Raw genomic sequence first — 144,179 nt, 5'->3', positions numbered from 1 at the left:
GTTGCGATGCCACCCAGGGTGCTGGGGGGCCTAAAGTTCCTCAGGATTCCCAGGCTGCTGGGCTGAGTGTGCCAGGACACTTCCATCTAGCTGTGAGGCCCCTGTCCCTTTAAGACTTTCAAAAAGCACCTTCTTTTCTTTTGTCCCAGGGGAGCCAGCTGCAGGCACCCCCTCGCAGATTTTACTTTTCCATTTCTCTAATATCCAGCACACCATGCAATGTGTGTCTGCACTCCGGTGCTGATAACTAGAGCTTGTTATTTAGCAGTACTGCCCTTCCACTCCCTCCCCACTCCAACTCCTTTCCTCCCGCTGGGAAGCTGGGGTGGAGGTAGCACTCGGGTCCTGCCAGGCCGTGGCTTGTATCTTACCCCCTTCATTAAATGCTGAGTTCTTGCAGATGTAGATGTAGCCTGGCTGTTGTACTGTATCCACTGGTCTCTCTTTTAGGAATAGTTGTAGTTGTTGTATTTTCAAAAATATATATGGTTTTGGGAGGAGACTTCCTCTGCCCTACTCACATCACCATTTTGCAGAATGTTTTTAATAAGTGTAAAGTAAGAGGAGATAGTTATGTTATGAAATACATGGAATCAACTTATTTTAATGAAGGGATTTTTATAAAAAATCTTCAACAAAGATTAAAGTCAAAGCTGGCCACACAAGTTTTTAAAGGAGGCCATCAACACTGTGTTAAGATGGAATTACCTTAACACAGTAATTGTTAAAATGTATTTTAACATTTTAAATATTAAATGTATCCCTTGTTAAAATGTATTTCCTTAGTTACCTGGTCAAATTCCTGTAATCTCACTATGAAATGTATGGTTACATTAGGTAGAGCAATACTAAAGAATTTTTGGTTGACTGTAAATTGCTAGCTTGAATGCTAAATATTGACACCTCAGCAAGGAAACAACTAGGCCATGGTGAAATCACCACAGGGCCTGGGAAACCACAAGATGGACTGGCATCACTTTTATAGGGAATATAGTTACAGAGGGTAGGGTATTACCTGGGGATCCCTGGTGATAGAGTGCCTCGGAAGGGAAGGGACAAAGTAAATTAATCAGGAACTGCGATGTGCCAAGTACAGCATAAGACATTCTTAGCTTATTTAGTATTTCTAAGTTTCATTATCTCTCTCAGAATACTCCCATTTATCCATACACAGGATAAATAAACTGAAATTGTTTTCATTGTCAACTTGCGTAGAAAATAGACAAACTCTTTTAGTACTGCACGTTTTATACATTTCTAAGAAGATGTCAGTGAAAGTCATCCAAAACATTTCTGCTCAATATCAATAACAGATTTGTAATAGTGAAATTAGAGAAAGCTTTTTATCAACTATTTAAAAAGATTCTTAACTCCAGGCTGTGGAGACATGAGGGGCAGCAGAAACACAAGGAGCAGTTGAAGCCCTGTATGTCTTTACGTACAACATACAGAAAAGTAATTTGCTAAATACATCTTTTTAAACATGATCTTACAAATATCAGAGCCTGCTCTGATAGTTAATGAAATAAAAATTTATTTTCAAGTGTTCATTAATTTAGAAAAACTTTTGGTTGTATGTTGTCTTAAACAACAGAGAGTAAAATGAGCACATTCTAATGTAGAGGGTCTAGTAAATGGTTTGAGGTTAAAAACACTTGCAGAGCTTGAAAATCATGGAATTACTGCTCATGGGCTTGAATATTGTCTAAAACAGCACAGTAGGATCCCATTAGGTTATGGAAGATTGAGATAAAGATCATTTAGAATAGAATAAAGACAGGTGACACTCCAAGCACTAAAGTCAAATTCTGAGCTACCTTTTGCATTTTAGCAGGGAAGAAATGAATTCAACTTCCTGCCATGATACTTCTTTGTGTAAACATATCTAGTATGAATAGGGAAGCAGTATGTATAGCAAGGCACTGAAAAAGGTCAGATTCCAATATCTACAAACATCTATGTGCTGGCCACAAAATGCGTTCGCAGACTGATTCTCACACTTACAAGGGATATGTTTTCAAGACCATGGAGCTAACATTTACTGGTATAAACAGACAGTCTGGGATATAAAAAGTTTATTAGGGAACAATTTTGGTGTAAGGAATGAAGCAGAAGCAGAATTGGACGGAGTAGGAAATAGAATAGAGCCCATGAAGCCTTGGTCAACATGACAGGGAACTCTGGATTGCTCTTCAAAATTTTGGCATCAGTCTGGAATGTTTGGGCCTCTAAAACCTGATTCAGTCAGTCAGAATCTGCAGGCTTGCCTGGTGGGATGTAACCTAAGACCAGGTGGCTCAGACAGATGATACAGGAGTTGGCAAACGGAGGCAGTCACTTGACTCCATCCATACGGTTGAGTAGTATGTCCCACTGTTATAGTAGATAGATAACCAGACATGAGTGGGAAGGGGGTGGGAAACTTCAGCCCCTGTTTACATTTGGTTAAATGCTTCCTTACATTCTATACATTCTGTGTAAGCTGCTCTTACAGGCTGTGGAGTGAGAGCATAGACAACAGACAGGCCAAAATGGGCTAGTTCCAACATGAAGGAGAAACTGACCCAAACTTCACCCCAAATCCATTACCACAGTAAAAGTCACACCTCCTTATGTGATGATAATTCCTGAGGACCAAATAGAATAAAAAATCCCTCCACCCAACTTTAGGGTGGAGGAAGCACAAACTTCAGAAAGATTTTGCAACCTAATCTCAGTGAATATTCATCTCTCTTCATATTAGAAAGACTCCCTGTTGTTCCCTCCACTCACCCTGCTCTGGGTCTGCCTGCATCCCGACTCTCTGGGCACATACTCTCTCCTTTCTTTCAGCTCTAAAAACTCCAAGTAAATTCTTAACGCTCAATGGCTCTTCTGTGTCCATTCTTGAATTCTTTCTCACTGACCTATCTCTGGTAACACTACCTTGAATGAACATTACGAGGTGCAGCCCTTGTTCTCCACACTGATAAACCTATTTTTATCTTGATTTCCAAAACAAAAAAATTGAACATGTGAGGTGGTCATCTACTATAGCAAGATGCACAATTTTTGACCCAGAACTTTTGGTGTGTTTTGGGACACAGTGGACACACATGGTGATAAAGTACATTTAGACAGCCCTAAGTAAGTGAGGAGAGACTGAGGCCACGTATGCATTTCACACCCTTCTTGAGTCTGTGAAGCCCTTTAGAGAGCAGTTGGTGGACTCATCAGAATTCTATTGAGTATAAAGTCAAATACTCATTTAGCTCTTATTTGTAAGTTAGCCTCACTGTGTATTTCAATATCACTCAGTTATTACAGTAAGTATTATTGGATACCTAATGACTGAGGTGATGTAGTATGATATTTAAAATTATGATTTTATTAAGTGGGAAAGAGAAAACTTGATGCAAATAGATGACACCTTTATTTTGAATGTAAGGGCAAGAATAAGTCCTCTGAGATTCTTTAAAATGACATTCATCTTTAAATAAAATTCAAGCATTTAAATAATGAATTTTAAGTAGCCTGCTGAAATTCTGAGGCACTTTTATTGAAGTATTTTTCATAGTGGTTTCTATTGGTTGGAATACTGAAAATGTGCAGGTCATAGATAAAGGTCAAAGAACATTAAATGCTGTTCTTAAATAAAACTAAAGCTATTAAAATAAGATAGTTCAATATATTTCATCAAAGAAATTAAATGAAAAATGGAAGAAGTACATTTAATTTTATACTGGATACAAATTTACAAGTAGAACAAAATATTTCCTTTAGTTTTATCATATTCTACCTTTATTTGTAGCCTGAGGGAATTAAATCAATTTTGATTCCCTGCAACACCCTTAACGAGCACAAAACTGTAGGGGAGGAAAAATAATTTTCCCTTTACCCTTCTGGGTTCTTGGCTGCACCTACCCCCACCCCTCAACCCCTGTATGAAAAAGACAGGTTAACAGGAGAAGAACAAACAGAAGTTTAATAACATTCATGCCTCTTATATACATGGGAGACACCCAGGAAAATGAAGTAACTCCCCAAAATGGCCCAGTGCACCACCTTAAATACCATCTCCAGCTAAAGACCAAAGAAGATATTGGGGTGGGGGGCAGTTATGGGAGGTGACCAGGAAAAACACAGTAAACAAGGCTAAGTTTATTATGCAAATTTGAGTTGGTGCCTCCTCCACTCATAAGATTCTGTTGTAATTTAGAATCTTCTCTTCCTAGTACCAAAAAGGAGAGACCTTTACAGATGAGAATTCCCTTTGTAAATATAAATGTCCCTTAAGAAAGAGGAACTCCCACTTGTTTTTCAGAGCTTCTCTTGTGTCTGCTGTTTCACAGACTATTAAGCTCAAAATAATCCTTATTCCAAAGAGGCATGTTTGGGGGTGGCATATTCTACTACTCTCAAGGTTTAAAAGACCAATAATGGAAATCTGATGGGCTCAAAGGGCATATACATGAAGTGGGGATCATAATATCGCTTCATAAGTGAGCCTACTTATGCAGAATAACAAATAAATTATTAGAGCACTCCTTTAAATAGGAAAAAATAGTCTGAAATGGCATTTAATATGCTTGTGCTGGTATGGGCTCTAAGCCATTAAAGCACTAAGGTAGATTCTTTAAATCAAAGACACCAGTACAGACTTTCTCAAGAAAAACCCTCCTAGATGCTCCTTCCTGCTGCTCCTTTGCTCCAATTTGCTTAAAGAAGCTCGCTGTCCAAGCTCTCACTATCTGAAGTTCATTCCAAGGAAAGCGCTGTATCTTTACACAGCAGGGGTTCTCAGCTTGAAATCTTCCTTAGCACCCTAGGTGTTTAGCTTGCCAAATATTAGGGTTATTTACATAAGAACTAAGACTGTTTGATAATAAGCTTTCCAAGGGGAGTGAGAGTCTAGTCATACAAATAAACTCAAGAATAGCTCAGAGTCAGAAGCAGCTGGAGATTTGGATTATTAGGGAGGAAGAATTCTCTTTTATCCTTCAAGGTTCTTCTAGCTGGCGTAAGAATCAAACCGACATGAGACAGGTTACAGAAGAAAAAACCAAAGTTTAATTGCATATGCACAGGGAATCTATAGACATGAGAGTCTAAGGAGAATCAGGGACAGTAAGTTGTATGTGTCATCCTGCACTAAGGAGAGGGGGGAGGAAAGGAAGGTGATTCATAGGAAGATGGAAGAGTAAGTATTTGGTAAACAAATGTTTGCTCGACCACACAGAAGCAGTGGGACGCAGGGAGCAATTTTAATAGACTTTGTCACATCTCTCCCTGTCTACCACCCATGGTTCACATTATAATGTAGTTCTCTTTGGTAACAGCTCTCACCCTGCAGGAGGAGAATCCAAATTCTATTATGCAGTCCGGGAGGAAGGTCAAATTTCTTGGGATCTTTTGTTTTCAGTTTATAATCCACATGTTACAATGGCACATCTTGGGGCAGCCTGCCCTTTGCCCCCAAAGGATAAAGCTCAATGTCAGTCACATATACTATCCCAGTCCCAGCAGTTGGGTCCCTGTGGGAATCCAATGAAGGGACAGGAAAGGCAGAGTGAAAAGAAAAACCACCTCACTTGAACTCCTGAAAGTGCCCAGAGTATAAGGCAGGCCTGCTCTGTAGCCAGTATAACAGTGGAGCCAAAGTGGCCAGAAAGTACACCTGCCCCCATTTAGGGTAATATGAATGGCAAGCGTTGACTCTAAAGGCAAAGGAAATGGAAATGTCAGGGGGGTGAGTTTGTTCTCCTCGGTTCTTGCCCCCACCGCAACAAAGAATTGAAGGGCAGAGACACAGTAGTGAAGCAGAGCGAAAGTTTTATTTGAATACACTCTGAGGGAGGAGCGGGCCAGAGTCAAGGGAGACAAAGGCCCATTTACCTGAATAAAGTGGAGAGGAAGGAAAAACAGAGGGCGGAAAGGAAAGCTCACTGAACTCCCACTCGGCATGGAGCATAATCCCCTGCCAACTCCTAGAGCCTGTGTCACCCGGTGTCCAGTGTCCACCTGAATCTTCATGGTGTGGGAACTGAGACCTTACCACTGCGCATTTGGGGGAGCTGCAGAGTACTGGGTGGAGTGAGATTAGGTTCTGAGAACTCCCCAGAGGCGAAGAAAAGAGATTTTCCAGCTGGCTAGTAAGGAGCATGGTCATACAGCTGCAGTCTTGTCAAGCTCAGATCAGAGCTCTCAGCAGCCCCTTCCTACTTATCTGAAGCAGGACGGAGGAGAGCGAAGACTTGTGCATAAAGTCTGGAAAACAGAATGAAACAGCAAAGTGAGAGAGACACCCTTGGAAGAGCACAGACACAAAACGTGGTAAGTTGAGCAGTAAGAAGTCTTTACATACTCCAAGAAACAGGAGTGCTGGCAACGTCAGAGACGAGGTGTGCTGAAGGGCTTAGGATTCTGTCTTTTAAGGCTTTCAAGAATGGGGCAAAGGTAAAGGGTTAGGAGGCATAGGCTTGTCATGTAGCCTCATGATGTCTATCTCCAGTGAGAGTCAATATGTCAGTTAAGACTGCTTGCCTTGCCCCAAGATAAACCTCCAGTTGATTATCAAAAACATGCAAGCAATCTTACCTCCGAACTCACTGGTTTTTAAAATGGAATCTTAGCCTTAAGATGGAGTCCCTCCTGTTCTTACTATACTATTTATATCTCGGCATTTTTCATCATAGGCAGGAAATGTTAATCACGATGTTTGCCCCATGTCTCAGCTCAATCTCAGCTGCATTAGCTAGAGCAAGTCTCAAGGTCAGTCCATATTAAGAGCATGTGGAATGAACTCACATTGCAAAGGGCCTTAACTCTTGAGTCCTTTCTGGCTCTCTGGCTTTATCTGATTAACTCCCTGAGTTCTTGGCGGACCCCACCCTCTTTTCATCCCTTTCCTATCCGTCTTTCTGCCTGACAAAAGGGGGCATTGAAGGAGCCAAAGGCAGGCTGCCCCACGAGGTGCCATTGTGACATGCAGGTTACATGGAGCAAAACAATCAAGGCCAAAAATACACAGAAACTTTGACCTTCCCCTCGTTATCTACATAAAAAGAATTAAATGGAGGAACTACTCCCTTGTAAGAGCTATCACCATAGATAACTCTATTACAATGGGAAATAGGTTTGGTAGACAGGCAGGGATGTGGAAGAGTCTTTAAAAATTTCTCCCTATGCCCCATTGCTTCTGTGTGGCCCAGCAAACATGTGTTAACCAAACATTTACTCTTTCATATTCCTGCCAATTGCTTCCTCCTTTTTTTGAATTCCTGAACCCTTACTCCCTTCTCCTTAGTTTAGGGTGATGCATATACCTAATTTCCCCAGTATGCACATAGTTAAACTTTGGGTTTTTTTTCTCCTGTTAATCTGTCTCATGTTGATTTACTTCTTAGGTCAGTTAGAAGAACCTTTGAAGGTAGAGGAAATCCTTCCTCCCCTACAAGACCCACAGTCCTCAGTTTAAAAAGGAAGGAAGAAAATAATCAAGCTCTTTTCTGTGCTATTTATGATGCTATAACTGATCCCCCCCCCCCACTCTTCTTGTGAACTGCAAGTGCAAAGGCAAAGTTATATATATATATCAGTGGAATCATGGTTTAACCATAAGTGAGGCATCACATGAAGGGACTAGGGAAGAAAAGAATTTAGGGGAACTAGAAAACCAGATTTAAATTTTACAAAGTAAAATGGTACTGTTACCAGAGATGGGTTCCTGGTCTCATCATGAGAAAGAATTCGAGAATGGATCCAAAAGGGGTTGACTTTCGGAAATGTATTTGAAAGTAAGAGTTTAGAGAAAAGCAGAAGTACATGTCTGAGAGTTGGGTGCACGCAGACCCAGAGGAAGTCACGTGGAAGAAACAACAGGGATCCCTTTGTATGTGAAGGGGGATGAACATTCATTAAATGGCGTAGGTTTCAAAGGGAACAGGTGGGGTCTTTGGAGTCTGGCCTTGTGTTGGGTAGGGGAATGTTTGACTATATTTGGTTCTAATTGGAACTGTCATGGCTTGGGGAGGCATGATGTGTACTATGTTAAGGGTGAGGGGACATGATTTTGACTATGTTAATGAGGGGAGGATATAATTTTTACTATGTAAATGAGTGTAAAATAGATTTTGGGGTGAAGTTTGGGTCAACTTCTCCTTCATCTTGGAACCAGCTGGTTTCAGCTGGTTTGTTATCTACAGTGTCACTCTCCACAACCCAAGAGAACAGCTTGCAAGGTCTGTGCAGAATGCAGGCATCTGACCGAAGTCACCACCCTGCTTCCCTGCTCATGCCTGGCTATCTATCTACTCTGACAAGTACTCCGACAAGTACTCTGAAGGTTGTTAAGTAGAGAACTGATTTCATCTAAGAGCTTTGGTTCTGTTTCCCAAAACAAAGATCTGGAACAATTTTGATTGGTCTGAAGGGCATAGAGGCACAGAAATACCTCTGGTTTCCAAGCTTTTTAAAAAGTGTCTTAGAAGGAAATGATTTGTTGGTGAGGGAAACTTTTCCTCTATCCTTCAAGGTTCTAGCTGGCCTAAGAATTAAATTGGCATGAGACAGATTAACAGGAGAAAATCAAATTTAATTAAGTACATAGAGGGAATCCACATAAACATGACAGATTCCGAAGACAGTCAGGCAAAATGAGGTCTATATGTCATTCTGGACTAAGGAGCAGAGGGTAGGGGTCTGGGGCTTCAAATGGAAGACAGTTCATAGGAAGAATGGAAGAGCAAATGTTTGGTAAACAAATGTTTGCTGGATCACACAGAAACAAAGGGTCATAGAGGGGATTTTGATCAAAAAACCCTTGCTAGATTCTCCCTGTCTACCACCCAGCTCACATTATACTGTTACAGGGCCATAGCCAGGTTCCAAACCCAAGTTCTGCTGCTTGTCCCTAGAAAGGCCAAAACTCAGGGGACAAGTTGATACAAGGAAAGGTTGCTTTATTCAGGAAGCTGGCAACTAGGGAAGATGGCAGACCAAGACTATCTCAAAGTGCCACTCACAGTAAGGGTGTGTGGGGACAAGCACTGCCCGCTGGTAATCTTTTGTCCCAGAATAACCACATGCCCACATGGCCCCCTCCTTCAGGCGGTATGCTGAGTATACGGTATGCTGACGGCCTGGGGCTGGCCAAGTCTAGGCCCACCACCTTATCGATGTACAGATCTTATTGGGAGGCAGACCCCTCCAGCCCTTTTGTTCCTTGGGGCACTGGTAGCTCAAGATGATTCCTTCTAGCATAACTAGTAGTGTAATCATAAATCATATACCCTTTTTGGCATGCACATAGTCTCTGTCTCCTCACCCCTGGCACACGTGTCGTTTCTGTCCCTCACCCCATATAAGCAGTTCCCTCTCTGTCCACGATAGCAGTGCTCACCCCTCTCCAGCCAGCTGCTCCGGGACTCCCTGCATGTAAGTCCCAGTAAACCCCCATGTCTCACATGGCATCTCCAGGTCTTTCCTTCAGTCTTTTGAGTGCTTTCCCATCACAACAGCTCTCCCACTTGCATGTACAGTGAGACTTGTGGTCACTCAGATTGTTTGAAAGGGGAACTTCATGGAGACAGGAGGGGGCTACATGCAGAATCGATGGTTAATCAATGGCTCTCTGGCACACTTGCTGGCATCCTCGTGGCTGTGGGCTTTGAAACTGGGAATGGGGAATGGAATTCCTTGGGAATGGAATGGCTCTGGGTTAAGTTCCTGAAACACGGAAAGAACTGTTTAGAGGGCAGAGGTTTCATTTCTGTAGGGAAAGGTTTTACTTCTTAGCTTGTTTCAAATGGAGGGAGTTAGGCTTTGTCAGAGCCCTTAACAATGCTATAGTTACCGGTGGTGGTAGCTCCCTTCCTGCAGCAGGCCCTCTATCTAAATTCTTACAGGCAGTTAGTGGGGAGGCAAAAAAGAAAAACTGGTTGAGTCTTCTGGTTCTTACAAATAATCAGCCTAGGATCAACCACATGCCAGAGACACAGGGCAGCAAATTTTGCTCCCCTACAGATTGCTGCAGTTTGTAACACGAAAGATAATGAATCCATCATTCAAAAATCCTAAAGTTAGTTTAAAAAATATGTTAAATATAAAAAAATTAATGTCCAGGGTGTTAATCTATGGCAATAGTAATGAGAATGGTGAGAAAGGGAGGCACACAGGTCATTCCATCCCGACTCTAGGATGTCTGCTTGCCTTGCGGTCACTATGGTAACCAACATACCTTATTAGAACAGCCTTCTCCAGTGCCCCTGCCATCTTGTTCTTCCTGCCCTATTTCTCTAACACTTCACCACCAGACTTATTTTTGAAAACCTACCATAAATCTTTCAATCTCTTGCTCCAGAACTTGAAATGGCTCCCTAGTGCTTACTGATCAATTGCGGCAATTAAATGACTCAATAATTCTTAGTTACATTTAATTCCCATTTCCCAGTTCTTAATATTTATTACCACCAAACCTATTGCCAAGTTGCTTCTATCTAGTCCACTTTTAAGACTGCTTAAAAACTTGCCCAATCTGTTTCCTCCACCTTCTATATCCTGCCCAAATTCCCCCCTTTTCAGTAGGTCATCTCTGATAAACTGGGGTCTTCTCTGTACTCCCCCTGTGGTTATGAGAAAATATCACACACAGTAGCAACTAAGTATGCTGAATATTTCAAGTTGACTTAGTTATGCACCAATTTCTTTAAAAACCATTGGAGGACAAGAACTGTATCTTATACATTTGCTGCAATCTATATGAAATCCAATACACTGCAAGCTCCATTAGATTGAAGGGGAATAGACTAAGTCACCCCAAAACATGACTCTGCAGCATAAGGATTCTCTTGAGCTGATTATTTTTAAGAAATAGTAGACGCAGGAGAAGCTCTGAAGACCGAGCAGAAGTTACCCTTCTGTGAGAGGTATTTACATGTATAAGGGGAATCTCCATTTGTGAGTGGGTCTCCCTCTCTGTACCAGGAAGAGGCGGGTGACTAATTCTCTAGAAACTGTAAGTGCAGAAGAGAGGGACTTAATTTCACATAACAACCATACCTTTGTTTATTGTGCTTTTCCTGGTCCCCTCCCATAACTGGCTCCCCACCCCAACATCTTTTGTCTTTAGCTGGAGGTGGTGTTTAAGGTGATTTGGGCTATTTAGGGAGTTTCTCACTTTTCCTGGCTCTCTCCCATGTGTGCAGGAGGTACACAAGTTATTAGACTTGCATGTTTCTTTTTTTTACTGTTAATCTGTGTTTTATTATGATGGGGGTGGGGGGGTTCTCAACAAAGAACCTAGAAGGGTAGAAGGAAAATGACTTTTCCTCCCCTACAAGATACACACAGGAAATAATTATTTTTCTGGGCTTTTGGTGCCAACATACATGGAATTCAATCTTAGTTTATTCCTTTTTAGTGTTGCTAAAACTCCAAGTTATAGTTTCCTCATAATTAAAATTGGTATAAGAGCTATTCTCATCTGAGAGTATAATGTTACACAGTATGCCCGACAAGTCATGAGTGGTCAATAAAGGTGCTATTATTGGTCTGTAAAGACATGATTGAAAGGATTGTTTTTGAAAGCCTAGTTCAGTAGCAGGTGAAACGAGATTTTTACCACATTTCCATCAAGAGTATGCAATACATACATTCTGTGTTGCTCAAAAATGCTATGGGGACAGAATCTGATGAGTGTGAGAAGAATAGAGGTGGTTATGTGGATATAATCAGCTGTCAGTCGTCCCTTTCCATCGAAAAATTCTGATTCTCACAACCAACCCCAGACTGCCCTCCACCATCTGGAGATTCACTCACTTTGGCAACTGGAAAATATTTGAAGGCATTTACCATGTCCAGGCCAAAGCTGTCAAGAACTGGAACTGAAAAGAGGAGGTAACATTAGAAATAGACATAAGGAATGGAGCCAAGGAAGTCAACCAAGGGAGAAAGGACAGTCTTTGCTATTCCAGAATTACTGCTTAGCATAGCTATGAGATTAGCACTAAAAACGAATAGAAATGTTTCTTCTTTTGATTAGAAAATTCAGAAAGTTCCCCAGAATATTGTTCCATTTAAGCTTTGGACTGTATTCTAGAAATAAAGGACAGCATTTACACCAGTCATATAATGGTAGTAAAAGCAGGTTTTGTGCAATGTCTCTGAATGCTTGCAACAGTCCAGATTGCAATCACTACTATGATTCCCCAATACAAATGATGAAACAAGGTTCAGGATTTTGTAATTTTCCTAAGGTCACATAGCTGGTAAACAGCAGAGGCAGGACTTGATTCTGGGTCAGTTGTACCCCAAAGTCCATGTGTTGAACTTGCCACAGATGACTGGCTCAAATGGAAATGAATAGTGCCCCACCCCACATTATTTCTTCATTTCTCTCGTCTTTATTTGTACGTAACTTTAAAGGGTATCATTTTATGCAAGTTTTCAAGCACAAAAACAAAACAAGCATTTACTGAGAGTTGCTGTGTGCCAGAAATAACTATAGGTACTTTTTCTGTATTATTTTGTTTAATCTTCAGTCACACTCTGAGGTAGAGATCATCAGACATGGCCACCATTATCATTATTCACACTTAACACACGAGGAAACTGATGCACAGAGACGTGAGCATCATTGCCAGGGACTCATGGTCAGTTCGTGGGAGCATCAGGATTCAACCTCTGGCAGGCCGATCACCAAGCCTGAACTGTGGCACAGAAGGCAAAGATTGCCAGGGTTTTGCCAGGATTTTGTGTGGTTTACTGTAGTTTTTTTTTTAAATTAAATTTTGCTTTGTTAGTTTCAGTCCATTATTCCAGTCTGTCAAGATTTGAATCTTGATTCTCTTATCCACCTACAATCCTGTAGCCTGTCTGGGTTTCCAGCACCTGAAATTTGAGGTTAAAATCGCTTTTTTTTTTCTAGCTTTACTGAAGAAGAACTGACAATTAAAAGTTGTATATATTTAAGGTGTATGACATTATTTAAAATACATGTGTATTGTGAAGTGACTACCACAGTCAAGTTAATTAACTTGATGACTATAGTCATCATATTTTACATGAGCTCTCCAGAACTTATTCATCTTATCACTGAAAGTTTGTACCCTTGGGCCAACATCTCCCCCCATTTCTTCAACCCTAGAACCCCTGATAACCACCATTCTACTCTCTCCTATGAGTACGACTTTTTTTAGAGTCCATATAAAAGTGAACTAAAACATTATTTGTCTTTCTGTGACTGTCTAATTTCACTTTGCATAAGGTCCTCCAGGTTCACCCATGTTGTCACAAATGGCAGGATTTCCTTATTTTTATGGTTAAGTAATATTACAGTGTGTGTGTATGTGTTGTGTGTGTATACATATGTGTACCATACTTTCTTCATTCATCTATAGACAGACACTTAGGTTGAATTTCATTTTCTTTGCCCTGCAACAGAATTGAATTGTGAACATTAGTAAAACCAAGATAAAATTCTCTCCTCCTCTTTCTCTTTCTCTGCAGACGCACACACGCACACACGCACACACACCCCACTTAGACGCTCATGCACATGCACATACAAACTAAACAAATCGTTGGGACACTGTGATGTCAATGACTAATATCTTGGATGATTTATCACTCATAAAAATCACTAATTAATTTTACTCTATACATGTGAAAAAATTCTGTATTTGAATCTAACAAATTGACTTGCTATTAGGTTCCAAAATGATTCAGGTATCAAGCTACCATGAAGCCTTACTTCTTAAAGTTATGAGCAGGTATTATATTTCACTTTTCCGGACTTAAAACATCTTCATTGCATCTCCACATATGTCATTAGGTTATTTCTAGTATCTCTGTGATTTGGGCATTTGCTAGAGTATCTTAAAATAGATGGAATCACTATAGCATCTTACTACGCTGATGGACAGTTACTGTAACGGGGTATGTGGTGGGGACTTGATAATGGGGGGAGTCTAGTAACCATAATGTTGTTTATATAATTATACATTAATGAGAGCAAAATAAAAATTTTAAAAATTAAAAAAAATAGATGGAATCAAAATGGGTAGTGTTTAGTTTTGAGCATATAATAATGAAGTGGGAATTGCTATGACGTGAATATATGAATACACAATATATTTTTTTAATTTTTATTTTGAAATAATTATAGACGCACAGGAAGTTGCAAAAATAATACAGAGGTTTGGTACCCTTTCTCTCTCCAGCTTACCACAATGATATCTTAAATAATTATACTATCAAAATCAGGAAGTTGATATTGGTGCAATACAGTTAACAACACTACAGATTATTCAGATTTCACCAGTTTTTACATTCATTGATTTGTGTGGCATGTGTTTATGTGCACGTGTGTGTATGTATATACACAGATCTACACATTTTTCAAATGTATAGATGTATGTAATCACCATAGCAATCAAGATACAAAGCAGCTCCATCACCACGAAGAAATTCCTTTCTGCTACTTCATCATAATCGTATTATTGCATATATCTCTACCCCTGGCAACCATTAATCAGTACTTCATCTCTTTATCTTTGTCACTTCAAGAATGTTTTATAGCTGCAATCACACAGTATTTAACATTTTGTCTGTACCTGTTGGCTTTTCGGAGCTGTAAATTTCTCTAACATCTTATCTGCGATACATAAGAGGCAAAAGAAAACTAAAACCCAAGGACCACACTGCCATGCTGTTCTTCAAGTTTCAAGAACCCTAGCAAATTTGCCTCATTTCCCCCAATATTTTAGAAGGTCTTCCTATGTTTGTTTTATGTATTATGTTTAGGAGTTTTAGCTGTATTTAGTAAGAAGAACAGAGCAAAATACATCCATTTTACTTTTCCAGAATTGGAAGTTCACACATGCTTTTAAAAAACAAAATTATATTTGCCCTTTGATGACAGCTTGCACGTATGCACATGTGTGCACATGCGCACGCATGCGTGCACACACACACACACATAGATGCACACAGGAAGAGCTAACAGTGGTTGTGTTAGAATGGCAAGATTATTTCTCTTTTACCAGTATTCTACTATGGCATTTGTAGTACTTCTATGAAGACAAAATTAAGCTTCTTTTTTTAAATCACTTGCCAAGCTGACATATCCCCAAGACAACACACTGAATAATCTAATACAAAATTTCCTGCAGTGGCTAATAAAATATTTAAAAACAAAATATAAAAATTATACCAGAGAATAGCTCATGTTCAAATTGTTGGTAGAAAATAATGTTAGTTAATCATTGCGCATATACAAGATAAGGGTAAGAATTGAATGGAATTCTGGGGTAACATCCTATGGTTTTGAGATATTTTTTAAAGACAGGAAAATGATGTGAAAAATAACAAAATTTTCTTTATGATAACATTGTCTTAGCTATCTTTTTATCAAAATTAGTTAATTTAGATACATAATGGGATCTATGAAATTCTGTATTTTTTAGAAATTAATTTAAAACAAGTAAATTAACATAATTACATTTAGGAAACTTTTTTTTATAATAGCATGTGATTTTGAATGAAAAATACAAGATGCAAAATTATATACATGTGTTATAAACTCAGTGTTAATAAAAATAATATTGTTAACTATTTCTATCAAACAATAATAAGTACTATATTTGGCCCCTAAAATGTACCAAGTACTCTAATGACTGCTTTTGGCAAAAATACATCTAATACTCCTAATAACTCTATTAGGTTTAAGTGTTACCACCCCTCTATTGCAGATGAGGGAACTGAAACTCCAAGAGTTTAAAATAACTTGCTAGGATTAAATCTAACATGTACTATAACAGTTATCACTATAATTAGGCTGAAAATGCACAGTAAAGAGTTTGGAGAATAATTGTCATTTTCAACCAAGAGAAGTCCTTTTTAAACATTTAACCTTTTCCTAAATCGTAAAGAAAAAGGACATAACTCTGACGGTCTACAACTTCAATGTTTCAAGGTGAAAGACACTCTGAACAATGTTTTAAGACAAGAAGCACACTGGAAGAAAATCTTTGCACTGTTAATCCTTTCTATGTTATACGCTCTGGTGCCAGTTACCAATTTATTGCCTCAGCTCCAAAAGCACCATTTTAGGCGGCTCTCTGAAAGTGAATTTGGGCTCTTAGAATATTTTTCCTTTGCCAGCGAACACACAAAATATTTGTCACTAGAGGGCGCTAGAAATAGCTTGCAGGAGGTAGCACTTTGCTTCCTGGTTCCGCTTTGCTGGGTGGGCGGGCTCCTGCAGCTTGGCGGGCTTTCTCCAACGTCAGGCTCCTGCAGCACTGGCGGTTTCTCCAGCGCCCAGCTCTTGGAGTACGTGGTGGCCAGCAGCAGGCAGCAGTAAGTAGCTTCACGTGGCACCCTCCCTCTAGTAGTTTTGTAGCAGTGTCGCTAATGAGACGCTTCCCCGTGGACTACTTTTATTTTCATCCTAGAGAGAAGATAACCAGCAAACTGTGCCAGTGTTGTAGGTACCACAGGAAGTTGTCATTCAGTGAACCATGGTCTGGATCTTAGCCCTGGGGGCAGAGTTAGCTTCCTGGTGTGCTGTATCTTAGCCTTAGCATATTGGCTGCTTTTTGTATCCACTATTTCTATTTTCTTTAGTTAATCCTTCTTGCTAGCCAACCCATTATCACGCCAATTCTATTATAGTTAATGATTCTTTATATTAATCTTTTGCTCTTCAAATTACTGTGTTGTTTCTCTTTCAGTTGGATCTAGACTGATACACAGTTGGTACCAGTAGCGGTCCAGGAGATAGACTCTCAAAGATAGGATTTTGATTTGGTCACACCTTTGGGCTTGGGGACAGTGCTGAGCTCCTTGTCAATGGGACATGGGATGCCAGTCAAACAGTGACCTTACAATTTAATCAAGCTATCATTTTGTGATGAAGCACCAGATTAAACCTGTGGTTTGGGAGCCCAAGTGGCTGCTGCACGTGATTATTATGGCAGTAATGACAACTGAGAAGACTGTAATATGGGATAGAGTCTTTTGAGTTCACTTGAGTGCTCACAAAGGGAAAATGATAAGCTCAAGATTGTTAAACCTCAGCTCAAGTTATAGTCCAAGAGTCAAAGAGTTTCCTTGTCACTCCTAAGAGCTTCTTGTAGTTAAGGGCTGGCACTGCTGAAAATCAAATGCAAAATTGAAATGTGTGGGGTACTGAGTTTTGCCAGGTCTTTCATTTGAAAGTCTGAGCACTGATTCGAAAAGAATGGGATCCTAAATCTTGGAATGAAAACAATGGTTAGATCCATATGAAACAGACCGTTTCAATCCCCATTCTTGGGCTTTCTAAAGCCTTTATCAAAAAGCTGTGGGCAAGAGCCAACAAGCCAGGCTGGGAGGTGCATGTGATAAACAGGACCAAGGCTGCAGACTTTTTCACCTGTGGTGCTCTCGAACATAGTCAGAGGTGGAAACCACCACCTTACAGGATCAGGTCCAGAAACCTGTCAATGGACAAGAAAACTCTGAGAGAGAACATATCTTGTGAAAACAAAAGAAGCCTGTCCTCTGTAGAATGAATAGAGGAAGACCCTCCAGGAAGATGGAGAAATGGGAGAGGGGATGTTGGGGAAGTCCATGTAAGAGGGTACTTATAAATCATAGAAAGGGTCAGTGGTGTCAAATACTGCAGTACATTCTATTAGCAGAAGAATCTGAAGAGTGTCCACTGCATTTGTCCTTGGTGACCTTTGTGAGAATGGTCTGAGTAGAGTGGAGTAGAGAGCAGAATGGGAGATGAGGAGGTAGGGACACAGACTGTAGTAAATTAGCTCAGCTATTACAAATTACTCCCTTTGCATTTCCCATATGTTTCCTCAACTGGCACAGTAATTCTGAAACACATAAGCATTTCCTTCCAGGCAAGAACAAGGTCAGGATGCCTACAATCAACACAAAGAATCAACAACATAATTGTGGTTGTTCCAACCATAAAAAAGGAGCTGTTACTGCTGATGAGGATGATGATAATGATGATGATGAAGATGCTTAAATACTTGACATGAAGATAAACATTTATTATTTACCATTATATGATATTGATAAACTGTTTACTTAGAAACCTTGAAGAATAATTGAGAGCATGCTAGAACTAATCAGAGAAGTTCAGAAAAGGAAACAGATGCAAGATGAAATGGAAATCAATAAAATTAAGCTGTGTTTCATACTAGCCATAACTGATTTAAAAGAATAATGGAAGAATATTCTCACAATACTTATGCATGTAAAGGTAAACTTAAGTAAATGGAAAAACATATTTCTTGAAAGGAAAAACTCAATATCTTACATATATCAGTTTTCCCAAAATTATATATATAAAGTCATTCAATTCAAAAACCATAGACTTTTTTTTGAAAGTGGAAAAATTTTCCTTCAGTTTATCTATTTCACTTGGATAAGTAAATGGGTGGGAAGAGTGGAGAAATTTGTGTAATGGATGTTGGAGACAAGACCTTCTGTGCAAAATAGCAAAGAGTAATATAAAGTTGATATAATTTAAAACAAAAAATTGAAATACCAGAATTTAAATGGACTGATAGATCAAAAGCACATGGTTAATTCAGATTCTGTAAACAGACCTAAGTATATAAGAAAATTTAGTGCATCATAAAAGAGTCATTTTAAATCACTGCAGACACTGAATGTTACTCAATAAATAGTGCTGGAGTATCTGGGGAAATCTAAGGAACAAATATTGTTAGATCCTCACCCAAAAGCCTCTAGAAGAATAGATTTCAATATAAATGTGTATGTACATGATTTTCTTCTAAGCTCTAATAAATTAATCATAAGAAAATCACATAAACAAATATGAAAATAAGTAACAATTAAAAGCTACTGATCATCATACTGGTATAGCACTAGATAGATGGAGAGAGCCTAAATGTCCAAAGAGAGAATTGGTAAAATACATTAGGGTGTATCTATACAACGGAATGTACACAACTATCAAAAATGGTGATTGCATACTCATGTGTAGCCCAAAGATGACCACTACATAGTATTAAGGGAAAAGGCCGTCATTCTTCTCATGGGCTTCTCCCCAGGGCTGCTTGCGTTTCCTCATATATGCCTATTGGCCTCTCCTACGGTGAGCAATCCAAGAGCATAAGGAAGACACTGCTATGCCTTTTGTGTGTGCGTATGGAAGTTCACACAGTCTAGCCATGGAAGTCACACAGTCGTATACACTGTATCGCATGGAGCACAGGTTTGCCCTAGTCAATTGGAGGCACTATGTAAAGGCATGAAAATTCTGGGGGGTAAGGATCATTAGGGGCTCTCTTGGAAGCTATCAAGAAAAAAAAAAAGAATAAATTTATAAAAATCATAAGATGTAAATTATGTTGTCTCAGCATGTCAAACTAATGGGCCTTATGTATCAGCTGACATGATTAAAGTGATAATTATAGAGAAGACACTTCTAAACTAATGTTTGTCAAACAAAGGTTTATATAAATATGTACAAAGGCCATTAACTACTATTTAAAGTGATCAGTGGATAAAGGTTGAGGTAAAATGAAGAAATTCAAATGATTACTTTAGAGGGTAGGATTATGGGTAGACAAGAACTTTCCTTTTTTAATTTCCTTTAATGTTGCAGTACTTTTTTTTGGCAAGATGTGTATTTAAAACAGAACTAATAAGCATTACACTAGACTTAGGTCACTTGATATTTTGTTACTTTATAATTGAAATAATGGATTATTCAGAAAAGTGTAAAAATATTTGAAAGACACAAAATCCTAAAAATCAATGACATGTACTTTACAAAAAAATTTGCAAACATTAAAGAGCACACAATGACGCAGATGAGAAAAACCCAGTATTGAATATGTTTCTATGCAACTTAAGGATTCACCTCTAACAGACAAATAGCTTATTCCAAGTACAAGGTGGTCTCATTCCACAGATTCTAATTGGAAATTCCTTCGTCACTTCAAGCGCCTTAGAAAAGAATTAATAATTGAAGAATTAGATAGTCGAAGTAAAAAGAGCCTATTACTCTGCCTTGACCTTGGGGAGAAAAATGAAGGTGAATATTCTTTCCCTTTCTCTGACTCCTATGTGACAAAGCCACAGGACCAGAGAGGGGTTCTAGTCCCAAATCTCAACTTTGGAAAAAGTAAATATCATATACTAGACCCACTGTTCTAATGACTGACTTAATTTTCTTATGCACTTGCTAATTTTATTTAAACCTAACAGTGTGAGATTATTTTAAAAATAAGTTTTAACAAGTCATCTCTGTATCTCTTCCTCCATGGGTCTTTGGTCAGTCTAAAAGTTGTAGGAGGAAAATAAGAAAGAATGACAAATAATTCAAGAGTAGAAGAGTTGTCAGAGAATCGTTTGAAAATAGTTTCTTCTCATAACAAAAGAGAAAAATAATAGCACCACTTGACACACCTAAGCACTGATGGTTTCAGAGATACATGTATCTAGTGTTGTGCCATACTCATAAATTCCATGCTAACAGCCTGAAAATTGTGTAAATAAAATGAAGAGCTACCTAATATAAAGAGAAGAGAATACTTTTCGGCTGTACTAGGTAAAACACTTGAGTTTTCATTTTGTTTTTATTTAACATGAGCTGGTCATACCACTGTCAATTCCTTCTGTTGTCAGAGAATCGTTTGAAAATAGTTTCTTCTCATAACAAAATTATAGAAACATACCAGAACTTTTATTACTGGTTATATATCCCTTAAAATGTGGCTATTGTAATGGAGGAACTACATTTTTTATTTCACTTAATTGTAATTAACTTAAATTTTAATTAAAATAGTCACATGTGGCTAGTGGCTACCATGTAGAGAAGCACAACTCTCTACTCTGGCCAAGAAGGAAAGGAGGGGCTTGAGTGACTCAGAGTGAACAAATCAGTCCAGCCATGATACCAAATAATTGCAATTGCCCACTCGCAGGTTTGATTGTACCCAAACCTGGTGCAGTGTAGGAAAGGAAGGGTTACACGCAGAAATAAATCAAGTCCTTCATTGCTGATTTCACGTTTTCCTGCTACACAGGTCAACCAAGAGAGTACATACTGGCTATTCACATTTCCACAAGAAAACAACAGACAACTTACAGCTAGATGTAAATATAGTGGAGGACATTTGAAATGACTAGAAACCGATAATCAGCCTTGCTGGCGAAAAGTCAGTGAGCAAATTCGGACAGGGTGTGCTATCTCTGCAGGATTTTATGTTTTTCTCACTGTTTGGCTGAATTACACTACTATACAGGAAGTAAATCTCCCTTTAAATGCACAACAAAAACGGAATGATTTAGAATTTTGAGTAAAAGTTTGATACCCACCATAGAGAGTATTGTGAACAAACACAATTAGATTTTTTTAAATTTAATTTTTAGATCTCATATACACTTTTTCCAGATAACCCAAAAGGTAACATTTTGGGGAGTAGTGAATTCCATAAGAATTTTATTTATTTGAATTTTTTAAATGTCATTTTATTTAAATAATTTAAAATTTTGTATTAAGATGATTGTAAATTCACTTGAAGTTGTAAGAAATAATGTAAAGCTATCTCATGTAATATTTTTCCAGTTTTCCTCAATGGTAACATTTTGCAAAACTATAGTATACAATGCACTGACATTATTCAGATTGCCAGTTTTATCAGTACTTGTTTGTGTGTGCATGTATGTGCATGTATTCAGTTCTATAAAATTCTGTCACCTGCATAGGTTCACGTATCCATCACTACAGTTAAGGTCTTGAACAGTTCCAACACCACAAGGGTCCTCTCTCTTGTCCACTTAGGACCATACCTAACACTTTCTGCCTCACTCCATACCTAACCATTGATATGTCCTCCATTTCTAAAATGTTATCATTTTAAACATGTTCTATAAAAGAATCATACAGTATGTAACCTTTTGGGATGGGCTTATTTCATTCACCATAATCCTCTGGATATTTTCCCAAGTTGTTCCGTGTATCAGTAGTTCTTGCCTTTCATTGCTGAGTAGTATTCCATGGTATGGATGTATCACAGTTTGTTTAACTACACGTTGAAGAGCATCTGGACTGTTTCCAGGTTTTGGCTATTATAAATAAAGCTGCTATAAATATTCAGTTTTTATGTGAACATAAATTTGCATTTCTCTAGGATGAATGCCCGAATGCCCATGAGTGCAATTGGTGGGTCATATGGTAGTTACATGTTTAGTTTAATAAGAAAATGCCAAACTGTCTTCCAGTGACTGTATTATTTTACAGTCCCATCAGAAATTTGTGAATGATCCAGTTGCTCCACATCCTCACCAGCATTTCATGTTGTCGTTACTTTTTATTTTAGAAGGTGATGATTTAGTGATCTCCCACCAACAGCTCACTACCACATACACACACACTGTCTTCCTAATAACAGTTATATCATAATTTTTTTGGATCAGTATTCTGCTTTTATATTATTATATCTCAATGATAGTGACTTTTAAGCCTAGTAATAGTTGTTATTTTTATTTTCATTTTCCTAAGCAGTTAATATTTTTAATACTTTAATTTGCTTCAGTGTGTTTATCACTAATGTATTTATTCTCTCCAACCCCCAACCAATTGTCTAAATTATTTCTCAGTATATTCAAACTCATCAAACACTCCATCCACTCAATCTTCTTGGAGACATTTCTCCTATGGCCCTCTGACCTGCTCCCATCTTCACTGGTTGCTTGTTGAGGCTGTCGCATTAGCTATTATATCTTCAACATCATCCTGGGGTTTTTCATCACCACCCTCTTGAGTTGGATGCCCTGTTTCCTGAATACTATTTCCATTTTCTTGGCCTCGTTTAAGTGGAACACATTCTCTCAGGTAGTTTCCTGGGGAAAGGGCCTGTGAGTTAAAGTTTTGAGGCCTTGATTATCAGAAAATTCCATTAACTTACCCACACATTTAATCATTAGTTTGACTTCACATAGGTTAAGTAACTTTCTCTTAAATCTTGAAGCCATTGCCACAGTGTTTTCTACCATCCAGTATTCTGTTGGAGAAGACCGAAGCCTTCTTGATTTCTTGTTCTCTGTAGGCATACTTTTTCTTTTGCCTCTTTGGAAATTGTTGGGATTTTTCTCTTTACCCCTTTTCTTTGAAATTTCCACAGTTTTATCTTGTCATAGATGTGTTTGGATCTGTGGTATTAAGAACTAATGGGACCTTTCAATCAGGAAAATCATATCCTTAAATTCCATGTAATTGTCCTGAATACTTCATTTCCTTTTTTATTTTGCTTTTCTCTGTCTAGAACACTTATTATTTGTCTATTGGACACCTGGATATCTTATAATCTTTTTATGTTTTTCCACCTTTTTTTCCCCATCTCTTAGGCTTTTTAAGATATCTTCTAGGTTGGGGATTAGAAAATTATGGCCCATGGGATAGCCACCCATTTTTCTAAATCAAGTTGTGTGGTAACCCAGTCACAACCATTCTGTTACAGATGCAGAGTTAAGCAGCTGTGACAGAGACCATAGACCCTGCAGGCCAAGAACATTTAATACTTGGTCATTTAATAAAATGCTCGTTGACATCTTTTCTAAGAGATTTTTTCAATTTTGTCTTCCCAATTTTCTACTGAATTTCTCCTATCTATGTTCATATTTTCAACTTTCATTAGTTCTATTTATAGCATCTTAACTAATGGCTATAATATTTTCTATTATCTTTCTGAAGATATAAATAATCTTTTCTCTCTTTTTAAGATTTTATCATCCAATATGATGACTCCTTCTTTTAAATTATTGTTGCCTTATTTCTTTGGCTTCTGTAATGTTAGCATTTTTAATAAGATGGTAGGAGAACCTTGACCACCTACTCATATTTTACAATGAGATACTGAAATGCTGAAAGTTCTGTTTACATTTGTGAATTTTGTAAATCATGGGCTTCCCAGAATGGTGATCTAGTAGGAGTATTTTCTTGGAGAAATGCTAAGAGTCTTAAACCAATCTTCTTATCTAGGAGAGTATTACACTAATTGATTAGCTTTCCCTGGGATACCTGAATCAGTTATTTTTACAAGGAAGCAGGCTAATCCTGATTGATTTAGACCAATCACTGTCTGCTCCAAGAAGAGCTTGGGATGGTGTTAATCCCTTCCAAATCACATGATCTATACAGAGTGGCATGGCGTGGTGGAGGGAAATGTATATATATGTGGGAGTAATGATGATACTTATTTCATTTCTCATCTTTCTCCAAATCAATAATTATAAGTAGACATCTTAATACTTCTTTTTCAATTATTCATAGAACAAGTAGGCAGAAGATTAGTAAGGACATAGAAGATCTAGAGAATGCTATCAACCAACTTGTACTAATTGACATTTATAGAGCATTCTACCCAACAATAGCAGATTACCCTTTTTTTCATGTGCACATAGAGTATTTGCCAATATAGGCCATATTATGGATCATAAAACAAGTCTTATTCAATTTAAAGGATTCCAATCATAGAAAGTTTATCCTCTGACCACAGTGTAATTAAATTTGAAATCAATAACAAAAATGTCTGGAAAAATCTCCAAATATTTGAAAACTAAGTAATATACTTCTGCATAATCCACATGTCAAAGAAGAAATCAAATGATAAATTAGAAAATATTTTGACCTTTATGAAAATGAAAAAAAGAATGTGTTATACTTATGCAATGCAGCTAAGCAACATTTAGTAGGAAATTTACAGTATTAAATTCTCATATTAGAAAAGGTAAAATGTCTCAAATGAATGTCTTCAGCTTCCACTTTTAAGAAAGTAGTAAAATAAAAGCCAGTGAATCACAGAGTAAGCCGAAGAAATGAAATAAAAATGTCAGAACAGACATTTGTTCTGTAAATGAAATTTAAAACAAAATATTAGAGGAAATCAGTGAAACTAAAGCTGGTTATTTGAGATGCTCAGTAAAATAGATACATTTTATCCAAGCTAATCAGAAAAACAGAAAAGACAGAAATTTCAAATGTCAAGGCCCAATTTCCAAAGAGACAGGTGGCATTGCTACCAACTCTACAGATATTAAAATGATAGGGGGTTATTATAATCAATTTAATGCTAATAAATTTAATAACATATGATTGTATAAATTCCTGAAAGAAACCACCAAAGCTCATGAAAGAAAAATATAACCTGAATAACTATATCTATTAAAGAAATGGAATTTATAGTTTAAAAACTTCCCTCAATGAAAACCCCAGGCTAATGTTCCTTCCCTGGTGAATTCTATCAAGCTTTAAAAGAAGAAATAAAGCCAATATGAATAATACCAATTATGGAAAATCTTTTTCAGCAAATTGAAGAGGAGGGAATATGTCTCAACTCATTCTATGAGGTCAGCAGTAATCTGATACCAAAAAACAGACAAAGGCATTATAAAACAAAGCAAAACTGCAGGATAGCATCACTTATGAACTTATTCATTCTTTAGCTTTGAGAAAACATAAATCACTTCTTCAAGGGAGCCTTTTCTGACCTCCTTGACTAGTTAAATCTCCTTAATTTTTGCTCTTATAGAAACATACACAACTCTTCTTCATTAGACATATATCGCATTTATTTATTTTATGGTTACGTAATTCGTGTCTTTCTCCTACACTGGATTATAAATTCTGTTAGGTTGAGAATGTTCCTAGCCTGCTTCTAAACATTTTTTCCCTACAACTATTTAGTGGAATATCAGGCATTTAAAAAGTGCTCAGTAATAATAAATAAATATATTTGAATTAATGAATGACAAGTTGCTGATGGAATGGTACAGCCTACTATTATTCACAGTGGTGATTTTGGGATGTGGGTAGAATGGGAAGAAGGTATTAAGCTAGGAACATAGCTGGTTGGTTAACATTCTACTAGTTGGATAATTAAAACTAATTTATTGAGTGCCTGAGATCTTTTTGATGGTATTGATTGGATATGTTTTCTGGTATGAGTAACAGAAATCCATATTAACAGCAAATCAAATAAGTGTTGATTTTCTCACATAGCATGAACTTTGAAGGTAGACCATGCTGGCATTGATTTATCTGCTAAGTGATTCCATCAAAGATTCATGCAATTTCTATCTTTCTGCTCTTCCATACTTAGTGTATGCATCTTTTTTCTTCATGCCTGTTGACTCATGGCTGAAAGATGGCTATTGTATCTTCAGCCATTGCATCCTTTCTCAAGTCAGGAAGGATGAGAAAGAGTGGTGACTGTCAAATTTGGCCTTTTAATAGGCAAAACTTTCCCAGAGACCTCTATACTTCTCTCAGACTTACTCTTGGATGTTATTGACTCAAAATGGTCTCACAGGTAAAGCCTAGATGCACGGTAGACTGGCAGACTGATGATCTAAAGAATAAGTTTGTTGTAGTTTCATAACGTATGACCAATCGTCGGTCATATCATGGGGCTAGGAACTTTATCCCCAAGCAGCTCTTCATCTAATTCATTTTTTAAAGGAAATAACAATTTAGCAATGAAAAAATTTGTTATCAATGACTATTGGGTAAACAGGTAACAACATTGGTGACTTTTGCTCAGGCACTGGGTAGGGCTAAACTCCAAGGGCTTTCATTTTTTTCACCTCGTTGGGTCATGGTATGGCAGACAAATATTGCATTCAAGAGTGGTTAGATAAGGGAATATAAATTGTTAGCCTATATTTGTGTGTATAAAGTAAAAAAATGGCTTAGGTTACTCATGTTAATAGGTCATTTTATAAGTATATAGCATGTGTCTATCTTTGTTACAGTATGTTTCTTAAGCATCAAGTAAGCCTGTTGTATATCATAAATAGTTGTCAAAAATTACATGCATTTTATCTTATCACCTTGTCCAATGCAATAAAACATGACATACATAACATGTAATGCAAGACTGGGAAATGTAGAAAAAGGTCTGTAAAATGTGAATACTACTTCTGACCATACTTTTGTGGGTTTGAGCTTTAATATATTAAAGCCTTAAAATATCTAAGTAGGAACAAAGGCTGTTATAGTCACATTAAGTGATCGAGAGTAGTATAATATATATTTTAATACATACATAAGAATATACATTGATAAATGCAATGAGAATATACTTAGGAACATATATATGAGTACATATTATAGTACATATGTATTGATAATGTATAAGAATATACTGACCTTTCCAACTGGTTTTATTCATAGGCTAAATAGTTGGTCACCTACATAGCATGGTTTATGAAATTCTAATAGGATGCTCTTTCTCTGCTCTGGCCTGGTGTTTATCCTATGGTAGGCAGCATAATGTTGTGATTATGAAACAAACTCTGGCGGCATACCACCCCGCTGTAAATCCTGGTTTTGCTACTTTACTAGCAGTGTGACCTGGAGCAATATATTTAAACTTTTTGTGCCTCAGTTTCCTCTTCTGTAATATAGGGGTAATAACTACCTCTGTAGGGTTTTATGGAAAATTTAAATAATTCTTTTCATAAATCAATTAAATGTCTAACACATCGTGAGCACTGTGTAAGTATTTGTTATATGAAAAAATAAAATTTAAAAGATCATTAAGTGGTAGCTATTATTAAGGTATACAGTCAATTATTGGGGTATCACAGCTGAGTGCTTTTCCCATTACTTACCTGCAAACTGGGGTCAAATTCCAATTGAAAAATCTGGCTTTCACGGGGTTCTAGCCTTAGTAAGATATTCTGTATTTCCCATATATGTACATTGTTTTTGAAATATATTTATAATTGAATTGCCAAGAGCACTAATTTCATCAACAGATTGCTTCCATCTGCAACATCTCATTAAATAAGAATTAAAAGAATGCAGTGAACTTTCTTCCATGTCCTCCTAATACAACAGACATATAAATGGAATAATAACTCTTTCAGTCCATTGCAATCACACTTAGTAAACTCTTGTGGATAATCACCTTACTCATTACTAAGATGTGAGCTTTGGATCTGAGACGACTCCTTTAAGTTTATCTTCATGGCTGAAAAATTCCACAAGGGAACAGAGTAGGTGAAGGAAGAGAGAAGATATGGGAATCTCAGCAGAATCATTTGCCAAGGACATATGATGTGGCATAAAATGACATATGCTCTTCTTAAAGAATAACGGAGCCAATGAAAATTTATATCAAAATTATTATAGTGCATGTGCATGCATGTGTGCACAAACATGCACATCAAAAAGAACCCACTTCCTGGAACACAGCCACTTGTTGGACCTGGAGAGAGAACCTAAGACAACCTCTTATAAAAATACCTCTTCAGCTGTTTTGCAGAACTGTCAAGTATACTACCTCCTGTGCTCAAGACAGTCTCTCCGTTTTTTCTCCTAAGGTCTTGCTTCCATTATGTCAAGGTTGAGGATACTCCTCATGAGAGAAGAGCTGGTCTGTGCTGTACGTGCTCTGAAGATGTTAAGGAGAAACACTGCCATAGGTGATATTTGGAATATTTAACTTCTGCTACAGCAAAGGAACTGACCAATCAGAATAGATGCCAGTTAGAATGAACCCTCTATGGGTACATGAAGGCTGAAGCTCAGCTCCAGATGAATTAATTCCTAGCAGCACAAAGGAGATCCAGGCTCTGATTTTTAACTAGACACTACTGAAGGCTATTGTTATGGGAGATTGCTTTCCAGTTTTCTTAAAGAAGCCACTTTCAGGGCCCAAAGACCCTGACATGTTCTTAAACTTCAGCCTCATTCCATCAGGCCTCCACTTAGGGTGTTTGCTCAGTTTTTACCCACAGGATTCTTCAGTCAGTCCCATGCTCTTGGAAGTCCAGGTCTATCTGCAATTTGGCCCTAGAGAGAAGTGTAAATTCTTCCTTTTCTGCTGTCAGAACTAACCTTCATTATACTAGAATTATAAATTTTCAAGGACACCTCAGTCTTCCAAGGGATGTGGCTTAACCCATTCATGGATTGACCAGGTCAGTCACAACAATCAACAATGCATTTCCAAATTCAGCTTTAAATGAAACCATGTGTGGAATATCAACAGCTTCAAACATGATGTCCTATGGCAAATCCAGCCAAATATCTTGTCAGAAGCTTTCCTTCATCATGCAGAGAGAGAACATAGGCCTGACAATATCAGATTGTTATCAGTGTGTCTGAACTCTTCCTTTCGATTTCTTTACTTATCATGGACCAGGAACAAAGTGTTCATGGACTAACACCCTTTCACAGACAACATTTTAAGATGTACCACTCCAATATCTGTATCTCTTCTAATTGTATTCATGGAAAAGAACACACACAGATACACATACATTCACACATTTCCCAAGGAATGAACAGCATTTTTCAGGTAAAGGGCAGATTATATGAGAAAAATTCCAGTTTAGGAGTAGCAGACTCACCTAACTCCCATTACAAAATAAGTGAGTTAACATCTCAGTTGAATAAGGAGCACTTCACTGGTTCAGAGATTCTCTAGGAATAGTGCTCTTCGATCTGTTATCACATCATGGCACACAGAGAAAATAATATCTGTAAGTCACTTTGACGTGTGATATTCTGAGTAAAACTATTGTCAGTTGATAATTCAACTCATTCTCTCCTTTCCCCATTCTCTCTCTGTGTATATACATATGTATGTGCAACACACACACACACACACACACACACACATACATTATTTCTATTGGATATATAGAAAAATGAGTGAGAACTAAATTTTGAACCCAGTGCTTTTCTCTTTCTTATCAGAAATTTAAAAATTGTTCTACTTAACATGTCTCATAGCATCCCATCACATTACATTGAGAAAACCTTTGTATCAGAATTTTTTTAAATTTAATTTATATAAAGGAAATACCTGTCATTTGTAGAAACTGCATGTAAATATGGTTGTGAGACAGTCTATTGAGGGTTAAAATGGGAAAAAATGTGGAATAAGGTGTATTAGTGTGGGTGGGAAGGTTGAGGAGAGGATTGAGAAGAGCAAAAATAAGAAAACTTGAAAGCTTTTGAAAAAGCTCCTTCAAGGAGGGGGTGGCAGAGGAGAGAGTCTCTGCTGTATGCTTACAGGGTTGAAAGACAGTTTATCCAACATTGATTCATATAATGGGATTGTATATATTACAAATTAGGTTTTCTTCAACTATTAATCAGGAACAAAACTTTCCTTTTCCCACCCTCCACCTCCCCATGACCACCTGGAAAGCTGAAATTGCTGGAATTCCTGGCCCACCTTAGTTTCAAAATGTTAGTGTCCTTTTAAAGACTTGCTCCTTATTGTGAGAAACCAGCTACTTACAAATTGGTAGATAAGGAAAGCATACTGAAAATGAATATATCAAATTAGATATACATAGATACATATTTCTTTTCAAATCTGTAATTGGAAAGACTTTTTCATTACCTATTTTACAGGTTTTTCCTCCCCTTTGGTCAGAGAATGGGTATTTTAATTGTCTCATTTATTTTGCCACTCTCACAGGTGCTTTGGAAACAGATGTTTTATTCTATTTCAGATAAGTAATACCAAAGGAGTTCTGGGATTCACTGGGGTCAAACAGGAAAAGAGTACCTGTAGAGATATGAATTGAGGAATCGTTTGATGGACAATAGCTTCCATAACCACCACTTTGGGACTTTTTTCACATTGGTTTCAGTCAGCTGATTACATTTATCAGGCCCTGATTTGATGGTGATCGCATTTTATAACTCAATAGACATCAATATCTTGTAGCCCAATGAAATTTGATACAAAGACTATTTTATGAAACTAGCACTATCTAAAACACTGGTGTTCTGTGGTTCATTCGCCTATCAAATACAGAACTCTTAAATAAAGGATGGAAAGAAATGGCAGTTTTTGCCTCAGCAAAAGCATAAACTTAAAGGAGAAATGAGAAAAGTGGAATTGAAAATGTAGGACAAAGGGAAAGGCCAAAAATGCAGGGCATGTAGAAACTGAAAAAAATCAGTGAAAAATAATTAAAACAAAAATAAAATATTAATAATTAAAAGTGTTGGAGCAATTTCCTAGATATATTAAATCATAACAGAGAAATATTATTATGAATACAAATGGAAGAAAAACACATGTATGTCAGTATATAAAAGTATATATAAAAGAAGTATTAAATCTCAACAAGAAACTCCCAAAGAAAAAATAAGGGAAAGTGTTGTCAAGAGGATTAATGTCCCATTGTTATAAGTCGCTTACCCAACACTAAATAAAACTTTTGAGGGATCACATTTTGAAATTCAGTAATGATGTTGGGGTAGTTTGTATCAATATCTTTTATACCAGGATAAATTTTATGTGGATATAAGGTGTAAATGTTGCAAGCAAAACAGTAAAATCACCAGAAGCAACTTTTTATTTAATCTTGACATAAGGAAGGCCTTTCTAAGAATAAGTAAGAATATTTTTTAAAACGCTGAAGCCATAAAGCAAAGTAATGATATGACTACCACATTCACTAGAAGAGTAAAAAAAAAATAAGGAGATAGATATCCACACACATAATATTTGCAAATCTTATCACAGGCAAAGCAAATTCTCTTAATATATAAAGCACTTCCATAATTGATAAGAAATAGATCAACATTCCAAGAAAACTTCTATGAATACACAGAATATAGAAAACAGAAATAAAAATGACTTTTAAATAAATGAATAGATGTTCATTTCCATCATAAGAAAAATGAAAAGTCAACTACATGGTAATACCATTTCTTACCTAAGAAAGTAAGAAAAGTCAAAATTCTATTAGCACTATTAATTTTATATTGCTGCACTCCACATCACCACAAACAGCAACTTAAAATAACACAAATGTGTTATCTCAGTGTCTTTGTGTCAGAAGTCTGGGCACTGCATGGTTGGGTTCTTTGCTAAGGAATTCAAAAGATCAAAATCGAGGTGCTGGCAGAACTACCTTTCTTTCTGGAGAAAAGGACCTGGGGGAAGAATCTGCTTCTAAACTCATTTAGGATATTGACAGAATTCAGTTCCTTACAGTTGTAGAACTGAGGTGCCCATTTGTTGGAGGAGTTTTTTGAGAGAATGTGACCACCGGCTGACCCATGAGTTGGACCCAGACAATCAGAGGACCGTTACACCCTCACCTGTCCTTGGAATGTATGGTCTGCCCACTGTTTCTGTACGAGGAGCCACTTGAAGGATGCAGCCTTTGGAGAGTAAGGTGTTGTTTAGACCATGTGAATGATGCACATGTCTGAACCCTGTTTAGGCCCCTTTATCTGGCGGGTGGGTGTAAAGATATACCTGTCCTTTGGTACCCAAAACAGGCCTTGTAAGTAAGTTCCCTTGCCACCTACTAATCTGGAGTGGTCTGCTTTCTTTGGTCTCAACTTACCCTCTGCATACAGAGCCAATTTCAAATTTCAGGTTGCCAGCTAACACCATTTCTAACTGATTGTTGGTCAGAGACCTCTGTCTGGGCACCTTAAGGCCATCCATTCTTCCTCAGGCGGATCCCTCCATCTTCAAAACAGCTATCATGTATTAAGTCCTTCTCATGCTTCACGTGTCTCTTAACTTCTCGCTCTGCCATGATCTTAGATCAGCCTACCTGGGTCCTCTCCCTATCTTAAGATCAGCTATGCTATAGAACTTTACATGATCATGGGAGTGATAAATTATCATATCCACAGGTTCTAGGAATTAGTGCAGGGTGTCTTTAAGGGGGGCATTTTAGAAATCCTGCCTATTACACATACTGCAATAGTTTAAACATAGGGGAAAATGTACTGTCACTTACTGCTAATCAGACTATGATAAATATAAGCTCTCTGAAGAGCTATTTGATCGCATTTGTTGAAATGACCAGTGCATAGATTTTTACTCAGTAGTTCTTACAGTAATTCTATATTATTTATAAATATGCTCAGCCATATGAGAAAAGATATGCAAAATGATATTCATCACAGTCTTGTTTGCAATAGTAAAAAATTAGAAACATCCAGAGTACATCAGATGTGACTCAGTTCAGTAAATTTTGTACTTGCACAATGGAATACTATGCTGCTATAAAAGGCTTCATGTATTGATGACTTACAAGATGTATTGTTGAGTGAAATAAGCAGAAGGTGAATGATGTGATAATATGCTATCAGTGGTGTAAAAAGGAGGGAAAAAATAACATAGTGATGTCTGGAAATATTTTTGGTTGTCACAGTGTAGGGGTGGGGGTCAGTGTGTTACTGACATTTAATAGGTAAAACTCAGGGAGGCTGCTAAACAACTTACAATAATGTAGGACAGCATCCTATGCAATGTAATTATCCAGCTAAAAATTTAAATAGTGCTGAGGTTGAGAAACTGCTGTAAAACTACCTTTTTGAAACCCCCAGGGTCTCCTTGGTTTTAGGGTTTCATGAAAAAGTTTATGTTCATTCTGGTCGTTTATTTAAGTATTATAATATTCAGCCCTAATCCTTCATATTTCCATATTGGAAGTCCTGACATTTTAGATCACTTGTCCTCTTGATTCCTTTAGATGCCCTCCAACTCTGTTAAATCTTTCTTGAGATTGATTGACACTCAAGAAAGCTGACCACCTTTTAAGATGGGTCAGGAGATGGTCCTGTAGGAGATGAGGTAATGCAGAAGTGAATTTCCTATTACTCTCAAGTAAGGCCTGTCCTGCCAAGAGATATTCTAGGTAATTAACTTTTATTCACTGTTTTACTCAGGAACGTGTAATTACTTAGAAACCAAAGGTATTACTTGCCACCAGGTATTTGTGCCCAGTGAGCATGAGGGGCAGAGCCAGTCACCCCAGCAGTTTGAAGGTGGGAAGGGTTGGCAGGAGTTTCAGTTGGCTAAGGCAAGGTTTTGTCCAAGTTACAATGCTCAGTCTGATAGAGTGGTGTTACTGCAACTGATCCCTTTTGGGGGATATGCCCTCTGAGTCCCCGTCCTGTGTTGCTGTCTGTACTGATTAGGCTCAGCTGTTCTAAAGGGGTTCAAACTAATAGTGGATTAAACAAGATTTAGTTTTACTTTTCTCTTAAATAAAAATCCCAGGTGGGTTGGTGGCTTTGCTATGTACTTTTGACAGGCTTCCGGCTCCTTCTATCATCTTACTCTCTTTAAAGTGATCATTTGGCCCACTACCATGTTTATAGTGAACTAGCAGAGCAGGATTAAGAGGAAGGAGAAGGCATCTACCACCGTTTTAAGGCACCACACCAAAGATACAAGTCAGAAATGGTACACATCAGTTCCACTCATGCTCAGAACTTGCATTCATGGCCACATCCAGCAGCAAAGGAGGCTGTAAAATGTAGAAAATGTAGTCTTAATCTATGTGGCCATAAGCATATCTGAAAAAAGGAGAAACTGGGTTCTGGGGCAGCGTTAGCAGTCTCTGGGATGATGTCTGTATGTAGTCAGACACGCTAACAATAGAGAAACTTGTATCCTTTGGCTTGGGTCAGTTGGTGGCTGTCTGTCATTCACTGTATGCCTTGGGAAATAATGGATCATTTTTCTGTTACCTTGTGTTATTGCCATCCAATTCATGCTCTTCTACTCTATCCAGGCATTAGTCTCATCAATTTATTCTTATTGGCAGGGCTTTTCATTATCTGGGAGAACTTTTAATCATATGTAGTCTTAGTGAATTTCACTGTATACTGCTCACTTTCAAATGAGTTTATAAACACATCGATTACCACTCTTTTAATACTCTGGAGCATAGAGAAGTTCTGTCTATTCTCTTTCAATAACTCCTGTTCCTACATCAGTACTATGACCACTATAATAGATTGTCCTGGATTGCATTCAGACTCCTTTTTCGAGAAGTTATTTGAACTTTTGAAGATTTAAAGTAGTCACACTAATATCCCGTTTTCCCTTCGTCACCAATTTTTTCAGTCCTTTAAAACAGATATAGAAGTAAACATCCAAAAACTTAATTAAAGATCATTTTGCTTACTTCCTCATTGTTATCTTATCCTTGGTGTTCAGACACTCTACCCACCACAGAACTTCCGCTAGCTAAGTATGAAGAAGGACTTCTGATTTCTAGTTCACATGGCAAAATATATAGTCAATAGATAGGAGTTAAATTTTTCTCTTAAATTCATTCAGAGTAGAAGAATGTCAAGTCTGCAGTAAACATTGAGCATGTCTTCCCTTAAGCTCCCTGTCTCCATTACAGTATAGTTCATTTTTAATTTTCATAAGGAATAAAATTTAACCTTATTTGTAATATACAACATTTTCCAGTCAGAATGCCTACTTTGATTTTTACACACAAATTCTGCCCACTGTGTGTCCTTGGAAATCTGAACCGAGATGAACACAACACATTTCATCCATGATATATAATTAACATTATTCTCCATGAGGCTTCCAGAAGAAAGGTAGTATATAAGGAACTATTCATCTTTTGAATTACTGTTATGTAAAATCTCTTGTCATTATGTGTTATTTGTTCAACCTTAAAGTGACTACATAATCGTGCATAACTGAAAATTGTGGCTAAAAACAGCTTATAACTCACCAAAATATGCCTTTAAATGGCCATTATTTGATAATAGAAATGGGTTAAGAGAATTTGGGGGTAGACACGTGATGCAGATGTTATAATACTTCATCTAAAATTTAAATTTAGAGTAGATAACAATGTGGATAAAAAAAAATCAAGGAAGCTTACCTATAGTCACCAAAGGCAATGGACTGAGCTTTAGGTTTGGTGAACTTGGAGAGCCCTATGTGACACCCTTCCTTTGTGGATAAGAGTACCAACTGAAAAGGGAAACAAAATTGTTTTCCACTTGATTTGCATCATTGTATCTTTAGGGTCTACATAGAAGTCCAGAGTTGGGCGAGTCCTCTTGAGAGTAGACAGTAGACAATTTGAGACCTCTTTATAGAGTTTCCAATTTTTGCAGGAGGGCTTTGCATGGACTGTGGTCTTGGTTCAGTCAAGTTCCTTGGCCATGTGGTCATTTCATCTCTGTATAATTGCCTTGCATAGGGGCTCAAGGATATGGACTGGGTTTGTACTGTGAGATCATAATAGTGATTACTATAAAAATCCAGCTGTTAAGCTCTGCTGCATTAGGCCAAAATATATAGAAGTTTAAAAAACGATGCAGATGCTTTTAATCTATCAATTCATAAGAATTTGCAAATAATAACCACCAGCACCATTACTTCTATTTTCAACTATCAGCGACAATTCCAAGAAATATTAGAACTTGTCTTTATATTTATGGCAACTTTAAAATGAAGCAACAACTTATTTATCATCTTGGTAGTGTGGGAATCTTGTCAAACAGTTGTAGGAACAGTTTTACAAAGATGTTTAGGTTTTGAAGGATGAGTAACTGTTTGACCAGTTGATGGCATGGCGAGTCCCCTCAGAGTGAAAATCGTGTGGAAGCAAGAAGGAAATGAAAGCAAAAACTATATATTTTATTTAAGTTTACATATTTATATATATTTTAGGGGAGTATATATGTTATCTAAGTTTATATATTTATATATTTTTAATTTGCATATATATTTATATTAAAAATAAATGTATACTTACATGTTTATGTAAATGTAAGTATCTGTATATAAAATGCCCTATAATTACATGAATATATACTGCAATGCTTGTCTCAAAATTAATAAAGGTCTGTAGCAGAAGCGTGTTGTAAAGTTGTGGTAGGAGGCAGATTTAAGGCAGGGAAATACCACCCACCTGATACGTTTTGAAACCCTAAGACCATCACAGCAGATGAAGGATGAGGATAGTAGGGATTGGGCAGTGTGAATCCTGGCTTGTTGGAAGAGTGCTTATCCAGTTGTGAATATGTTTGATGTCAGTCTTCTGAACAGCACCTTGGTTTCACAAACGAAGAAACGTTAATACCTGGAAGAGTTAACAAAGTTCCTAAACTGCTCTACTGTGTGTGTGGTTCCTGGACCTGCAGCATTGGAATAACCTGGCACCTTGTTACAAATACAGATTCTTAGGCCCTGCTCCAAGTCTGCTGAAACGGAATCTGCATTTTAACAAAAGACCCAGAGGGTTACTATCACATTTTAAGAAACGCTACCTCAAAGGCCACTGAGCAGGGCACCTATGGGGACCTGAGTCTGCTCCCATTGAATGCCTCTGTTTCTTGTACACACTGCTGCTTTAATAGACCCCTTGGGCACATTACTTCCACTGCTCTTTGAGATGAGTCTTAAGAGAGGTCCAGGAAAATACCTACTCCGTCAATGCCATCTTAAAACCCTGCCAGGCCCTGGCAAAATAAGATACCCCTGGGATTTGGACTGCCAGAACACGTTTTCCAGCTGCTTTGGTGACAGCTTCGACCCCTGGGTTCTTTCCCCAGATGCCTGTGTTTTCTATTCTGGTCGCCAACTCGCGCGGCTTGGGCGGCGACAATTGCTTCCGGGTTCGGAGCTCGCGCGCGGCGTCCGTCGGTTGCCTAGCGACGATGCTCGCGCTAGGTGGGTGTGCGTCAAGTCCGCTACGACTTGCTGGCTACCGACCGACCATGGACTCCCAGAGGGGCTCCCTCCTACCCCGGGACGGAGAGACCCCGGAAAAGGAGATACAGCTGCGGGTGACCCCATTGGAGCTGAAGTTTCTGGACGCGCTGGCCGGCAAGGTGTACCGCCTTCCAATTACTGTACACAATCTCGGCCGTTGCAACCAAAAGATTCGGTTTCAGGAGCCGGCCAAATCACAGGTAACACACTCAGGGGTGCTGGAGCAAAGCCTCAGGAGCGCCAGGGCTCTGAGAACTCCTCCCCATCTGGGCACCTGCCTTGTCAGGGGGAGTAGACACCTGGCTCCTTCGGGAATGGGGGCAGGATTGAGCTTCCAGGGGAGCGGCGATTTAGGTGACACTATATGTGTGTGCTCGCCTTTTTGTGTTTGTTTCATTTTTCCTTGGTGTTGGGAGACAGGGTGGGGAAAAGGCAATCTGGAACCTCCCAATTTCTTCATTTTGGGTTTGGAAAGAGCGGCAGAGTGTTCCACGTTTGTCTTCTCTTAATAGCCCAGAATAGAATTACATCAACAAAATTCTCATTAACTACCCTTTGAATCATAAAGTGCCTGATTACTCCAGATACTGTAGTATAATGGAAAGTTTTCTATGTCATATTTTAGCAGACATTTATGGAGCACCTACTATATAATAGGCAGTAGGTTTAGGAATGTAAGATGGACCCAGCCCTGCCCTCAGAGGACTTGAAACTCTGAGAGGCTGGCGCCATCTTCTGATTTAAAACTTGGCAGAATTTCATCTCTGGCGCACTGTTATTTTAGATCACGTGATCTATGATCACCTGTTACCAGAGAGACTTTTGGTATAGGTAAGGTGAAAAGAATTTTTGATTTACAAGTGATAAATAACTTAATTTTTCCTAATGATATTCCTAATAATAAATAGTATTGAATGCAGCTGGAGCTATATGTATTGAAGTGGAAAGGTATGTATGATTTTTTTTGTTAAATTCCATATATTCATATATGCATGAAAGAGTACAGTAGTGATTAGAAAGGCAATGAGAAAAAGGGCTTTCGTATTCTACTTTTTACACTTTTGAAAAACTGATGTACTATTTATCTACCCTAAAGTGTAGAAATCTTGAATGTAAAGCTTGATGAATTTTTATATATGTACACACCCATGTAACCACCACTTGGGTCAGAATAGAATTTTCCAGCACTCGAAGAATGCTCCCTACAGTACTGGGAGTAATCACTGCGTGAAGGTAGCCACTATACTGGTTTCTAACACCAGAGACTAGTTTTGCCTGTTCTTGAGTTTTATATAAATGGAATTGTTCTTATTCATTTTTATATTTGCATGTTTTAACAATAGTAATGTTTATTTTGTAATAAAACAGTATATCACAAGAGACTATTAATTACTCTTTAAATCAAAAAGTACCTGACCAATACTATAAAATTAGGGAAAAAGTACATTATGTCATTACCTTACCACATATTTACTGAACAGCTGAATGTGTATTTGAAAATACTGTCTTTTAAAACTCAAGATAGCAGTACATCCCAAATGTGGGCACACACTATTTTATGGATGTGCAGCAAACGCTTGCATGGGTGGTTTTATTCAGTCAGAGGAAAAATGATATAATTTGTTTTGTTTTGGCTTGTGTCTAGAGTTGTAAAGGTAACTATTTAGACCACAGGTCTAGACAGCCTTACTAGTTAGAGGCCAAAGCCGTGAGCCCAGTATCAGCGTGAACCTGTCTTTGTTGGAAGACAATGATGTACACTCCTGATCCTTCATAGGCGTAAAGAGAATTAGGAAAGAGATGGATTAGCAAAAAATGCATTAACTACCTTGGAAATAAAAATATATTTAAAAAAAATAAAACCAAAGTGCTATGTAAAGAGCATTGTCATCATCACTGTTAAAATTACTTACAAAATGATTCTCCTAACATGCAGTAGTACTTGTTTTTCACCCTGGCTCAAGATCCAACATTGTCTTTGTACTGAGTACCTACTGTGTGCCATATGCAGTGATACATTCCATCTACTGTAATCGCTGGTAGAAAATAAAGAAGACATAGCTCCTCAGTGTTTTGCTAACTCGTGTGGCCTCTGGTTCAGCCAGGCCAGGCTTACTTGTGATTGGCTCCTTACCCCCATGGATCACCCTTCCCTTTCTTTTGACCCATGTTTTCAGTCCTCCCTTTTCTTCAAGAATCACCCCTTTCCAAATTCCACCCATCTTTAAGGGTCAAAGTGAATTCTAATGGTCTCTATAAGTCTTCTCTCTTATATTATCTCCAAATTATTTCTTCCCTACTTGATACCAATTGCATTTACAGACATTTATTATAGTTGGGACTTGTGTCCTGATGACTCCCAAGTGGGGGTGGCACATTACACACCTTTGCATACCACTGATTGCTCAGCAACTTGAAGTTTGACCCAAAGCATATGCTGCTAAAGCCCTGGTTTCCTGTTTTAAAGACAGAGCTCTTTAAAGGATGATAGTCAAACCTAATACGTTGATGGCCAGCACTCAAAGGCTCATGTGGGGAACAATCTATCCCTTGTTTTCTTATGATTCTGTAATTGCAGGGGGGCTGAGAGTTAGACTGTGGTAATTGTGAGGTGTGAGAATTATTATTTGCTGGAAGTGTGAAGCTTTCAGACCAGTGGTATCAACAAGTCACTCCTCTATCTTTCATTGCTGGAAAGCACTGCTTAGACTCAGCCTGGCATTAAAAACCCTGAATGATAATTAATTTCAACATGACCTCCATTACTACTGATTGAAGCTCTTTGCTGAGCAAGGCTAGCTTTTTAGCTGCCTACAGAGACACCATTTTGCTTATTTTGTTCTCTGCTTGTGTGTGAGCTATTCCTGCCTCCACAGGGAGCCCCTTACTTGCTTCTTCAACATCTCTTCTATCTGTCCTCTATGCCTGGACCAAGTACACTCCTTGTAGCCCCCAGTAATTGTGTGTTCTCTTATTTATTTTCAGGATACTTGTGTCTGCATCACTCATATGACAGTTAGTCCCTGGTATTAACTTTTAAGGGGTATATAGATGGCTGCTTAAGGAGATTGTGTATTCAGGAGAGGGAATCTTTCCAGTTGTGGGTTAAGTTTTAGAGTCAAATGGATATGTGTTTTGCATCCTCATTGTCACTGACCTTGGATATTAATTACATTCTACGCTCTACAGGTCCCAGTTTCCTCATCTGTATGTTGGGAGCCTTAATATCCGCATTACAGGACTGTAGAAATGCATGCAGTGACAGAATACATGTGGAATACTGAACTTATTATAAGTGCTTAATAGGTAGCACTTCTCTTCCTTCATATTTTTTCCTGGGCTCTAGCAGATGGCTTACAAAAGCGAAAGTATTTTTTTTTTCCTCTTTGGTCCATTCCTTTTTTATATTTCCTCCAAGGTATGAAGTCTAAGTCCCCATGCTGAAAGTATAAAAAATGATCTATGTATGTGTAAATGCAGGCGTGTGTGTATTTCATAGGTATATATGACTGAGCAACATTTTTATTAGATTGCTCTTCCTTTTTTTTCTGTATTTAAGTTTTACTTCTAAAGGAGTCCATGAACAGTTACACATTTCTTAACTGACTGCATTGTCAGTTTCAATCCATGTAACATGTCTGAAGGATCTAGAATCTGATAGGTATAGAGTTATTAAGTCTTTGCCTTTAGGGCAGGAATAGCACCCATGTCTTGATATAGCGCTTAAAATAATGTGCACTCCCAACTATAGTTGCTCACATTATTTCCTCATTAGGTGTTAAGATGTCTAATTTGATTTCTTTCTCTCCTACTGTAGTTCAAACTGATTTTGAACAATCTGTATAAAGAACTTGCTTCTGGACTTCATATGACAGCTATGGTAGAATATCATCCTGAAAAAGATGAAGACACTTTTGACCAACTACTTATTTCAATAGGAAATAAAACAATAGAGATCCCTCTAATTGGGTAGGTATTCTTTATATTTCATGCTAACATTTTTGAGCACTCTTCAAATAAAAATAAGAATCAAAGTAGTGTTCTATATTTTCTCTAATAGGGCTTGTTGTAGCTATAGTTTCCTTTAAGCTGAACTTAAAGGACAAAGTTTTAACAAATTGTGTTGTTCAAAACAAATGGAAGACTAGTTTTCTGGTATTTTTAATTAGAATAACTTAAAAACATTCAATAGTTGCACACATTTTTTTTCTCGACCTCACATCCTATTTTCTTCCCATCATATTTTTTTTTGTATCTTTTGACAGTAATCATGAAAGAAAACTCTTTTTCCTATCTTCACAGTCCCACTTTCTATTCTCACTTCAACAAACTCTGATAGGATGCCTTCCTAAGCTTTCCAATGAAACAGCTCTCACGTATTGCCAATCTATTGATAACTCCTCTGTCTCTATGTTACTCCACATCTCAGCAGCATTAGAAATAGTTAACCATTATTGCCTTTTGGGGCCACTTCACTCTCCATTCTCTGACTTCCCTGCTACTATAGTTCTTCATCGGCTGCTCTTTCTCATCACACTTTCTTTTTTCATAATTGGAATATGATTTACATATAACATCGTGTAAGTTTAAGTTGTACAACATGTTGATGCAATACATTTATGAATTGCAGTATGTTTATCACCCACCATAGCATTAGCTAACAACACTATCACATTACATAATTGTTTCTTTTTTGTGGTGGAAACAATTAAGATCTAGTTTCTTAGCAACTTTGAAGTTGATAATACAGTATTGTTGACTATAATCACTATGCTGTACATTAGGTCTCCAGGACTTATTTATCTACTAGTTCCTAGTTTGTACCATTAAAGAGCATCTCCCCAATTCCATCATGCTCAGCTTCCAGCAACTACCAGTCTACTGTCTGTTTTTATGGTGAATGTATTCTTAAATGGATTACTGTGGCTCTGTATTCACATTTTAATATACTTGTTATTTAATAGTAAATTATTGTATATACTTCACTGAATTTTAAGTAATTCAGATGTTTGCCTTCAAAAAAATAAAAATAGTGCTCTTTGGAGATTGGTTGAAAAATGTGGACTGATATAATGAATATAACACAGAGCTAAGTAACTTATTTGGAGATTAATTTGATACAAATTATTTGACCAGGATATTATCATTTTCATTTCATACTGAAAAAAGTATGGTTCTGTTCATTGTGAAATTACCTGTTAAAGTTAGAGTCACAATTTAAAAGTTTTTTTATTCATATGCATGTGTGTGATCCTCCTTTTCCCCAACAAAATGCCATTCCATAGATGTGATTTCTTTTGTTGCTATTTGTCCAACACCAACAGAATTAATATTGGAATATTAATATTAATATTGGCATTAGACATATGCCTGTGTATAACTCCCCTTGTGTTTTCTCATTTTTGTAAACTAAATTTAGATCCGCAATTATTTTGGGTCTCTATGTTATTGAGAAGTTCGGATTTAGCACAACAGCCCATTCTGCATAGGATTCACTTGACACATGTTAGGAAAGGAATAAGCTATTAACCTACTACAAATATTTACTTTACATTTTATAATTTATTTTAAATAGGGCCAGTTTTGGTCCATTCTGCATATTGACATAACTATGACTAACACTCAGATTTGTTTGTTTGTACTATATGTGGAGAGAAATGTTGAAGATGCCTCTCTGCCTTTGAAACAGGGATTTTGTCTTGTCCCCATATTGTGTGCCCTTTCTCATCAGAGTCAGATGCAACCTAAGGACAACACTTCCCCCTTACAGTGTTATGAACAGGGCTGCAAGAAAGGATGTGTGTGTGTGTGTGTGTGTGTGTGTGTGTGTGTGTGTGTGTGTGTAGGTGTGTGAGGGTGGGGCAGGGGGAAGAGTTTACTGCTTATATGTCTATTTTTTTAAAAAATTCAGATGATTAAAGAGTCACATGCAATTTTAAGAAGTAATTCCTTGTACGTTTTTCCCAGTTTTCTCCAATAGTATCATTTTGTAAAAGTATAGGATAATACCACAACTAGGAAACTGACATTGATATAATCCACCTGTCTTATTCAGATTGTCACAGCTTTACTTAAACTGCTGTGTGTGTGTGTGTGTCATGTTAAGCTTTTAAATTCTATACAGTTTTATTGTATAGGGTCTTGTGTGTAGGGTTGTATCTACCACCACCATCAAGATACTGAGCAGTGCCAATACCACAAGGATCTCTCCTGTTGGTTAATAACTACACCCACCTCCCTTGTGCCTCACTCCCTTCATTCCTAAAATGGAAACCACTACTCTGTCTTCTCTTTCTAAATTTAATTTGTCTTCTCAAATATGTGATATAACCTTTTAGGATTGACTTTTTCAGTCTGCAAAATTCCCTGGAGAGTCAACCAAGTTGTTGAATATATCAATAGTTTGTTCCTTTTTATTGTTGAGTGGTATAGCATGGTGTGTATATACCACAGTTTGTTTAACCATTGACCTGTTGAAGGATATCAGGGCTGGTTCCGCTTTTTGGCTTTTACAATAAAGCTGCTGTGAACATTCATGTACAAGTTTTGTGTGAACATACGTTTTCATTTCTCTGGGATAAATGCCCAGGCATGCAGTTGCTCGGTCATAATGGTCATTGCATATTTAGTTTAAAAGAAAACCCCAAATTTCTTTTTAGAGTGACTCTACTATTTTGCATTCCAGTGAGCAAAGTATGAGTAATACACTTTTTTGACATCTTCACCAGCATTTGCTGCTGTCACTATTTTTTAACTTTAGCCATTTTGATTGTGGAATCTCCTTATAGTTTAATTTGCATTTCCTGTTCCAGCAGTCCTGGTGTTGGAAAACAACCAGCTCTCTTTCTCATTACCTTTTACCTTCTCCTTTGCTTGCCTCTTGCACCATTTCTAGGGCTTACAGTTACGTTCATTGGAGAGGAACATAGGAAATGGATTTATGCAGTTTTGTCTGGAAACTAGAAGTTTGTGTTATCTGGTCTTCCAAAAGTGTACTCATAGAGAAATGATATAATCAGTGATTTTGAGCCCTTTTTTCATTTATTCTTAAAACCTATGTCTCATTTGCTCATTTAAAAATTTCTAACGTTTTCCGTTATGAGTTTGAATCAATGAAAGATCTAATGGCTTATATATAAGAGTTATATGCCTCTTTCAAATGTATCCAGTAAAAAGGGAAATATCATAGTAATTTGTAAACAGTTGAAAAGTTTACCTCATCTCTTTTTTTCCCATCAAATTTGTATTTCCATTTCATTTATCACCATAGTATCATATCTGAATGCATTACATTTTTATACTTAAAAGTTTTTTTACTAATCAACAAGACTATAGAAATTTGTTTATAATTTATGCATGTATGTACATGTATATGTACATATGAACATATATAAGCAGTATGTACCCAGATTTACTATAATTGCAAATCCATATGTTTTTAAAACTTCTTATGAATTATATTAATGCAAATTAATTTTAACTCCATACATAAATTAGTAAATTTGATACTTTTAAATTTTCATATTTTTTCCTATTCAAAAATTGAGATATAATTGACATGTAACATGGTGTAAATTCAAGGTGTCCACCATGTTGATTTGGTACATTTACATATTGCAAGTAGTTACTACCGTGGTGTTAGGTAATACCTCCTATCACATCACATACTTACCATTTCATTTTTGGTGAGAACATTTGAGATGTAGTCTCTTAGTAACTTTCAAATATATAATACAGTATCGTCAACTATAAGCACAAAGCTGTGGATTAGATCCCCAGAACTTACTTATCTTCTAACTGCAAGTTTGTACCCTTTGACCAATATCTCCACAATTGCTGCATCTCCCAGCTCCTGATAACAGCCATTCTCTTCTCTGTTAACATAGAAAGTAAAATATTATTGGAAATATTTTTCTTAATCAGATGGAAGAGAAACCAATAGGAAAGCCAGAAAAGCTGTTATATATTACTGTATTACCAGGCCCTTACTACTACTAAAGTAAACCATGTATATCTATGGGCATGCATGTATATATATGTGTGTGTGTGTGTGTATATATGTGAGAATATTCTTCAGAAATTATTCTTAAGATACTTTTCTGCATCCAGCTAGAGAAATAATTTGAAAATATGTTTGGCCTCACCTCTTTTTTTTCTTTGTATATATATATTTTTTATTGTCTTATCATTAATATGCAATCACATGAGCAGCATTGTGGTTACTTGATTCCCCCCATTATCAAGTCCCCACCACAGACCCCATTACAGTCACTGTCCATCAGCATAGTAAGATGCTATAGAGTCACTACTTGTCTTCTCTGTGCTATAATTCCTTCTCCATGCCCCCCACCTATGTTATGTGTGCTAATCGTAATGTCCCTTATTCCCCTTATCCCTCCCTTCCTCCACACCCTCCCCAGTCCCTTTCCCTTTGGCAACTATTAGTCCATTCTTGGGTTCTGTGAGTCTGCTGCTGTTTTGTTCCTTCAGTTTTTGCTTTGTTCTTATGCTCCACAGATGAGTGAAATCATTTGGTACTTGTCTTTCTCCACCTGGCTTATTTCACTGAGCATAATACCCTCTAGCTCCATCAATGTTGGCTTCGCCTCTTACGTTCTTTGTGAAACAAGTTCCTCTTTTAGATCCTGTAAACTATTAATACAATTCTGTACACTAAGGTCATTGATCTTTCCTTTCCTGTCACAAGACTAAAGTGTCTTTATGAGAAGAGCATGGATATTCCTTACAAGAAGCAACATATATAGGACATTCCTGGCTGATCTCTGGAATGTCTACACTTATCCAATAATACACAAATGCTCACATTTCAACACAGATCCCAGAAAGAAGTCCCAGAGCACCAGTACATAAAGCAGTATTTGTGAATGTTTTGTTCAGGAATTCTTATTTATGTTTTAGTGTGCTTATATATATATGTATTTATATTTTGGAGGTTGTATCCTATGTGGAGTAAATAAATTAATTCATGGGTCTGGTACATTACCTAAGGACTCAATAAAGATCAGTTATTACTATGTTTATTATTGAAATTGTTACTGTTGTAAGGTTTCTAAGGGTAGTATCCTTGAAGTCTAACAAAATAGAGTCAAGGCTAAGTTCACCAACGTTATTTCCACATAATTACTTAGATAAATCACAGAGGCTTTTTTAAGTCTTTGGCTCTTTGTTTGTTACTTGGGAGCCATAATACATACCTTTCAAGATTTTTTTAGTATCAAATAAGATAGTATACTTAATGGTGCTTTATAAATTATAAATTATTATCCAAAAATAAATATATGTATTATACTGGGTTTTTAAAACCTGTACAAAATCATATACTACAGATATGAGCTCTTTGACTTAGAGACACACTTGAAAAATCAATTGTATCTTTTTGTGCTTAGACCTTGTTTTAGTCCCCAAGTGATATTTTTTAGCATCACACCTTCTTTTATTTCATCAGATTTGGCATCATCCAAACTTCTTTACTTGTTAAGATTGGTTCCACCCTTTTTGAGAAGGGACAAAAGAATGTATTATAGGCTTAGGTGGAGATTCCAAAACAGTGTTCCAAATATGTTTTGAGCAACAAAATATTGAGATATGTGGGTAACCATTCAAGATGAGTACTTGAGAGGATATACCATATCCTTAGATGCATAAAGTAGATTTAACTCTGAAATTATAATCATTAAAATTAATTATGTGGTCCTTTTTCTCCTCCCCTAGGTTGATTCCATCTTGTCAATTAGAAATCGAGTCAGAAGTGAATTTTGGCACACTGGTTACCAATAGTAAAGTATATTGTAAAGAGGTTCATATCACTAACCATGGCAGAGTTCCAGGTAAATACTTTCTGTCATATAAATTAACTTACACTTTTGGAAGAACGCTGGTACTATTTGAAATATATACTTTATCTAATTAATAGACTCTCCAATTTATTTTAAAAAAAGATACCCATCATTTGAAGTAGGTCAAACCTGGAGGCCCTTAAATAGGTTGACTGTAAAAGACTGATAGGCAGTGATTCAGGGAAGATGAATCTGTTTCCTGTGATTAACACAGCCTGGCTGTCAGATAATTAGTGATCTCCCTGAGGACAGAAGGCAAGAAGGATCATGGGAATAACATAGTCCTTAGAGCCTTCCAGAGATAGAATCATGGCCCAGTGCCTGACTAGGTGTGTGATCTGGATCAAGGATCTTCAAAGACATTGAACTTGATGTTCCTCATTTATAAACTATAGGTAATTACAGGTACTATAGTTCATTATGCATGCACGTAGGTTGCAGTATGGTACTTGACTCATCATAGGGATTCAGTAAATATTTGTACTTTTTCTCTATCATGTTCAACTTTGAATTCACATGGTGGCCCTGAGAGTGCTTTTACTAACCTTCTGTTGAAAGAATAAAAGCTTCCCTCTTGTCCACACTGGATTATTTCTAAGATTCTTTCTGTGACCTAAGAGTTTCCATGAAGGCACGTGTATATGCATATGTGCTCATGCCCTCTCTTTATTGTTGATGTACAGTTGGCATACAAATCACTTATCCTTTCACTCTCCTGTTTGGATAATCAGCATCTGGGGTGGCAAGGCTCCCATGTGCTCTCCTTAGGCTCATCACTGGACAAGTCTGTTTATTTTACATGGCTTATGAACAATACTTGCCATAATTAGCCACTGCCATTTGCTTGAAAAAATAAAATACAATAAGCTTTGGTTTATGTGACCCCTCACTCTCCCGTATAAAATAGTGGTAAATGATAGCTTGGGGTCCTGGAGTGAGGTCTTCTAGGACCCAAGTCTTGGTTACAACATTGATGGGCTGGGAGGCTCCCGGCAAAGAATTTACACCCCTGGAACATCTATCACCTCACTTACACATTAGAGATAAACACAGTGCCTGCCTCCTGTAGTTGTGGTGATGATTAATAAAATGCTTAGCACACTCTCTGACATATGTGTTCAGTAAATATTAACTGTTGATGTTAGACCTGTTCCTTTTCTACTGCCCCCCTCATCTTCAGTTCTTTTTTGTGGACTGCTGTCCTTTTTCTTGAGGTGCCTTAAATACGAGTGGTCCTTCGGGTTTGCCATGGTCCCTCATGTTTCCTCATTCCACACACTCTCCTAGCCAATTCCTTCCATTCCTGTTACCTTCCTGAAGCCTAGACAGTATTTGCATTTCCTTCAGGTTTCTCAAACTTCCTCAGCTTTTCCCCCAAACTTCTCCTTTTTTCTTTTTCATTAAATGTCACCACCATGTATTTGAGCAAGCCAGAAACTTGGCAAAATCCTGACGCCACCATCTTTTTCACCTCCTACCTCCTCGCTCTCCTGTTGGTTCACTTCCTCATTAGGCAGTAATAATACTACTTTTCTCTGTCCCATTGCCACTTTCTATCACTGACCGAAATTATCTCCATAGCCTCCCTTTACCTCTTTCCAGTTCATTCTTCAAAGGTTGGCCAGTGTCAGAGCTAAAAAGAAACGAAAATTTGATGACAAAAATTCCTTCTTTGACATTCTTCCTTCAATGACACCCTTCCCTTGGGTAATGTCCTTGTTGCTGTTGTTCGCAATTAAAAAATAATCAAATATTTCATTATCACTCATGGTATTAGAGTTTCATAAGACACAGTAATGTTTGTGTGCCCACCGTTTTAATATATGTAGAAGGCTGAACAATGTTCTTTTGGCTTTGGCGTTGTTCCTAAAAGGCTTCTGAAACATTCACTTAAATTCTTTTGTCAAATTATGTCAGAGTGGTTACAATGCAACAACCATTTCACTGAGTCAGCCTTAAATGAACTCATATAGTTTTCTTTTTTCTGCAGAATTGACTCAGTAAAATTTATTTGAATGGATATAATTTTACAGATTTTTGTTTTTTTTTTATGACAGGAAAAACCTTAACAATACGTCATTAGCATGTCTCTAAAAATGGTTGGATTAACAGATTTTGTTAGTGTGAATTTGCTTTTTCCATCTGGTCCTCTCTGTACTTTAAAAAATGTGTTATTGTCTTTTTATATTTTCAGTACTTTTATTATGCTAATATTTTATTCTCCTGAGTTACTTGAGTATTTTGGAAAATATCACCAAATGTGATTTAAAACTGTTGAATTGGGATTTTGCAAAGCTGTTTATGTTGGCCGCTTAAACCTGTGACTGGCTTCTTCCATTTATTGGACATATTTTGAGCGTTGCTTGGTGCTAGGCCCTGTATGGGGTGCCAGAACCACAGAGATGAAAAAGGGGTAGTATTTGATCTCAAGGTTTGCATGTTCTAATACAGGCACCAAACATTACCATAAATTATGTACCATTTCTGCCTTCAGAATAAGGAATTTCTGTACCCTCCTTGTTGTGTGCTGTTTGATTGTAGAAGCCCATTCCTTTAGCGGTTTCACTGTGTGAAGTGCATTAATTCATTTACAGAGAAGTGGCAGTGGCTGTAAGTGTGTGGCCTGTGGTCAGAAACACCCAAGTGAAAAATCCAGGTCTATTAGTTAGTTATTAGCAGTAGTAGTTGACTATTGCTGTGTAACAAACCAGCCCCACAATTCTGTATCTTACAAAGGCAATTATTTTTAATTGTGCATATGTATGAAGAATAGCTGGAACTTGACTGATCTAAGCCGAGTTCAGCTGGGTAGCTCTGCTTCAAACTGAGGCAGCTGGGGCTATTGTGTTACTCATTGCGGGTCTCTGAGTCAGCCAGCTAGCTCTGCTCCACATTTCCTTATTCTGGGGTGCACACCAAAGCAACAGCAGCTACTCAAGAGAAACCTTTCTGTGGTAGAAGTGCAAGAAGACAACTGGGGTTGGAGCTGGTATATTGTCACCTCTACCCACATGCTATTGGTCAAAGCAACTCACACGATCAAGCCAAAGTCTGGGGGTTGGAAAACATACTTCATCTATGATAGTGTAATGGCAAGGATGCAGAGAAGGGAGAAAAATTGGGGTCAACAGTCTAATCTACCACAGTAGTTATATGTCTTTGGACAAATAACTCAACCTCTCTTAGTTTCTATTATAATATTATAAGTATTATTCTATTTATAAAATAGAGATAATGATTAAACCTATATCATAGGATCATCACAAGGATTAAACAGGATAACATATGCAAAACTCTTAGCATAATTCTGAACACGGTAAGCAGTTAATATATTTTATCTGTTGATGAGGATTGAGTGCAACACCAGGCTCACATTTGTTGGGTGATCGCAAAGACTGGATTAAATCAAAGCTGTGATTTTTGGTCCACAGTAGACCACCTACTCTGTAATGTGTGTCTATTCCTTACTAACAGTTTGAATGTCACATTGTAGGGATGCAGATATAAACTATCTGCTCTTGTTCCCCTTAGGTATATTTAAAGCAGAATATGAGGGCCAATTACCTATTGCCATTTATCCAACTACGGGTATTGTGGAGCCGAAGTCATCAGTGATTATTAAAGTGGATTTCTGTGCAGACCAGCCCAGAATCGTAAATGAAGTGGCAAAGTGAGTATATACAAAGTGGTTCTGAATTCTGATATCGTTCTTAATACTTTCATATTTCACTCTTCAGATACACCTGCTGTCTTTGAATGTAAGCTTCTTTGTTCTTTCAGTCAACATTCATTCTCTGAGTTGCTGCTATTTGCCAAGCACTTAGGGTTTCAAAAATGGGAAGAATCAGAGAATGGCACATGGGAGGGTACATATAAGAAGGAGCTCCTAGTCTGGATGTAGGGGTGACAGAGTGGGCCAGGAAAAGGCTCCACTAAAGAGGTGAGAGTTAACCCGAATACTTATTGCTGACTAGAAATTAGCCAAAGAGCAGTGATGTGATTTCGGCTGAGTGTGTGTGTGTGTGTGTGTGTGTGTGTGTGTGTGTGTGTGTGTGTGTGTGTGTGTGTAGGGAAGGTGGATGTTGGTGATGGGAGGGTTTAGAGGAGTGAGTTCAGGCAGACCAAGTAGAAGACTTGAAATCCTAGAGGTGAATAGACAGTGTTACACACAGAAATCTGAGGCAGTTTAAAGGCAGAGATGGAGGGGAGGAGGGATGCAAGATGAGACCAGAAGAACAGAATGGGGCAGGTCCAGTAAAGGACCTCATAGGACAGTGTATTTTAATGCTCTATATCTCAGTTCATTCATGGGATGTGCAGTCATTATAATGGGCACCACCAGTTATTAGAACAATGAAATAGAGCATTTCAGAATGCTTCTCACATAGTAAGGACAAATGTTGTTTTATAAAACTTGTTTTGCGTGTGTGTGTGTTTCCTACATTGCAACATAAAATATATTTCTTACTGAAGGTTACAGCCACAAAAATGTTTGGGAAACAGTTCTGAGTCCCGGTAGTAGCTTGGGTTTTATTGTGAAGGCTGTAGAATATCAGGAAGGCTTTAAAATGAGAGTGTCTTGATTAGTTAGCATTTTACAAAGGTCATGCTGATAGCAGTGGGCAAAACAAATCAGGGAGTATAGATGCGGAGTGAGTAGCCTGACTAGAAACTATAATAGTAAAGCAGAAGAAAAATGATAAAGGCCTCAGCTAACGTACAAATTGAGAGTATGGAGAAAGTGTGTTAAAGATACATTATGAAGACAAATTTGACTAGATAGAGTGACTGGTTATAGAAAGGTAAGGTAAGAGGAGGGATGGCTCTGTGGGAGAAGATCTTGAGTTCAGTTTTAAAATGTTGGAATTGATTTGCTTTGCAGAACCCTATGAAGTCTATTATATTTACTTATTTTGAATCTGAGAAAAAATTTTGGTCTAGATATATTTTCTTGAGAGTCTTCAGTGGATAAGTTGCAGATGAAGCATGAAGTGTTGAAATTAACGTGGAATTCCAGAACTAGAGGTGACCATGTAAATCATCCCATCTAACTAGTATTTATGAAATAATTGATGATATGGACATGTCAATGCATTCTTTTTGGGGTCAATTAATGCAATTATTTTTCAACTTTGTTGTTTCCCAAAGACAGTGAATTAGGTTGCATAAGTGCCTTTCTACTCTGCAGATTCAGACAGACAGAGGGACATGACAGTCTCTGGCATGTATGTGAAAGAAATGGCTTAGGCCTTTGAATTGTTATTAGGATGTGATTTTTTAAAATTTATCTTTATCCAAATATTTGGGAGAAAAATATATAGAGTTCTAATTAAAGTATACATATTTAATTCATTATCTTGTAGAGTAAGTTTGCAAGGTCGTCCAGAAATACTACTGAATATCAAAGCTTGTGCGGTTGAACAGATTATTGAATTGTTAAACATGAGTTGTGACAAAAAGTTGGAATGCATACGCTTTGGTTCTATTTTCTTTGGAACATCAAAAATTGAACATGGACTTCTATACAATAAAAGTCCAGAACCGATACATTGGGTGGCCATAATGCAGGATGATGCAGTTGGAGAAGAATTGGTAAGTAAACAGTGCAACAGGGGAAGATCAGACATAGTATTTTGAAACATATTGTTCTGAATTTACTAATAACCCATAAGCTGTTTAAGTATAGATACTTATATTGTAAGTATATTTTAATGCTTGGGTAGATATGATTTCATTTCACATATTTTCAAGGGTAACCTCAAAAAAATTCAGTAAATTAAGCTAACATTGATAATAATATATACCTAAAGTAAACCAGATAAGTGCTTCTTCTAGATCAGCAGCTAGTTGTGGGGATTTCTGTCCCCATCAATTTTTCAACATTTCTTTAAATTTTTTGATGTGCTTTGATCAATGTATGTGTTATTTTAAAAACATAACATGTTCTCTATTTTCTAGACTCTGAAGTTTCAGTAATTGTCTTATGACCTCCTCTTAAAATGTTTTATTTTGTTTTTCTGATTTTCTTTTATTTCTGATTTGTCTTGCAGGGTACAAATATTCAACAAAGAACAGATATTGCTTTACATAATCTCACATACTTAAACAAAATAAAGAACACAGATATTACCACTTTTATGTCCTGTGTTCCTAATGAAGGGAGGTTACTACCTTATCAAAAGATTGTAATTACATTTTGTTTCAGCCCAAAGTAAGCAAAAATTAATTCCGTTATGATGTTACTTATTAATGGAAAGTATATGAATCATACATTTATCTGACTTATTTTAATAGTAAAACTTGTCAGAAGGCAAACTTGTCAAAACTTGTCAAAACTTGTCAAAACTTGTCAGAAAAATCATATTTTTCTTATTATGGCTCTAGATATTTCTAACATGGTTAATATTATTTCCAATATTTAAAAATATGGTTCTAAATACTTCATGATAAATTTTAAAAATCTCCAGACCTTGTGGAAATGGGGAGGTGGAAGGTTTGGGTTGTTTTGGATTGTGGCTCCAAACCCATGTGTGCAACCAAGACCTTGTTGTTCCTTCAGAAACAGTCAGGTGATGGCCTGTGGCATGCAGTATGTTTTAGGGGCCTTCAAAGAGAATGCCATGCTCCTGTCCTGGCAAAATGCTTGCTGACTGAGTAGCATGAATATTAAACCAATAGCAGCCCCTGGGATCAACCACACTTGCTTGCTGAAATTCAGACTTTTAGGATTTTTGCCAATATATGTTTTCACAGTTCTGTGTACTTGGTTTGGTTATTTAATTTGAAAGTATATTCAGAAATGCCATTTTAAATATACAGTAGCAATTTCAGCTACATTTGAGTGGTTGCAGTGTGTGGCAATAGCCAGTCCAGTTGTACGTATGTTTACCCTTGTGTGTGAGAAGGCAGTGTTTAATGCACTTTTCTCCATGGCAGCTAGGTCCCTTGGTGATACCGGTTGTCTGTTGAAGACTGGGTTGTGTTTTAACTTAAGGAGGGTAATGAATCAAGTAATTGTTCTATTTGTACCATCTTTATTTGCCTTATCAATCATACCTCCATGCAGGAAATTTCTCTGGTCAGTGTACAAGATTCTGTTTAATACACAATCGTAAACATTTTAAATATTCTTTTTCATGGCAGCCTGCTAATTTTGAGAGTCTAGCAAAAACTCATAGGTGTGAGTATGATTTGAAGTCTTGGTTAAATGTGTGCTCAACATGCTATTTGCATTCCTTTCTAACACTGCACATCAGCCTTTTGTGTATATATCTGAGTATCTGCTGCTAAAAAAACTGACCTCTAGGTAAGGCAAGTAAAGAGCCAATGCACAGGCCTGTGATGTAACCCATCTCTGTGTTTTTTCTTACTTCTCTTTCTTTCCATCTTTCTATTTTGCCTCTTGACAAGATTTGGCTGTTATCAAATATTTTTCTCCAAATTACTTGTTCTCCTCTAACAAGAATGTGGCTCGTGCTATACGTGCTTATTAGTCCATGGGAGGGAGACAGATAGGTAACAGAGATTTGCAGCTATACGCGGGGTAAGAAGGGCCCTTGTAAAGAATTGAACAGAGTCCTTAACTAGCAATGAACTCTGCCTAGAAGGAAAATCCTTTACTTAGAAAGTGCCTTTGGAGCGGGACCTTGATGACGTAGTATATTTACATTACTCTTGTCTTGCAAATGTTGTCTTGAATTCGTCTTTTGAATCTTTACATTCTGTGGCCTTCTTTTGGCAAGTCTATGTATGTGTGTAGTAATTTTGGAAATGGATCATAGTTATATTTTTATTCCTGAACTTTCATCTGTTTGCGTAGATTAAGGATAGGGTTGGTAATCCCTTTTGAGAGGTACTAACGTGTATCATCTTTGCTTTAAAAATCACTGATAACTGGTTGTAATGTTTTGCAGGCTAATTGCTGATTGTAAAAAGGATAATTAATGATCCTTCACACAGGCAGGACTATGCTGTCTTTTTGAGATTTGAGTCTGTAGGAAGTAAAGATGGATTTTTGAGAGATGATAATAAAAACATCAAAAGTAAGTGCAAAGTGAACATAATCATCAAATGTATAGAAGATTAAATTATTGAAAAGTTCGGTCATCAATATTTGTAAAGGCAATACAATAAAAATATATAATTATTAAATAGAATGAAAATGCAATATTCAAGGAACCTTAAAATTTCTTTTGTGGCATGTTAAGAAAGAAGTTAACTTCAGAACCTATTATATAATTATCTTCCAAGTTAGAATTTAGGTGACTTAATTATTTTAAAATAACATTAGGTAAACATGATGATCTAGACTTTAAGGAATGAACCAAAGGTAAAAACTGAAAAACAACCTGTCTTATTTTCCTATGTATGCCTAGGTTTTCTCTTAGAGATTGATATAGGAACAAATGACCATTCCATCTCTGCAGGACCATCAGCTCTCAGAATCAATGTACAGCAAGAGCCAAAGACCAAGACATAGAATAAATAGGGTGCAATGTCCTGTTCTAGGATATTGAGAAGTGCATATGCTTTACAGATCACATGTCAAGTTGCATTGCACTTTTTACAGTCTCAGGTAATATTGGATGGGCTGCCGTGAGGAGAGATGGAACAAGACTTGGAGTTTAGCTTAGTAAGACAGATCAAAGAGAAAATGAAGATACAGTCAGGTTAGTGATCAAATCCAGAAAGATGAGCCATGGCAAGTTAGAGTCCAGATCTGCATGTCAGTATGAATGATATCACTGAGCAGGGTTGAACTGTGTTTCTAGGACAGAAATCGATTGCTCTGTCACTGATATGTCATGGTATGATTTGAGCTCTGCCTGCGGATCATAGACAGAACATTTGTTTGAGGTTTGCAAGTAATCTAGTTTTGGGTGTCTTGAGATGGAGGCTCTAGGTTTGCCTTAAAAGTAATTGAGAATCTAGGATTGGCTAGTAAGAGCATTAATAAAGAAATGTAAACCTTCATTTGGATCCTGGTTACATTGCTTTCTTTCTCTGTAAAACTGTTCTTTCACCCAAAGTTAGCCTACAATTCATAGTTCCTACTTTCTTATATTATCTTGTATTATCTCCAAAACTCCAAACTATTGATGGTATTGCCCAGTTTATGTTCCATTGTCCATTATTTAATCACCTTTTTCCATGTGTACTTAGAAAACATCTCCCACAGTAGAAAATATCTAATCTGATTAAATTCACCTCAGCCTACTCTGGGTCTGTACTGGGGAAGCTAATTGTGCTGGAGAAAAGCACACAAACCATGCTGTGAGGTTTCATTTCTTAATTTGTAATCACTAACCTCAAGTGGGTCCTCTAAGGGGTTTGACATTCCTGCTGCCTCCTCTGTTCATTCATAGTCTCGCAATATGGGATTAATATCACACACCTGCTCTTCTCACCGCAAACTCCAATATTTCTTGTATCTTTACTCTAAGCTTGTAAATACATTAAGTGACCTAGTAGATATTTCTACATGGATGTATACTAGGCATCACAAACCTAACATGTCCAAAAACACTCTCCTGGGTTCCCCCACAACCTGTCCTTCCTGTGTCTTTCCTTTCTCACAAAATAGCAATTCTATCACTTTAGTTTCTCAGGCCAAAATCCTTAGCATCATCATTTATCATGTCTTCAGTTTCCTATTCTATATCCAATCCATCAGCAACTTTTGTTAACTCTATCCTCAAAAAGATATCTTAAATCTGACCTTTTCTCACCATTCTTCTGTTGCCAGGCAGCCCCACCTGTGGAGGTGTCTCCTGCCTGCTAGGTGAAACCTCACACAGGATGAGGGAGGGTTCTTGACTCTGTTCAGGAAAGAATTTGTGAACAGGTCGGCTGAGTGTAGGTAAGGAATGAATTCATTAAGGTGAAAGTAGTAGTGAATGTCAGAGTTGCACAGTGCCAGGAAAAGTAGCTCCTTTATTTGTGCAGCCATGCGGGTAGTAGAGAGCAAGGGAGAACAGAGGAGGAAAAGGAACTTCATTAAATTCTCGCTTGGCAGAGGGCAAATCCCTTGCCAACACTTAAAGCCAGGGTCACCTGGTGTCCAGTGTCTACTTGAATATGCATGGCATGATAAGTAAGTCTCTACCACCCCAGAATTTGGGGAAGCCATGGAGCACTGGATGGAGTGAGATCATGTTCTGAGAACTTCCCAAAACGAAGAAAGGAGATTTTTGGGGTAGGCTGCTAAAGAGCATGATTCTACAGCTGAAGTCCCATCTGGGTCACCCAAGTGAAGGGAACCTTGCAAGCCCATATCAGAGATCTCAGTATCTCTTCCCTACCTGTCTAAAGTAAAACAGGGGAAGAGAGGGAGAGAAGACTTGTGCTTAAGACTAGAAAATTGAATGAAATAACAAAGTAACAAACACACTTTCCACTGGGAAAGGTGTCTCTTATTAACCCCCTGACAGGCTTGAAAGAACTCAGACACAAAACACAATAAACTGAGCAGCAAGGTTTTATTTAAAGCAAAGTACACATAGGAGAAAGAGAGGTGTGGGCAGCCTCAGAGGAGAGGTGCTCTTAAAGATGTAGGATTTAGGTTTTTTATGGATTTCAAGAATAAGGAGTGAGGAAAATGTAGGCTGGTATGTGTTCTTATGATGTCCATCTTCTGGGAGAAACATTTTGTCACTGTCCATGGTCAGTGGTCTAGATGTCCTGTAAGATAAACTTAACACAGGAATTGACTGATCCAGTTCTTCTCCAAGGTAATCGTCATCTTCAAGACATGAAAACATGTCATTTAGAACTGCTAGCCCTGCCTTCAGACAGGGTCAGTTGTTGGCCAATCACCATAAAATATGTTAGGAATCTTTCCTCCTAACTCCCTGGTTTAAAAATGGAATGTTAAAGATGGAGTGCCTCCTGTTCTTACTATACTAACTATACCTTGGCATTTTTCGTCATAGGCAGGAAAAAATAATCACGATGCTTGCCTCATGCCCCTCCTCTGCCTCACTTCTAGGACTGTTGCCCAGCTGTATTTGTTTCCTGAGGGTTTTTGGAACAAACTGCTACAGGTTGATTTTGTTCTCGTCAGTTCTTGTCCCCACCACAACAAAGAATTGAAAGGCAGAGAGACACAGTAGTGAAGCAGAGTAAAAGTTTTATTTGAATACCCTCCAACCAAGGGAGTAGCAGGCCAGAGTCTAGGCAGACAAGGGCGCTGAACGTTTAGGGGAGGGTCTATTTACCACCACCTAGCTGGCAGGCACTTCCTCTCATGAACAGGGTGAGGTCATTTGATTGACAGCTCTACTTGTACACGCATTCCTCTTGGTCCACATGTCTTTTCCCAGAATGCACACAGAAAAGCCCATGGGGGTTGGTGGGAGCCAAACCACAATTTTATTTTAATGAGGTTATGATGAGGTGTGGTTTGGGCAGTTCTTAGTTTTGTTCGATTGTGCCTGTGTTGGGACCTGGTTGGGACCTGTTTGTCCTGGTCCCCATAGGCAGGAAGTTATCTCTGTGCAAAGCCTTTACTGTCTTCACATGGGACCCCTACCTGGGTGGAGTTTGGGCAGTTTTATCCTTCAGTTTTATCTTTCCCTTACCCTGCTGCTCATGTCTTTCTACCTAACAAAGCCAAGAAAATTCCTGCCTTAAAGTCTTTATACTTGCTGTTCTGCTTGTCTGCTGTGCATTTTTCCTGGAGTTTCACATGATTTTCTTTCTAAGTCCCTTTATATTGTTTGCTTAAGTGTTTCCCCATCAGAAAAGCCTTTTTGGACTTACCCATGTAAAACAGCAGCCCCAAGATGTTGTGCTCTTACTCTTGTAGGGAAGGAAAAATCGTTTTCCCTCAACCCTTCTAGATTCTTCTACTCCAGGAACCCCCTCTGTAACAAAAGATCAACAGGGTAAAAGCAAACAGAACTTGAGTAACATAAATACTTCCTGTTGTAATTCTTGGTAAAGGAAATCCCAGGGGAAAATACATCTAAAACTGAAATCAGTTAAAGGGAGAAATAAAGTTTAAAACCTGTTTATTGCTTTCAAACTGTGGTTGGAAGGCCATCTCTTTCCTGCTCCAGCAGAAGCAAGCAAAACCACCCCCAAACCTTTCAGGTGCAGATAAGCCCTTGGTTGCCCAGGTAATTACCCATTGATATGGAGATGAACTGTTGCTCTCCACCCCTTAGGAATACCTGTTGATATGCAGGTGCACTAAAACCAGGCAAGGTATTCTGGAAATATTACAATTTTACCCACACCTGTATCCATGGGAGAGACCCAGAAAGACTGAGTAACTCCCTGAAATGGCTATAGCCACCACCTTAAGTACCATGTCCCAATAAAGACAAAAGATGATGTTGGGAGTGGGAAGCCAGCTACAGGAGGTGACCATTAAAAGCACAGTAATCACAGAATGATTGTTATGCAGATTTGAGTCCATGCCTTCTCTTTTGAAAAAGAGTTTCTGCTGGTACAGAGAGAGACACCTTACAAATTGAGATTTCCCTTATAAATGTAAAGGTCTGTTGCAAAAGGGTTATTTCTATTGGGTTTTCAGAGCTTTCCCTGCATCTGCTGTTTCTTAAAAAATAACCAACCTAAAATAAACCTTATGCCAAAGAGATGTGTTCTTAGGTGGCAAATTCTGCTTCCCTTTACCCTGTGTTAACATTCCCCATGTTGTCTCTGAAATGCTATATATTTCCGTGTTTATTTCTTTGTTATGGTTACCTCACTAGAATGTAAAGTCCATGAGAACAGGAACATTGTCCATTTTATTCACTGCTGTATCTCCAAGGCCTAGGAGAGTAGCTTGCCCAAAGAAGGTGCTCAATAATTTTGTTGACTGAAAGACTGAATGTGCTACCCATGTTCCTTCAGATCTTTTCAGATGACAATCTTTGGAGCAAGCAAATATATTCTGAATTCCCAAAACACTTTTTATGTTAAAAAGCTATTATTGCTTTTACAGGTGATCGATTTCAGAATGTGGAAGTAGCAATGACAGGTTCAGGACTTCGTGTCTTACTACATTTTGGTCCAGGAAAGGTCCTTAATTTTGCACCATGTTTCATGGGTGGATATTCAGAGTGTCTGTGTTTTATGCAAAATCTGTCCAAATCACACCCTGTGATGTACCAGTTTAAAAAAACTGCACATTTTAAAATTGATCCTCAAAGGGGCAAGATTGAAAAGGATGTATCCAGGTAAGATGATTAATCCATGTTTTCACATGCTGCAAGTATTTTAAGGTTTACTAAAATGCCATGCAGAGGACTAAAAACTACATTTGTTCTACCAGTGTTTATAAATTGTATCTCTTCTGTGGCCTAGTTATGAATGTCTTTGTATTGGCACTCGTGCAGTATCCATAATTATTTGTTAAGGGCCTTTCATGTGTTGGGAAAAGCATCTGACACTGTATGGAATGTAAAGAAGTGTGATACACTTACTGCTTCTAAGGAATTTTTTTTTGGCTGAGAGAATATTTATTTGCATGTCAAGGAGGCCAGGCCCCTAAATTTAAATATTCAGCATGAAGCCCTGGCCCTCCTTGCTGTGACTGCTTGCAGGAATGGCTGGGTCCTGGAGCCTTCTAGAGCAGTGGAACCCAGGAGCCAGCGGTGGAATACTCCTGAGCCAGCAGCTGCCAATAGCAGCAAAAGGTGAAAAGAAGGTGGGAGCCAGCCACTCACCCCAATCTCAGAGATGCAAGGGGAGTGCAAGATGCTGTGGGCCCCACTGCCACAGTGAAGGTTGGCCAAGCTGGGGTGCACATAAAGTGGGTGAAGTTGGAGGTCTAGTGCCATGGCCAGAAGTAGCCTAGGTGCTGGCCCAGTGCCAGCTAACCGGAGAATGGAGAGAGGGGTTGGCAGTTTTGCTTCAGAAGCACCTAGGCCTTGCCCTCCTGTGAGGTGAGATGGGCATGGGGAAAGCAGCCACTACAGTTGGAGTACTTGCTGAGGGGTGAATTTCTGAGCCTTATTATGCGTGGGTGCAACCCTACTCCTAACCCCCAACACACACACTGTGTACCAAGCTCTTGAGAAGCTGATGTGGAAGGTGTCCTGCAGCTTCTGATCTCAGGCCTTGTGCATCTGGGGCACAGTGAGGGCTGGTAGGCCAGCATTGGAGGCTTGTTATTAGATAGGCCAGGTTCAGGTGGATAGGAGCCATCTGAGTGCTGGGAGTATGTCAGGTCTTGGCACAAGCTAAAGTCTCAGCATGGCACAGGTGCTTATACTCCTGGATTGGCTCGTACAAGCTCCACAGCTGGCAGAGCAGGGACGCATCAGGCTGCTGCAGCTCCACCACCTCCTTGCAAGGTTTGGGCTCTGCGTGGGCACCGCCGGGCAGTAGCGGGCTGGGCGCGCCTACGGCAGCGTGGCTCAGCTCCTTGAGACTGCAGCTGTGCTGACCGTAAACGTGCTCCAGCTCGGACAGGAGCGGGATCCCCACTCGCCCGTGGAGCAGAGTGGCCAGGCTGCGCGCTGGCGGAAGAGGCTCTGCCCGGTAAGAATTTTTTAACCTACTAAGGAAATGTAAGATACATACAAACAGGTATGGTTTAAGATGAATACAAAATCTGTTAAAAGGGACCTATAACAAGGACAGGAACTCAGAGGATAGGGTGTTTACTTCCAGCCAGGTATAGAGGTCTTCTACTACAGGAACATAGGAACACGACCTTTAAAGTTGAGTAGAAATTTCAAATTTGAAACTGATGTCAATTAGCCGGCTTACGCCTTGTGCTGCTGGTGCAGAGCAGAGAAGTTCAACTCCGAGGCATACCTGTGAGCACCAGGCCAGCTTCTCTTTCTCTACTCGGTTAACCCTTTCCCAGACCCTGGAAAGGAGATGCTGGCTAACTACAGTTCACAGACCACATCTGGCCTGCCCCCTGTTCTTTTAAGTACAGTGTTACTGGAACATAGCTGCTCCTATTTGTTCACCTAGTGTCTAGGGCTGCTTTCATACAGAAGCAGAGTTGAATATTTGTGAGACATTTGTGTTGACCTTAGAAATAAAACAGTTATTTTACCAGCGAAAATGGGTTTATTTGGGAATATCAGAGAATTGCAAGACCATAGGCTAGTCCAAGTAACAAAGGAGAGGAATTTTATTTTATGGAGGAGGAAGTTGGGAGAAGTTGTTTTGAACAGAAGTCCCTTGGAGAAAAGCAAGAGTCGGGTGATGTTGGTGACAGTTACTCACTGGCTGAGTTGCTGAGGTAGGAGATTTCTTATAGGAGATGCCAATGCCCATCTTTCCCTGTTGAGCCTGGAATTGACGGTTCTTTCCTGTAGAAGATTGTTCTGTTGGGCTCTGTACTACATGTCCAGGGTAAGGCAGGAGAGCTCCCGTTTCTCGCCTTCTGACTTCATTTTCATGAGGTTTCCCTTTATTGATTGTCACAGTTATATGGCCCATAAAACCTAAAATATTTACTGTCTGGCAATTTACTGAAAAGTTTGTTGAGCTTTGCTCTAAACAGTTGGAAACATAAATGCTTATGGTTTTACCTCAGGTTTCTAAAGTTATCTTTTCTCCACTGCACAGTGATACGGTTCATAAAGTTACTGATGGAAGCATTCTCCCAATTGCAATCAAGAACTATTGTTTACATGTTTAAATACATACAGCCTATGTTTATAACTCTTCCTGCTTCCTTAGAATGACTCACTTCCCCACTCCCCAAGTTGGACAGATTTAATCAGTCTTCGTAGAATACCAACAAGTGTTATCCACTGTTATGAAAAACATTTTCTTTTTAACTGCTTCTGAGACTTGGACATTACTTTAGTCCAAGTTTCTTAAACTTACCAACACAATTCATTTTCTCCAGTAACTTGCACATCTTTCAAAACATCTCTGTTCGCTAATATCCTATTGTCATTTTTAACCCTCTACAATTCTGGATTTTTCTAGTGCTAATAACTTTCAAATTAATAAAAAGTGAACATAGGAAATGTAGGGGACATTGGAGAACTGTGACTTCTACAAGCGGGTCAGTAGCTTCTAACTATTTAGAAGTGTGGTAAGATTATTCTTTTTTTAATACCAGCTTTATTGAAATCTTAAAACTCACAAATGTAAAGTGTATAATTCAGTGGTACTGAGTAAATTCACGGACTTGTGCAACTGGCAACACTATCTGATTGTAAAACATTCTCATTACCCCCAAAAGAAACCCCATGTCCATTAGCGGTCCCTTGCTCTTTTCATTCCTCAAGCCCCAGCCCCTGGCAACCACTGATGTGTTTTCTATGTCTATAAGTTTCCCTGTTCTTGACATCACATATACACATAGGGACTTTGTGTCTGGTTTCTTTGATTTAGTGTATTTTTCGGGTGCATCAGTGTTGGAATATGTATCCATAGCTCATTCCTTTTTATGGCAAATTGTATTCCATTGTGTGGATATACTACCATTATCCATTCATCAGTTGATGGGCATTGAAGTTCTTCCCACCTTTTGGCTATTATGAATAATGCTGCTATGAACATTCACATACACGACAAGTTTTTTTGTGTGGACAGGTTTTCTTATGTATGTATGTATTATTTTTTTACTATAGAAGCAAAGTATGTAATTAAACAAAAGGAAACATTAGAGCTTCTAGCACAAAGTGCCCTGAAGGGGTGTGATAGTCAATATACAGTTTATATTTGCCCAATTTTATACTTCCCCAATTTTATCCTTGATATTTCTTTTTCTCAGCTTTATTGAAGTATAATTGACAAATAGGAATTATATATATTTAAGGTATACAGCTCGATGTTTGATTTATATATATACACATTGTAAAATAATCACCACAATCAAGCTAATTAACATATTCATCACCTCACATCATTATGATTTTTTTAATGGTGAGAACACTTTTAAGGTCTACCCTCTTGGCAAATTTCAATGTAGTATTGTTAACTGCAGTCATCATGTTGTGCATCTCCAGAACTTACTCATCTTGCATAACTGACACTTTGTGCTCTTTAACCAAACTCTCCCTTTTCCCCTCTTTCACTCCCCCAGCAGCCACCATTCTTTCTCCTTCTATGAGTTTTACTATTTTAGATTCTGCATAATCTAATTAATTCCATGTTAGTGAGATCATGCTGTATTTATCTTTCTGTGTCTGGTTTATTTCTCTAAGCATAACATCTTCTAGGTTCATCCATTTGTTCCAAATGGCAACATTCCCTTCTTTTTTAAGGCTAAATAGTATTACATTATTCTCCTGATGTGGATATCCAATTTTTCTAACACCATTTGTTAGAGAGATCATTCTTTCCTTATTGTATGCTGTTTTTTTCCACCAGTTGACTCTAAACACATGGATTGATTTCCAGGCTCTCTATTCTGTTCTATTTGTTTATATGTCTTTTTAAACATCAGTACCATACTGTTTTGATAACTGTAGGTTTATAATATAGTTTAAAGTCAGGAAGTATGATGCCTCTAGCTTTACTCTTGCTCAGAATGCATTGGCTATTCAGGATCTTTTACAAAATAGGAACAGAAAGAATAAAATACTTAAGAATAAATTTAAAGAGGTGAAAGATATGCAGTAAAAATTATAAAACACTGATGAAGGAAATTAAAGAAGACAGATAAATGCAAAGAAATACTGGGTTCATAGATTTAGGAGAATTAATATTTTTAAATGTCCCTACTATGAAAAGTAATCTACAGGTTTATTGTAATCTCTATAGAAATCCCAATGGTATTCATTACAGAAATAGAAAAAAAATCCAAAAATTCATATGGACCAGACTTCAGTACTGTTTCATGTATAATTAGGAGTGGAATTATTGAGTTATATAATAACCCTGTGTTCTACTTTTTGGGAACTGAGCGTACTGTTTTCCAAAGGAATAATAAAGACAAAAGCAGTAATACATGGAATAGAGAATCAAAAACATCAAAAATGACAGAGAAAAATCAACAAATCTGAAACTATGTCTTTGAAATTTCCTTTCCTTATGTTCACTTTGGGTTTATTTTGCTCTTCTTTTTTCTATTTTGTATGGTGGAAGTTAAGGTTTTGATTTTTCTTTTTTTTTAATATAGGTGCTTATAGCTGTAAAGTTACGTCTAAACACTGCTTTTGTCACATTTCATAAATTGTGATATGTTGTGGTTTAGTTTTTCTTTATCTCAAAGTAGTCTCTAATTTTCCCTGAGATTTCTTTGACCTATTTGTTACCTGTGAGTATATTGTTTAATTTCTACATATTTGTGAGTTTCTCACATTTCCTTCTCATTATTTGTTCTTTTTAACAGTTTCTATATTTTATGGCTATTCTCGATTTTGTAAGATATTTTTTCATACTTTATTTTTATTGAGGTGTAATTGCCTGCAACATAGTTGTTTCAGGTGTACAATGTAATGGTTCAATATTTGTGCATATTGCAAAATAATAGCAATAAGTCTAGTTAACATCTATCACCATACATACAAATTTTTTTTCTTATGACGAGAAGGTTTTTTTTTTTTTTGAGAGGGCATCTCTCATATTTATTGATCAAATGGTTGTTAGCAAAAATAAAATTCTGTATAGGGGAGTCAATGCTCAATGCACAATCATTAATCCACCCCAAGCCTAATTCTCGTCAGTCTCCAATCTTCTGAAGCATAACGAACAAGTTCTTACATGGTGAACAAATTCTTACATAGTGAATAAGTTCTTACATGTTGAACAGTACAAGGGCAGTCATCACAGAAACTTTCGGTTTTGATCACGCATTATTAACTATAAACAATCAGGTCAAATATGAATATTTGTTTGATTTTTATACTTGATTTATATGTGGATCCAAAATTTCTCCCTTTATTATTATTATTGTTATTATTTTTAATAAAATGCTGAAGTGGTAGGTAGATGCAAGATAACGGTAGAAAACATAGTTTAGTGTTGTAAGAGAGCAAATGTAGATGATCAGGTGTGTGCCTGTAGACCATGTGTTAATCTAAGCTAGACAAGGGCAATAAAACATCCACGGATGCAGAATATTTCTCTCAAAACAGGGGGGGTGAGGTTCTAAGCCTCACCTCTGTTGATCCGCAATTTCTCACCTGATGTCCCCCTGTGACTGTGCCTGTCTTAGGTTGTTCCTCCCTTGAGGAATCTTACCCGTCTCTGGCTAACCACTCATCTTCCGGGGCCATACAGGGAAATGTAAAGTTGGTAAGTGAGAGAGAAGCCATATTGTTTGAAAAGGTTAGCTTTTTACTTCTTTGCAGATTTATGCCCTGTGGCTTCTATGCCCAGCATTTGTCTTGAGGTATCTTGACCACTTGGAGGAATTATGATACACGGTAAATTCGATATGAGGTACGAATTCTATTTAAGGGTTGTAATTAGGAAGGAAGAAGAAAAGCTATAGAAGTAGCAAGTGGAAGAAAACATGGGAAGATGATTTCTTTGACATATCTTCTTGTAGAGTAACTTAAGCATGTATAGGTTTTAAACTACTAATTAAATTGTGCACACACATTAACATAATAGGAATACAGTTACATAACCAAAGCATACCTATAATTACCAGCCATCTCCAGTGAATCCAAGAAAACCAGTTAGGCATTCTAGGCATTTGTGAAAATTTATCTATGATATGATGGATATTGTCCAACTGTACTTGAACAGTCTGAGAGAAATCAGACAAATTAAAACAACCCATTCCGGGGAACTGTTCACATCCCATATGTTCTTTTAACAGTACATAGTCTGTAGTTGTAAGATTTTGGAGCGCTACAACTTGTACTTCTCCTAATTCTTGGTTGAGTTCCAACAGTATAGATCCAGTCAAATTTGTTGTTTTACTGTATGCACAGGCCAGCTTAGATATCTCCTTCTTCATTCCCATGGCAAGTCCAGGAACCGATGGGATGAATGCAGCTACAGCTGTAGCAGTGCCTGGATCTTTGTTGAGGTTTTTTGATGATCATCTTCTGGTATGAGTCTTCCTGAGAGTGCTGATGTTGGAAGTTCTTCTTCATATCGTATCTTAGTTCATTTTCTGGGTAGTCAAATTAGGCTTTGATCCTCTGTATAAACACAAACAGACCCTTTGCCCAGACTTTGATATGCCCTTTATACCACTGTGTAGAACTCAGTGGAGGTCACCACACAGGAACTGCTTTTTCTTTTTTTTTTTTTAAGAGAAAGGAATATTATCAGAAAAATGTACCTCCATAGCCGATCATGTGACACCCTTTAAGTGATCAAAATTAAGGATATTTAAAGCATGCATTAATCGTTGATTTACACTTAGTTTTATCCTATCAGGGAGTAATCCCCCTTTCTTTCTTTTTTTTTTGTTATCATTAATCTACACTTACATGAAGAATATTATGTTTACTAGGCTCTCCCCTATACCAGGTCCTCCCTATAAACCCGATTACAGTCACTGTCCATCAGCATAGCAAAATGTTGTAGAATCACTACTTGTCTTCTCTGTGTTGTACAGCCCTCGCCTTTCTCCCACCCCCCCATTATGCATGCTAATCTTAATACCCCCCTTCTTCTTCCCCCCCCTTATCCCTCCCTACCCACTCATCCTCCCCAGTCCCTTTCCCTTTGGTACCTGTTAGTCCATTCTTGGGTTCTGTGATTCTGCTGCTGTTTTGTTCCTTCAGTATTTCCTTTGTTCTTATGCTCCACAGATGAGTGAAATCATTTAGTATTTCTCTTTCTCTGCTTGGCTTATTTCACTGAGCATAATACCCTCCAGCTCCAACCATGTTGCTGCAAATGGTAGGATTTGCCCTCTTCTTATGGCTGAGTACTATTCCACTGTGTATATGTACCACATCTTCTTTTTTCATTCATCTACCGAGGGACATTTAGGTTGCTTCCAATTCTTGGCTATTGTAAATAGTGCTGTGATAAACATAGGGGTGCATCTGTCTTTCTCAAGCTTGATTGCTGCGTTCTTAGCGTAAATTCCTAGGAGTGGAATTCCTGGGTCAAATGGTAAGTCTGTTTTGAGCATTTTGATGTACCTCCATACTGCTTTCCACAATGGTTGAACTAATTTACATTCCCACCAGCAGTGTAGGAGGGTTCCCCTTTCTCCACAGCCTCACCAACATTTGTTGTTGTTTGTCTTTTGGATGGCAGCCATCCTTACTGGTGTGTGGTGATACCTCATTGTAGTTTTAATTTGCATTTCTGTGATAATTAGTGATGTGGAGCATCTTTTCATGTGTCTGTTGGCCATCTGTATTTCTTTTTTGGAGAACTGTCTGTTCAGTTCCTCTGCCCATTTTTTAATTGGGTTATTTGTTTTTTGTTTGTTGAGGCGTGTGAGCTCTTTATATATTCTGGACGTCAAGCCTTTATCGGATGTGTCATTTTCAAATATATTCTCCCATAATGTAGGGTTCCTTTTTGTTCTATTGATGGTGTCTTTTGCTGTACAGAAGCTTTTCAGCTTAATATAGTCCCAATTGTTCATTTTTGCTGTTGTTTTCCTTGCCCGGGGAGATATGTTCAAGAAGAGGTCACTTATGTTTATGTCTAAGAGGTTTTTGCCTATCTTTTTTTCCAAGAGTTTAATGGTTTCATGACTTACATTCAGGTCTTTGATCCATTTTGAGTTTACTTTTGTATATGGGGTTAGACAATGGTCCAGTTTCATTCTCCTACATGTAGCTGTCCAGTTTTGCCAGCACCATCTGTTGAAGAGACTGTCATTTCACCATTGTATGTCCATGGCTCCTTTATCAAATATTAATTGACCATATATGTTTGGGTTAATGTCTGGGGTCTCTAATCTGTTCCACTCGTCTGTGGCTCTGTTCTTGTGCCAGTACCAAATTGTCTTGATTACTATGGCTTTATAGTAGAGCTTGAAGTTGGGGCGTGAGATCCCCCTACTTTATTCTTCTTTCTCAGGTTTGCTTTGGCTATTTGGGGTCTTTGGTGTTTCCATATGAATGTTTGAATTATTTGTTCCAGTTCATTGAAGAATGTTGCTGGTAGTTTGATAGGGATTGCATCAAATCTGTATATTGCTTTGGGCAGGATGACCATTTTGACGATATTAATTCTTTCTAGCCACGAGCATGGGATGAGTTTCCATTTGTTAGTGTCCCTTTTAATTTCTCTTAAGAGTGACTTGTAGTTTTCAGAGTATATGTCTTTCACTTCTTTACTTAGGTTTATTCCTAGGTATTTTATTCTTTTTGATACAATTGTGAATGGAGTTGTTTTCCAGATTTCTCTTTCTGTTGGTTCATTGTTAGTGTATAGGAAAGCCACAGATTTCTGTGTGTTAATTTTGTATCCTGCAACTTTGCTGTATCCCGATATCAGTTCTAGTAGTTTTTCAGTGGAGTCTTTAGGGTTTTTTATGTACAATATCATGTCATCTGCCAATAGTGACAGTTTGACTTCTTCTTTACCAATCTGGATTCCTTGTATTTCTTTGTTTTGTCTGATTGCCATGGCTAGGACCTCCAGTACTATGTTAAATAGCAGTGGGGAGAGTGGGCATCCCTGTCTAGTTCCCGATCTCAGAGGAAATGCTTTCAGCTTCTCGCTGTTCAGTATAATGTTGGCTGTGGGTTTATCATAAATGGCCTTTATTATGTTGAGGTACTTGCCCTCTATTCCCATTTTGCTGAGAGTTTTTATCATGAATGGATGTTGAATTTTGTCCTATGCTTTTTCAGCATCTATGGAGATGATCATGTGGTTTTTGTCTTTCTTTTTGTTGATGTGGTGGATGATGTTGATGGATTTTCGAATGTTGTACCATCCTTGCATCCCTGGGATGAATCCCACTTGGTCATGGTGTACGTCCTTTGGATGTATTTTTGAATTCAGTTTGCTAATATTTTGTTGAGTATTTTTCCATCTACGTTCATCAGGGATATTGGTCTGTAATTTTCTTTTTTGGTGGGGTCTTTGCCTGGTTTTGGTATTAGGGTGATGTTGGCTTCATAGAATGAGTTTGGGAGTATTCCCTCCTCTTCTATTTTTTGGAAAACTTCAAGGAGAATGGGTATTATGTTCCCTGTATGTCTAATAAAATTCCAAGGTAAATCCATCTGGCCCGGGGATTTTGTTCTTTGGTAGTTTTTTGATTACCGCTTCAATTTCGTTGCTGTTAATTGGTCTGTTTAGATTTTCTCTTTCTTTCTTGGTCAGTCTTGGAAGGTTGTATTTTTCTAGGAAGTTGTCCATTTCTCCTAGGCTTCCCAGCTTGTTAGCATATAGGTTTTCATAGTACTCTCTAATAATTCTTTGTATTTCTGTGGGGTCCGTCGTGATTTTTCATTTCTCATTTCTGAATCTGTTGATTTGTGTTGACTGTCTTTTCCTCTTAATAAGTCTGGCTAGAGGCTTATCTATTTTGTTTATTTTCTTGAAGAGCCAGCTCTTGGTTTCATTGATTTTTGCTATTGTTTTATTCTTCTCAATTTTATTTATTTCTTCTCTGATCTTTATTATGTCCCTCCTTCTGCTGACCTTAGGCCTCATTTGTTCTTCTTTTTCCAATTTCGATAATTGTGACATTAGATCATTCATTTGGGATTTTTCTTCCTTCTTTAAATATGCCTGGATTGCTATATACTTTCCTCTTAAGACTGCTTTTGCTGTATCCCACAGTAGTTGGGGCTGTGTGTTGTTGTTGTCGTTTGTTTCCATATATTGCTGGATCTCCATTTTGATTTGGTCATTGATCCACTGATTATTTAGGCACGTGTTGTTAAGCCTCCATGTGTTTGTGAGCCTTTTTGCTTTCTTTGTACAGTTTATTTCTAGTTTTATGCCTTTGTGTTCTGAAAAGCTGGTTGGTAGGATTTCAATCTTTTGGAATTTACTGAGGCTCTTTTTGTGGCCTAGTATGTGGTCTATTCTGGAGAATGTTCCATGTGCACTTGAGAAGAATGTGTATCCTGCTTCTTTGGGGTGCAGAGCTCTGTAGATGTCTGTTTGGCCCATCTGTTCTAGTGTGTTGTTCAGTGCCTCTGTGTCCTTACTTATTTTCTGTCTGGTGGATCTGTCCTTTGGAGTGAGTGGTGTGTTGAAGTCTCCCAGAATGAATGCTTTGCATTCTATTTCCTCCTTTAGTTCTGTTAGTATTTGTTTCAGATATGTTGGTGCTCCTGTATTGGGTGCATATATATTTGTAATGGTTATATCCTCTTGTAGGACTGAGCCCTTTATCATTATGTAATGTCCTTCTTTATCTTTTGTTACTTTCTTTATTTTGAAGCCTTTTTGTCTGATACTAGTATTGCAACACCTGCTTTTTTCTCTCTGTTGTTTTCATGAAATATCTTTTTCCATCCCTTGACTTTAAGTCTGTGTATGTCTTTGGGTTTGAGGTGAGTCTCTTGTAGGCAGCATATGGATGGATCTTGCTTTTTTTTCCATTCTATTACTCTGTGTCTTTTGATTGCTGCATTCAGTCCATTTACATTTAGGGTGATTATTGAAAGGTATGTACTTATTGCCATTGCAGGCTTTAAGTTTGTGGTTACCAAAGGTTCAGGGTTAGCTTCTTTACTATCTTACTGTATAACTTAACTCACTTGTTGAGCTATTATAAACACAGTCTGATGATTCTTTATTTCTCTCCCTTCTTATTCCTCCTCCTCCCTTCTTCATATGTTGGTTGTTTTGTTCTGTGCTCTTTTTAGGAGTGCTCCCATCTAGAGCAGTCCCTGTAAGATGCCCTGTAGAGGTGGTTTGTGGCAGACAAATTCCCTCAACTTTTGCTTGTCTGGGAATTGTTTAATCCCTCCTTCACATTTAAATGATAATCGTGCTGGATACACTTGTCTTGTTTCGAAGCCCTTCTGTTTCATTGCATTAAATATATCATGCCATTCTCTTCTGGCCTGTAGGGTTTCTGTTGAGAAGTCTGATGATAGCCTGATGGGTTTTCCTTTGGAGGTAACCTTTTTTTTTCTCTCTGGCTGCCTTTAATACTTTGTCCTTGTCTTTGATCTTTGCCATTTAAATTATTATGTGTCTTTGTGTTGCCCTCCTTGGATCCCTTGTCATGGGAGTTCTGTGTACCTCTGTGGTCTGAGAGGCCATTTCCTCCCCCATTTTGGGGAAGTTTTCAGCAATTGTTTCTTCAAAGACACTTTCTATCCGTTTTTCTCTCTCTTCTTCTTCTGGTACCCCTATAATGCAGATATTGTTCCGTTTCAATTGGTCACTCAGCTCTCTTAGAATTCTTTCATTCCTGGAGATCCTTTTATCTCTCTCTGCATCAGCTTCTCTGCATTCCTGTTCTCTGTTTTCTAGTCCATTAATGGTCTCTTGCATCTCATCCATTCTGTTTTGAAGTCCTTCCAGAGCTTGTTTCATTTCTGTATTCTCCTTCCTTAGTTCTTGCATACTTCTCTGCAAGTCCATGAGGATGGTTATGACTTTTGTTTTGAATTCTTTTTCAGGAAGACATGTTAAATCTATCTCCCCAGGTTCCTTCTCAGGGGAAGATGTAGCAGATGCCGAAGCTGTCTGGGTTAGTCTTGTCTGGATCATATTTTTTTGCCTTTTCATGTTGATAGGTGCTATTGACTGTCAGCTGGGAGGGCCAAACTTTCCACTTGCTACTGGCCTTTCTTTACTGGGACAACTGTGGCCCCTAGTGACTTTTGTTGGGTAATTGCATGTAGACTGGGTCTTTGTGTCTTGCCCGGCCAGTATGGTGGAAGCTCCCTTGCTGAGGGCATGGCCAGCCTTAGGCTGCTTCTCTGCTTTCGCCTCACTGCGGAGGGGTAATGGATGGGGGGCTGTTTGGCTGTTTACCTCCATGAGGGTTCTCAGAGCTGTTGCCCAGGGGGTTAGTGCGCCCAGTTTTCCCTGGGATTTATAGCTGCTGGACCGTGACCTGTGTTGTTTCTGTCCAGCTGTTGCGTCCCTGTCCCTTTAAGACTTTCAAAAAGCACTTGCTTTTCTTTGTCACAGTGGCATCAGCTTCAGAACCCACTCAGAGGTCTTGCTGCCCTGTTTCCCTAGTTTCCAGCCCTCCACGCATGCACTGTGTCTGCGCTCTGGTGCAGATGCCTAGGGCTGGGTGTTTAGCAGTCCTGGGCTCCTTCTCCCTCCCCACTCCGACTCCTCTCTTCCTGCAGGTAGCTGGAGTGAGGGGCTCTCGGGTCCTGCCAGGCCGGGGCTTGTATCTTACCCCTTTCACCAGGCGCTGAGCTCTCGCACGTGTGGATGTAGTCTGGCTGTTTTCCTGTGTCTTCTGGTCTCTCTTTTAGGATTAGTTGTATTTGTTGTATTTTCAAAAATATATATGTTTTTGGGAGATGATTCCCACTGTCTTACTCACACCGCCATGTTGGCTTCTCACATGTTGAGAAGTTTTAAGATTTATTCTCTTAGCAGCTTTCTGATGTGTGATTGATAATTATTAACTATAGTCAGCATGATGTACAGTATATTCCTAGAACTTATTTATAACTGGTAATATGTACCTTTTGACCATTTTCTCACATTTCACCTCACTCCCAACCCTTCACCTTTTGCAACCACCAATCTGTTCTCTGTATCTATGAAATTGTTTTTGTTTTTTCAGTTTCTACATATAAGTGAAATCATACAGTATTTGCCTTTCTCTCTTTTTCTCTCTGACTGACTTATTCACTTAGCATAGTGCCTTCAAGGTACATCCGTTGTCACAGAAGGCAAGATTTCCTTTTTTTTAAATGGCTGAATAATATTCTAGTGTGTGTGTGTGTGTGTGTGTGTCTGTGTGTGTGTGAGTGATATATCACATTTTCTTCATCCATTCACCCATTGGTGGGTACTTAGGTTGTTCCCATGTCTTAGCTGTTATAAATAGTGCTGCAGTAACATTGGAGTGCAGATATCTTTTCAAATTAGTGTTTTCATTTTCTTCAAATAAATACCGAGAAGTGGAATTGCTGCATTATATGGTAGTTCTGTTTTTAATTTTTTGAGGAACTTTCATACTGTTTTCCATAGTGGCTGCACCAATTAACATTTTTACCAGTAGTGCACAAGGATTCCCTCTTCTGCACATCCTCACCAACACTTGTTCTTTTCATTTTGATAATAGCCATTCTAACAAGTGTGAGGTGTTATGTCATTTTGGTTTTGATTCGTATTTTCCTTGATGGTTGCTTGTGTTGAGCATTTTTCGTATGTCTGTTGGCCATCTGTATGTCTTATTTGGAGAAATGTCCATTCAGGTCCTCTGCCCAGTTTTTATTTTTTTTGCTTTGAGTTGTATGAGTCCTTTATATATTTTGGGTATTAGCTCCTTATCATATATATTATTTGCAAATATTTTTTCCCATTCTGTAGGTTGCCTTTTCATTTTGTTGAGGTTTCCTTTCTCTGTAGAAGCATTTTAGTTTGATGTGGCCCCAGTTATTTATGTTTAGTTTTGTTGCCTTTGCTTTTGGTGTCTTCCTTTAATTCTTAGACATGTTTTCCTTTAGCCTTTGAACATATTTATAATAATCAACTTATCATCTTTGTTAAGTCCAACATTTGTGTTTCCTCAGGCATAGTTTCTTTTTACTGCATCTTGCCTGTATATTTGCCATACTTTTCTATTTCTTTGAGTGTCCCCTAATTTTTTGTTGAAAACTGGGCATTTTAAGTGATATAATTTGGCAGCTCTGGAAATCAGGTAGCTGCCAGGATTTATTGTCATTGGTGTTTCTTGTTCTTTTTATTCAGTGACTGTTCAGGCTAATTCTGTAAAGGTTGTTTTTCTTTCTGGTGTGCAGCCAATCAAGTGTCTGCTCAGTTAATTTAGTGAACAGCTAATGACTGGGCAGAGATTCTCTTAAATTTGTTGAGTCAGTAAATCTCACAGCCTTTGCTGAGAGCCTCTGTGTAAGTATATTGGGTGAAGCATGTCTTTAGTGTTCTGTCAGGTAGTTTACAACTCTGTCTGGTCTTCAGTTCTTTTTTGTACAGAGTCTCAAAGTCAGCCAGAGATAAGAAATTATTGCTTTGTCAAATCTTCCCTGGGTATATAAACTGTCCTGCACATGTGTGTGGTAATCTAGATTCCCAGGAATATGTAAAAACTTTTAAATACCCTCTGAATATTTTGTGGTTCGTTCGTCTCTCCCTCCCTCCTCTTACTAGCCTTAAATGATAATGCTACTTCAGGTTGTGATGTTTTACAATTGCCAGATACTTTTTTAGGGGGTGGCAGAACCCTGGGGAGACAGCTGTTCATACAGAATGAGTTCTGAATCAGGTCAGTTAAAGACATGCTCATGTAATCGGCTTTTTAGCTAGCTCCCAGATAGGACATATAGGGACAGTTCTCTAGGGATGAGGATTTTGAAGAGCTCCAAAGCCATTCTTCTCCCTCCATGGCTGCTAGGATAATAGTTTTCACAGCTACCATGGTTGCAAGGCTGTCGTTTTTCAAAGAGAGCACAAACCTGGGAATAGGAGGATGGGATTACAGCAAGTAAAAGTGTCACAAAGCCTGTCATCCTTTCAGAGATTCAGCCATTTTTTCTTAAGTACTCCTTGGATTTTTGCAAGGTTTTGGGTAGTTCTAAAATATCTGCAAAGTTGATTTCATCAGTTATTCCAGTGGTCTCTTTCTGTTTGTGGAGGAGTAGCTTTGTAGTGGTCCTCAATCTGCCACTCTGCAAGTGCTTCAGCACCATTGTTCTTAGTTTTTTCTTAAATAATTTTGCAATAATATGTATCTTAAAGGTTTGTCAATACTGTATATGATATTTCCAGGATGCTTTCATATCATGGTAATGAGCTAGCTTTCCTTAAAATTTTAGAGACAATTTTTTTGGATTTCCTTTTATTTTTTCCTAACAGTACAATACGGTCTTGATCCGTTTGGGCTGCTATAACAAAATACCGTAGACTGCATAGTTTATAAAGAACAGAAATTTAGCTTTCATAGCTCGGGAGGCTGGACATCCCAGATCAGGGTGCCAGCATGGTCAGATGAGGGCCTTCTTGGTTGCACACTTCTCCTTGTGTTCACACATGGTGGAAGGACCAACGGAGCTCTGTGGGGCCTCTTTTATGAGAGCACTAATCCCATAACCTAATCACCTCCCAAAGGACCTATCTCCTAATTACAAAACTTTGGGCACTAGGTTTAAACATAAGAGATTTAGGGTCCCACAAACATTCAGGCTATGGCAGTAGATTACTTTTCTTTTTTTTTCAGAATGTGATATGTTCCTTCATTCCACATCAAGTTGGAGTCTTTAAAGTGAAGCAGTTTATAGACATTATTGGCCCAGTAATAGATGAAAATTTGCAGTCTTTATCACTGAAACCTTTTCACCGAGTATATTTAGATTTCAACAGTGTCTGCAAACCTTGCACCAAGAAAGCTGTGATGAAAATTAATCCTGGTAAGCTAATGTGTACACTAACCTTTTTTAAAAAAATTAGTGTAGGATTATCCTAATATACTAATTGTTTAGCTATATGTATCAAATGTGGTCTAATCTTATGGTTCGTAGCTTTTGCATGAATCAAAATCACCAGAAGGCCTGTTTAGATAGGTATTGCTGGCCTGCATCCCAGCATTGATTACTAAGTAGGTCTCTGTTGAAACCCAAAGATTTGCATGTTCCCTGTAGGTGGTGATGCTGCCTTTTTGAGGATTACATTTTAAATAGTACTGGTTTAGTAATCTATAACATTTATTAAATATTTTAAAGGTTTTTATATTTTATTCTACATTTTTGTTCATCTGTAATATAAATTGGTTTTGACAATTCCATGGATTTTCTTGCTGCTATTTCATCTAATCCTCAAGTATCTTTTATATATTGATCCATATGAAATTGCTGATATTCATTTCTCTTTAACCTATAAAACTGTGTTTCCTATGGGCCAACCCAATCCTTTCAGTTCTATGTTTTATTTTTTATGCATGCATTATTTTGTTAAATTGGTTTATATAGGTCTACTTATAAACTGAATTATTCATATTTTCTGAATATGTTTTTGTTTAGAGACAGCTTTAAGTTAGAACGTATGTTTAGTGTATTAATTAATTGATAGATATTATTTGGATAGCTAAAACTAAAAAATGACATTTAAACTTAATATCCAATTTTATGAAAGGTATATCCCCTTTGGTCAGTAATCCTGCTGGACAGATTGTGGCCAAAGACTTGACAGCATACAAGGACTGTGCACCTGTCGCAATGCTGCAGTCAACCCTTACACGCATTCACGATCATCGCTCAAGTGAAGAGTCGAAGGATGCGCCGATAGCCTTTCCCAATGACCGAACTGCAAGTATCAGGTCTGGAGAGCAGAATAGACATTTCAGGTATCATGCTATATTAAAAAGACAAAATGGCCACAATGATATGCAGATGACTTACCAGTTCCCATTGTAACAAACTAATGATTGTAATAATAATGATAATAATAGTAATAAGCTTTTTCTTTTCTTTCTTTTTCTTTTTGCATTGGAGGAGATAGTTGTTGGGTGGTTCTGTATTTGCTTTATCTAACCACTGATCACCTCTGCTGTACTTGCCAGGAAGTGAATAGTTTACCAGATGATTCTTAAAATTTGCTATTGACAAGTATAGAATAATACTAAAAATAATGACTTTTGGAAATGTATCAAGTCTTCAGAGTAGTCATGTTTATTATGGCTGAGAGTTTGAATTTAAGATTTATAAAGAAGACTTTAAAATTGTGGAAAAAAGCTAATCATCCTTGTCCATGATGTCATCATTGTCATCATCATCTTTGTCATCGTCTTCATTATCATTTGATCCCCTCCAAGTCACATTTCCTATAACCTTCCCCAAACTGAACTAAAACCTCCCCAATTAGGATCAAAAGTGATGAAAAACTCAATTTGAGCTTAGTGAATCTTACCAAAGAAATAACTATCTTACCCGTGCTTAGTGAGAAGAAACCCAGGCATCCTGACAGGTCTTTATCTGGGCCATTATATCAGAAACTGAGACTGAAATGGGTATTTTTTCTGCCTGCTTGTTTCTCTACCTGGGCCATCTAAACTTGATAATGTCCCTGGGCTTTCTCTATTTGTCTTTTACCTTTGGTGAGGCTTTAAGCTCATTTAACTTTACAGCCATTTTCTTGCACTACCATTTGATTTTTGGACCATAATTGCTTTGTTTTCCACAACTGGAAAATTCTGGGTTTTTATACAGTCTATCTCTTTTATATAGTTTATTATTTTATTTTCTAGATTCCATCCACATCTCTTTTTTATTTGACAAATACCATAAACCACAGAAGTGTAAAAATCACTCAGATTCCGTGTTAGGTAATTATACAGTATAAAAAATGGAAACCCATCCCTCTCTCTGGCTCATTGCACTCTATCCCACCCTGCAGACATGGCTGCTGGAAACAGTTCTTTATGTATCTTATTCATTCACTTCCTATGCTTATACAAATATATCTACATACAGATACAATGTATTAATTTAACATTAACATTTTCTTTCTGTCTAAATCAATATTAATCATATGGTCTAAAAATGCCAGAACTTTTTTGAAGAAGGCCAAGAATTTCCTGTTTATTCCATGGAAGTAATTATTTTCTACAATTTAATTTTTCCTTACTCATAGAAATACAAAGTGTAGTCCAGTTATTTTCTGGCTAGCAATTAGTAACTTTAAGTAATGAAATTTTACAGCGCATTAAATTGTCTATAACAATAGTTGCTATTTTATTTTGTAACACATTTTACCTTTTCAGTTTCTGAGAAGAAAATAAAGAAAATAAAGTAGGAATTTTTGTTTAGCTTTTATTTATTACAGTTATGTCCTGTGCTTAGAACAGTGTCAGGCATATAGTAGACACTCAGTAAATAAATATTTTAATAAATAAATGTGGGAAAATGTTTTATTTACTTAATACTTTTTGTCCCTGTAGTTTGCACATTAGAAAAACAGTGACTTGCTGAAAGCTGTAGAGGTATTTCTTGGAGTTTATTTTTTAAGGAATTGATAAACATTTAGATGTGTCAGTAGTCAGCTCTTTCTCACTTCAAGCATTTACTACTTCTTTCCAACTCTCTCCTTTTCTCCTTGTTACAGAGATACGGATTTAAGATATAGGAATCACTTCTTGGTTCTAAAGGTGATTAAGGTTCCCACAGCCAAGGAAATTTAAATATCAATAATTTATCTTTGAATAACAAAACATCTGTTTCTCTCTTATTGCCTCACTGTTTTACAGACTTTAACTCAGTTGAAGCTGTCTTATTCTAACTATTAAGGAATTGTTAAAGACAGGGAGAAATATTAGATTGAATTTCATTTGATTGTATGATTAATGGGTTCATACTTATGAGTTAATTACTGAGGGTGATTATTGTAATGACTGATGAAATTTGCTGAGAATTGAGGTAAACCAAGGCTAGATGTGAATAAATGGTGGGTGAAAGGAAGAACATGAACCCTGTTGAGTTAATATGAGATATAAAGTTGTTTGCGGTTCTTTCATAGGTTTTTTCTCTGTATAGATTTATTGTTGATGGTTATTTCATGAACTCTGAGATATTAAGAATGTAGCGTGGTTAGCAAATGGATTCATTCTATATTTTTTCTCTAACTTTAATCACAATAATCTAAAAGTAGCTAACTCTTAGGAAACATTAATCAGATTCAGATCTAGTCCCATCTGTAATCTAGAACTGTCCAAATTGCCTATTTGACTAATTCTTTAAGTGGGTTTAGGGTGGGTGCCAGTGACCTTAGATATTTTTTCTAATTAGGTTGAGAAGAAAATTAGATACCATTCTAATTCTACATGTAATCATGTTTTGAGATGTAATAGGATATGAGGGAAAGGACTGGAATCTGTCCTATTCACCACTCTATGTCCAACCTTTGGTATTGGAGGAACTCAATAAATACTGATTGAATAAATGCATATGTACATAAATATTAACATAACTTGCTCATATTGTAGGAAAATTTTCACAAAGATTCCAAGATACAACTATGTGGATCCTGATTTTGCATATACTGAATTTGAAAGAATAGAAAAGAAAGCACATGACAACTATTATGCAAGATACATTGAACATTCAAGAAACATGCGCCTACAGATACAAGCGGAGAGGTAAAGTTCACTTCCTCAGAAAGTATGAAACAGTCCATGGAACTATAGAGCCTTTCTTTACTCTTCAGTTTCTATTTTGTGATTTAAATGACTTTTTCATATATACAAATAGCAGAACATTAAACTAGTTTGACTACAGTTATTTCCTTTCTTTCTTTTGATTTGTGAATGTCTTGGGTGGGTTTCCCCAGAAGCAGATCCTGAGAGAGGGGTTTGAGCACGTGTGATTTTTGGAGAGTGTCCTTTTAGGAGAAACCTGTGCAAGATGAAGGAAACAGGATAGAGCAGGGGAAGGAACTGAGAAATGATGTGTTGCAAGTAAAGCTTACACTCAGCCTGATGCCTAGGTTCTCTTGAACATAAATTATATCACATAGTTCCTGCCTTGAGCCAAGGGGGCTTGTTTTTTGTGCTCCTTCTCCATCATTGATTATGAGCTGTGCCTGGTGGGGTGGGGTGGGCCTAACTCATTGTGAAGGTGTTTGAGAATGCGGTCTCCTCAACAGAGGGCAATTTTATGCCAATTAGTGCATCAGTCTGTTTAAATGGATCTGAGGGGATCTGTAGCATGCGCCTTAGGAAATCTTTGGATTTGCTGATGAGTTTTCTAAAAGACTTGGCCTAATTTCATTATTATGACTTCATAAGGGCATACGTGTATTCATATAACGATACAGACATAGGAGTACAGCCAGGATCAGGTATGAAGTCACCTTCCCTCTCAGCAACAGAAATAGAAGAGGAGTTACCTTCAGCAGTGTGTCAGATCAGACCTAACCAAATGTTAAGTACCACGAAGATGTCATCCAAGGAGACAGCATCTCTGAAAAGAAAGGCATGTGCAATATTTTACTTTTAATTATACCATGACAATTCAAATATCTTTTGCTAATATTGAACAGTTAATTTTGGACTAATGTGAGTTGATTTTTTTCATAGGTTCTCAAAGGACTTAAGTCAGGCCCATGCACACCCCATGAAAAACATGATTGTAGCTTAATTTTGACACCAAAGCAAATTCATCAAGTAATCATTGGTAAGAATTGGTAAAAATAGACTAAAGTCTTTGTTTTTTTAACAGATGTATTGAAGTGTAATTTATATTCCATAAGTTCACCAGTTTAAAGTATGCAAGTCAATCAACTTTAGTAAATTTGCAGGAATGTGCAGCCATCTCACACTTCCATTTTAGAGTGCTGTCATTGCCCTCTTGACCATATGTGGTTACTTCCTGTTCCCACCCTTAGCCCCAGGCAGGTGTTATTCAACTTTGTATCTTTGTAGATTTGCCTATTCTGAACATTTCATATAAAAAGAATAGTACAATATGTGGTCCCTCTTATATTTCTGCTTTTACTTAGCATGTTTTTGAGGTTCATCCATGTGGCAGTAGTTATAAATATTCTCTTCCTTCTTATATCTAAATAGTATCTGATTTTTTGGGAATACCATGTTTTGTTTATCTATTTGCCAATTGATGAACATTGGGCTCTGTTCAGTTTGAAGCTCTATTCTGAATAAGGTTGCTATAAACATTTACATTTAATTCTTTGAGTGAACGTACATTTTCATTTCTTCTGGTTGGATTCCTAGGAGTAGAATTGCTGCTTTGTACTGTAAATTTACATCTAACTTTTGAAGAAACTACCAAAAATTTTCCAGTGTGTACCAAGTTAAAACCCCATGAACAGTGTAATGGGGTTACAATTTCTCCATATTCTCACCAGCAATTGTTTTTTTCTGCCTTTTTTATTGTAGCCTTCCTAGTGGGTGTGAAACATTTTCACTGTGGTTTCGGTTTACATTTCCCTAGTGAGTAAGATGTTGAATATTGTCATGTATTCACTTAGATGTCTATTTAAATCATGTATCTTCTTTGGAGAAATGTCTTTAAAATTCTTTGCCCAATTTTTAATTTGAACATTTGCCTTCTTATTACAGATTTATGAGTTGTTTATATATTTTGGATATAAGTGTTTTATCAGATTCAGATACATGATTTTCAAATATTTTCTCTAAGTCCATTTTTTCACTTTCCTAATAGTATTGTTTAAAGTACAAAACTTTTTAATTTAAATGAAATTGAATTTATCGAATTTTTTTCTTTTATAAGTCATGCGTTAGATGTCATGCCCAAGAAATCTTTAGCTACTCAAGATCACATACATTTTATTTTGTTCTAAAATTTGTGTAATTTTAGGTCTTATATTTAGGACTACAGTTCCTTTTGAGTTAATGTTTGTTTATGGTTTGAGTTAAGAGCCTAAATTCATATTGTTGTATGTGGATAGTCAGTTGTCCCAGCATCATTGCTGAAAATACTATTAGTCCTCATTGAATTGCCCTGGCACCTTTGTAGAAAATCAGTTGACCATATATGTCAGGATTTATTTTGGGTCTCTCAATTCCATTCTGTTGATCTGTACGTCTGTCCTTAAAACAGTTCTACAATCTCTTTGACACTGTAGCTTTATAGTAACTTTTGGAATCAGTAAGTGTAAATCCTCCTAATTTGTTCTTCTTTTTTTTTTTAAAGGAATTTCTTTATTTAAAACTGCATTTTTTTTTCTGTGAAACTACAAGTTTACAAGTGAGAAGAGAATTGCCCCTGGCCCGTGCCTCTCGCCCACCACCCATCACACTCACAGCCTGCCCCCCAGTCGTGCTTGGGTCTTTGATGAGATGGGTTCCACACTATGACAGTCTGTATAAAATCCTGAGGATGTTTGAGGGGTTCAGATGGTCGGATTCAGGGCCAAGGATGGGACAGTGATGGTTTTACTCTCTCCCATACCTGGCTCTTTGCAACCTCCCTCCTCTTCCAGCCCTCTTAATTTTGGACTGAGGGGGAAGAAAAAGACATCTCCTTTCTGGGGAAATAGAGGGAGATACATACACAAGCACCCATTAAAAAGGACTATAAAATCATACAGTAATCATACAGACATCATAATAGTGAATGAAAATACCCAGGCAGACCAGAAAAAAAAACCCTCTTAACTCCTAGGGCATTGGAGCAGAGTATTTAGGAAGTTCTTACCTCAGTAGTAAAAAATAATTACTATTCAGAGCACTACTGTGGACCTGGGTAACTTTCATAAAGGCAAGATCTGGAAGGATCGATCTTTTTCAAAAAGTAACTTTCTCCTGGAACATAGCTCAAGAATACTCATAGGAATATGAAAAATATCCAGCACTTAATGAGATAATATTTACAGTATCTGATATCCAAACATAGATTACTAGGCATAAAAAGAAGCAGGAAAACACAATCCATTACAAGAAGAACAGTTGATCAATTAAACCTAACCAATAAGGGTATATATATATATATATATATATATATATATATATATATGTTAGTAGTATCCAACAAGGCCGTTGAAACAATCATTATAACTGTACCCTTTATATTCAAAAAGTTATGCAGAGACATAGAAGATATAAAAAATGATCCATATGCTCTGCAGATTCAACACAGTTCTAATCAAAATCCCATCAAGATCTTTTGTACAAATTGTCAGATCCATTTTAAAACTCAGATAAAGGCACAAAGTAATTACAGTAGTCAAAACAATTTTGAAAAAGAAAAACAAGTTGGAGATAAAACATCACCTGATTTCAAGACTTACAAAGTTACAGCAATCAAAAAAATAGTGTGGTATTGCCATAAATATAGACACATAGATCAATGAAACCTAAGTGAGGGTTTAGGAATAGGCCTGCACATACTGGACAACTGAATTTTGACAAAGGTACAAAGATAATGCAGTGCAGAAAGGATTGTTTTCAGTAATTAGCACTGGTGCATATGAACCACATAACAAAAAGAAAAAGGAAAGCGGAGTTTGTATCCATACATTCTATTATGTGCCAAAAGTAAATCAAAATAGATCATAAGCTACGTGCTTCCTCCCTTGCAGAAGGAAGCATAGGACAAAATATCTGTGACCATAGGGAAAGCAAAAAACTCTTAGATATGACCCAAAAAATATGATCCATAAAAGAACAAATGGATAAATTGGAATTGATCAAATTTAAAAGCTTATTCAAAAGCAGCTGAAAAGAGGATAAAAGGAAGCCATAGACTGAGAAAATATTTGCAAATTACCTATCTGATGAGAGAATTGCAACCAGACTGTATATAAAACTTTTGAGACAGACTCAATTTTAAGAAAACAACCCAAGTAAAAAATAGACAAAAGAGTTGAGCAGATACTTCATCAACAAAAATATACAAGTGACAAATAAATACACGGAGAGATGTACAACATCGTTATTTGTTAGGGAAACACAAAACCACCAGGAGATACAACTATACAACTACAAATCTATTAGAATGTCAAAAGTTAAAAAAAACAAACCCCGAACTCATCATTTGAATTGATGCCAAAGATGAGGGGTAACTGGGACTCTTGTACATTGCTAGTGGAACGGAAAATTTTACCACCACTTGAGAACAGTTTGGAAGTTTCTTATACATTTAAACATGCATCTACCATATGATCCATCCATGCCACTCCTAGATATTTATCCAAAAGAAATGAAAGCATATATTCAGACAAATACTTTGGCACAAATGTCTCAGCACCTTAAACTGTAATGGCCAGTACTTGAAAACCATCCGAGCGTCAGTCAACAGGCAAATAGATTAACATTCACCTGTAATGAACTACCACTTAATATATAAAGGAATGGACTGTTGGCACATGAGACGAAATTTGCTTAGTGAAAGAAATCAGAGCCAAACTGCACGTGCTATATTTTTCCCCTCTCATTAAACTCTAGAAAATGCAAACTGATCTGTAGCGACATAAAGCAGGTAAGTGATTGTCTGGGAAAGGGGAGTATGGAGATGATGGGAGGGAGACAATATGAAGGGGCACAAGAAAACTTTTTGAAGCAATGTATGTCTCCTTTCCTTGTGATTATTTCACAGGTGTCTACAAACATCAATACTTAAGAAATTCTACACGTTAAACATCTGCAGCTTACTCTACATCAGTTGTAATTAAATCAAGCTCTTAAAGCAGGACAAGACATAGTTATTAAAGTTGTTATAAAAGTGTTTGGTATTTAAAGGGGAAAATGTAAGGAATATATCATGGGGAAATTACCAATTTCCATGCATTCTGGATAAGTGAACATACATGTATTCATGGGAATGGAGAGGGTGTTGGCCAGTGTTATTTATATTGAATATTAGCCGACAATCTTCAAACATTAAATTATAGATATTTAATTTGTCTGGTTAATAATTTTCTAGGTACCGTTTTCTACAAATTAATTGGTCGAAATACAGTATGAAACTGAAATAAATGAACACATTTGCCAACACTGAACTTAATAACTTGCTTTTCATTTTTTCAGGGCCCTCTGTCCTTAACTTTGGTGAAGTTTGTGTGAACTCCACAAATACTCATCTATTGCATGTTATTAATATGCTACCTATGCATATTTTGATCCAATTAGATATTAATTTGGAAGAACTTCAGAAAACCAAGCAGTTTTCATATGTGGTTCCACCTACAGCTAGTACTCATATTTCAATAATATTTGACTCTCCAGCCATTGGAAAATTTTGGAAGTAAGATTTATTTTTGAATTTCTATATGCTAGAATCAAAGTGTGCTTTTGTAGAATATGTATGTATTTGCCCCAGTAATTGTAGTATGTATTGTTTGGTCCCAAAACATAGTAACTATATGTGCACCAATTTGTAGGTTTGTAGTCTCATATTTCAGTGGTAGTCTGATTATCATTTGTAATTATTTTGATGTACTGCTTACTAAGAATTAATTGTGGATGTTAATAGGATATGCATTTTTACATGTAATTGAATTCTGTAATTGCAAATAGCCAGTCTTGGTTAAGTTTGGATGCTTTTACTGTGTTACAGGGCTTTCAGCTTTACAGTGAATGGAATACCCAGTGGGCACATCCTAGTGACGGCAGTTGTCATCCCAGTAAAACTTGAGCTATCTTCTCATGAGCTAGTATTGAGACCACAAGGCTCCTCCATGAAAACATGTTTTAGGGGAATGGTTAGGTTACACAATTGTCATAATTATTTTCCCCAGTTTGAATGGCAACCAGTAAACACAGGAAGAGGAATGGCATTTTCCATTCATTCAGCTAAAGGTATAGTTCATTCTGTTTGTTTGATTTAGACACTCATTTATTCATGTATTTAGGCATCAATCATTTATTGAATGTATATTACACAAGGGTCTGAAAAACAGAAATAAATCAGATGTGGTCAATAGGGCATTTATTTTTACATACTTAAGTACATATATTTGATTTTAAAATATGGATCCTGTATTAGTCAGGCTTCTCCAGAGAAATAGGAGCAAAAAGAAATGTATCTATACAGAGAGAGAAAGATTTTAAAAGATTGGCACATATAATTGTGTGGGCTGGCAGATTTGAAGTCTTCAGGGCAGTTGGCAGGCTGGAGACTCAGGGAAGCATCATGCTGTAGTCTTGAATCCAAAGGAACCTCAGTCTTTTCTCTTCAGACCTTCAACTAAATGGATGAGGCCCACCCACATTATGGAGAATAATCTGCTTTACTCAAAGCCTATTGAGTTAAACGTTAATCATATCTAAAAAAAATACCTTCATAGTAGCATCTAGACTGATGTTTGACCAAACCACTGTGTACCACAGCCTGACCAAGTTCACAGATGAACCTATCACAGATGCTGATGAACACAGTATTTTGTTTTAGTTTTAGTTTGATGTTGATGGTAAAATATGATTCAGAATGACTTAGATTTTGTTAGATTGTGAATTCTTTTAGAAGGATCCACAAATTCTTTATAGTCAATATTTGATACAGGTAATAAAACCCAATTAATAAAATTTAGAACTTAAAACTGTATTTTTAAATAATGAATGTTTAAATTAATAGCAAATAATCTCAGATTGGCTGTTTTCATTAAGCAGTAAATTTGGTTCCTCATATTTACCAATTGTCCTCTTAACCTTGTTTCTGCCATTTCCTGGAATCTAACATGATATACCTATTATAAGAACTGAGCCCTGGTAACTGCTGAACTTTCCACTTACCTAATAGTTTGTCAAATTTGGCAAATATCATTGTGATGTGGTATGAAGACCTCATGAGGATGCAGGCTATTATTTGAAGAAATAAAGCGGCAAGTTAGAAGTTGAATGATCAATATAGTGTCTTTGTTTTATGGACGTGTCATGCCTTTCCAGCGAGATGGAAAAATCTGTATCTTTGTATCTGCAGTGATTCATGTGGTGCTTTAGAACTAGCCGAAGTCTACTTCTGCGTGAACGGAAAGTAAAACAAACTTTGGAGTTACATAGACCTGATTTTAAAACTACTCTTAGCTTCTCACTAGATTTGTGATCTTGAAAAATGTACTCTATAAGCACTAGTTTCCTTATTTGTGAAGTAGGGAGACTGATATTCTCATGAAGAGTACATGGAAGAACTTCTTCTATAGTGACTGGCAAATGGTGGGTGCCAAATAAGTAGATAGCTATTTGATTATGACTATTTGCTAATTCTGTTCGACTTATTTTTTTCCCTGAAAGTGTCCTCAGAATAATAGCAGTGTATCATGCATGTTGCCATCCATCCCCACTATCAGTTCCTTGCTCCCCACTTCCTTCACTCTCTCTTTCCTTCCCTCCTTTCTTCTTCTTCCGTTCCCTTTGCCCTCCCTCCCTCTTTATCTCTAATTTAGGAATAGTTATCACTTGGGATCTAAATGGACTGTATTTCAGATCATAGAGGAGCTCTGGTTTGTAGAACTCTTGCCTTAGGTGTACTTTCTTTTAAGACTCAGTCATTTCCAAATCCTAATTTTTATGTAACTATCAGTGTAACAGGGAGTGTTATAAACAAGCGTAAGTATTAATTTAAAATCACTTAATTTTAAGGTGGATGTATAGGTGGGTGTATACAGTGGAAGAGTAGTGTTGTCCCTTCATTAGGGTTGGAGATCATCACTATAGCCGTATTTAATCTTTTTATTCACCTGGGTTGACTTAACACAGTTCTGAATTTAACACAGTTCCAGATTATAATTTACTAAGCATTCAAGGTATACTTCCTTCATTATTTAGCAGATTCATTTGGCGAAGCTCTTTTTTTATTATTAATACTGGTAATACTGAGTCCTGCCCTAATCTAGAAAAAAGCCAAGTGAACAATCAGAGAAGAAAGAGAAAGTGTTTGTGCCTATTTCAGAGATTCTAGATTGCCTCCTCCAGTGTTTTGGAACAGTTATCAAACAGTGGTAGTTACAGTATCTGCATTCCCGCTCCAGGTTCTGACCCAGCATGTGAAATGGCACTAAGAGTGTCTGGAAAGCACAGAGAATGGCACCTTTCCTTGTATTTCTCCATCCCATCCAAGGCTGAATTGCTTGGGCTTCCCCCTTGTAGCTGCCATTGGAAATGCAGTCATGATGCTTAGTTTGTCAGAAGTGAAGTGAAATTATCATAGTATAAAGTGATACACCAGATAGGCTTCTCATGATCTTTAGAATTCTCATTTTTATAGAAATGATTTTAGTATTTACTTTCATTTTCTTTGGGTTGTGGCTAACACGCCTTGCATGTTTTAAAGCACAAAACACAAAGATACTTAATTCCAAATACAGTGGTTGTATGAGTAACACCATCCATTAGCTTTAAGTACTTTTGACTTTTTTGAACACAAAAGATACAATACTGAAATCTATTTCATATAGCATTGAAGAAAGTGCATAATTTGTATATGTACGGTTTTCTTATGTCATTTTCCTTTTGGCGGTTAGAATATTCATATAATAATATTTTTGAAAAGTGTTTACTAAGATAGAATTTGCTTCTAATTTGGCTTCTTCATTAGATAGTGTTCGTGTTTCTTCTAATTTGTTCTTAGTAATTTAAGGCAAGCCAATTTGGCTTCTTCATTAGGTAAGCGTTCGTGTTTCTGTTTGTTCTGTCTCGTTTTCATCCTTGTTGTCTTCCGCTTCAGTCCTCAAACTCGCCTTCATCAGTTCGGGCTCACTGTCTTTCTCATGGCTCGCACTCCTTGGCCATGTCACTGCCCTGCCAATCCCAGCCTTGCTCTATCCAGCCGTCCATTTGATTTTCCGTGTGTCCTGACATGCATAGTGTTCTTGGAGAAAAGGAGATAGCCATGCTGGCTGCAGGGAAAGTCCTCACCTCAAGCTGACCTCTCAGTGTGGATCTGTAATCCTGGTGTTGCTCTCCACTCTTAGCACACCGAGTCTTAATGTACAGCACCGAATCTGCTTTGCCAAAGTTACTGCCCATCAGTCTTCTCCACACACCACAGTTATGTATTTGCTTGCCAGCTTCTATTGGATATGAAAATTAATATAATTAAACTGTGATAAATATCTTATTTTCTCTAAATCCTCTGTAGGTACAGTTGAACCATACTCCTCATTGGATTGTGAAGTAACATGGCAGCCAAGTTTCATTTCTCCAGAAGAGGGAGAATTTATTCTTCACATCAAGGAAGGAAACACACTGACACTAAAATGTGTTGCACATGTAATGATTTACCTTGAATATGACTTTTCCTTTTTGAGGGTTCTAAACTGGTTGGGTATACTTGGGGATAAATATACTTGTTAGTGAAACTGATTTTGTGTGCAATACTTTGTTAACTAAATTATCTTAGCATCTTCTTAGCACTACTTCTCTGTGATAAATGAAGACTTTGCTAAACAATGTTTTGTTATCTATAATTAACTCAGAAATCCAAGACTTTTGTGCCAACAATAGCAGATTGTTATTAGAGCCTATATAAATATGTAATACCATGGGAGCCACTTGAAATTAAATTATTTCATTAGTAGACACCGAAGAAAAATAGAGAAAATTGTATTTTTGCAATACTGTACTGTATTGTTAGTGTTCTAGTAGTAATTAATAATTCAGTATGAAATGGATCATGTAATTTATCTAGCAAGGAAATATGGAAAATTCATATTTTTATAGAATTACTTCTAATAGTAAAAATATGAGTAAATTTAAAGGTGTAATATGTAATTTTAACTTTCTGTGGTAGAGCCGCAAAGGCCTTAACTTCATGTCTCTTAATCAGCAAGAATCCACTTTACTTGTGTACCAAATTTCCCTCCCAGTGTTCTTAGTAATTTAAGACAAGCCAAATGTTGTTTTATTAAATCCCATCTCTGTCTCTGAGCCATGATCATGCTCTTACATATTTCAGCTATGAAGGAGCTTGTCGCCTTAAGGGACGAGATTCATCTACTTTAATGATGGCAAATGACAGTCAGAAATCAGTAGGGTCTTCCCTCTGCTCCAGGTTTGAAATAAGCTGGGCTCTACTGCTTTCACTATGTTTAAATTACTTCTTCTTCTTCTTAAAACTTCGTTCTGAAGTATAGTATACATGCAGAAAGGTGCACATATTATAAATTATGTGTCACTCAGTTAATCTTTAGAGACTCATAACACCTTTGTAACTCACACCCACACTAACCAGATCAAGAAACAGGACATGACGAGCATCACAGAAGCACCTCCACTACCAATCCCCATTTCCAGTCAGTGTGTGTCCTTCCCAGGGTAATCACTATCCTTACTTCTAAGAGCACAGATTAATTTTGGTTTTGAGCTTTATACTTATAAATTGAATCAAACCATACATTCTCTTTTATGTCTGGCTTCTTTTGTTCATCATTAGGTTTGTGGGATTCATCTATTCTGACACATGTGGTGACGGACCATTTATTCTCATTCCTGGACAGTACTGTGTGACTACACCATCGTTTGTCCATTACGCAGCTGATAGGGATTTGGATGATTTCAGATTTTTTAGTTGATATAATAACGCTTCTATTAACATTCTTACAACTGTCTTTTGCTGAACATGTGTACACAGTTCTTTGACTGCTATTTACAGAACTGCTTGACACATTTGCTAACATAAATTTGCCCACAAACTCACCCCATGTGTATTTTTTCTAACAGGTGAATAATGAGTTTAGCAATTTAGACTTATTTGTTGAGTGATTACTGTGTGTCAGGCACGATGCCAACTGCCATTCATGTATTATCTAATTTAATCCTTACAACAGCTCTGTAAAGCACGTGCTAATAACCCAATTGATGGGTGAGGAAATGGAAGGCTAGAGTGGTTACTTAACTAATAACAAGTCACACATGAAGGAAATGTCCTAGATGAAATGTATATCCAGATCTATTTGCCTCCACAGCCTTTGCTGTTATGGAGCTTTACTCCATAGCCTTTGCTGCTTCCCTATACCACTAGGTTTGGTTAAGGATGAAATTCCGAGATATCGGAATAATGATTTAGGTCATTTTTTTGTAAATTTTTGAAGCCCTTAAAGTTAAATGGGCTGTGAAGTGTTACCCTTAAGAAAAATAAAGATGGAGGAGCATGAAGTGATTAAGTAAAATTTTCATTTAAGGTTTTCATTAATTTATGAAGGACTTACCTGGCTATTTCCTCTTCTGTTAGTTTTGTCTGAAAATTTATTGCTCCAGTTACCCGAATCATGTTGTTCAAATAATTATGAGAATATATGGAAATCTCCTAAGACAATAAAATAATTTATCGTAGATACAGACAATAGGGTCTGGTCTAAAGAGCACTGAATGAGGAATTGCAAAAGATGGGTTCTAGTTCCCTTTGGCTATTGCTTGTTTCTCTGTGAAACTGGAGAGGTGGAGAATATGAACATTTCCAAAAAGTGTGTAGGATGCACTAGTTCTGTGAAGTGATTTGCGTGGGCTGCAGAGGAGTCCTGAGCCTAAGTCATTCTGTGAATCACAGTGACGTACCTCCTCCTTCTCAGAGAAGCAACACACACATTGTCAGTATTAAGCACTGTGAAAGGGCCTCTGGTAGAAACGTGCCTGGACAATCTCATGTGGCACATTATTTCCCATATTTAGGTGACCCTTGAACAATTTCCTTTTGCATAGCACATGGTTGGGGAGATGAGCTCTAAAATCTTCAGTGATTAATCTACATGGTTCTCATTCCTGGATTTGCTTCCTCCATAGAGTTGTCTTACTTCCCTGTCTTCATCAGTTTAGGTGTACATTTTAAATATTCCATCCTATTTCCCTTTCTGTTAAGCATATAAAACCTGTTAACACCTCATATTGTAGAAATTTCCCTGAAGGTAAGAAAATTCGAGTTATCTGGTAGGGGATGAAAAAAAATTTACTGTTATTTCTATTGCATTGTCCTTTTCCTCCTCTAATTATTAGGTTGGTCACACCAAGGTCATGTGTTTGCAGCCAAGGATAATCTTCAGTAATAGCCCTCAAGGTTTGACAACTTGGAAGAAAGCCATTCTTTCCAATGTTGGACAAAACCATGCATATTTCAAGGTAATGTAGCACCTTAGAAATCTACTTGGATCAGATCATATAATTTGAATTAATTTTTTGCCATGAATACTATAGTTATTACTTTAGTCTTTATAAATTTACTAATGTTAATATGTATATATTTTATATGAGATTTTTCTGAGTACATTTCATATATGCTTTCCTTTTAATTCCTCACAAAAATTGTTTCTCTCTTCTTTCCTTAGTCTCTCCTTTTCTTCTCTTCCTACTCCTTTTTCTTCTTCCTCTCTGTTATTTTATTAAAAAACGATAGATGACTTAAAGAATTTAAAAAATATGCGTTGTTGTTGTTACACTCCATATTTAATTATATGCTTTTCCTTTTCTCTGCATTTTCACTCTGCCATCAGGACTGTTAAGGTAACAACTGGGACCTAGATCAAGACTCTTTTAAGGATACTCTGTTTATAATTGTTGTTCCTAATTTGAATTGTGGGGCGGGGGATGTTTAAATTGGTGATAGAAGTTTTTACTGAAAAATATATGAAGATCTCCCAGACGTGACAGTAGAGGTTAGTGTCCGAGATCCTTCAGTCGAGCTTTGTATTTGCACGTCTCCTGCCCAAACAAATCTGTGCAGATACCCTTTTCTACTCTGTTGCTTTAGAATTAGTTCTGAAGTCTACTTGTTCCCTCATCCCCACAAATACCTTAACTGATTTCTCTTTAAATTATTCTGGCTTAAAGCGTGCTGGATAGGCCTAAATTGGCCTCTGACAATCCTTTGGTAAGTTACTTATGACTTGTCTGAAGGTCCAAATGGTATCTTAGACATTAGGCCATCAAGGAAATAGTAAAGAAGAGGAGGCTGCTTCATCGTCTTGCCTCTTCACTAACTCTGGTTCAGTTTTTAGTATCAGAGAAGAGGCAAACTGTGAAAGTAGTGTCTAGAATTTTGGCATCTTCTCTAACGGATATACCTCATCCTTGTAAGTTTTGCAAAGTGTTGAAAACACACCAGAAAATAAACGTCATCATCCTATTTGAATTGGAACATGCCATTATTGAAAGTTCTGTTTTCTGGATTAAGGGTACAAATCTTTGTTGAAGTTCAAACAGTTTGTGCATCTGGTGTTGAAAATTGATTACAAAGTCATTTCATGCCCTGTGCCCAGGGGTCTTCTGTCTAGGTAATAGTCTGGAATCTTTCCTATAAAAGCTTTGGAACAATAACTTTAAAGGATAATGTAGCATTTCTGCAAATCTTCCATTCTAGGTTTGTGGCCAGAGTCTTTTGTCTACCATTAATATTGTTCCATCACATGGAATAATTCCAGTGGGGGGGCTAACTCTTCTCAACATCTCCTGTACACCAACTGTGGCAGAAAACTTTGATACAATAGCTGAGGTATGTTTATACATTATATATATTTGCACCGTGTATATGCCTGTCTGGATTTGTCTGGTTGTTTAAGATGTTTATAATAGTAGGTATTATGCCATAAAATCTTGTGTACCTGGTTATCTTAGAAAACTCCTTTTGATGATTTCTAATGGGAATGGGTTCTAAGATTATGATATTAATGAATAACTTTTCAAATTTGTTATTTTTGTAGCACTTGAGTTAGTTTTAAAGAGGTAAAGTTTTTAGAGATCTATAAAATAAGCAACCTTACCTATACAATCTATTGCAGAAATGGTTAGCAGAAGGCGGCAAGAGGATTTGTGGAAAATATTTCAGGACAAAGCCTCACTAATCATAGAGCAAAGTATGGCTTCTTTCATAGGCATGAACTAGATACCTTAGGAAAAATTAATCAGTTTTGGAGTGCTAATTCTAAATAGCTTCAATGACTGAATTGTAGGCAAATTATATATGATGTTAACATGTATATTTTATAGCACACACAAAGTGTTTTACTATTTTATGTTCTGGGAATTATGTAAATGAAAACATTCCTTGATTTAAGGGAGTTCTTTAAGTTTTCATTAAACAATAAATAAAACATGTAAGACTAGTTTCTGCTAAAGTTCATTTATTATAAACTTAAGGAATGGAATACTCTTGGTCATCAGTCTGATAAACTGTGTGCCATCTGCTTACATTAAAAATACTATGTACACTGTTATCAGATCAGAATGAGTAACTTTATATTTATCCCCATTTTATCTTTCAATTTCCCATAACAACTTTTAAATAATACATATATGAATATGATAAACACTACTTGCCTGGCCCCCAAATAAATAACCTCATAATTTTTTTTACTTTTATGAAGAAATATGAATTGAGAGGTGCTTTTATATTATATATTGTGGTATATGGTCTGAGATTTGGGCAGACTTTTTCACATAATCTGGAAAAAAAATATGGCTACTAAAGTATAGATTTTACTAAAAGATTAATTTCCACTGTATTTTAGAGGATTATGCTGTTCTTACAAAGCTTACCTTTTTTTAACATTATAATATAATGAGATTCATTTATTCATCCATTCAACACATATTTACTGGGTGCACATTATGTGTTAGTCTCTGTTGTACATGCTAAGGATGCAAGATTGAACAAGATAACCAGGGTCCTTGATCTCAAAGAGCTTACAGTCTGGTTGGGGATACAAACAAAGGAAAATTAAAATATAGTGTAGAAAGTACATTGTTGGAGAAATCTGGCAGGCTAAGGGAGTACACAGGAGAGGTTAGCAACCCAATGAAAAGGATCAAGGACGGTTTCCTGGGGAAACTATATCTGAAAAACAACTGAAGTTAAGAATCAGTCGGTTGAAAGAGATGGTCATGGCATGGAGGGAGAGGCGATGGAAGATAATTTAAGAAAGCACAAATTGAATATGTTCAGGCATGGGGCAGAGAGATAGCTGCAAGGAACATATGAGAAACTTAAAGTTTAGCATGACTAGATTGTAGACTGCATGAATAATAAAAGTTTAGCATGACTGGATTATGGGATGCACTACGATAGTGGGGAAAGATGTGTTTAGCGACTTGTATAAGTTTCAGGTCATTCAGGTCCTTACCAACAGTGTTAGGAAGTCCAAGCTTCATCTTAAGAGGTAGGAGTTTTAAGCATGGGGATTTCACAATCAGATTTGTATTTTTTGGAGCTCACTTTAGTTATAGGGCAGTAAATGGGGGCCAGTAAGACTGAATGCAGAGTTATTAGTCTGGTGAAGAGGTCCAGGCCAGAGAAGATGTTGTTCTCTTTCAGGAAGGAGGAATCTAGACAAATTTTAGTCAAATGTAGGAGATGAATACTTAAGGCTCAGTGATTGAAAAGGGGCCACCTATAAACAAAAGGGGTAAGGTATATATTTAGAATGAAATCTAGACCTGACTGCTTCCTATTTTTAGGTAGGGCTTTCAGCAAATGCTATTTCTGTGCCTCTGAGCTTTTGCTTAGACAACCATATGTTCAGATAACTACAGTTCTTATTTTGTACCATACAACTGAATTCTTACTTCACTGTCTTGATTGGCTTGGAAGCAGTTGAGTGTTCAGGCAGCCCTTGGTTCATTTTGCTGCTTTCAAGTTTTGTGATGCCAAGAAAAAAACAAAACATTTGGCCTCTCTAAGCCTCAGTTTTCCACACTTGAAAATTAGGGCATTAACAGTAGTGACCTCACAGAATACTGAGGATCAGAAAGGAGGTAATGCATTTAGCACTCTACTTGGCCCACTTACTTGGTAATTTTTTAGGAACTCTTACTATTATGGTCATTGTGGATATTAGTATCTCTCTGTAGGAAGAAATATGTTTGTACTCAGTTTCCTATTTGTTTTAATTTTGAATAATCCATTGCAATGAGGTTAAATAAAAAGAGATACAGAGAGTGGCAATAATTTCTAGTCAAATGGATAGAACTCCACAGTCAAACTCACAAACTGCCAGCTGATCTCATGTGTAGTGGAGGTTTTTAAGAGTTGAGCACTCACTGCTCTTAGGAAAAACAATTGTGCATAACATGAAATGTGATGACCACCACCAGAATAAATCTTGTGATATTCATAATATGTTTTGAATATTTAAATTCTAAAATGTTGCATCAATGCCAGGTGCTACATAAGCAGTATATATTTTGATTTGGTTTCTACAAAGTTTTATATTTCTCTTAAATATGGTTGCTATTTGTCATAGAAATGTCTTAGACCTTAGGATTGGTGGATCTGTTGAGATTGCTGATGTCGAAATTAATCCGGTGAGTATGTTAACTATTTGTGTAATCAGTTTGTAAGTGTGGTGGTTTTTATTTGTATATGCCTCTAGTCACCCTGTTTATGTTTAAAAATATTTTTTATGTAGTCCTTTGACATATAAAAATTCACATATGTAATATAAATATAAGTGATAAAGCAGAATATTAAAGGAAGGTTTAAGAATTCCCCACTGAACTTAAGTATCATATGGTGCCAATACCATTAAAATTACCTGTAGGTTTCATTGTGATTCTACCCTTCTTAAGGGATAACCACTTTCCTAAATTTTGTGATTATTATCCCTTTACTTTTTTTAATTGGGTTACCAGACATGTATGAATTCCTTAACCATTCATTATTTAGTTTAGTTTGTTCATTTTTAAAGCTTTATAACAAAAACTTACTGTTTGTAGCCTTTGGTGAATTACATTTAGTTGGTTATTGTGATTCCAAAGTTTATCTACATTGTGTGTAGCTGTATTTTATTACTTGGCTGGTTATTAGTTCATTGTGTACAGCTACTATAATTTGTAGACTGACTCTGTTCATGTAATTGTTTGTGTGTTTCTGTTATTACAAACACTACAGATGTGAACATTCATGTACCACTCTTCTGAGGTACATATGCAAGAGTTTCTCTCGAAGTAGAGTTACTGAGTCATAGAGTATACTGTGTACAGTATAATGGTATCACCACAATTCTGGGGTTTGGCTTAATTATAAGGTATAATTTTCTAACCTTTATTTTTTTTGGTGTTGAGAGCATGGTAAGTCCAGATAGACTGACAGATACTGAGCTAGCTTGTCTAAGACTATGGTGATTTTGGACATTAAACCCTTTCGTTTCCAGAGTGCTTTCTCCATTGCTATGGTGTCTCTTCTTGGACAATATTGGACAAGTATCGAAACTTCTCCTACTTTATGTCCTCATCCTAAAGGCATTTGTGGCATGTTATGCATGTTATGGTACAATTGAGTGTAAGATTTTACATTAATATATATCAATATTTCCTAAGTATGTTGAATTGAACTTAGCTGCTTAGCCACCTTTAAATGAAAGTAATATTCTAGCATCACCAGATATTGTTAGCAATACATTTAATAACTGTATGGCATTGAATATGTGTCTTAGTAACAATTAGGAAATTTTATCCAAATGAGTATATGGGCAAGGCCAAAATGGGCTAAGATAAGTGACTGACTTCTTTTGTATATAGAAAGCATCAAACTTTTATTACTCACTTTGGATTTTATAATTTTCACCTGGGTAATTGGGTTAATAAAATATTTTAAGTGAAACAAATTGTGGCCAGTTGACGTTATTGCAGTCAGAGTTTTCTTAACATTAAGACGTGATTGCTTCTAAACTGAAGGAACAAAATAGCAGCAGACTCACAGACTCCAAGAAGGGACTAGCAGTTACCAAAGGGGAGGGTGGGTGGGGAGGGAGGGAGAAGGGGATTGGAGGATATCATGATTGGTGCACATGGTGTGTGTGGGGTCACAGGGAAGACAGTATAGCTCAGAGAAAACAAATGGGACTCTGGCATCTTACTACACTGATGGACAGTGACTGCAATGGGGTATGGGGGCAACTTGATAATAAGGGTGAATGTAATAACCACATTGTTTTTCTTGTGAAACCTTCATAAGAGTGTATATCAATGATATCTTAATAAAGAAAATACTTGATTGCTTCTTTCTCTTTTTAATGTTATACCTAATTCTTTTACTACAGAACTGTAGGATATATATAGTAATTCTTCCAGAAGGAGGAAGCTGTCAAGAGTTTTGTGATGTGGGCATATAAGCTAAAGTCAGGATACATTCATTAAGTGTTACTTGTACATTTAAGCTAGTTATCAGGTAAGTGCTAGGGATGCAAAAATCAGTCAGGCTTAATGTCCACTAGGGGAAACAGATATGTAAACAAATAAGTGGACTTTGTGATTTTGTAAGTAAATATAAGGAACAGAAGTAATCCCAAGAACAGTATAATAAATTGTGATTTATCTAACTGGAATTTGAGGGATTTATAATATTTTACTAGGCAATTATAAGTTGGAGAAGGACCTTCCTGGCAGAAGGGACACCTTGGTAAAAACAGAATGGTGAAGTGTCAGGTATTGGTTGGAAATGACAGGTCAAGCAGCTTGCTGAAGTAGTGAGTGCAGGGATGCGAGTGAAGCTAGGTGAGACGGGGGACGCTCCTGGAGAACTGTAGGGACTCTGCTAATGGACTTGGTCATTGTCCTGTAGTGGGACGAGGATCATCACATTTTAAGACAGGAAATGATGTGGTCAGATTTTCAATAAGTTTAATTGTGCCTTAGTTGTGGAGAGGAGAATTGGAGGAAGTCAAAATCAAGAAACAAAATGAAAAGTAATGAGTTACTAACTTCATACAATTACAACAATGGGAGGGGAAGGAGGAGGCAGAATGAATGGGATTTGATAAGTGATTACATATAAGAGGTGGTGGGAGGAGGAAAATGGGACCAATTTTTATAGAGCACTGTAGTTATTAGTGTCCTTGATAAACACAACAGTGTAATTCTTTTATTGAGGCATAACTGATGTGTAACAATATTAGTTTCAGATGTATGACATAATGATTCAGTATTTACATATATATTGTAAAATGATTACCATAAAAGGTCTAGTTAACATCTGTTACCAAACATTAAAAAATTTTTTTTCTGTAATGAGGACTTTTAAGGTTTCTCTCTTACAGTATAATTTTTAATTTACATTATTTTCATAAACTCTTACTCTATAATAATTATTTCTTTTTTTAAATTTTAGGATGTATTTAACTTCAGTGGCACATATATTGGCACCACTCAGGTTATTCCATTTTTAATAAAAAACAAAGGTATAACGCATGCAAGAGTGGATTTCAATTTAGAAGAGCTTGAAGAATTTTCAGTGGATTTTAAAGGTAAATCAGGTGTGTATTTTATACCATATTGTTACTGTAAAAGCAAGTCTTAAATTGTTCTAAGTTACAATGTTAAATACTGTAAGTCAATGGCAATTATTCCAAAATATTTCACATGACTCAATGTATGCTTTTCTTATATTCTACAACCCATTGTTTTATTAATAGAAATTCATCAATATTAGTATCAGAACACTTTGGTAATGCATTACATATAACCATGCTCACTAGTTGATTTACTGTATAGTAAGTTAAGTATGTGGTGTGTAAGTATATACTCTAAATGAAAATAAAATTATTAATTGCTAGTTTTAATTGCCCAAGAATTTTAGGTGAATATCGTTGGAGGGCTCTCTATAATGTTTACTTATGTATTAGGTATCTTAGTGTTAAAGGAAGTTTTAAAAATACACGCTTTTATAAGTGTATTTCATTTGTTTACTTCAGGGTTTGGCAAAGAAAGGCCCAATCTGGACTGACGCCTGTTTTTACAACTGAAGCTTTAGTGGAACATAGATACATCCATTTGTGTATTCATAGCTGTTTACATACTTTAATGACAGAGTTAAGCAGTTGTGTTAGAAAACATATGGCTTGTAAACCCTAAAATACTGTCTGGATCCTTACAGGAAAAGTTTATCAACCATTGGTTTAGTCATTTCTTCTTCAGTAAATATTTGTTGAACACCAATTATAGGCTAGATACAAAATTTTGAGTTTATAACAATGGTGAGGCATCTCACATGTTCTCAAGAAGTGAGCAGTTAAGTTTATCAGTCAGGGTCTCAGTAATAAACATGACTCAGTGGAAGGGTTTAACTTAGAAGAGTGTAATGAAGGAGTTATCTATGGAAGTGGGAGCCAAGTTAAAAGAAACCAACAAGGGATGGAAGCCGCTACCATCTCTAGGCTGAGGCAGGAGACAAGATGCTGGAGCCCTGTGACCGGTGAAACTATGAAAGAGGGGCCACCTGGTAAGATTTATAGCTGTAAGGGAATGTACCCATTGCTAGAACTGTAGCCAAGGTAGAGAGGACATGAGAGCAGAAATACTTCCTACCCTCTGATAACCTGCTTGTGTCTTTCTGTGGTTGAACCATATCAGAGGCAGAAGAGCAAAGGGACCTAGGTGAATTGGTCTGTGGAGATCAGGACAGAGGTCTCAAGCAGATGAGAGAAAGTTGGCTATTGGATCTAAGTGACGAATGCAGACCATCTATAGCTGTAGCAGAGATGGGCAGAGAATCAGATTATTACCATATAGTAGGGCAGATGCTATAAAACAAGTGAGTATATGGTGCTAAAGGAGCATATATTAGGGAAAACTAGCTGAGAATCTAATAAGGAAAGATTGACTGGAGAAGTTGATGCCTAATCTGAATCTTGCAGAATGACAAGGAGATACAGAAGAAAAGGGAATAATGTGAAAGAATGCAAGGAAAGGCCTCAAAATGAGTCAATATGGTAGGTAGTTCAGGATGTCTAGAGCAGAGCAAGACAGGACTGGAGGGGCAAGTGAGACCCAGGTAACTAAGGGTCTTTTCTGGATTTTTATTCTAGAAGTTAGGCAACACCATTAAAGGAAGTATATCCAGGCAATGGTGTGATTAGGCTCACACGGTGCTAATTTTCCTTTTGGAGCAAAGTTGAGAATGGGCTGGGGGAAAAGGTATTTGTGGGAAGGTCAGGCGCAGAGACAGAGCGATCAGTTAGGTGTTATGGTCATATAGGCAAGAAGTGGGGAAAGCCTGTACCCCGGTGGTGATGCAGGGGATGGGAAGGAAGAGAGCACAAAGGTGCTGTGAAATTAGAAGCTCCCTGGCTTGGAAACAGGGATGGGGGTGGGGGTGGGGGAACACGGGTATTAGAGGAGAGAAGAAGTCTCAAATCACTTCTGCTTTTTGACTTGAAGAAAGAAGCAGGTGACTGGAGGTACAATTAATTCAGTTGATGTACTGTGGGAGGAGGAGGAGGTTTAGGGAGCACGCTGTGTTTGAAGAAACTGTGGAATAGCCTGGGAAGGATTACAGTAGGCCATTGGAAATACATATGAAATCTATATTCTTTTTTTCTGGATGTTGAAACTTTAGTTCCTTTAACACTTTACCCTCACTGACTTCCCCATATGCTTTCACACACCTTATTCAATGGCTCATAGACTCTTCTTGGACATTGTGCAGAGCTACGTAGCAAGGGGTGTTTCTCCCTGCAGTTCTGCCTTAGCCCTAGTTAAGCCTTCCTTCTGGCCACTGTCTCCTCTTCTCAAATGCTTTTCCTGCCTCCACGCCTTTCTCCTCACACCTGTTCCAGAGAACAGTCTCCTTCAAGCAAAGATATTATCACAACCCTCCTCTGCTTAAAAAGTTTTGCTATTTCCTATTACCAATAGCAGTGGTTTACAGCAACAGGCTGTTGACACAATCCGAGAGGTACATGGTTGATGTTAATAATTATTAACAATTTACAATAAAGTTTTTACTTAAAATGTCCAGAAAACATTTATTATTTTAAGTGTGTTAATACATGAATGCCCTGTATGACAAATGTGACTTGTTTTTTTCACATGATCATTGCAGGATTATTATTTTTTTTATTTTGAATTCCTAATATTATTTATTTATTATTTTTTAATTTTGGTATCATTAATGTACAATTACATGAGCAACATTGTGATTACTAGACTCCCCCCATTATCACGTCCCCACCACATACCCCGTTATAGTCCCTGTCTATCAGCATAGTAAGATGCTATAGAATCCGTTGCAGGATTATTTGATAGAGGATTTAGGGAGAGCAAATGCTGAGTTCCCTTTGGGTCTGACTCTACCTTGTGCCAGTCACCTCTCCCACTGCGGGCGCCAACAGCCCTCTGCTGTGGCCAGATTGTGTTCTATACTTCCTCCCAATGGCATATGGCTTCCCTTCTCTTGGGATGGTTCTTTCTCTTTTTTCCCTGCTCCCTGAGATCACCCTCTTTTATAAATTAGTGCCAGCTTCCTGAATCCTGTGAGTCATTAACCCCATACCCATCCTCATTCTGTTGGTTGAAATTATTTTTTTTAAATCTTTACTCCTTTTAGGATGTTGCATAAATTTTATTATAGCACTAACCATTTCTGCCTTGTATCAAAAAGAGCTGTGTATACCTTTTGATCTCCCCTACTACTACACCGTGAGCTCTATGAGGTCAAAGACAACATTTACAATTTTTGTTCTCTACTAGAGTTGTCCAATTTAGTGCTGTGTACTTTGTAGGCACTCAAGAAATATTTATTGAAGTTTCCTTGGATTATTACATTTCACAAACTGTATGTTTATATATATATACACTCCAAATATGTTTATGAATATTGATTTATTTATCCATTTATTTTTATTAAATTTTCTATGTTCTAGGTATATGTCCACTGTAGGTTGATATTCTTTGCTGTGTAACATGTGTATCTTTTCCCATACCATAAGCAATACTTGTATTAATATACATTTAATGAAGTTTTTGTTATTCTTATTGGTTTTTACATCATACACCAAGGTGAGTGAAATTACCATGAATGGATGAGTTACTGAAGTTCATGTCCAGGCAGGGATAGTTGAAGTTATTATCATTCCTTGGACTAACCAGAAATCTTTAATGAGAAAAAAGGATTTTTAGAATTTAGATGAGGACAGACATACTGGTATAACTAACATTTGATCTTTCAGGAATTTCTTTTAGAAGTTTATTTAAGTGGTTATAATTTTTGACCCTGAAGTTTGCATTATTATTTGACAATTGTTTCTGTATCTCCACCCAGTTCTTTTGTATCTGGACTGATTCCATTTTTTTGGCAATTTTACTCATATAAAATTGTGTTTATCTTCTTTGTGGACTCTGAGGCATCAGAGGAGGTCAGGGTCTCCTGTCCTTGGTCAGAGGTTCTCCATCTTCATTGGAGAAGAGATCTCCTAACTTTCTCGGACTTAAGATTGCATCAGTTACTTGACCTTGACATTTATTCCTTTCCACATTCATCTGAGTATGACTGCAATATACTTCTTGAACTCTGGAGATTTTTAAAAATGAGTTTACTGTCTGTGTTTTGCTGATTGAATGTATATTTGTTCTGTTTTTGGATATCAGTTTTGCTGCTTAGAATCTAGGTATATCACTTAATATCAGCCCTGCACAGATATTTCCACAACTGCTCTTTGGTTGTTACAAACATGTTGATGAAACTTCTCAAAGTTCCATTTGCACATTTAACAATGGCATAAAAAGTATGCATCTGGCTTTTCTAATATGTCATTTCACCTGTCTTACAGGGAAATTCACGGGCCCTGCATTTCCCAAAATAAATTCTTTGAAGTTAAAGGAAAATACATCTCTGCAGCGTGGTATAACATTTTCTCCTAAAGAAGTAAGTTTTGCTTTCTACTGTTCATTTTGCTGGAGAGTAGTAGAGTTAAGATAATCCTCACTCAGAAGCTAACAGTGAGGATCATCGAAGCTCTTTTCATAGAGAGTCTTATTTCTAACTTCTGAGCATGCCTGAGTATACCCTTTAATTCAGTAAAATAATTGATCTTTTGTGCAGTGTAAATGTTTGGGTTTTATGTATTTCTCTGCTCTTATATTTTGAAAATACATAACATCAATGAGATATAAAACTATCCACTTTAAACTTTAATTATTTTTAATTATCCTTCAATTTATTTTAGTTTTTTAAATCTAAAATACTGTAATATTTTACATTTAGATTATTACAGAATAGTGTAATAGATTGCAATTGTTTTGCTTGTCTCTTCCATTTTAATAATTATAATTTTTACCTCTTTTTCTTACCATATTACATTATTTAGAATTTCCAGAACAGGGTAAAATTATTTGCTTGGCTTATCTTCATCCTAATTATCTATGAAGCAATACAATGGTTTAAGCTCTTGTTGGGAAATATCTTTCTAGTATTACTAATCCAGAATAGATGAGAATTTAAAAATAATCTAGTCAAATAGCTATATATCATCAATTATATTACTATTGAAAGGAGGAAAACAATATGACATAAAGTTCAACATTATATTTATAGCAGTGTATTTTTTGGTGCACAGCAATCTATATTCAATGAATGAATTAAAATGCAGTAAATAAAAATAAATGAAATAAAAAGCACGTTCATTTCTGAGATCTGTATAATGATAGTGACCTGTATGTCTATCGTTTTCACAGTAACACAATGTCTCTATTACTATAGCTTTGTAGTAATTTTTGAATTTGGAAAACGTGAGTCTGCCAATACTGCTCTCCTTTTGGCTAATTTGTGTCCTGTGCACTTCCAAATGAATTTTACGATCACCTTGTCACTTATCACAAAATATCCAGCTGGAAGTTTGATAAGGATTATGAAGAATTTGGGGAGTAGTGCCATTTTAACAATATTAAGTCTTCTAATCTGTGAACATAGGATGTCTTTCCATTTCTTTAGGTCTCCTTTAATTTCTTTCAACAATGTTTTGTAGTTTTCAGTATACAAATTTTCCATTTCTTTATTAACTTTATTTCTAAATAATTGCTTCAGATGTTATTGTACATAGTATTATCTTCTTAATTTCATTTTCAAATCTTTCACATCAGGTGTATAGAAAAACAGTGGATTGTAAACACTGATTTAGTATTCTGCAACCATGTTGAGCTTATTCATTAGTTCTGACAGTTTGACAGTATATTCTTTAGAATTTTCTATATACAAGGACATGCCATCTGCAAACAGAGAAATTTTTACTTCTTCCTTCCCAATCTGGATGGACTTTACTTTTTGTAGTTCCTGATTTTCAGAAATTCCATTACAATGTTAATGGGAGTGGCAACAAATGACAAACATCTTTATCTTGTTCCTGCTCTTAGTAGGAAAGCATCTACCTTCTACCTTTAAATATGATATTAACAATGATTTTTTGTTGTAGATTCCTTTTATCAGGCTAAGGAAGTTCTCTTCTATTCCTTCTTTGTTGAGTATTTTCATAATGAAGGAATGTTGGATTTTGTCAACATTTTTTGGCATTCATTTTGATGATCACATGATTTTGCCCTTTATTAATATGGCTCATTGATATTTGTATGTTAAGCCAACCTCATATTCCTGCCAGCAAAAATCCCATTTGGTATGGAGTATAATCTTTTTCACACATTGCTGGATTCAGTTTCCTAGTATTTTCCCAAGGGGTTTTGCGTCTATATTCATAGGAATCTTGGTTTTGCAGTTTTCCTCCCTTTAGCTGTCTGTCTGGTTTTGGAATCAGTAATATTGGCTCTTTAGAATGAATAGACAAGTGTTCTCTTCTATTTTTGAAAAAAATTTGTGAAGGGCTATATTAATTCTTTAAATTAGTGATACATTTCACCATTGAAGTCATCTGGTCCTGGGAATTTCTTTGTCATTTAAAATAATTCTAATTCAATCTATCTGTTTGTTATAGATCTATTTCAATTTTCTAATTCTTTTTAAAAATTTTAGTAACAATCCTTTAATTGATAATTATATAGCATTTAGAGTTTATAAAGGGCCCTCCTATTGAACATCACTTTATTTCCACATGAATCCCATAATACAATCATTGAAACCTTAGTTTTTTTCCCTCTATTCTCCAATGGTATGCTTATGCACAGTGGTCTAAATGATTGGCCAAGGCTACCTTCTGGTGAGCTATAGAACTTAGACAATACAGTGTTATATCCTTAGCTACCTGACCCACTGGGCTTTCATGATACCATGTTGGGAGTCCAGACATGATGAAGAATAGTACATATTCCTTTAACCTATGGACATAAAATTTTCATATCCATTTTTCAGGTTTATTAACTTTTCTCCTTGTTGTTAGCATTCAAAATCTTTAATTTCATGAAACTGCAATCAAATACCATTTTTTATATGTCTCTTTACTGTTCCTTTTTTTTTCCTCTTGTTTTTTTGATGTAGAAGGTTAGGATATTGCTTTAAGGTCTTTTTTATTTATTTTTATATAGGTTTTACAGCTATACATTCCCCTCTAAGTAATCCTTTACCTGTATCCCAAAAGTTTTGGTATGTTGTATCATTTCCATTCATCAAAGTGTTTTGCAATTTCTTATGTAAGTTTTTCTTTGACTCATTGGCTATTTAGGATATGTTGCTTAATTTACACATATTTGTGAATTTACTGGATTTCTCTTTGTTACTGATTTCTAACGTATTCCGTTGTGATTGGAGAATATACTTTGTATTAGGGAAATAAATTTATGTTTACTGAGGCTTATTTTATTGCACTGTGTGTAGTTTACTTAACTATGTTGAGATAAATCTAAAAGAAACAACTAAGATAGTTGAAAATGATTACATGTGGATTTGTGTATGTATTTGTGTATTTGTGTGTGTAAGAGAGAGTATACAATGGTGGAGGGAAGGGAATGCTTATTTTTAAATGAGGTTTGTAATTTTGTTTTACCTTCTCAAGTATGTATTCTTATAATTTTGGTAAAAATAAAAACTCAAAAAAAAAATCCTTCTGTGACAAGTTAGTATTTGGCAGTATTAAGGAATGTCATTCTCCCACCCAATGCTTGCATCTTGCGTGAACACAGAGGTATGCAGACCCTCCCTCTGCCTGCACACATACATTCTTCCATAAGGAGAATAATAAGTTTGTGTAATAATTTATTCTCTAGGTTTTAAAATCTAGTAAGATCAAGTTACAGCTTCTCTTAATAAGTCCATATTGTGATTTTGTATTTTCATGCAATGAAAGTATATATATTGTGTTTTTAATGTCATCATCAACAAAAGCATTTAACTTAAGGGTCACTAAAAATTAGAAAAAATATATAATCCACCTTAAATCTGTTAAATGATTTTGGGGAGGATGCATCTGCAATTTGATATTTTCATTTTTTGAGTGCAATTCACTATTTAACACTGTCAACAATGAAAAACTCATAAATCTACTTTTAATGTTTTGATTGTGGCTTTTCTAGGATTCTAAAAATCGATTATAAAATTAGAATAAATTATATGTATTTACAGTTCTCTGGAGTACCATGGATTGCTTAAGATTTTGAATTGTTCTACATTTAGTTGGTATATTAAAGAGAGACTTACTTAGTGTATTGGAATATAATTTAGTCCAACAATGAGAAGAATATAAAAAACCCTGCAGAGACAACATACCCTGTGAGATTTTGCTCCATAAATGTGAACCAGTGAGGCAGATTGATTATCCGGTTTCTAGTCATTTCAAATGTCCTCCACTATGTTTATAGCTAGCTGCAAGTTATCTGTCTTTGTGTGTGCGTGTGTGTATGTGTGTAGACATAAATAGCCAGTGGGTGCTCTTGTGAGTGACTTGTGTAGCAGGAAAGTGTGAAATCAGCAATAAAGGGCTTGATTTATTTTAGTTATAGCCTTTCCTTTCCTATGCTGTACCAGGTTTGGGTACAATTGAAAGTGCTGGTGGGCAATTGTAGTTATATTTGGCATCCTTGACTGGCCTTGTTTGTTTATACTAAGTTGCTCAAGCCCCTCCTTTCCTTGTTATCCATTCCTGGGTCTTCTGGGCCAGTATGGAGAGCTGTATGCTTCCCTATATGGTGGCCACTAGCCATATGTGGATATTTAAACTCTAAATTAATGACAGTTAAATAAAATTAAAATTGTATTTCCTCAGTCAAAATAGCCACATTTCAACTTTTCAATACCCACATATGGCTATTAGACAGTGGAGAATGTTTCCAACATCAGGGAAAGTTGTATTTAACAGCACTGGGGTAGATATTTCCCTATTCATACCCTTACCTTTCCTGCTGCCGTGGCCCAGGTCCGCCCTGTAACACAGGCTAGTTAATATGTGGTGGCTCAGTTGCCCTGCAGCTATCCGTGGCTTTCATCTCTGCTGCTTTATATTTGCTGTAAAGCTCTTGAAAATGAGGGATAATTGTTCACTGTTTCACTGTTTTTTTTCCCCATGATCCTTTGTTTGCCCTTTAAGGATATGCAACCTTTGGATAAACATTTCACAGTGGCTGTTCTAGATTTCCAATCACTCTTACAGGAAGCTAAAAACAATCCTTCAAGGATTAAAAGACAAGACATTTGAATGACACCTGCCCCTTTTGTATTCTAAGCATTTATGTCTACCAACACTGGCTGGGGGACTGAACTCTTTTCTTTATCAAGAGTATCGTTTTCAACTTGAGGTATTCCTCTGTGTGAATGAGAAAGTCTAGGAAAGCCCTTGGAATGGTACACTTCACAAAAGTTTCCAGGTTTTCTCTCTTCGTTAGATGCCTCAATGCTTTCACTATAACAGGACTCATCTTCCTTTCTGTGTCACTGAGTTTCTGTGTAAAATATAAATCTAATACTCATACATTTTTGTTGAAGGGATAAGGCTTTCATGGGTGAAGAAATCATGGAACCTCTCAATTTTGCATTCTGGGTAATTACAGGACTACCTTGGGTAAAAACACATTTTATGTAAATTATGAGGATGTGCGTTAAGAGAAGGCAAGTCCAGTATAACTTACTTCCACATACACGAAATCGGCAATAAGAGAAGGCAGAGATTGACTCTCAGCTCTGTGAATTCAGCACAAAGTACTTTAGGAAATATATGTGTCAGGAAGGAGAAAGCCCTCATACTTCAAAGAGACAGTGAAGGGCTAGGTTCAGTACATTGAGTTATTGTGATAATTACCAACATCATCATCGTCAATAACATCAGAAATTTCTGAGTGAAGTCCACAGTCGTGCTCTATGTTAGTCCTCTCCCACCCTCCTGTCTTCCACTCCTGACTTTGGGACCCCGCACTAGACCAAAAACAGGCAAGACTCAATACCCACTGACTGTCAAGACTTACTCCATCATGAGCACTCTTTACTTCAGTCATGGCCCAAAGTGGAGACCTTTGAATAGCTTTTCATCCCAGCTAGCTCGGAGCGCCCTCACACGTGGCTCTCTTTCCCTTCCCTTCTGCCCTCTGCGATCTCCACACTTCCACATGTCTTCAGTGTTTTTTCAGGCTTCCTTTCCCTTCATGGTCTCTTCATATTATAAACATGGCTACCTCTGGGGTGCTGCTGCTTATATAGCCGTTCCTGTGGATCTGTGCATGGTTCTAGAGGTGCCGTAACTTCTGGAAGCCTTGCTCACTGGGTTTAGTTTTCTAGACGATCTTTATCTCTTAGACATGGCTGCCTCTCCGAACTTTGTATTACGTGAGTTTACCACTTTCCCTTACTAAGTAGTGACCTCTAGACATTGCTTCCAGCTGGGCTCATTGTACATTTTGCACCCTACTCTTCTCATTTTCTGACTGATTTCAGTATCCATTTCAGTATCCATGTGGAGGTCTGTCCAGAACGCTGGCCTGTCTCTCAGTTCCTTGTCCTAACATTTCTATTGATCTCCTTCTCCATTTTCCTCAGCTTCTTCCATTGGCACCGTCTCCATCCATCGCAATCCGATGAGGATGATGGTTTGGGAAACATAGTTTTATATATTATTTAACTTTAAAATATGAGTCCATATTATATAAAAGAAAACTTAAAGAATAAAATATAACCTAAAATAATATGCTGTTAAGATACACATGATAGAAAGTATTGATTTTTATTAATACTCAAATAAGAAAAAAAGGCAAACAAAAAGGAAAAATAGAAGTCAGACAATATAGTTGCTGATGATTAATAATGAGAAATTCCAGGGGAAATAAGATCAAGAGAAGTTTTGTTTTTTCTAAGGACTGAAATACGAAAGCAGGTAGTATTTGTACATGAAATATATCTTTTATTCAATTTACTCCTTGACATCTGTATGCTGGTGTCTCTACACAAATAGAATGAATGTCATGGGAATGAGTTTTGCTTGTTCTGATTTCTCAAAACAAATGAAATATCCATGGAAATAAAGTGTGCCACAATATTTTTATGCTCCTATAATTCTGTTTTGAGAACAGACTATTTACAGATGATTTTATGACAGGAGATGGAATTGTCAGTGGTAAGGTCAGTGTCTTAGTCATTTGGGCTGCTGAAACAAAATACCACAGTCGGTAGTTTATAAACAACAGAAATTTATTTCTCACAATTCTAGAGGCTGGTAGTCCAGGATCGAGGTGCCAGCGTGGTAGGGTGAAGTCTTCTGGACTGCAGACTTCTCATTATGTCCTCACATGGTAGAAGTGGCTAGGTAGATCTGTGGGGTCTCCTTAAAGGGCACTCATCCCAGGATTGAGGGCTTTTACCCTCATGACTTAAGCACCTCCTGAAGGCCCTACCTCCCAATACTGTTATCTTTGGGCATTAGGATTTCAACTTATGAATTTTGTGGGGACACTTCCAAACCATAGCAGCCAGCTAATGTTAAGTAAAAAGAAAATGAAAACCCAAGTGTTTTTCCTAGTAGGGTAATATGCATGCCTAGAGCTGTAAAATGTTCCATTTCTATCATTTAGCTATTCATTTTATTTAAAACTTTTCAGATCATCAACATGAACTTTATGAGTGTAGCTCGGTACTATGTATATGTGCCGCTGAAAGCATTAGTGCTTGTTCTCAAGATCTTGGAAACTTAGATATGTCAGTGGTACTATTATTCTTCCCTTTCCTGCATTTAAAACATTTGCCATTCTTGCCTATATTCCTCCTTTCCCTTTCTAGAAACTGACCAAGAAACCAGAGAGCAACAGTTGTTGCAGGATTGATACTTAAAAATTATTTTAAACATAAATCACATTAAGTTTTTATTTAAAAAAACACATAGTTAAAAAATAAAGGGGTCTTTAGAAAAAATGAATTTTGGTCATTTTCATATTTTATAATTTAACTTGAAGTACCATAATAATTTTTACACATATAAAAATTTTAGCATTGATACTCAGTTGCATTTTCAGTTCTTTTATATATGGATTTTATATTTTTATAATTTTTAATTTCTAAGAAATTGTGTAATTTATGCAGTTTACAACTTAATTTCCAAAACTGATATTTGAGGCTGGAGCGGCATCCAATCCTACACACGCCCATACTTTTTAACTGTTCAGCTCAGGGTGCAGGAGGAAATTACCAATTAGAATTGAAAGGTTTAGGTCATTTTCAAGTGTGCTCTTTGTCACAGGCGTCCATCTAGAAGACAGGAGAATATTAGGTTGGAAGAATGGTTAAGCCATTTAATCTCAATAAATAGAATTATCTCATGAGATCTAATAGTCTCAATGTCTTTGAAAAAATAAACTGTCATTTTTTATTTCTATATAATCTTGAGATCTTCAAATGGTGTGTTTCTGGGGAATTCCTAGAAAACTCAGATTGACCTCTCCTTCCTGTATTTTTTAAAAGATAATTTGAGAAGAAATTTATGTATCATAAAATCAAACATTTTAAAGTCAACATTTCAGTGATACTGAGTGCCTCTACGTTATGGTATAACCCCCCCTCTATGCCATTTCAAAAAATTTCTGAGACTTCAAAGTAAAAGCCTTTGCCCATTAAACAGTTTCTCCTCATCCCTCTTTACCAGCCACTGCCAACCACCTGTCTGCATTCAGTCTCTATGGCTCTTCCTATTCTGGGTATTTCATATAAAAGGAGTTATACAATATGTGACCATGTGTGTCTGAATTGTTTCACTTGGCATGATGTTTTGGATTTTCACTTTCGTGACAAAAACATGTAACATAAAGACTTGCCATCTTAGCCATTTGAAGTGTATAGTTCAGTAGTGTTAAGTCTCAGAGTTGTGAAACAGATCTCTAGAACTTTTTCATCTTGCAAATCTAACTACTCCCCTTTCCTCCCTCCCCACACACCCTGGCAACCATCATTCTACTTTCTGTTTCTATAAAATTGACTACTTTAGATATCTCATATAAGTAGAATCATACAGTGTTTGTCTTTTTGTGGCTGGATTATTTCACTTAGCATAATGTCCGCAAGGATCATTCATTTGTAGTGCGTGACAGGATTTCCTTCATTTTTAAGACTGAATATTTATACCACATTTTGTTGATCCATTCATCCACCAACAGACATTTGTTTTGCTTCTACTGCTTGGCTGTTTTGAATAGTACTATTATGAAGTTGGGCATACGAATATCTCTTCAAGACCCTGCTTTCAAATCTGTTGAATATATACCTAGCAATGGGATTTCTGGGTCAAATGGTAGCCCTAGCTAGTTCAGTTTTTCTGAGGAACCACCTCAGTATTGTTTTCCATAGTGGCTGCACCAATTTGCATTCCCACTGACAATCCACAAGGGTTCCCTTTTCTTCACATCCTCACCAGTACTTGTTATCTCTTGTCTTTTTGATGATAGACATTCTAACAGGTGTGAGGTGATAACTCATTGTGGTTTTGATTTAAATATCTTTGATAATTAGTGATGTCGAACATCTTTTCATGTGCCTCTTGGCAATCTGTATCATCTTTGGAGAAATATCCTTTCATGTCCTTTGACCTTTTTAAAATTGGGTTATAACTTTCACAGAAGCCTGCAATGAGCTACAATCATGTTGCAAGTGTACCTATGTGGAAATATTTGTTGGAATGCCTCTTTGGCCGTGGAACAGAGAGTTAAGATTGACCGTTCTAAATGAGAGTTAAGGGCCAACTGACCTAGGCCTCTGATAGTGGGTTATAAAACAGAGGGGCAATTTAAAGAGAAATAAAAATGGAAAATGATTTTATAACAGCTTGGGTATCCAGGGAATTAAACTCTGAGATGGGATATTAGCCTGTAGGACATTTATTAGGGAGTGTGTTGTAATCAACACTTGCAAAGGGAAAGGAAAGGAAGTATATTGACCAGGGGGAGAAGCTGGGCTTCCAGACAGCCCCAGGGAGGGGTTTTAGTCAACTCACTGGGGCCTCTGCAGCCAGCATGGCCCTTCGGAATTGTCCCATGTTAGGAGAAGGGGACTGGGCCTTTATGCTGCTGTGTTGATTGGTCATTGAAAGTGGGCCATGTGTGGTAGGAGGTTTGACCTTGGATGAGGTTTTTTTCAAACAAGGTGATGCCTAAAGGGAGCTGACCTGATGGGCATCTTCCAGCATCATTCCCATCAGCTACAGAAATAAATCCTTTGTTCCTGAAAAGGAATCTGGTTGATGCAGCATAGTGTCCACCACAGTTGCATTGATGAAAACTGGGATGTGGAGAGATAAGGGAGAAAGGAGAGTCAAGTGTACTTCCGATAGTAAGCAACTCTAAGAAAGGGGATACCATTAACTTTGAGAGAAAAGTGATCAGAATAGATGTACTAGTTAGGGAGAAAGAGCCCAATTCTACCTTGATTTGCAAATCATCTTTGTATGTCAGTAAATTTCAGAAAAATATTGACTCTGTCAACCAAGATATGAAAATATGGAACCTTAGAGGGAAACAGGCAAAACCAAGCAGATATCACATGTGTAGGCATGGTAGAAATAATGTGTTAATGACTGAGTGTATTAAAACATCATGGCTTAATTCTCTCTTTAACAACCAGAAAATGATGTCTCTGGTTGGAATAAATATTAGAATGCAAAATGCTAATATGATTGTCCATTGTTAGAGGATTAGAATGTAATAAAATATAGAAATGCAGTAATGGCCTGTTGCATATTTTTAGTGGTGAATGAAATATGCAACTAAATTTCCATTTGTTTCAGGTAGAAGCTTGATTTTTTGCATAAGACTAATATTTAGGTGAAGATGATAAGGCCTCAGTGGTTAGCATATACTTTAGTAACAATAATTCTTCAATTTATTTTGATTGCCATAACATAATATGATTCACAAGCATGATGTAGTGATGGCTATAAACATGCATGTTCATAACATAGAACAATTCACTCCTAATACTATACAAGAGGATGAACTTGTACAGGTAAGAATTAAGGTTTTATAATTTGATATAATCTACATATCATTTTTTCTAATAATGTGCTCTAGTTGCTTTTTAATAATCTACATAGAGCACACATGTCTCTGGCACAACTGCTGTGAGATCCTTATGAGCATGTCACACTAATCAGCTCAGCGCCCTCCAGCTTGGGAATATTAGGGTTATTACAGAACCTTAAAAGGCAAATTTTAGTAAGAACAAGCAGGTGACTGCCTAAACTTGTAGGGATAACTCTAGGTCCCTTTTCTGTGAAGGGAAATGAAGAGCTATGAAGCCAAATAATTAATTTGGAGTTTGGTAGGCCAAAAATATAATGTGAAATCTGGAGCCAAGCCATGCAAGTGTGGGCTCTGCAGCTGCTGTGTTGCTGATTCCTGATTATAACCCCTAAAGCCGAGACTCTGACCACCACAGAGGAACAAGTGTCATCTCCAGTGATGACTTACTGCAGTACTTTCTTGCTTTCTTAGGTTTTATGCATGTTCAACTTAGAATTTTCAGTTGAGAGAGGATTCTGTGAATCTTTTCCAATACATTGTAGAAATGGCAATCCCTAAATATTTTGAACAACTTTTCTTCTCATTAACTAGGTCAGTTAATTTTTTTAACCTAAGTTTAAGACTTCATAATTATGCCTTACGAATTCCTACTTGTGAGCAACAAACATACTTTCATCTCCAAGGAAAATGGTCTTTGGAAATTCTTACAATCATTAATGACATTTATTTGTGACCAAAAATAAAGCGGTGCAGAGGGGAAATGCGGGTAGTTAACTATGTCCACAAGGTTAATGGGAGTACAACAGAGAAAGGCAATAACAAGGATCATTTATTGAATTATGAACCATTTAAATGTATGAACAAAGTCAGACTGAAATAATTTAATATATTAATCATGGCATGGTAGCCTAAAACAATCTCTGAAACATTAAACAACAAGAATGTTTTTACACCTAAAACTAATGCCATTTTATATGACAATTATATCTCAATTTAAAAATACAAAACTTCTTTTGAAATTTAAAAAAAAGAATGTTTCGTATAGCATTCACTTACTGTGTCAAGTCTTTACATGTTACAGAACACTACTTGGATACAGCTCAGTGCAGTCACCAAGGAGCTTTAACTGTTTATTCTACATTAGAAAACTAAATATTGAGAAGCCACGTTTAAGGTAGTTTCCAGTCTTAGCAGTAAATTTAGTTTCTACCCTGAACATTCATTATAGAGTGGTCTGAAAATCTCTTTTACTCTGCATGATGCCTCAATAAGCTGGTAGCTCCAGAATGTAGGTAACAATGCTTAATTTTCGTGTAGCCACCAATTTACCTTGTATTTTTTTCAAAAGCATCCAGAAGTGGTTTTTTTGGTTGCCGAAGAGTGATTATATTCATTCATTTCAGCCCAACTGTGAATTATAGCTAACATCCATTCCTGCAAATTAGCAGTTCTTTTTGCTGAAATGAGATCTGTTATGACACTGGCACAAGAAAACCCCTCCCAAGCAATTGCAAACAAGTTTTTAGTAGGCTTTGCTAAAGACTTCTTAAATTTCCCCTTCAATAAGCTTCTGTCTAATGTCAAAACAAAATGTTTAATGTGCACACAATAAAGTTCTTATGTTAGGCCTATGTTTAAGCAAGATAGAAATAGTTTTTATCGTTGGCATCCTGTTACTCTGAAAGGACATACTCTCCAGAAACTGTATTTACAGTTGCCATCTTTAAAACTCAAATTCATTTCAAAATTTAATGCCTAATGTTGTACGTGATAAACAGCAGTGCTTCTCACATGTATTTTCAGAATGTGATACTGAGCAAAAGTAGTGCTATTTAAATTTGCAATTGTCATTTGAAGCTTAGGTGGTTGTGACCTTAACTTCAGTGAACATCAGGTTTCTTACATGTAAAGCATAGCTACTATTTAACCTTTCAGAGTGGTTATGGGCATTAAATGGGAATATATGAAATGTGCTCATCTAGTAGGTGTTCAGTTAATGTTTATCACACTTACTTAATAAGCTAATCCCCATTTTTTAAAATTCTCTGTAACATGATACTGGTATAAGGGAGGGGAGGATTTGCAGCTGCTTTTCTCCCCACTCTGACCTAGTTTGTCTCAATGAAAAGGACAGGTAGGGTGCTATCAAACACTTTCATGCTCTTTGAGGTGAAAGAAATGGTTTACAAAATCAGGGCTCTCTCTCTGCGGAGAGAATCCGCTGTTTGCATGCATCCTCGCCTGCTCCTTTGGGCTTTCCACTTTGCTTTTACCATCTCTGCTGTTCCAGGAAGCCTGTGCTCTGATGTTTCATGACAGCTTTAGCCATCTGTCTTTGGGATGGCTTCCCTTCCATCTACCCTCAAGGGCTTGTGAGCACTGGACCTTTTCTTCCTGCCCCTAACTCCAAAAACCAAAATAAGTATTAATTCTAGTCTCAAGCCCCACTCAGATAATTGGCTCTACATAAATTCATTCATGTTGATAGATCAGTGAGTGATGACATATAGTGCATTTTCTACCTTTTACACGATATAATCCATGTTTTGACTGCCAGGCCAGCATTGGCCTCCAGACCAACAGCTGGCAAACAGCAGTAAGTATTGTCAATATTGAAAGAAAAAGCAATACATTTCAGTAACAAAATCATTTCTAAAATATTTTTTCAATTACTTAATACAATAATAGGAATGTGTTAAATATGAGAACAGGAAAGATTCAGAAATTTGGAGAAAAACATAAATCTGAAAAGTGCGTATACTACATTAAGCTGAAGGAAGATTTGCCTGCAAGTCTAGTGTTTGCCATAAAACCCACATTTAATTGACACAGCATTCACTCATAATACTTGATTATGTGTTCTTTCTAGGCTGGAGATGCTCTATTCAATATAAATTAAGTTTGCTCTTAGAAGAAGGCAGTAGTGGCTCTAGAGGCTGATGGATCCACTATGGTATTCCAGTTAAAATTTTTATATTTTAATTTTGAATTTTATACATATTGTTGTTGTAAAGATAAAGTTCTGTGTGTGTGTGTGTCCTGCTTTACAGATAAAAAAAACGTTGTGTATTTTGTGAGGAGTTATTCGCAATACAATAAAATGAAAATATAATTTGGCAGGTCATTGGCTTTTCTCATGTAAAGCTTACACTTAAGAATCTGAGATAGAGGAGTTTATTGTAAATATTTACTCATACATTTGATAGAAATGTTTAAAATCCAAAGCACACTTAAAGGATGCTTTCCTAATCTGGGAGGAATTAAACTTTTAGAATTAGTCAAGTTAGAAGATCATACAGAAATTCTGAAACTTTAAAACATTTTTTAACTTTTAAATATTTTTTCTTAAAGTGAAACTACTTCAAAAAGTGTTACAAATACTGGTGAATAATTGCCTCTTACTATTCTGCACTCTTATGAGAAATGATCTCCCCCTTTTTGTTGCTTGGATAGGGCCTAAGGATGCTTTTTAATACTAATATTCACAGTTACCAAAGGGAAAGGGACTGGGGAGGAAGGGGGGAAAGTGGGGGAGAAGGGGATTAAGGCTCATTACGATCAGCACACATAATGTGCGGGGAGGGGGCACAAGGAAGGCAGCATAGCATAGAGAAGACAAGTAGTGACTCTATAGTATCTTACTATGCTGACGGACAGTGACTATAATGGGGTATGTAGTGGGGGCTTGATAATGGGGGGAATCTAGTAACCACAATGTTGCTCATGCAATGGTATATTAATGATACCAAGATAAAAAAATCCCTTAAAAAATACTAATATTCATTTTTATCTCATGCAGAAATTACTCAAAGAAGTTTAAAATAAAAAAAATAAATGAAGGCTTTATATGGAGGCTTTAGAAGCCACCTTCACTGTGCAATGTATCCAGACAAATAAATAAACAATAACATTTGATATCAGTAATAGATAACATGACTTTATGGAGCTAAAAGGAGATATAGATAAGTAGACATTATAGATAAGATAGCTAGGTATGTAGATTAAAGTCTTCTGGGTATCTGAATATCATTAATTATCCTGCACAATGTGATGATTTGATATATATATACATTGTGAAATGATTACAGACATTTTTCATTTTAGTGAAACGCAATTGTCACTTTGAAAAATATGGATCAGGAAAAAGCATGCAGTTTTAATAGCAATTTAGACTATCACTTTTGTAACGTTTTGTCCCAGTAGTGAAAGCATAGGTTCTTGCTGAAGCTAAGGCAGGACAAACCATCCTCTACATCAGAAATCTGAATCCTGTAGGCTTTAATAATCCTTTCCTATAGTTTGCCATGCCTTCTGTGACACTCTTGTCAAAAATATGTTACAGAAAGAACAAACAGTATAATGCCACAAAAAAGGAGCCTATAGAAGTACAGTTGGGCGCTAAAGTACCATATATTTTATCATAAAAATTAAAAGCTTAGGAAGAGTGGGATCACCTCACTCCAGTCAGAATGGCTACTGTGCAAAAGACAAGAAAGAACAAGTCTTGGTGAGGATTTGGAGAAAAGGGAATGCTCCTATACTGTTGGTGGAATGTAAATTGGTGCAGCCACCATGGAAAACAGTATGGAGGTTCCTCAAAAAAGTAAAAATAGAAATACCATAAGCCCCAGCAATTCCACTTCTGGGAATTTACTGAAGAAAACAAAATCTCTAATCTGAAAGGATATATATTCATTGCAGCATTATTTATAATGGCAAAGATATGGAAGCAACCTAAGTGTCTATCAGTAGGTGAATGGATAAAGAAGATGTGGCACATATACACAATGGAATATTACTCTGCCATAACAAAGGAAATCTTGCCATTTGCGAAAACATGGATAGAGCTAGAGGATATTATGCTAAGTGAAATCAGCCCGGCAGAGAAAGACAGATACCATATGATTTCACTCACACGTGGAATCTAAAAAAGAAAAGCAAACAAACAAACAAACAAAAAATAGACCCATAAATATGGACAACAGATTGTTGGTAACCATAGGGAGGGGGCTGGAGGGGTGAGTAAAGTAGGGGCTGGGGGGATAATGAGATACAAGTTACAAATTGTAAAATTTAAATTAATTACAGGAATGGAAGTACAACATATAGAATATAACCAATACATCTTGGATTGGTAAAAGTGGGAACTAACTGTTGCCAGCATCTAGTAAAGTATATAATTATTGAGTCATGTTGTACATGTGAAGCAATATAATATTATATATCAACCTTATTTCAATTTAAAAAGAGTGGGAGACAAGAGCTGTGTTATACACAGAATAAAGGCAGATGTGGCCACAGCCCTGGGTTTCTTTATCTCTGTTCTTCATTAGCCACATAATTTTGTTTTTTCCACTTTGCCTTTGGTCCCCTAATGGAGGGGAAATAAAACAAAAGTGAGTTAGAAGCAAGAAAAAGATAGGAGGAGGAGAGGAGGGTTAACAGAGGATTCCTCAGGCTTTTGGCTTTAGTCTTGCTACTCATATTTATATGATAGTATGATATTAATTAGAGAAACAAAACAAAATTCATTTGATCACATATAACATACTGTGCATAGACCAAACACTTAAGAAAAAACTTCTTGACAGAATTTTATGCCTGCAAGAAATTCACAAATTGATCAAAATCCAGCCACACAGAGATTTTCCTTAACAGTAATTCCTCAGCAGCGACAGGGAGGGGTTAAGGATGAAGCCAGTGGGAGGAGCAGGTGGGGTGTCAAGAGCCTTTCCAGGTGTAGCTGTTGCCATGGAAACTTGATTTTGGATGTTTTCTAAGGGATGACATAGTTTAGGTGATCAAGGTGCAGTATCTGAGGCCTATTACTTTAGGTCAACATAAATGTTTTGTAAATATGTGAATGCTTTTGCTGTTTTCCAGTCAAAAGCCCACTTATTCTGTGGTATTTTTGGTGATATTTAGACATGAATTAATGTGCCATTTCCCATATTCTATGTCAGGTAAATATATATGCCCTTGTCACTTACTTAACTATGTGACCTGGGGTAGGTTACCCAACCTCTATGGCTCAGGTTGCTCATCTTTAAAATAAGTCTAACAAGTTAATTAAAATAATTAACTCAAATGTTTATTAAAGAAATTAAATAGATAATGAATGGGAAGCATTTAGCATATGCCTAACACAGAATAAACATCCTATAAATGGTTTTTCATTATTTTCTAAAGAAAAAACATTAATGTAAAATTGCACTGCTTAGCCTTTAAACTTGAGTCTGATATTTACATCTTACCAAATAGTATGAAATTAATAACTCCTAATTTTAGAAAATGACATATAGTAGAAAATGTTGTTTTATTGACTGTTAGGAAAGCATTTTGAAAAATCAAATTGTTTGGTAGGGGAAAAAAATCCATTTGTCATAATGAAAGCTTGTGCTATTGAAAATGCTATAGTTATAATTACTGTTCTTACTAGATTGTTTTTGTAACACTCTTCAGACAAACTGAAAATCTCCATTAAGTCAATTATGTTGTGTCTTAGAGTGTTGCTTTTCCTTGCTACAATTTCTTTTATACTATAGTTTTTCTACAGCTGTCTAATAATTTTCCTATCACTCTGATAAACACAACTATCAACAATCAAGCTTTTTATTTATTTTGTTTCCTTTTGGGTTGGTTGGCCTTAACCAGAACAGACGAATATAAAGAACAAAATAATTACAAATACATGTAGTGTAGAAAATATTACCATCATTGAAACACATATTCTCCTCATAATCATTATTTACTGCATTTGGTTTGAAGGTTCATTACTGACAGGTTGCTGAGCTAATTTTATTCTTTGTAATAAGTTTACAAGAAGTTGACTACTGTCCGTTCTACCATAGCTAATTAATAACCAAAAATAAAGATGTGATTTAAAAATGTAATTGTTTAGAAATAAAATAGAAATTACGTTGCTAAGACAAAGGGTTTTCATTGGGGAAAAAAGTGCATTAATCAGTGGCATAGTTCTAAGATAGGTTGCTTAAAAGTGCTCTTTCAGTTAAAACATAGGCTGCTAAATAGACCTGTAAATGCTTCTATAGTTCCTTCATTCATTTCTGTTTTTTGAGATAAATACTTAGCATCTCATTCTGGTCTATAATATATGGTCTTGTTATATAGAACTCTTGAATTGTTTTACAAATAATTTCTGTTTGTTAAGGGATAATAAAAAGGTAGTAACATTCAAATGGGTGTGTTGGAAGAAGAAAAAATATGCTGAGCATATAAATGGACTGAAATGAGAAAGAATGGAGACTATGGACTCTCAGTTCTTGAAAGTATTCCATAATATTTGAAATATTGATTAGGTTTCCTTATTATTCAGTGCACACTTATAGTTTAACATATGTAGATTTATGGAAATAGTGATTTTATTGAACTGAATTGTTTTCTTAGTTTCCTTTCCAAATTGTTCATTGCTTGTGTGTAAAAATTTAATTAATTTTGTGTGTTGATTTTGTGTCCTGTGTATTTGGTAAATGCATTTATTAGTTCTAACTTTTTTGTGTAGGATCATTAAGGTTTTTCTGAGATCATGTCAGCTGCAAACAGATCATTTTGCCCTTTCCTTTCCAATATGGACAGCTTTACTACTTTTTCTTGCTGGTCTGTTTAGAAATTCCAGTACTATGCTGAATAGAAGTGGCAAAACCAGATATCCTTGTCTTGTTTTGATCTTAGAGGAAAAGTTTTTAGCCTTTCACCATTGAATATAATGTTAGCTGTGTGGGCTTTTCATGTATGGGCATTATCATTTTGAGGAAGTTCTCTTCTATTTCTAGTTTATTTTTATCATTATGAAAAGCTGTTCAAATTTTTCCAAATACTTTTTATCCATCAATCAAGATGATCATGTATTTGCTAAACTTTATTCTTTTAATGTGGTGCATTACATTGATTGATGTTTGTATGTTGAACCACTCTTCATTCATTCATTCCTGAAATGAATCCCACTTGATCATGGTGTCTAATCCTTTAATATGCTGCTGAATTTGTATGCTAGTATTTTGTTGAAAAGTTTTGCATCAATTTTCATTAGGGATATTGGATTTTAGAGTTTTTTTTTTCCTTGTGCTCTTTTTCTTTTGTATCAGGGCATTGCTGGCCTTTAGCATGAGTTAGGAAGTTTTCCCTCTTCAATTTTCTTGAAGGTGTTTGAGAAAATATGGTATTAATTCTTCTTTAAATATGTGGTAGAGTTCAACAGTGAAGCCATCTGCTTCTCTTTATAGGGAGGGTTTTGGTTGCTGATTCAATCTCTTTACTAGTATCATATTTATTCAGGTGTTCTATTATTCACAAGTCAGTTTTAGTAGATTCTAGGTAATTGTTTCAAATAAGTTATCCAATTCCTTTGGCATATAATTGTTCATACTATTCTCTCATAATGTTTTTTATTTTGATAAAACAATAGTAACATTCCCACTTTATTTCTAATTTTCTTAACTTGGGTCTTTTCTCCCTCTTCTTAGTCAAACTAGCTGAATGTCTGCCAATGATGTTGATCTTTCCAAAGAACCAGCTTTTAGGAGTTTTTTTTTTTTTTGGTTTTGGTTTTGGTTTTGGTTTTTCTCTATTGCTTTTCTATTCTCTATTTCATTTACCTCCACCCTAATCATTGTATCCTTCATTCTGCTAGTTTTGGGTTTAATTTTGCTCTTCTTTAGCTAGTTCCTTAGAATGTTGACTTGAGGTTGCTCTCCTTTTATAATGAGTGTACTTACTGTAATGAACTGCCCTCTTAGCAGTGTTTTGACTGATTCCCATAAGTTTGGATGCCATGTTTTCATTTTCAATTGTCTCAAGATATTCTCTTATTCCATTGTGATTTCTTCCTTGAAATATTTGTTGTTTTAAGAGTATGTTTTTAAATTGCCAAATTTGTGAATTTCCAGTTTTCCTTCTGTAATTGACTGATAATTGCATTCCATTGTGGTGAAAAAAGATGCTTTATGTGATTTCAGCCTTTTTAAATTAGTTAAGATAATCTTTATGGCTTCACATGTGATCTCTCCTGGACAGTGTTCCATGCTCCTTTGAGAAGAATGTGTGTTCTGCCATTGTTTGGTAGAACATCTTAGATAAGTCTATTGGTTCTAGGTGGTTTTATAGTATTTCTCTTGTCCTCTAGTTCTTTATTGGTCTTCTTCCCAGTTGTTCTATCCATTAATAAAAGTGAGTTTTTTACATCTCCAGATACTGTAGAATTGTCTGTTTCTCCTTCCAGTCCTGTCAATTTTTTCTTGATGTATTTTGGGCTACTGTTTTTAGGTGTGTGTATGCCTATAATTTTTATATATTTTTGCTGAGTTGAATCCTTTTATTTCAATTTTTGATATTTGTATTTATTATGAAATGGTCACCATGGTAAGTTTAGGTAACATCTGTCATCATACATAGTTAAAAATATTTTTCCTTGTGATGAGAACTTTTATATTCTGTGTTCATCACAATTTTCAAATATGCAATACAGCATTACTAACTATAGTCACCATGCTGTAGGTTAGATCCCCAGGACTTATTTATTTTATAATGGGAAGTTTATACTTTTTGCTCCCTCCACCTATTTCAACTCCCTCCCATTCACCTCCCAGCCCCTTCCTCTGGCAACCACCGATCTGTTCTCTGAATCTATGATCTCATTTTTTGTTTTTGTTTATGTCTTAGTGAACTGAATCTTTTATCCATATATATGCTCCTTATTTTTCTCTTGTAAACTTTTTGGCTATGTAATGAATGAATGGTTTCCAAAATATATTTTTTTTTAAATCTTAACACTCAACAAAGGAAAAACTAAAACAACCCAATTTTAGCAATTGGTGAAAGATCTGAAGTGATACCAAATACGATACTCTGATAGCAGGTAAGGATATGAAAAGATGTTCAATAGCATATGGCTTTAGATAACTGCAAATTAGAACAACACTGAGATCCCAGCTATATACCTATTATGATGGAGTTAATTCAGAAGCCCTGACAACACCAAATGATGTCAAACATGAGGAACAACAGGAACTCTCATTCATGGATGGTGGCAATACAATATGTGATGGTACAGCTCCTTTGGAATATAGTTTGGCAGTACCTTATGAAGCTAAACATACTTACAGCATGTTCCAGCAATCACACACCTGGTATTTTCCCAAATGAGTTGAAAATTTATGTCCACACAAAAATCTGCACATGAATATATATAGCAGATTTATTCACAATTGCCAAAATGTGGAGGCAACCACAATGTTCTACAGTAGGTGAATGGATAAACAGTGGTATATCTGTGCAACAGGATATTTTTTGTAATAAATACAAAGGAGCTATGAAGCCACAAAAAGACATGGAGGAAACAAATGCATATTGCTTAATGAAAGAAGCCAACTTGAGAAGGCCACATGCTCTATGATTCCAACTACGTGGCATTCTGGAAGAGGTAAAAAGTCAGCGGTTGCCAGTGCCTTGGGGGTTGGGAAGGAGGAATGAACAAGTGGAGTACAGGGGATTTTTAGGACAGTGAAATTATTCTGCATGATACTGTAATGTTAGATACATGATATTATAGATTGCCAAAGCCATTAAATGCACAACACAAAGAGTGAACCAGAATATAAACTATGGACTCTAGTTAATAAGGGTGTATCAGCATTGGTTCACCAATTGTAAGTAATGTACTGCACTAATGCAAGATGGTTGTAGTAGGGGAACCTAGTGGGGTGTATATGGGAACTCTCTAGACACTCTTTTTGTGTAAACTTAAGACTTTGAAAAGTAAATTCTATTAGTTAAGAAAAAAGATTGTGAACATTGAACCAGAATGCTCATGTTCAAATTCCAGCTATATTATTTCAAGGTGACTGACTTTGGGCAAGCTACTGAACTTTCTTGTGTCACAGTTTCCCTTCTTTAAAATGGGGATAATAATAGGACTTACAGGTATGTTTTGCAAAAAAATGTTAGTATATGTAAATCATCTAGGACCATGCCTGGCATATAGTAAGTCCTATATAAACATAAACTATACTCATTTAATCCTCAAAACAACTAATACCATTTTGCAGATGGGGTAAATATCATGTTCAAGGCTAAATTAGTAGTAGCAGAACAAAAGTTTGAATCCAGGTTCTGTCCAAAGCTTATGTAATATATACCCTGTCTTTCCCTAATGTGTTGATAAGCACATACCAAACTCTTGGGTAAAATAATAAATCTATGTTTATAGTAGAATATTACATTTAACCTACAACTTATGTGACTTGATGATGTTTCAAAATAAAGGAATTGAAAATGGTAAGTTGGAGTGATGTCAGCAAGATGGTGGAATAGGAGGTCTCCCCTTGTTTTTCCCTTCAGCAACAACAATTTGGAAGCCATCCATGGGGATTATAAAATCCCAGTGGAGTCCAATTCCCAGGAGCACCATTTTGAAAAGGCAGGCTCATGTGCAGGGGGCAGACTTGCCAACTGTTGTCCTGACTGTGGACCGGAGACAACCCTGTCCCCCGGTGGACTGTGTTACCGTCCCATTTGGTTTCGAACTTGCTACCAACCCTATCTGCCAAGGAGTCTGGTAGGAGTAATGCCTGCCTGTGCCCTTTGTGACATCCACAAATTCTGTCCCGTCTATGGATGCCGAAGTAGCCCGTGACTTAGCTTCGCCCCTCTTAGCCACCATCCCTGTCCACCTGGGGGCCAGGAGGAAGACACACCTGTCTGGGCCTGAGGCAGGCCCTCCAACCTTTGCCCAACTGCAGATCCTGAAATGGCCCAGTAACGTGGCTCCAGCCACTCTCAGCCATGGTCTGAGAATACTCCTACTAGGAAAAACATGCTTGTCCACATCCCTGAGGTAGGCCCACTGAGCGGGGTCTGACTGTGTATCTGGAGGCAGCCATGTAATCTGGCTCCAGGCCCTCACAGCTACAGTCTGGGAACAGTCCCAGAGGGAGACACTCACCCATGTACCTGTAGGCAGGCCTGCCAACCTTGGTCTGACTGTGGCTCCTGAAGCAGCCTGTGACCTGGCTTAAGCCCTCCTCAGCCACGGCCTGGGCCAATCCTGTCCACCTAGGAATTGGTAAACTGCTGGGAGACCAGTGAACTGTCAGGAGCCTTTTCAGAAACCTGGAGGGAGCCAGTAATACCCCGTGTAATACCAGGGACACTGGGTAACATCCAGTGCCACCAGCTGCTACCCAGTGGTGCCTCCATTTCACATTTGGGGTGTTAGAGGCATGCAGCTGGTAACAGACAACCCCAGTCGTGAACCCAGGTGTCACATTGTTGATTTTAATTAGTTAAAAAGTGATCCTCTCATACACATAAGATAAATATTAATGGTTACAGGATTAAAAATGTAAAAATTATGAGTCATAATCAGGACATAAAGAGGAGATTGGATAATGGATAAAGTGACTAACTGAAATCAAATGGGGACATATAAGCTAAAGCCATCTATAAAGTTACAAGTAATGACGTAAATGTTTTGCCTATTATTTTGGATTGAATTGTATCCTCACAAAAGGTATGTTAGTATCTTAGCTACTGATAACTGTGAACTTGATCTTATTTAGAAATAGGGTTTTTGCAGATCAATTCAAATTAAGATGAGGTCATGCTGACTTTGGATGGGCCTTAATCCAATGTGACTTTTGTCCTTATAAGAGGAAAGTAAGCACAGATAGCCACAGGAGTGAACACCACATGAAAACAGAGGCAGAAACTGGAATGATACATTTACAAGCCAGAAATGCTAACAGCAGACACTGGGAGAGGGTCATGGAACAGATCTCTCTCATAACCTCCAGAATGAACCAGCTCTGCTGGCCCATTGATTTCAGACATCTTACCTTCAGACTGTGAGAAAATTAATTTTGTCCAAGCACCAATTCATATTTGTATGTAGTACATTTATATAATACCCTCGGACAGCATGGGTTTGAACTGCACAGATCCACTTATACACAGATGTTTTTCAATAAATATATTGGCAAATTTTTTAGAGATGAAAAAAAAGCATATTCTCTCTGGCTTACTTTATTGTAAGAATAATACATATAAAAAGTATGTTTCTGATCTATAAGGCTTCCAGTCAATGGTAGGCAATTAGTAGTTCAATTTTGGGGAGTCAAAAGTCATACATGGATGTTCAGCTGTGTAGAGGTCCAGCTCTCCTAACTCCTGCATTGTTCAAGGTTCAGCTATATATCATTCACACACACACACACACACACACATACACACACACACACACTCCCCACACTCACAGTGGATCCTGTGGACAAAAAACTCTGCAAATGGCTGCTGTTGCTCAAAGTATCATGGATATATCTTCATTTCTATTTTCATAGATTTTTCCTTCTTTTAACTAGATGATCACTATTCCAAATATATCTTAATTCATGTAACCATGCATAGGTGGAAATTAACTAAGTCTTTTTTTTTCTTTTTGCAGTTACAAACACTATTGCAACACTATCTTTGTAAATAACTCTTTGCACACTATGCTGGTCTACCTATGGAGATAAGGTTTAAGATATAATCTATTTATAGGATAAAAAGAACTGGCATGCCAAAAGGGACATGCATTCTCAGTTTGGTGCATGTTGCAGAAATACCCTCCAGAAAATGTAATACCAGTTTGTACTTGAACCAACAATGTCTGAGATGGGGGCTGTTATTCAACACTCTCATTAACAATGAATGTTATCCAAAGTATTAAGAGTTATCAGTTTGAAAGAATAATACGATTTTTGCTTTTAATTCTTGAGTTTTTTGGGGTGGTAAGTTTTTTGAATCTGTAGTCCTATGTATTATCTCTATTACATTTTGGTATAATTGTTATTTAAGCATTACATATTTAACTGTAACTTCATCTATTTTTGTCTTTAATTCTCCCTAAAAATTTAAATACCGTTACAGTATTTTTAACTTTGCCAATTTGAACGAAGTCACCTATTAAGCTTGCTTAGTTCAGTGCCAGATATCACTTTGATGAAAAAATTAATTAAATATCCATGAATTTGTCTTATGCCTTCTGCCATTCTTTGTGACTCATGTAGTGCATTTCATCCAGATTTTAATATTGAACCTGACGTAGTATTAACACATGTGTGTGTGTGTGTGTGTATAAACATATACAAAGGTATATTTTCATACATACACATTAGATGAAGAAAAGGCTTTTTGGAACTTGAATACTGTAACAGCATGTTTCAAAAAGGGAAAACTGAAGATACATAAGAGAGTGGGGTACATGACAATGGCAAGGTCATTGTTTAGACTAGAGTAGACAGGATCCAGTGCTTGGGTCCACAGGCTGATCCCAAGTAGGACTCTTATCAATCACTCTTATAGAAGGAAAACCTGAAGATACAGTCACCAGTATGCAAGGGTTGGTCAGTGTGGTGTTAAGACTGTAAAGAAGGTCTTTTCTGAAAGTGCCAATTTTCTTGGTGAAGTAGGTATATGATCAGCTAAATATGAGGAGGGAGAAGAAAGTATTTGAACCACCCCCTAAACATGAGTACTAAGAATATGAATATGGCAAGCTGGTATTGAGCTTTCAGGGCCATTTTCTGGATTAGTTCCCTATGTGTATTAACTTCAATTTAAAAGTTAATACCAATCTTTTATAAGTCAATTTTAGTAGAAAAATATTCCAGAAAGATAGTGCCAATTTTGGACACTAACAACCTTTCGTAATAAAGTTTAATAGTTTACACATTAAATGTTTAAAGGAAAGTTCATGCTTAGGATACTATAGAAAACAAAATATTTGTTTAATGAAGTAATCAATAGAGTGCTAAAAAGTGACTTAGGGAGAAAATATTTAAGAACAGTCACCCAAGACCAATATGTTTTCTGAAAGCTGATAATCACCCTACTATTTGCCTCATTTTCTTAATTATTATAAGAAAGCTTTTTAAAAATTACCATTTTAATGGAAATTTTGAAACCATTTCCTTGAACTTCCCATTAAATTGTTCTGTACTACCATCAGGTTTAGTTCTGATACTAACACTTAGAATTTATATTTGGGTTTTGTTTATTATTTTCAAACTAGAACTACTTTAATACATGAAACTACTACCCTTTCATTTTAATCCCTGGTTAATCTGACATCTTGTACCTATGTGTTGTAGGTGCCATTTCATTTTCTGTTAAAAGCAGAAAAAATTATTCCCAGGAATATTCAGATCAAGGTCAAGATCAACATAATCAAGATCAACTACCCTCCTGTCACAAAACAGTATCCCAACTATCCAATGAGTTTCATGAGGAAGACTCAGGTAAATGGATTCTAAAGAATTTCACGTTCAATTCTCACAAATTCACATTCATTTTTAAATCACTATATATGTTTACATTCAGAATACATGTACAAATGTGTGTTGTATGTATCTGTAAGAATTTTATTGTATTATTTCATGAATAACTTTATGTAGTTTCCTTTCTGTGTTCTGTTATTGCTATTAATAGATTATAATACTTCCTCTTGAAGGCTGCCTACTCTTATGAAAGTGAAAACATATATATAGTTGTTACTAAAAAATTACACAATTTCTGATAAAATGTTAATGAGTGTATTAACAATGCTTTGAACGTGCTTTTCTTACTTCACCATAGGAGGTATTAGCAAGCTTCTTTATATGCAAAGGAAAGGAAAAGCTATTGTTTTCCCTTCCTATATTATACAGCTTTATTTGAATGTGGTTAAGCATCATATCTTTTTAGTGGAAATTCAAAAGAAAATGAGATGCTGGAGAGTTGGAATAGGCAAGGCAGATTTCCTGAAGAATGGGTGAATGAGTTCTCTCATCGGTGAGTAGCAGGGACATAGACGGCATGAGAGAAAAGTGGGTCACCAGGAGCAAAGCTGTGGAGACAGAAAGGAATATCAAAAAAGAAACCTTCACTGAGAGAATTTGTATTTAGTCAGGATTCTTCTGGGAAACAGATACTAATATAAGATAATTAATGTAATATAAGATAATTAATATAAGATAATATATATAATAAATATATATGTATAATATATAATATATAATATATAATATATAATATATATAACATAATGAAAGAGAAGGACAGAGAGAGAGAGACATTCTGAGTTTAAGGAATTGACTGACATGATTGTGGGGTCTGGCAAGTCCAAAATCTTTAGGGCAACCAAGCAGGGTAGAAAATTAGGTAAGGGCTGCTACTGCAGTCTTCGGTCCAAATTCCCCAGGGCATCTAGGCAAACTGCAAGCTCAGGCTTGGTTTCCAAGTTTCAGTCTTGACCAAGAATTGCTTCTTCTTCAGGTAATCTCAGTCTTTGCTTTGAGGCCCTCCAACTGATTGGAGGATATACACCCACATCATGCTGGATTTGTAATCTGCTTTACTCAAAGTCTACTGTTTTAAGTGTTCACATTTAGAACAAAAAATACCTTCATACCAACATGTAGACTGTTGTATAGCTAAACAAGTGGACACTATAGTCAAGCCAAACTGTCACATAAAATTAACCATCACAGAATACATGGATTAAGAGTGGGCCTTAGGCACTATTCAAAATGGTTTGGAAAGGGAAGAGAAGTTGGATCCAATTAGGCCACTGCCAACAGCAAACTGGGTTTGAAGTGAAGAGAACAGTGTCTTTTGCGGTGGTGATGGAGATAGACAAATACCACTAAAGATGGAAAACATGTCAGAGACTAGCATTAGATGACTCTTTTAAGAGAGGAGAGAGAGGACTGATTCCAAATAATAACAAGGTTGGGTTGTATCTTGGTGAAAAGAAAAATATTAAGATAGTGATTTAAAAGTGTTGTGGTTTTGTTAAATTAACATTTGTTAAGTAGAGACCCAGGGTGTCAGATGGTGAGTCAAGGAAAGACCACAAGGGAAGGTGAAATAGAAAAGTTTATTACTCACAGGTCCTGGTGAATGCACATGCCTTCCCTCAAGAGGCCGCACCAGGAGTTTAAGGCAGAGTAAGCAGAGGGCCTGGAGCACATGCCTTTATTAGCATCCTCAGGTGAAGTGCTCTGGGGTTCCTGGGCCAAGGCTGGATTGGTCAATTCAAACCAACAAGAGTGGACTTTTGCTATGCTTCATGGAGGCTTTTTCTAAGGGCTGTATAAGCAGAAGGTCCTAGAAGGTAGGTTAGTTGGGGAACAGTTGGAGGAGTCAAATTAGGAACTTAACATTTACTTGTGACTCTGCTGGGTTGTTACTTAGGGCAGACACCCTGGGAGGAGCTAGTGCCGGTTCAAGGACCCTGCAAGCACCTTGGCCATAATGGATATGGAAGCAGGAATATTATGGCATTGTTTAGCTAAACTCAACAAGAAGAAAAAAAATGTCTGGAAGATTATAATGCTTAGTATGGGTTTGTACTTGCTGATTTTGATGGAACAGCAAAAAGACATTTGCATCTGTCATCATCTGAATATTTGGAGCTGAGACAAGATGAAAAAAATAATAAAATGGGTTATAAAGATTTAGGGTTTTTTCAGTTGAAATCATGCCGGTGAGGCCAAAGAGTAGATGACTGTTGTAGATGGATTATGCTAGTTAAACCCTCATGTAAATCTAAGGCAAAATAGCCATGAAGAAAAACCAGGTTTCTAAAAGTACTTTAGGAGAGTTTGAAAGGAAATCAGAATTATTATGGTGTCATGTTAATAGGGTAAACCAGAGTGATATCTAATAAAAAAATCGGATCTACTTGATGGCAGGTTACAAGGTAAGTTAAGAACTAGGAAAAAATGCATCAATAACATTATAGGCATTTTCATTTCTTCAGACAGGCCTTCTCATATCCCTACACAGGATTAACTTTTTCATCCCCTATGATACCATGAGTCTTTCTCTTACTGATCGCTCAGCAGTACATTTCTTTTCAATTAGGGAAGTTTCAGATATGCAAAATGAGTAAGTTTTGGAGCTCTAATATACAAAAATGTCATTATAGTTAACAGGACTGTATTGTATACTTGAAATTTGCTTAGAAGGTAGATCTTAAGTGTCTTCACCACCACCACCCTCCCACCAAAAATGGTAACTTTGTAAGATAATGGATGATGGCTATATTAATTAGCTTGATTATAGTGATTATTTCACAATGCATACATATATCAAACCAAGTTTTATACCTTAATTATATACAATTTTTAATAGTTACACTTCAGTAAAACTGGGGCAAAAAAGAAATGAAAAAACTAGAGAATTTTTTTAACTTCCCAAATAGGTATGAAAAATAATGGTAAAACTCAGTTTTATTGATGGTCAGATTGAAAGAGGCAATCTTATGCATTATAATGGGATTTTGAATTAATAGATGTCAAGAGCATTTACAATATGTTTGAAACTTCTAAGAATTGTTTATCCCCTTTGATCCAATCATTTCAGTCTATGATACTTGTTGGAATAAAATAATCAAATATAAGCACAAGTAGTTTTATGTAAGAATGTTCCTTATATGATCTATTCTGTTGAATAATTGAAACTCATTTTTATAATTTTTGGATTTTATTTAAAATGTTTTTGAATGTGTACTACCTGCATATAATGGTTTTTTAATTGAAGAATAGTTGACATATATCACTGTGTAAGTTTAAGACATAGAGCATAATGATTTGATTTATATATATTGTGAAATGATTACCATAATAGGTTCAGCTGACATCCATCTTCTCATATAGATACAATAAAAAGGAAAGAAGAAAAGTAAAAAGGAAAAAAATATTTCCCCTTGTGGTTGGAATGCTTAGGATTTCCTCCGTTAATGACTTTCCTATGACAGCAGTGTCAATTATCATCATCATGTTATCTGTTACACCCTAGTACTTATTTATCTTAGAGCTGGAAGTTTGCATCTTTAGACCACCTTATTCCATTTCCCCCTCCCACTACTCTCCATCTCAGGTAACTGCAAGTCTGATCTCTTTTTGTATGAATTTGGGGTTTTTTTTTTTTTGGTTCCACATATGAGTGAGGTCACACAGTATTTGGCTTTCTCTGTCCAACTCATTTCACTTACCATAATGCCTTCAAGGTCTATCCATGTTGTCACAAATAGTAGGACTTCCTCATTTTTTATGGCTGAATAACATACCACTGTGTGTATATATATATATATATATCCACCCGTCCCTTAATGGATACTTACATTGTTTCCATGTCTTACCTATTGTCAATAACGCTGCTATGAACATGGGGGTGTAGATATCTTTTTGAGTTAGTGTTTTCATTTCATTTCCTTTGGTTATATTTCCAGAAGTAGAATTGCTCAATCATATGGTAGTTATAGTTTTAATTTTTTATGGATCCTCCATGCTGTTTTCCATAGTGGCTGTATCAGTTTACATTCCCACCAGCAGTACCCAAGTTCCCTTTTCTCCACATCCTCACCAGCATTTGTTATCATTTGTTATCTTGTCTTTCTGATGATAGTCATTCTAACAGACATGAGGTAATACCACATTGTCGCTTTAATTTGCATTTCTCTTATTATTAGTGATGAAACTTAAATTTAGTAACTCATATTCTCTGAATGATAGAAATGTATAAATATACACACTCATTTACTAATATATCAATTACCTATAGTTTTTGTATTCCAGTATATTTATATACATCTATTTGTAGCTAGTATATATGTGTTTTTTGATATATTAAGCCTGGTATTTTATACAAAAAAATTAAGTAGTTTACTGTTGGTCAGAGATAATGAATAATTTCTAAGCTTCTTTAAGCTTTTCAGGAATTTCTCAAATTTCTATAATGAATGTTACTGATTTTGTAATTAGGAAAAACATCTTTTGCACGTAAAACAAGTTCATTGTAAATTATTAATTAAATGAAATTTTTTGAAATATACATTGTGCAGACATCTAAACAAGGCATTTTTAAACCCATAGATTGCTTGAATTAAAGAGAATATGCACTCAGGTTTAAAGCATAGTTATGTTAATGTAAATGCCAAATTGCTGGCATGTATGTTAATTTTCTGACTTGGGTTTTACTACTGAAATTTCCGTGAACTTAAGTATACAATTCTGGAAAATGTGATCCTGCAGATACTGTGTTATTTTTTCATTCTGTTTCATCTGTATGGTGTTCCTAAGTAATAATAATTTTTTTAAACCATAACAGTTAATCATTTTTTAAGCATCTCTACACTTGCTACATGCCATTCTAAGAATTATCTCAATCCAGAGTTCTATAGTGGAAGTATAATCAACCTCATATTATAGATCAGGAAACAGACACAGAAAAATTAAGATCAGGCAAGTAGTAAGAGGATGAACCCAGACCTAAACCCAGGCTTCAGTTCATCTTCATGACTATTTTTATTGCTACCCACAAATTGCCAAGCAATTATAATGCTTTTACTGCCAATTAATATTTTACATAACTGTGTACATTTATTATCATTTTTTTTTACTTTTCCAGAAGGGTGAAAGTAAAAAGAGATAGGTACTTTAAATCCTAGGGAACCCCAAAGAAATTTCAAAGTCCTGCCATCTTAGAAGAAGTGGAATCAAATATAATGTAGGGGTCCATGTCACTTCAGTGGGTGACTGAAGTGTCCTCTTTCCAAAAATGTGTGGTTTACTTTTAGAAAAAAAAATTTGAGGCTATTAAGTTTCCTACATGATTACTGACTTACACGTGGCCTGAAGCAGTACTATGGAAATATGCTTGACTCTCAAAAATATTAAAGAAAACAAACAGTAATGTTCATACAGATGGAATTTTATAATCTTTTATAAAAATAATTTGAACAAGTCAGATCTTTTAAATCATTGCTTCATAGCAGAGTTGGCCCCTTCATAATCATTGAAAACAATTTAGTTGCTTGCCTTTCTGATGGAAATTATATCAAACTCAAGGATAGTCTGGCACAGCGGCAGGATAATTATCAGTTATACATCCTAATGGCTTTAGAAAATCCTGGCACAGATGTTGAAAGAAAAACTTTTTATGAAACACAAATGACCGTGAACCAGTGAGTCATCTACACAAACCTTTTGGAAATCATTTTAACGCTGGTGCTTGATATCAGGCATTCTGAGCATCTCCTTCCACGTCGTAGCAAATCTCCAAGGATTCATCTGTGGTTCGACTCAAATCAATAATTCATCCTTTCAGCTGCCAGATCCAGAGCCCTTCAACCTTTTCAGTGTATTGCCCTCACCACTGTGGTTTTTCTTGCCTTTCGTTTTTCTTTTTCTGCCTTTCTTTTTTCTTTCTTTTTCACCCTGAATCGTTCAGATCTTCCTCTTTTATTTAATTCATCCAGTCGACATCTTTGCAAGCAAAACCAGTTCATCATAAAGTATTAATTGAATGAACTTTTGGAAATACAATATACACTGTGTATGTGTAGGCATGTAAAGAAGTATTTTCGTAAATAAAGTTACAGGGTTTACTTTTCTAAGTCTAAGTATTTGTAATAACTCTAAACCATTAAGAGAAAACTCATAGATTTCTCTTTGTTGATTTCAATGACAAATATATTTGAACTGACACACGCAACTGAGTAGCTGATCAATCTAACATCTGGTAGTGGCAGTTCTTATAGAATAAGTTTTAGCAGTTTCTGATGGTTACTCTTTGCTGAACTTAAGGAAATGGCTATAAATTATTATTTGTTTCATTTTTTTCTAGTTTGGATCCATGTGAAGAGTCCTGCATTGCGAAAATCTAACTATAGGCTAAAATTGTACAGATTCTGAATCCCGAGATTAATTTGATTAGGACATCCCAAGTGCAGATACCACGAATTCACATTACGCTGCCAGAGTCTCTAAATGAGGTTGGGTTGCTGCGTACCAGTATAAGGGGAACAGTAGCAAGCAGCCAGTGTGGGGGTCAGGCCTTCTCTTTGGTACCAAACATTATGTGCTGAGCTTTTTCTTCCTTGGTTTTTCTCTTTCCTTTTCCTTTTCAAATAGTTTCCATTATTTATTTCATTCATATTTTATTGTGTGAACCAGTGCATCTAAAGGTCAGAATAGCCAAAAAGAAGGAAGAAGACAAAGTGAGAGTGGTTTTATTACCCAGCATGAGTCTCTGATCCTTGCCGCCTGTGTCTGTGGAAAACTGTTGATTCTCAGCAAGCTCTAATGCTCTTCATCTTTGCTCATTTAGTCTCTTTTACCTCCACTTGTATATCTTTCAGAAACATGGGAATGAATCTTGAAAGGTTTTGTTTTGTGTCCTTTCAAAGAAGTTTGAGATAAGGACAGGCCAAAAGTTACTTTTTTTAAATGTACATGTTCATTGGGATACTTTAAAATTTCCCTCTCTGAACCCAAGAGGACAATTTAAGCAATACTAGGCAATTCTTGAATACTAGTGTTTAATAATGGTGGGATGTGGTTTAACTTAGAAGCTCCAGGGTTCCAGACAACTTGTTGCAATATGAAAACATGACCATCTTGTTTTTCTGGTTTGACTCATTCCCTCATTTCTGTCATTTAGGATTTATTTTATTAAATGGCCAAAAGTAAGTAATTTACATAAGGCAGCTGTTAATTTAATTGAACCCTTATGCTTGACTCCAGTCCTATGTAATCAAGTTAAGACATCATCACTGAAAATATAGTAAATTTTTGCTAGTAGAATCTCTAAAAGTAATATAGCCATTTGAAGATTAAATGCAGGTAAAACTTGCTTTAAATCCTCCCTACTCAGAGATAGCATTGTATGGATATCCTGTCACCACCTATCCTACGTTGAAACTATCTTAAAACAAGTTTCTCTCTTTGTATCAGAATTTAGGGCCAGAAACATACGTAGTTTCAGACATTATCAACTGGGTCCTTGTTCATTGGCTTTTATTTTTTAAAATGATGTGGTTAATTTGTACCATTTGCAAAGTGTTCAGGGCAGATTGAGTCACAGAATATAATCTCAGAGGACTTTTCTTCTACATGAATTCAAAGGGAACCTCTTCAGACAGCTGTGCAGGCTTATGAAACTCAGATAAGAAAAATGGCCACCGTCAGTCTCCTTCACATAATTTTTGAGCCATTCTTCCATATAACATAGTCTGTCTTAGATGAGGGGGATAAGTAATGTGGCATACAGCATTTTAATGGGACTTCCATCTGTACCTCATCTTTTTTGCCTTCATGTGATAACTCTCTGAATTTCACTTGAAATTCACCCTGAAATTTTGGAAAATTCATGCAGTATTTAGTTTCCAATTTGTTAGACAAATTGATTTTTAAAACACCTTGAGGAGAAAATGCATTAATATTTCTCTGTTCTGAGTGAATGGGATTTTAATGACTGACCTGCCACCTGGAAAGAAAGGTGGGTATAACCATTCCACCCCAAGAACGTTTTGCTGTCAATTTCTTTGGTCACATTGAATCCACAGCGAACTTGCCTAGAGCTGAACCCATTGGCAAGACACCCTCTAATACCCATTTTGTTGAGAGTTTTTATCATGAATGGATGTTGAATTTTTTCAAATGCGCTTTTAGCACCTATGGAGATGATCATGTGGTTTTTGTCATTTTTTTTTTTTGATGTGGTGAATGATGTTGATGGATTTTCGAATGTTGTACCATCCTTGCATGCCTGGAATAAATCCTACTTGATCATGAAAAAAAAAAAAAAAGATTTTTCTGTTGTGTTTCCAGTAACCTTGTGTGCATTGCACATGTTTAATATTTGAATACTGGTCTTTGCCCTCTTTTTTTTTCAATGTAAAGACACATTTGATTTTTCAATAAGATCAAAGGGAATTTGGAAAAGAAAGGAAAGATAAAACAGTGCATGTTAAATATTAATAGGAGTTTTCTAATTTGACAAAATTTTTATGTGTGTTACATTTATTAAGTGTTGCAAATAAAATGTATGCAATTAGAGCATATATGTTATGAATGTTTATCTTTAAACAGTTTAAAGAATGGAAATTCTGCCTGTCTGGAGTGGGATTATTCCCCCAGCCTCTAGATATAGAAAGAGTAGCCACATACCTCCATCTCCGTACATCTATCATTGTATCTTTCCAAAACCCTACCCAGGAAGATGTCTTAGTCAATATCATACTAACAAGTAAGTTATTTTTCTTATACATTCCATACGTTATTTTGTAATCATTAATCAAACCTGTTTTATCATGCAATCAAAGCATTTTAGAGGTAGGGGACATTTTAGAGATCCATTAGTTCAACAGCATCATTTTATAAAAGAGAGAACATAAGGTGTGAGAGATGTAGTATCTTGGCTGAAATCATAGTCTGTAAATGGTGGACCCAGAATCAGAAATTGGAAATCTGTGTACCAAGTCATGTTCTTCCAATTTTATCTGTAAAGCCAAATATATAAATTAGTAGATTTTCAAAATTCTCATGTTATTTAAATATGTGAATGCTAATTTCTTAAGGTTTATAGATATTCAAGTGTTATGACTGTTTAATTTCCCTCTTTTCTTTATAAATATCGCAGTTGGATTGAATTTTAGCTCTAACCAAGCTTGTTCCTTTTTTCATGTCATATTGAGGATGCAAGTTTTTAATTAGATTGTGTGGTGTTTTTTTAATCACTTTTTATTTAATGACCAAATGTGGGACTGAAATAGAAATAAGCTCATGGGTTTTCTGAAACTATTACTATTACTACTATTACTACTACTACTACTACTACTACTACTACTACTACTACTACTATTACTATGATCCATTTTATGTGGCTCCACTTTGGGGAATAAAAGAATACATATGTTTAGGTTTTTGGTATAAATAACAAACTTACTCTCCAAAATGTTTGTACTACTGCAGTTCATGCTGTCATCAGAAGTATATAACAGACATTACCTGCTTTCCTGTACCTTATAAGCCCTAACTAGTACCATTATTCTTAATCTCCATCAGTGTGATTGGGGGGAAATTGTATTTTATCATCATTGCAAGTTCACTAATTTTTGAATAATGCTGAAGCGGAACACTATCATTTATTTACCTGTTGGCGTTTTCATCTTTGCTGATCATCTCTTCATGCTTTTGGCATGAAATAATTATGAAAGACTAGGAACATAATGTCATCTAACGTAAAATTCCCTTATGAATACTTCGGCTGTGATGAGAAGGAGAGACATAGCAGTACTTAGTAAAAGTTGATTGCAGGCTCAGGGAAGTCAGCATTTTAATACGGAACCGACTTGAGCATATGTAGAAGCAGAGGGAAGAAGCCAGTGAAGGAGGAAGGGGTGGCGCTATGGCTGAGGCTCTGGGAGGACTGAGATCAGAGTCGGGGTAGAGGAAGAGCCATAAACATGAGGGGCATTTCTACCATTGGGCAGGTGGAGTAAGATAAAGCAAATGTGAATGTAGATGAATTGTTAGGTGGTAGAGGGGCTTTGGAATTAAGAACAGTAAGTTTACATTTTCATCTGCTGAGGAAAGGAGATATAGTAGGAGATCTGAAAAGTGGTATACCGGTTTGAAGAAACTGCTGGTGCAAAACGAAGATGGAGCTGCAAAATTGAAACATAAACGATACTGTATTTGGCTGGGACTGGAAACCAAAAATTTAGATAGGTACCAGGAAAATATGTGTCTGTGCAATTTATACCAGTTGTAGGGCTCAGAAGTACACAAGGATGACAAGTGGGTCTGTCCAGGGAAGGGAATTTTCAAGGCAGTTGTAGTCAAACCACTTTATAACTCTGACAGTGTTGTAAAAAACAATATTGGATAAAGATTTTCACATTACAAATAAATTGTGAAATAATTTGTGGCTTCTTAATTTAGTTGATCTAAAATTCTTTCTGCCATGCAACAGGAAAAAACAGTAAGTTGGACAAAGATTTGTTAGCCTTGTAGTTGAAAATGGTCTTTTAAGTAAAGTAACTTTTTGATTAAATGTTCAGACTGTCAGGTTCTCCCCCTTTCTCCTTCAACACGAGGAGACAAGAGATAAAGAAAGATATTGGCCTCATATCTTGCTTCTACTTTCTCCTTTTACTTTATGCAAAGATTCTTCCTTTCCTTTTCTTGCTGAGGAAGTCTCTGTGTGTCAAAACCTCCTTTCTTTTGTGGATTTTTCTTTTCTACCACCATGCACATGTCTTCTTGTATTCATACTCCTTATGAGTTGTGACTAGACCTCATAATTTGGCCTGAATTATTGAAGGGCCACAAGGGCACATGGCTGACAAGAAGAATAAAATGTTTAACATATATGCCAAATGTACTCTTTAAAAATGGTGCTAAATTAGTACTGTCTTATTGAAATATTTATTTGTAAATGTCTGGAAATTATTTCATGATATAACTAATTAATCCCTTGCTGTCTTTCAAAAGAAGATGTATATGATCCTGCAGGTGCTGTGGCACTAACGGAGATCCCTTAGGGAAGTTTATTACAAGACTAAATAATGTAGCACCAAGACGGTGACTGATGAGTGAGAGAGATCTCACAGTACACATTTCAGATCCTGCATTCCTTGTTTCTCTTTCAATAGGTAGATAGATGATAGAACTGATAGAGAGAGAGAGAGAGAGAGAGAGAGAGAGAGAGAGAGAGAGAGAGAGAGAAATACCTTTTAAAAATCATTATTTTGCCTAGAAGGCAACATTTTTGGAATTGCAAACTCATTCGACCTTTTATATTACCCAATTTAATGTCTTTCCTTCTGCTGATGTCTTGGCTCTTTCCATTTCATCACTCCTCTCAAAAGTATTGCCCTTTGACATTCAAAGACTATTTTAATTCCATTTAATTAAATTTTAGTTCTTTAATTCTACTGTGTGTCTCTTAAGTTCTTTCCATTGAACATTATGCAAGGTAAGGTATTGAAAAGGTTATTTTTCAGGGGTTTATTCATATCTTAATCCATGCCAGCTTCTAAAGGTGAATGAGATAGGGTGACTCAAGAGGAGCTGGCCTGAACACCAGGAGAATAGCAGAGACGTCTCCCAAGCAGACCATTAATGAGTCCCATGAGGAGCAGGATGCTACCAAGAAGCTTTCAAATAGCTGAGGAAGCTAGGATTTGTTATACACCCACTATGTTCCACAGTTGAGCTCTATAAACGTGACTGCGCTCAATCATAAAAAAAAAAAAAAAAAAAAAAAAAAAAAAGCTCTTAAGGCTTTTCAGGTATGGAACCTGAGGCTTAGAGATTTCTGAAAGCCATTGTAATGAGTAAGTGATGCAGCAGGGGCTTGGACCTGTCTAGCTGTCTTCTCCAAGACCCCTTGTCATTCTGAACTGTGTGCTTACAGATGATGCTTCTAAAGCCCCATACTGATGAGGCTCTAAACAATGACTCCTCTGTTTGCTTCCTCCACTCAGATTTCAGGGAAAGACGCCTGCCTCCATCCTATCCAAGCACCTCAAGACATGCCCCTGGCTGCCACTCCTTACACATTTTCTCAGCTCTTGGGTGTCTCCTTTCTCTTTTTAATTCTGCCATCAGACCCGGGCATAGGCTGATCCATACATGCTTGGATTTCTCATCTTGGTCTCCTTGTTCAGCCTGGACACGTACCCTTGCTCAGTGACTGGTATCCATGGACTGCATTCCCACAATTCTTTCTCATCAGTATTCTGTCCTCCACCCCTGCCCCCTGCTCTCAGGTTTCCACCCTGCTAGCTGGAATAGAGGTTGAAGAGGGAAGGTAGCCAGGAATGGAAAGCAAGGATCTGAATTAAAACATTAGAAATTAGGACCTGATGTACACATTAAGAATTTAAGGGCACATCTCTATTGGATGTATGTGTGTGCGCTGGCTCATATAACCATATTCCAAACCTGCGAATTTGTCTGCTTGTTAATGGCAGGGATGACATGAACTCATAGCTTTATTCCTACCTTAATGTGTATTTCAGTGTTGGCATATATGTTGATAAAGCAGGAGTTGAATATTTAGTCAGTGACTACTGAGTATCTATTTGGTGCTGAAAACTGTCATATGCACATTCCAGAACTCCTTCATATTTGTAATACACATACATACATATGCATATTGTGTTTTGATTTTGTGTGGTATTCTACTTCTGAAATATCACTGTGGATTATATACCTAAAAGTTGCATAAATGAATGAAGCAGTAATCAATGCATGCAAAGTAGCTGCTTTGATTACTATTCTACTAAAGCAACTGTAGTCTTGAGATTATTTACTCCTTTTACTTAATTAAAATTTAAATCCAATAGTAGTGATTTGATTCAGATGTTTAAATATTAGTGGATTCTTTTCCATAAAATTTCCAGTAATTTTATGTAACGGCAAAACAAAATGGCACTAGGGATAAAGGTATGCATACCAATTAACATAATGTATGAGTTTTACAAATATCAGCTTCCATTTTGAGGGTTGATAAATGTAAACAGAATACTGTGTTGAGTTGTTGTTGACTCAGGGTTAATTTTGACCAGAGTGTTTACCAGCACTAAGGTAATAAAACACACAACATAGCGTATTTATGGCATGTTAATCATATGGGACACAAAGAGGCAAAAATACTTTATTTCACATGGTAGAATTTGTTTATGAAATTCTTGTCCCTGGAGGCCCTCTGAATCTTATCTGAAGTGCCTCTAGAGTTGAATAAATATTTATGTTAAATATGTAGTGATCACTGTAAATTGTCAATCAGGGTGTGCAAAGCTTTATACACAAAAAGAGAGAGAAATAGGTGCAAGAACTCCCACATTCTCAAAATCTCTCCTAAATTCAGACTATCAACTATTTAAATATTTGAATTAGTAAATAAACAGTACTGGGAGATTTGAGATTGGTGGGCAGGGAAGTTAGAGTACCAAATACAAAGCAGTCTCTTTATACCTTAGTGTAATTGGATCGTCTTTGTTTCGCTCATAACAAATAGCTCACATTTTTGTACTGTGGAAAGGTAGGTGTAAAATTATTGTCATAGCCACTTCTCAGACAAGTAATCTGAGACTCACCTTGCTTACAAATACTTTAATTATTTTTAAATCCTGTTTGGGTGTCCTAATCTTTGGGACTCTTTTTTTTCTTGTTTAATAGCTCTCAAAATTCAGTAAACAACAATTATAGGAACTCATCAAAATTTAGATTCCCAGGTCCACTCTCAGTTGATCTTCTTCATTATGTTTGGGGCAAAACCCTACCATGTCAGCCATCACAGCTTATTCCAGCGTAGGTTGTCAGAAGACCACACTCTCAGAAATACTGCTCTGTGTACAGTGGTTTCAAAGTATATTTTAAAATCATACACCTCAATTAGAAAATATTTTTCAGCATTCACTTCAATGTAGGTATATTCACTTGTGAAATACATACACCTAGCATTTTCAGCTCATGTATTTAATATCTATAGAGCTTATCTCCTTTTCATAAAGAATTAAATATAAATATA

General features: G+C 36.6%; 1 protein-coding gene across 1 annotated transcript; it reads left to right on the top strand.

Annotated features, from left to right (window-relative positions):
* The first annotated feature begins 37,342 nt into the window (after positions 1-37,342).
* Positions 37,343-130,106, top strand: LOC108406243 (cilia- and flagella-associated protein 47-like). The gene is given in 23 exon segments (XM_073228037.1): positions 37,343-37,702; positions 41,320-41,471; positions 47,235-47,350; positions 50,891-51,029; positions 52,723-52,951; positions 53,410-53,615; positions 55,295-55,401; positions 60,312-60,538; positions 61,206-61,214; positions 76,512-76,701; positions 77,423-77,633; positions 80,268-80,420; positions 81,069-81,255; positions 81,360-81,456; positions 85,791-86,007; positions 86,320-86,561; positions 89,839-89,969; positions 92,688-92,810; positions 94,048-94,179; positions 96,926-96,986; positions 99,790-99,934; positions 104,228-104,322; positions 129,962-130,106. Coding segments are annotated over 20 exon segments (3,246 nt in total). The 3' UTR covers positions 96,944-96,986; positions 99,790-99,934; positions 104,228-104,322; positions 129,962-130,106.
* The last annotated feature ends 14,073 nt before the right edge of the window (positions 130,107-144,179 follow it).

This window comes from Manis javanica, chromosome X, assembly GCF_040802235.1.
Source record: "Manis javanica isolate MJ-LG chromosome X, MJ_LKY, whole genome shotgun sequence".
In the NCBI taxonomy this organism is placed as follows: Eukaryota; Metazoa; Chordata; class Mammalia; order Pholidota; family Manidae; genus Manis; species Manis javanica.
This window is presented reverse-complemented; position numbering and strand designations above follow the sequence as displayed.